General features: G+C 36.7%; 1 protein-coding gene across 18 annotated transcripts; it reads right to left on the reverse strand.

Moving 5' to 3' along the window:
• Positions 1 to 3820: 3820 nt before the first annotated feature.
• Positions 3821 to 102523, reverse strand: LOC106057714 (transmembrane and coiled-coil domains protein 2-like). 18 transcript variants are annotated; one of them, XM_056016002.1, is made up of 15 exons: positions 89783 to 89956; positions 79644 to 79888; positions 76949 to 77058; positions 76703 to 76783; positions 49428 to 49554; positions 47786 to 47975; positions 46132 to 46273; positions 38040 to 38259; positions 30832 to 30858; positions 19375 to 19469; positions 11782 to 11848; positions 11125 to 11341; positions 9130 to 9351; positions 7100 to 7278; positions 3821 to 5521 (listed from the first exon to the last, which is right to left on the reverse strand). In XM_056016002.1, the coding sequence occupies exons 3-15, from the start codon at positions 76953 to 76955 to the stop codon at positions 5401 to 5403; spliced, it is 1695 nt and encodes a 564-aa protein (XP_055871977.1). In that variant the 5' UTR covers positions 76956 to 77058; positions 79644 to 79888; positions 89783 to 89956; the 3' UTR covers positions 3821 to 5400. The 18 variants fall into 18 exon arrangements, with proteins under 18 accessions (XP_055871977.1, XP_055871972.1, XP_055871973.1 ...); XM_056015997.1 differs by lacking the exon at positions 76949 to 77058 and having other exon boundaries at positions 79644 to 79867; positions 89783 to 89957; XM_056015998.1 differs by lacking the exon at positions 76949 to 77058 and having other exon boundaries at positions 19390 to 19469; positions 89783 to 89957.
• Between the last annotated feature and the right edge of the window lie 41656 nt (positions 102524 to 144179).

The following is a 144179-nucleotide window of genomic DNA, read 5'->3' on the forward strand; positions in this document are numbered from 1 at the left end:
GTCACCGTGTATGGTTTCAAATGGATAGTGGAGCTGATGTAAATACCATACAGGAGAGATACGTCAATAAGAATCATATAGAAAAGGCAACGCAAAGAATACTCATGTGGAATAAGACTGAAATGAACCCCATAGTGAAAGTCACTCTAACGTCGAGAAATGACAAAACTAACGAAACATTTAAAGACAGCATATATAGTGTTATCAACTAATCTAGCATGCCTTCTAAGTCATAAAACTTTAACTAGAATGAAATTAATCAATGTCAATAAAGATAGCTTGGGGGAGCTACCACCTTCTACCAAGCGCGTCCCCAGGTGGCGGATAGGGGAAGGACCCTTAGATATAACGGTTAGCTGTGAATACCAAATAAACAGCCGCGGACTAACTGGTTTACAGTCATGGAGGATGAGGTGAAGTATTCCAGTGTATTTACTAAAAACATCTCAGAAATCCAGGGAAATGATTGCAAAAAGCAAGTATAGGGCGCTCTAACTCTAAACCCGGGTAGATGCAGCTCGTTAGCTAGGGATAGCAGTTCATCTATAAAAGAAAAGTCCGAAAATAAACACCTGCTGCCTTGCAGATGATGTTGGATGATCAAAAAAGGCTATGGGAGCACACCCAACAATAAAAGCAGGCTGAAGTCGGAGTCAATGGGTCTCCTGGCGCATGACACGGAACCTCATTTATGTTAAGTTCAGTAGCGATTCTTATAGATGTGCCGTCCTGCCTGTGGAATCCTGCCGCGTAGGTAGGGGCCGGGCTCTCCGCCTCGAAAGAGCCCACATAAGCGAGTTGGTGGTTCTTCTATCTCTGCCTGTGGAGCCAGGAGCAGGGACAAGAAAGTAAAAACTACTGGCCAACACAAAAGTATAAAAATCCTACAGTGGAATGCAGAGGGCATCTAAAAGAAAAAAGAAGCTCTAAAAATATTTATGCATCCAAGAATCTCACTTGAACAGTAATCTACGTTTCTCCATTAGAGGCTACACCTGCATCAGACAAGATAGAGAAAACAGACCCAAAGGAGGAATCGTCACCCTCATAAAAAATGACATCCCTACCACAAACATAACTCTGCCCAACTCATCAGAATCAGAAATAATGGGCACAAAGCTGATTCTCCCAGATGAAAATATTAATTTATCTGTTACTTCCCACCAGACAAAGAAATAGAGATTGACCACATACAAATACCTGACCAAGAAGAATGTCTTGTCCTAGGGGATATGACTAGTCACTCTCAGAGCTGGGGATACCCAAACCTCAATGCCAGGGGAGAAGAAATCGAAGGATGGCAAGCAGAGAACAGACTTATATTGCTTAATAAACCTGAGGATAAACCAATCTTTTTCTCAAGAGCCTGGCTAACATATCAAACCAGCTTGCGACGCTCTGTCACAACCTTACTAAGGAGTCGACTCCGAGTTCGGCATAGGATTTCCTTGATTGAGACCCGATCTCTTTAACTGACTCCTAAAATCCGTCTTAGCCATCTTTGTTGAGCCACATTTAGTCTTTTTCAATTTTGACAGGTTCACTTCACTTTATTATGACCCCCCCCCCGCTATACGCCCATGAGATCAAATCGCCTTCATCACACAAGAAATAGAAGACGGCTTTCAAGAAAAGAAACCAACAACGATTGTGTGGGTCGACTTGTAAAAAGCATTTGACAAAGTCTGGGAACAAGGTCTCTTGCTCAAGCTAATCCAGCATCACATATCCCACAGAATGTACAACTGGATAAAGGAATATATATATATATATATATATATATATATATATATATATATATATATATATATATATATATATATATATAATTCTCTTCTTCGCTCAAGAGTTTGGACGAGAAAAAGAAGTAAGGATCACTCTCTTATTTCTGCAAGTCGGACGAATTAGAGTTACGCCACAGTTAATGAGTGAAATTTAAGAGTTTGTATTAGAAAATAAATTCGTCTTTGCATTTTATTCATTCTTTACTACGTACAGAACTACTTTACGAGCCTTGCGTCTAGCGAAGTCATACAGTATATCATAATAATTGTTACCTACATAGATCACGCTTAATAGCAAAAATTGTCAAATGTTTCAATCTATCTACGAGAATTGTTAAACTAAAGTAATTCTTCATCAGTTTGAGGCGCGAGAAACTTCTTTAACCAGATTCCAAAATTACGGTATAATGCCGTTTTTTTTTTTTATCGCGCGTAGGATTGGCAATTTTCCATATTGAATAACCCCCCAAAATGACAATTTTTGTCAATATATTTCAGGAGATTTGTACGAGTTTTCTAAATACGAGTTTTCGTATACCGTATTTTGCAATTTCCGGATATTTCCAGGAGCTCCTGGTCAATCGACAGGAGGCCGCGTGAAATCTGTTATAAGTTAAACAATGGTTTAATTTAATAATTTATACACTTAGAATTAGCGCAGGTCCTATGAAAGTGCGGAGCCCACTGCGGTCACCTAAGGCCGGCCCTGCAAAATAGCGGCGTATGCTACGCCGCCGGTCGACTAGTATCTAAACAATCGAAACTCTTTAGTTTGTATGCCAGGGCAAAGAAGTCACCCAGTGGGTAAGTCCTCTCGGTGGGTAAGTCCTCTCGGTGGGTAAGTCCTCTCAGTGGGTAAGTCCTCTCGGTGGGTAAGTCCTCTCCCCCCCCCCCCCCAACACTGTTCCTAACATTCATAAACGATCTAAATCAAAACATTCCAAGAAAAATTAAAAGCAGCATATATGCAGGTGATATGTCACCACAGAATGCTGACCATATCCTTCAAAGCTGTTCTCTTTACCATGAGGACCGTACAAGACACTGGCTCAGAAATATAACTCTATGGAGAGCTCCATGATTAGGAAAACGCTGTGTAGTTCATCTCATCTATTGGTCTAGTCAGTTGAACGCTCCAACATAACAAATGAGAACAAGGAAGAAGTAAAGATAGGTTCATAGTTTTATCAGTAGTGAATAACCAAGAGAGGAAGTCCAAAGTGATTTAGTACAAGTGTCTTTCAAGACTGATAGCAGCATTAAGCCCAAGGTTCTGCCATGTAGAAAGATCCCTATTGCTTTACAAGAAAGAATTAAGGAGGATGTGTGTTTATTCGGAAAGTAACTTAATGCCAGCCTAGAAGACCAAGTGTTGCACCACGTGCCAGTGCTGCAGACCTCAAGAGCAAGTATGGCTAAGAAGTCTTATAGTCCCGTAGTCACATGACAAAGCATCACTCCATGTCAACTCTCACGCTAAGAAAAAATTCATCAGGTGAACTGGTTTGACCCACACATTAGGGTTGGAGTAATTTCTGCAACTAGAAAGTTAATCTCTTGAAGTAGTATGTTAATTTCTGAAACTATTAAGTTAATCTCTGCAACTAGTAAGTTTATCTCTGAAACGAAAAGTTAAGTTAATCTCTGCAACTAGTAAATTAATCTCTGCAACTAGTAAGTTAATCTCTGCAACTAGTAAGTTAATCTCTGCAACTAGTAAATTAATCTCTGCAACTAGTAAGTTAATCTCTGCAACTAGTAAGTTAATCTCTGCAACTAGTAAGTTAATCTCTGCAACTAGTAAATTAATCTCTGCAACTAGTAAGTTAATCTCTGCAACTAGTAAGTTAATCTCTGCAACTAGTAAGTTAATCTCTGCAACTAGTAAATTAATCTCTGCAACTAGTAAATTAATCTCTGCAACTAGTAAATTAATCTCTGCAACTAGTAAATTAATCTCTGCAACTGGTAAGTTAAGTATATCTCTGGAATTTGTAACATTACCCCTGGAACTTAAAAATAAAAAATACATATGATCAAAATATTTTGTCAATTTTATTTGTATATAAATTATTAAATAAAAACATTTCCCAATAGCTTAAAAAAAAACAAACAAACAAAAAACAATTTAATAAAACAAAGGCAACATCAAAAATAAAAACCAACCTAGAAGCAAATATTAGTTCCTAAGTACAAAGTCTAGTATGGATAAACTGATGGTCACTTACTTCTACAATGGATAAACTGATGGTCACTTACTTCTACAATGGATAAACTGATGGTCACTTACTTCTACCATGGATAAACTGATGGTCACTTACTTCTGGACCATTTGTTGGTTTTTGAACAAGGGACAGAGAATAAAACATTAAGAGCATTATATAACTAGATCAATAATATCTGCATCAGGGGATGAGTCTGTCTGATTCAAGAGTAATTCTAGCTGACCAGTGGTCAGTAGTTACCATGGTTGGAATATTTATTGAACTATTTATCAGTATAAAGTTTAACACATGCATTACAGAAGATAATAATATCAATTCACATTTGATCAGTGCCCACTTCAATGGAATAACCCTGACCAGTGGCAGAATGTATAAGTAATCAACCTAAAGTAAAACATTTACTTTCTAAAAGATTATTTCAACTTCAGATGACCAGAGGCTTATGACCAGAGGCCAGGACAAAGCCAGCTAATTTTTCAAAATGCTTTTGATCAATATCCAGTTTAACAAGACCATTCAGAAATATTTCTACCCTAATTGACTAGTAGTCAGTTCTACAAGTAACCAATTATCAATGAAATAATCTATCCAAAGATTATTTACACTTTGTCTACCATTGGACAAGTTCTAAAAGTATTGGGAAAAGGAAAATAATATTCACACAACAGTTATTCAGTGACCATAGCAGAAAAGTAGATCTGATATATATAATAATTCAGAGAATACTCATTTTCAAAATAGTCAAAGTTCAGTTACTACTTGACCACAGGCCAAATCTAAAAGACGTCAGATGTGACTTGACTATTCTCAATAACGTTGACCAGGATTTATTCCAAAATATAAATCTACATTCACACACAAAAGTACTTCTTTTTTTTTAATCATATTTATAGTTAAAAGTGACTAATGTCCAGCTAGACATTCCTATTCTTAACATCTTCTAGCAATGTCAGCACATCAAAAAAGCACAATAAAAACTACCAACATGAACATATGTTTTGGTGGAAGGAACTCAGGCTACATATTAGTTCAGACATATTAGTCCTAGATACTTTACATATCACCTTCAAAGTGAGTAGGACTTGGTCTCATACAAGTCTGAATATCAAACAAAATCATGTATCAGGCAGATTGTTCAATACTGTTTAGGTTTTTAACATCTTGGCTGTTTAATCTCACCCATCATTGCTTTAAGGTCTCTACCATCACAGATGAAATGTCTTTAGCATCACAGTTGAAAGGTCTTTACCATACATGATAAAAGACTTATCATGGCTGAATGTTTACTTTCACAACTAAAAGGTTATTACCATTATGGGGTGAAAGATTTCAATCATTATGGCTGAAATGTGTGTCATGGACAAGTCAATTGGCCTAAATCAAACAGATGATCAGCTCCATGGCCAGGAAAAAAATGTCCAGAGGGAGAAGGTCATAGTTTGAAGAGAGCTGTAATGTTGGTACACTAGCCATGCTGTAATAGTAGCCAGAACAGACAAAACCAACCTTGGCCTGAAAAACAATCATGTTTGAAATACATTTTAAATGAAAAACAAATACTGAGATGTATTGAGGCCACCTAATATTGATGGATGTTGCACCAATGTCATTAAATATCAATGGAGACCAGTTTTAAATGGATAAAATGTTGAGACCATCAAATTGATAAATGCTGTGTCCATGATATCACATTGTGTTGGATGTATGTTTCAATCACAGGTCAATAAATAAAAGAAGATAATTTATTCCAATTAAATTGTTCTGTTGGGCAGAATAGAAACATTAATTACAATTCGACTGCTGTACTGGGTCGGACACTAATCCTGCATGGGGAACGATCAGGTGACTAAGGCGATCTTTTTTGGCGAAATTAAAGGGGGACAGCATAACAAAGTCCCCCCCACCCCACCGTAAACACTTTAGAGATCAATCAGTTCCCCCTCACTGGCAGAAGACTGGTTCTGTAAGAGACGGAGAGCTACGCTGCAGGACTCACGTTTGCGACACCCAAAAACACAACCCTTGTTAAAGATAGGTGCAGAAGATGAAGGTCATAACAGGGTTTGCATAGTCATGTGAAATGCTACTTTCATTCTGAATAAAAGATTTTGGCATTATTATTATTGATGACAGAAATGTTTAACGATTAATTTGTTGTGTGCATGAAATATTAAAGAGGTTAAGAATAGGATCAGAATTGACGAGTCAGTTTTTACAATATCAAAATATATTTATATATATCCTCCTTGGTAATGGAAGATGAGCACATTTCTCATATCTTATGGACTTGAAGTGATGAACATGGGAGATGTGGCTTGCATGATGAAAATTTATTAAAGTAAGGGAGATCAATATGTAGTATTGATTAATATTTTGTCATTTGAATCAAATTTTTATGTTCAGATGTTAGCAATGTGAAGGCCAGTTCAAGCAACACAACAGCATGTTCATGACTTTCTAATACAATTGTATATTTTTATGACTTACAACATTAAGATGTTGGGTTTGTTGGGTGACACTTAGATACTATCTGTTGTGATGGTTGCTTATTAATGACCTATTTATTTCTTTTTATGTTTACTTACAAAGTGACTATGTGATGAACATTTATGCAAATGACCATATCACAGCCACTTGGTCTAGTGATTACATATTTAAATAATGGGTAAGAATTTTCTTTGTTCCATGGGATGGAATTACTTTTTATGTACAGAAATAATTCTATGTAGCATGTTATCTATTCTGTAGTATTTACTGTAACAATTCTATGTAGTATTTAATGTAAATATTCTATGTAGAATTTAATGTAAATATTCTATGTAGTATTTAATGTAACTATTCTATGTAGTATTTAATGTAACTATTCTATGTAGTATTTAATGTAACTATTCTATGTAGTATTTAATGTAACTATTCTATGTAGTATTTAATGTAACTATTCTATGTAGTATTTAATGTAACTATTCTATGTAGTATTTAATGTAACTATTCTATGTAGTATATGTGACTTTTCTGTGTAGAATGTACTTTGACTATTCTATGTAGAGACAAGAAAGTGTTTTAAGAAAGATAGCCCTCTTCCTTACTTACGTTGAGTTTAAAAAGGGAGATAAAAAGCTGGCCGCTGTGCTAACCAAGACTAAAATAACAGCCAGGATGGCAAGAACAACATTAATCAGTTTTGAAATGATGGTCCTGAAAGTAGCATTCTCCACCATCTCCATGGACAGAATCTGTTGCTGCTGTTGCACTTGTTCTAGCCTAGAGATCTAAGGAATCAACAACTGGGTTTACAAAAATATTTTATTGATTTAAAGAATTAGTGAAGGGTTAGTTTTTTAGCATTATTCATCTTTAGTAAATTATTTATTATTTATACAAAGTCACCATTTCAATTCAAGTGTATATTTAAGTTATTACATAAAAGTTAAGTTTAAATATGTACATAGAATTGTTGATGGATAATTATCTTCAAATCAGAAATTGAAAACCCAATGCCTCCATGATTTCATTTTGTGTTCTTAACTCTTCAATGTTTCTTGACTTTCATTGTAGGGGTGCTGTGGCAGCGTAACCAAATCCTTCCACTGTTTCTGGTCAGCAGCAGGATATCAAGAGAGAGGCAGGTTCATTCTTTTATATTATCCATCCAGATTTTCTTTGGATGACCCTTTCTTCATGCTCCCTTCATTGTACCTTGAAGGATGACTTTTGCCATTGAGTTATGTCTTACAATGTGACCAAACTAGCTCAGCTATGAGTTATGTCTTACAATGTGACCAAACTAGCTAAGCTATGAGTTATGTCTTACAATGTGACCAAACTAGCTAAGCTATGAGTTATGTCTTACAATGTGACCAAACTAGCTCAGCTATGAGTTATGTCTTACAATGTGACCAAACTAGCTCAGCTATGAGTTATGTCTTACAATGTGACCAAACTAGCTCAGCTATGAGTTATGTCTAACAATGTAACCAAACTAGCTCAGCTATGAGTTATGTCTAACAATGTGACCAAACTAGCTCAGCTATGAGTTATGTCTTACAATGTGACCAAACTAGCTAAGCTATGAGTTATGTCATACAATGTGACCAAACTAGCTCAGCTATGAGTTATGTCTTACAATGTGACCAAACTAGCTCAGCTATGAGTTATGTCTAACAATGTAACCAAACTAGCTCAGCTATGAGTTATGTCTTACAATGTGACCAAAGTAGCTCAGCTATGAGTTATGTCTTACAATGTGACCAAACTAGCTCAGCTATGAGTTATGTCTTACAATGTGACCAAACTAGCTCAGCTATGAGTTATGTCTTACAATGTGACCAAACTAGCTCAGCTATTTTCTGATGGAAAGTCATAAAAGTGTTTTTTGAACAGACAATGATATTATATATACTAGTGACAAACCCTTTTGTTGCTGAAACACAAACTATTGTGCACTGTCCAGCAGTTTAGTATACCAGCAGTTCAGTAGACCAGCTGATAAGATATGTTTAAGTGCCAGATGTCACGATATCTTGATTGATGTTATGATTAGATTGTGTTGATCAGGTAATTGCGTTTCAGATGTTCTAATTTCCAAAAGGTTTCTCTTTCAAATAATATTTAGAACACTTAAACAATATTGTGATGCCAAAACTTAAAGTGTAAGCTCAAAACTGAGATCCTTTCAACATAATTACACAACTTTTATTCTGAATCACTCTAATAACATACACATTTCATAAATGTACAACATATATAGAGTTCGTCCATCGTGGTTCGATGATGACCACTTTATCATCCAGGGGGCTGAGGGCTTTGCACTGAGGTTTTGTGTCTCCTCATGTGGCTGGTGAGACCTATGTGAGCCCGGAATGTTTGGCTGCACACTGCGCAGGTTATTTGTACATTATTTAAATGTATAATATAATTCAATTAAATACATTTGACTATAGAATGACCCTAAAAGCAAGGGTTCAATGATTCCATGATACATGTTGTAGAATGACACTAAAACCAAGGTATAACTGACGCTATCATTAAAGCTCCTAATTGATAGTAAAAGCAAAGGATCAATGATAATACTTTATGGTACACAATCAACATTGTATCTATTAAAATATTCAATACATTACCCTTGTGGAGGCATTGTCCACTAAATCAGACAGGTCAGTTGTGCGTTCATCTAATCTGTATTCAATTTTTTCTTCCATAGATGTTAAATCTTGTTTCAAATTGATGACTTCATTCTGATGAAGGTCAGTGAGATCATTCAGTTGCTCCTCAAGACGCTCAACTTTAAATTTTTCTTCCTCCAACTGACTTCGTAGTTTTTCTACCTCATTGTCCATTGTTTTCTGTGGAGCACAAGTTTCACATGTACATTACCCAATGGTTTGTTGGCCCTATTTTTTTCTCAGCTGTTTAGTCACCAAATGTATCCCAAAGAATATAGCTAATGTTTCCCCCACACATATATAGAGGCTAATGTTTTCTAGTTATGGTCTGTAGGGAGTTCTTTAATTTTACTGTTTTCCTAACAAATTATTGGTGCGGCTATCAAACAATATATTGATATGGCTGGTGTTTACCTACAATATTGGTGTGGCTGGTGTTTATCAAACAATATTGGTGTGGCTGGTGTTTATCAAACAATATTGGTGCTGGTGGTGTTTACCAAACAATACTGGTATGGCTGGTGTTTATCAAACAATATTGGTGCTGGTGGTGTTTACCAAACAATATTGGTATGGCTAGTGTTTACCTACAATATTGGTGTGGCTGGTGTTTACCAAACAATATTGGTGTGGCTGGTGTTTACCAAACAATATTGGTGTGGCTGGTGTTTACCAAACAATATTGGAGTGGCTGGTGTTTATCAAACAATATTGGTGTGGCTAGAGTTTACCAAACAATATTGGTGTGGCTGGTGTTTACCAAACAATATTGGAGTGGCTGGTGTTTACCAAACAATATTGGTGTGGCTAGAGTTTACCAAACAATATTGGAGTGGCTGGTGTTAACCAAACAATATTGGAGTGGCTGGTGTTAACCAAACAATATTGGAGTGGCTGGTGTTAACCAAACAATATTGGAGTGGCTGGTGTTTATCAAACTATATTGGTGTGGCTGGTGTTTACCAAACAATATTGGAGTGGCTGGTGTTTACCAAACAATATTGGTGTGGCTAGAGTTTACCAAACAATATTGGAGTGGCTGGTGTTAACCAAACAATATTGGAGTGGCTGGTGTTTACCAAAAAATATTGGTGTGGCTAGAGTTTACCAAACAATATTGGAGTGGCTGGTGTTTACCAAACAATATTGGTGTGGCTAGAGTTTACCAAACAATATTGGAGTGGCTGGTGTTAACCAAACAATATTGGTGTGGCTGGTGTTTATCAAACAATATTGGTGTGGCTGGTGTTTATCAAACAATATTGGTGCTGGTGGTGTTTACCAAACAATACTGGTATGGCTGGTGTTTATCAAACAATATTGGTGTGGCTGGTGTTTATCAAACAATATTGGTGCTGGTGGTGTTTACCAAACAATGTTGGTGTGGCTGGTGTTTACCAAACAATATTGGTGTGGCTGGTGTTTACCAAACAATATTGGTGTGGCTGGTGTTTACCAAACAATATTGGAGTGGCTGGTGTTTATCAAACAATATTGGTGTGGCTGGTGTTTACCAAACAATATTGGTGTGGCTAGAGTTTACCAAACAATATTGGAGTGGCTGGTGTTAACCAAACAATATTGGAGTGGCTGGTGTTAACCAAACAATATTGGTGTGGCTAGAATTTACCAAACAATATTGGAGTGGCTGGTGTTTACCAAACAATATTGGAGTGGCTGGTTTTAACCAAACAATATTGGTGTGGCTATTGTTTGCCTGAGAATACATTGATGTGGCTAGTATTTACCAAACAATATTGGAGTGGCTAGAGTTTACCAAACAATATTGGTGTGGCTAGAGTTTACCAAACAATATTGGAGTGGCTAGAGTTTACCAAACAATATTGGAGTGGCTAGTATTTAACAAACAATATTGGTGTGGCTGGTGTTTAACAAAGCCATTGATGGGTACTGTCTTACTAATTCATGAAGATCTGTTTGTTTCTTACTGACCTTATAGTCTTCAAATTCTTCAGCCAGTCGAAGAAGTATGTCATTCACCTTTCTGGAGGTTTCTCTGACTTGATTCATCTCTTCTGTTAGAGGCTCTAATAGTTTAGCACTGACTAGTGAAGGCTGTTGTTGGGCATGGTGTGGAGAGCTATGGGTGGCATTGAGGCCAGATCCAGATGTAATGCTTGAGGTTTCATCATCACTGGTGTACTTGAAGCTGAAAATAAAAACACCTTTAAAAAAAATTTGAGAATTCTAATGGTCAAAATGATTTTGCTTTCACTTTACACACTCTCTTTTCAGCCCAATGTCTGAAATTTTGGAGACAATTTTATATCATTTCTTAGAGTAATACTGAAGTGAAACAGCAAGATGCAAAGAAATGGATGAATGTATCTGTGTAAGAAAATATCTGTAGAACTAATATCAGATTAGCAAAGATGTCCATAAATGGTACTTTATGTACCCCCAGCAATGTTCCTATGCAGATAAAAGAATGGCTATAGAAATGCTATAAATAGAAGTAAGGAAACAGTTATTATAGCACAAAGAGTAGTGCTTTTATAAATGTATGGAAATATTTCTCAGTGCAATAGAAGTGATGTATGCATTGATATTAGTTACAGAATCATTACACATGGTTTAGGATAGACTTACCTTGCAGGTAAAGTTCCCCCAGACTTTCCATCCATACTGGCTTCTGCTCCACTAGTTTCTTCTAATTCTAAGTATCAAAACAATAACAATGTAGTAAGTCTCACAGATTCAAAGTAGAAACAATGTACTACTTTAGTAAGATTAAAGAATCAACAACTGTTTTGACATTTAAATCTTTATTACACTAAATGAAGATTACTACACATTTACCAGAGGTCAAGCCAAAGAAGATTAATAATACTAGGTACTCAAAACCAAAACAATAAATGTGACTTTTTCAAAATTGCCTAACATTTTAAAAGTTTTGGGTATTTTTTTTTACATGACCATATCTTTAAGTATATATATTTGATTAGAATAAAAATGAACTATTCTGTCATTTTAAGCTCTTGATGTTGATTGAAAAATAAGAGTAATAATCCTATATGGCTAACATCACCAAACAGAATAATCGTGCTAGCGGCTGTGATCATTTTATACCTTGTTTGCTTATAAGTAAAATGGATTGTGTGTCACTAAATAAATAATTTCTATTAAATATATCTATTTTATAAAAAAAAAACGAATGAACTTTACGATGGTACCAATAACTAACTGATTAAATGTTTTTATAAAATTTAATTTAAAAAATCAAAAAAAGGTTTACATTGCTTTGAAATAAAGACATGCATAAGTTTAATTAATGTCACATTTCAAAAGCTTGTCTATTTTTCTTTAAGAGTGTGCAAATTTTATTTTAAAAACAAGCATCGACATGCTTCCCATTTTAAGCCAAATAAGACGTATAAAATAGCAATTTTGTCTGTTAAAATGAGTAAAAATATCCCTTAACGACACAAAAATGTGTTGTTGTTTTTTTTAATCTTCTACCTATAATTAATCATAAAAATGTCTGAGATGTTTCAATAAAATGTACAACATTAGGTATTTATTGTTTTTTAAATTTATATTAATTTAATTAAGTAATTTATAGTATTCTAAATTCGAATTTAAAAATTTATATCACTACCTTAATCTAGTAAGTAATTATGAAGTCTAAAATTGGATCTATATCTTAAGAGTTCTCAACCTAGGGACCTAGATCTAGTAGGGTGTAGACCTAAACATATATATATCTAGGGCAGGTGTTATGGTGTGTTTGTACATCATAGCTTAACAAATTCATCTGACAAATTAATCATTGCTACTGACTCTATTACATTCTTGGGTCATAATATTTCTAAGGGTTCAGTTAGACCAGTGGTCTTCAACCTTTTTTGGCCTACCGCCCCCTTTTCGTATTTTTTCTTTAAAAAATCAGCCCATGCGCCCCTATAAGAAAAACACTTATAAAGAAGCGTGAGAAGGCAAATTTGAACAAAATATCATATTTTTATTAATTTTTATGTCAATAACACTTATCCCGCATAGGAGACGACCGCATGCCAAAGGCGATCTTCTTTGGCGAGCTTAGAGTAGAACGGAGTAACAAAGGTGCCACCGTAAACGCTATAAAGATGCCCTCACTGGCAGAGATGAAAGTAACTGGCAACATTCTCTGGCAGCAGATGGTCTTTGAGAGAGACAGTTGGAAAGCTCTCACAAAAGCTTTGGGACAAACATTTGAGACTTAAAGAAAAGCCATTATTGAAGGCGGGCGCTAAATACGGAAAGAAAATTTAAATAGACCGCCAGCAGACAACAGCTTTGTCTGCACAAAATTCTGGAAAATATGCAGGTCGAAACTGTGTTTGCGTAGTAATGTGAAACACTGAACTCAGTCGTATTCTTCGGAATCGAAGGCAATACCAATATTATCATTATACAAAAATTGTAAATTAATTTGCTGTGAATACACACAAAAATTAATCTGATTGTTATGACTTTCTTTCAAATCTTAAGAATAGTCCCCTTTTAAATTTTGTAAAATTAGGGCCAACTGTTTTCAGGTGTAATTGTAAAGTACATTTCTTTCCTTGCAGTCGAAGGTTGGTTTCATTTATTTGCGCTAGATTCCTACCATGAAGAACCATTTTTTTAGCCAGCTTTAAGTCACCGCCAACAGTTGAACAAAACAAGCAACCCCTTTCGAAATCCAGCGAACTTCAGTTTACACCAAGAGTCTAACATCTTTTTCATCATTTGTTTCACAAAGCTGTTGAAGGATGAGATTATTTTCTGCATGGGTTTCTATTTTATTTACAATTTTTATAATTAGATTCAAATAGAAATGAAATTGTGGGCTAAACTTTTCTTAAGATGTTGCCTGTGTATCATAACTCCCAAGGTGAATAGTGAATAGTTATGTTCTGTATTTCTATATTAATTTTGATGCCATTGTCCAACCATTGATGGATCTCTAAATGTCTTTATAAGCTACATAACTAGACAATTTTGAAATAACATTTCATCACTAACAGAAAAAATGTCTTTTTGTGTAACATGTTAAAAAAATTTTTTTTTAGTTTTAATCACTTTTCAAACAATATCATAAGACTTAGAAAAAGCTATGCATTTTTCTAAGAAGCCATTAAAACATATCATGCTTTGCCGTTATATATATATATATATATATATATATATATATATATATATATATATATATATTGTGATTTGATTTGATTTTTGATTTGAGGCACATCGGCACAATTTAGGCCATGTCGTGCCTGCAGTTCCCCAAGGACCACTCTCTCTCGGAACAACAAGGGCCAGACTCTATACAGTCATATAATTAAAATCAAGGTCTATTCACAGTTAAAATAGTAAAGGTAGTAAAAATTTAAATATTTGGTAAAAATCTAATGTAAGTAGTGCATGTTCACAAATTCAGAAATCAGATCTTCGTAGATAGCCCCACTTCCCGAATAAAGCCCAGTACCTTCCCAGGGTCGACATTATTAAATAGTGTTTTTAGATTAGTGGCTCTAAAATATTTCGCCCTGACATCCTGGTATCTGGGGCAATCAACGAGGATATGTTCCACGGTGAGGCGAGAGTCACAGTACTCGCAAAGTGGGGGATCCTCTCTCTTCAGTACAAAAGAGTGCGTGATGTAGGTGTGGCCAATCCTAAGTCTGGACATGGTTGTGCTACCACGCCTTGTCAGACCCTTAGATGTGGGCCGCCACCTGACATCCGCCACAATCTGCCTGAGTTTACTGTGAGTCTCAGCCTCCCATCGGTTCTGCCACTCTCGATAGGTGGCAGAGGCAATACTTTGTCTCAGGTCCGAGTAGGGAATTTGGGTTCCTGACACCGCATGATTTAGGGCTCTCTTTGCTTCTCTGTCTGCGGCTTCGTTTCCCTCAATGCCAACATGGGAGGGGACCCAGATGAAGGTGACATCCCTACGGTCGGCTGTTATTTGGTCCAACAGCTTCAGGCTCTTATGTACCAATGGGATGTCAGTCTTCATCCGCCCCAAAGCTTGCAATGCAGATTTGGAGTCTGAGCAGATTATAAATTTACTCCTTTCTGATGCTTTTACGGCCATAAGTGCAAGCAATATTGCGTGCAATTCGGCCGTAAAGATGGAGCAGCCATCGGGGAGTCTACGGGAGATTGTTTTGTTCCGAAAGGAGCAGGCACACGCGACCTTTCCCTCCATTTTGGATCCGTCTGTGTAGATGGTGCCACAATCTCCGTAGCTCTCCTGCAGTTCCCTAAAGTGGACTTGTAGTATGCTTGAGTCTGTATTTTCTTTTTTGAAATTGAGGAGGGATAAATTTAATTTGGGTTTATTCATTAGCCAGGGAGGGTTCTGAGGGGTTTCTATTTTAGAGATTTGGTCAATAGGTGGGGTTAAATTTTGGATGGGTTCTCTCATTCGAAGGCCCAACGGCTGTATGACGTTAGGCCTTCGATTGTATAATTCTACTTCTGTGGGGTTAAATATGGAGTCAAAAGCAGGGTTCGTGGGGTTGGATTTTAGCTTGACTATATACTGCATTGCAAGCTTTTTCATTCTTATATCCATGGGGAGTTCTCCCGCCTCGCATGGAGACTTGGGATAGGTGATGTACGAAACACGCCGAGACAGAGACGCAGGGCAGCATTTTGTATATATATATATTGTTTAATTGTAGATGTTTATAATTGTTCATGAACATTCTTAAGTTATTTTTGGATATTGCTCTGTTCGTGAAACCGACTTGGTTTCATATAACCTCATCTGAAAATGCCGTCATTCAAAGTAGAACATCGGAATACTTTTTATCTAGTGGCAATACACTAAAACTCTTAACAATATGACATTACATACCATCGAGTTGTCGTAACAACACTTTGTCAATGTTTTTGTTTTAATAAAAAGGTAAAATTTTTCTATTTGAATGTTAGCTTTAACGTTTTTTTTTCAATTAACATTTACATATTATATATTAACATATGTAGATGAAATAAACTATAATCTAAAAGGCGTATTACCTAGTTTGTTTCTCAAATCATAAACGTTTACGCGCACAAGATATAAGGACAATAGATGCCCTACAATTACAGCAAAAGAGTAAGAAATTAAAAATAGAAAATGGGATTCCCAAACTCAACTTCTAGCGTTGTTTCTGTTCTTAAATTCGAAGCAAGCTAACTAGAGCTTGTCTATGTGTAATTTGCCAGCTTTAATTTTGAAGGATATTTTAACATTTCTTTTGTTCAGTGCACCTTAAGTTTTTTCTTTCCCCCTTTATGTCCAGCGCCCCTTTACCGCCCCCTATTGTGCCCCTTTGGCTCCCAGTGCCCCCCAAAATCTCGAAAACGCCGCCAAGGGGGCGATATCGCACCCGTTGAAGACCACTGAGACCAATAGATACTAATATTAAAAAGATTCTTGATATTGTTAAAACCCCGCCATCCAAGATAGTGCAGAAGATGCGCACTATTAGTGACTACACTATGTATATGTTTGATGGCCTCGTGTAATCTATATCTCGTTGGTCATTAGAGAGAAAGAACTATTTCCACCCAAGTCTAGAACTGATATGAAGATGCTGTGCTCAAGGCAGATGTTATATGTATATGTTATATGTATATGTTATATGTATATGTTATATGTATATGTTATATGTATATGTTATATGTATATGTTATATGTATATGTTATATGTATATGTTATATGTATATGTTATATGTATATGTTATATGTATATGTTATATGTATATGTTATATGTATATGTTATATGTATATGTGTGTAATGGCCTGTGTAAATAAACACTAAATCTCGTTTTGTTGCAGGATATAAAATTAGAATCTGATTTTGGAGCTAGAATTTGTGGTAAGCTTTTACAAACATTGGTTTTAAATTCCTCATGTTTGGATATTTCAGTAAGCTGCTCCTGTATTAATATGGATTCATCTGTGATTGGGATCTGAGTTTGTCCAATACCCTGCCAGAAATATCCAAGTAAAGAATGTCTTCAAATCTTTGGTTTAGGTCATAGTTCATAATAGAACAGTAGTAAGGGATGAGTTGATTATTATTCAAATGAACTGACATGATTAACTGGCTTTAAGCCAAGAAATTATTTTGTTGTAGAAAGTGATCATGAACGTCTCTTAGCTCTACACAATGAGAAATTAAATAGCTCTAAGTTACAGAGGCAAATACTTTACACAACTAAAACTTTGATGTGAAGTATATTTCTGGTAAGGATAATCTGTTGGTTGGTTGATATTTTATCCAGGACTATTAAATGGAAATATCTACTGACATTGAGATACTTGTATCTTTCTTCAGGATGTACAATATGCATTTAACTTTTATTTGCCAACTTTTGTTTTAATGTAAATCTTGATGCACTGAGTGTATTTTTTTGAAATTAGCAAATCTAATTTTTATTTTTCTTGCATAATACTGTATTCAAGATAACATTTTATAATACAATGAGTGTTTTTTTTTGTTTTTTTTTACTTATTATATTTTTGTATTTTTCTCTACAATTCAATGTAAAATTATTATTTTTTGATATGCTGTGTTACTTGAATTGGTTTGTCAAGTAAATTTTTCATTCTGACAATACATTTTGTTACTATTGAGTCATTCTATTATGATGTCAAACATTTTGTATTGAATGGGATATTGATATTTAAATATTGATTTGAATTATTATTTAACATTTTAGTTGCACATACAAATGTACTACATAACTACATAATGATTTGTCAAGGAAATTTGATATTCATCCAAACTTATTTTGGAAATATCATTGTAACAACGAAATTGGGTGATTGGGAAGCGAGTTCCAATATGTTATGTTAGTTCTAAATGTCATTTTACATGGCAATTTGAATAGATAGTCTTTTAGTGCCCCTGTAGTCTAGAAAAACTGTTGCTCACATCTAGTCATTTTACATTGCAACTTTTGCGTAAAACTATTGGCCTATTAATGGCTTTGAAGTAAGTCTCAAACGGTTAAATTCAGACATTGAATATTGCATTTAGTGCAGGGATATTTAAACAGAACTTTTGTTATGCTCCATATTCATTATGGGTTTAGTGGGAAACATCAAATCTCTAGGTTATAGGGTAAAGCATGGACTTTGTAACAAAGGTAAATACCATACTTTTCCCTCATTCAAGCAAACATTATGTAATTAGCAATGAATCACTTTGAGATGAAATAGATCATGTAATTGTCATTATTTTCTGACTGGAACTTAATGTTGCAAGTTATGTTTTTGTTTTTTTCTCAAGTTCTTATGGTGGTGACCTTGAGCTCCACATGTTTTTGCTTGTTTTAGTGGTTTTATTTCATGTAAATATGGATAAGGATTATTAAAAAAAACCTTTGGGATGGAAATTTTCTTCCTATGTGACTTTTCATTTTTACTTTTCATAAAGCAAAAACAAAAATATCCCTTCCATTTATACACTTGGTTTTGTAATATCTAACAAGAACATTCATTTCCCTTTAATTGAAAATCAAAAACATTCTATGATTGTAAATAACAAAGTTATACTATGGAAGATAACAATTATAACATGTTAGTGCACTACCATTGGATTAAATTAATAATTCCATCAGAATGTGGAAAACAACTACGGAGAGAAAGAGTTAAAGCTGGTTTTTAAAGTGCTTCTGGGGGGCACATCTCTTCGTGTATGCTGCAAGGCCATGGAAGATGCTCTATGAGTTCTCCATGTCTGCTGCAAGGCCATGGAAGATGCTCTATGAGTTCTCCATGTCTGCTGCAAGGCCATGGAAGATGCTCTATGAGTTCTCCATGTCTGCTGCAAGGCCATGGAAGATGCTCTATGAGTTCTCCATGTCTGCTGTAATCACTTTGACATCATTATTGTATCTTACATTGAAGGGCTTAGATACCTTGTCATTAGCTGCACAGTGGTTTCCTGATAAGACCATTCTCTGCAGTGTATTTGATATAGGTATGCAGGCTTGAAGCATTCTCTAAAGCCTCTTTACAAAGACTTGTATGTTTTAATTTAAATATACTATTATATTTGATCAATTACATGTGTGTAGTTTAAAGACTCTAAAAAAAATATTTTGTAAATTATAGTAAGCATTTACTGTGGCAATCCTTGTATGTATATAGAAAGAATCTCTGGGAGAAGATAGATAAAAATAAAATATATATAATATATAAAATACATACCTACATAAAACTTACTTAGTTGATTGATATTATCAGCACTGCCAAATTTGTTCTTGATCAAATGGGCAAACTCTTTTGGCTTTGATACAATGGTACTGAAAACAAAATAAAATAAAAAAAGATTTGTTGAAAATTGTCACAAAAAAAAAAAACTCTGACTAGTTGAGAGTATGTGTAAAGGGGGAGGGAGGTGTTTGGTAAATTACTAAGGTCAAAGTTCAATAAGGTTATTGAATACAAATGAGAGATTTAAACTACTTTAAATCTAATAGATAATGTTATTCAGAAATGTGTATCCTGTTCAATAATAAAAATCTTTAGTATACATGAGATGACCGCTTTTGTCAACCAACGGGCTGAGGGATTTGCACTGCAGTTTTGTGCCTCCTCTTGTGGCTGGTGAGACCTATGTGAGCCTGGAATGTTTGGCTGCACACTAGGCAGGTGTCACAGACCAAAAGCTAGCTTACATTGTCACTCAATTTTATCATAGCATTAATCATTATTTATTAATTTCATCCTTATTATTTCCCCTTTTTCTAAGTCTCAGTTTACCCCCAAGCTGTTCCTCTCCTCACTCTACTCCTTCCAGCACATTGGTCACACACAGGTTGTCATGCTCTCCTTGGGTTCCCTTCTCTTAGCACAAATGTCAAACCACATTGGCCACACACAGGTTGTCATGCTCTCCTTGGGTTCCCTTCTCTTAGCACAAATGTCAAACCACATTGGCCACAAACAGGTTGTCATGCTCTCCTTGGGTTCCCTTCTCTTAGCACAAATGTCAAACCACATTGGTCACACACAGGTTGTCATGCTCTCCTTGGGTTCCCTTCTCTTAGCACAAATGTCAAACCACATTGGCCACACACAGGTTGTCATGCTCTCCTTGGGTTCCCTTCTCTTAGGACAAATGTCAAACCACATTGGCCACCAGGTTGTCATGCTCTCCTTGGGTTCCCTTCTCTTACCACAAATGTCAAACCACATTTGCTACTCACAAGTTTACCCACGTCTATCAACCTTGTTGACTTTCACTAGCACCAGACAATATGGGCTCCTTTGCAGCCAGGGTGTCCCCTACCCTTTGTCTAGACCAGTGGTTCTCAACCTTTTATGCTCAGCGACCCCTTTTTACAATCCCCCACTCTGCAGTGACCCCCACCCACACAGCAATAGAAGAATAGACAATAACAATTCATATTTTCGATGCTTTTGGGCGACCCCTGGCAAATCGTCAATCGACCCTCAAGGGGGTCGCGATCCACAGGTTGAGAACCCCTGGTCTAGACCCTGAGCACATGTCACACTTAACCTCTAGCCAGGTGTTCTTAATATAGGTCTTATATGATGAGGAAGTTACTTCAAAAAAGAAGATGATTACGTCCTACGCATCATGCATTTTAAACCAATGACCTTAACTCAGCCAAGTCACTGGTTTTCCTGGCTAGCTCAGGCAACCCATTCCATGCTCAAATAGCACTAGGGAAGAAGGAGCTTTTGTACAAATTTGTCTAGCATATGGAATGAGGAATGTGCCTTTATCTTTGTGTCTCCCTGAGTATTTTATTAAGTTTTGTATTTGAAGATTATGGTTCTGTGTTTTATGTATAATTGCTTACTTTACTTTTAAGTCTTCTATCCTGAAGGCTGTCTAAATTTAGTGATTTTACTAAAGGTGTTACTCTAGTCAAATGTGAATATTCGTTTGTTATGAATCTCATTGCACTATTTTGTGTCTGTTCCAGTTTCTTAATGTTTTAAACAGAGGATGCATATTCTATTATTGGCCTAATCAAGGTTAAATAATATTTTAGTTTTATGTTCTTATTTGATTTTTTTTATAGTTTCATCAATATGGGGATTACATGACAGTTTTTCATTTATTATAACACCTAGGTATTTTTAATTTTTAGTCTGTGTTACTGGTTTACCATGAATAAGATAAGTGGAATTAATTTGTTTTTAGTTTTTTTTGTTACTCTTAACAACTGACATTTTTCTGGGTGGAAAGACATGCTCCAATTTGAGTCCCATTTCTGTAATTCATCTTTGTAAAATTTCTGTCTCTTGTGTTGTTTTTATTGTTCTATATATTATGAAATCGTCTGCAAATAATCTGACTATTAAGTGGGAAGCGCTAATCTTGACTGGATGTTACATGATATATCTTGACCTATCACATGATCTATCACATGCTGCCCTTCCCAATCCCTATTTCCTGCCAAGCGGCATATAAGGCTCAAAGTTCTCCAATGGCGAGCAGTCGCCACACTTTATTTAGAATGTTGAGGGGTGTTCATTTACAGATTCCATTCATTTTGCTCCCTTATTCTTATCCTACTCACTTGGACCTTGTGGTAAGATTATGTTCACTACTGGAATCTACTTATTTGGATTAAACTCATTTCTTTTGTATTGAATTTGTGCATTATGTGTATTTCTCACTGTCGTAAGAAACATAATTACTTTATGTGTACACATTTATTTATCGCATTAACTTATGTCCACCATGTATTGACATTATTATTGCTACATCAATTGATCATTGATGCAACCTTGTGTATATTTGTACATCTATATATATATATATAATTCTCTTCGTCGCTCAAGAGTTTGGACGAAAAGAAGAAGTAAAGGAAAGTCACCCCATGAAAAAACAAGGGGGGGGGGGGGGGGAGAACAAGTATTCACCCAGGGGCGTAGCTAGAGATTTGTGGGCCGGGGGGGATTGACCTCTTTGAGGGCCCCTTGCATTTTGACATTCGACATATGACATGAAATAATGTACTTCATAAATATATAAGCCTACATTCAAATTGGTACAGTATATCAGTAAAATTAACAAGAAATAATCATTAAGAAAAATATTCAATGAATTATACCATTGTTTATTGGCAAAATAATGCATAACTGACAAATCTCAATTCATATGGCTTCAGGTTGTGCTTTCTGTGCAGCAAAGGCATCTATAACATCATCTTCATCGATTACTTACTTACTTAATCCTGTGCACTCCTAGGGAAGCATAGGGCCGCAACCACACCTCTCCACCGAACTCGGTTCTGAGCAGCTTTCTTAATCTGCTCCCATGTCATTCCAGTACCCTCAGCTTCACTGATGACTGACCTCTTCCAGGTTTGCTTGGGTCTGCCCACTTTCCTCTTTCCTTGTGGGTTCCAGTCAAGTGCCTGCCTTGCAACATTGGTAGCTGGTTTTTGCAGGGTGTGTCCTATCCAGCTCCATTTTCGTTTTGTGATGTCTTGGGCTATGATGGGCTTTTGTCTAGTTCTCTCCCACTAATCGATAGTAGTTATCTTTTCTGGCCACCTATTTCCTAATATCCGGCATAGGCATGTGTTAACAAAGGTCTGGAGCTTTTCCATATTTGTTGTAGTGACTCTCCAAGTTTCTGAACCGTATAGAAGGACAGACTTAACGTTTGTATTATAGATTCGTATCTTGTTGTGTAGAGATAATGCCTTAGAGCGCCAGATAGTTTGAAGAGTTGAAAAGGCAAACCTAGCTTTATTGATCTGAATTAGTATATCATCATCAGCTCCGCCGTCTTTACCAACTCTACTTCCCAGATATGTGAAGTGGTCCGTATCAAGGATATTCTCTCCCTGTAGCATGATTGGTTTTTTGTCTGTTGTTGATCCTCATAACTTCTGTTTTCTTTTTGTTGATTAGAAGTCCAGTCTTTTTCGCTATTTTTGAGAGTCTGGTCAGTTTGGTCTGAGCATTTTGTTGTGTATGGGAGAGAAGGCAGATATCATCAGCGAAATCCAGGTCCTCTAAATGTTGTGTTAGCGTCCATTGTATGCCGCTTATATTATCTATGACTGTCTGTCTCATCTACATCGATACTGTCTAGTATTAGTGACTCTACTGACATCAAAGCCATGTCAATTGGTGATTGAGGCACTGGTTTGTTGATGGGAAGTGTTCGTGCATCAATGACATCATTGAAAAAGCGATTTTCCTGTTTTATTAAACAGGAAAAAGTAACACAGCATGTCATCGTCCATAGACTTCAACTTCAAGAGGTCTCTTGGTTCAAGAAGAAACCCAAAAGGTGTTCACATGGTTTTCCATGGAATCTGTCCATCTCCATATGAAGTCTGTCCAGCACTTCTGTCGCAACACATTTAAATTTCAGTTCTATTGACAGACCTACATCAGAACTAAACTCACCATCAAGTCTTTTCTTTCTTCTGGTTATTTTGATTACAGGAAATCCATAGCATTCGCTACCTTCTTTTGCTTTCTGGATGGATTGGGTGATCAGTTTCATCCGTTTCTCATCATTTTGCAAAAAGCATGAAAGGGTTTTAATTTCTTCAGAAGCTTCCAATTTGTGCAGTCCAAACTATTTGTAGTTTCTTCTGAACTATATAAATTGGGCCCTTGACATTTGACCAAAATTACAGATAAGCAAAAGATTCATAATTTTCCACTGGATGAAGAAGATTCTGTGCACTGATTCTAGTGTCCATTCTTTCAGTTGTTCATTCAGAAAGTTTCTCCAACAGCTTGATGATTTTGTCAAGATGCAAGGAAATTGCCGACGTAGCTTCTTCTCTTGCGGACCACCTTGTATTATTCTCCTTTTTTAAACTCCAGGCTCCACCTTCTTTCAGTTTGGCCCATCTCTAGGATGAATTGGAAAAAAAGTTTAGCAATTCATGTACAATTCCAAAAAAGCTGATATTTGCTAGATGCACATGAAACAGGTTCTGCCTTTTCTTCTTCTAGCTTTCTCTTCAAAACAGCTTGTCTGTGGTAGACTCCTTCTTCATGTTCTTTCAGCCTTTCAGGTTTCCTCCATTTGGTGGAATCAACTCCAGGTTTGCTCAATGACCTAGATTTCTTTTTTAATGATATATAGAGAGGAGCCAAGATCGGTTGCAAATTTCTCCTTTAGGAAGCTTTCTAGTGAACCATGATGCCAAACTTTATGATTTATTTTGGGTAAACTCTACTGGAAACAAATACTGTTCATCTTTGTTTAGGAAAAATAAGCTACCCTTTAACAGAATTTTGCTCGCAGTTCCTCAGATAAAATTTCAGGCTGGATTTATCCGAAATCTTTGTGCTTAATTACAGATTTTTCTACTTCTTCGACTGTTGCATCTTTGTATAAATCATCTGAATAGTGATACTTTTCTTCAATACATTCATGGCCTCCTTTGTTTTCAGTGCTCTTATCAGGTTTCTTCTTAAATGATAAGGATGATGACTACCCTATATACCAAGTTACTTTCTGAGAGTAGCACGGCACTAGTCAAAACTATGGAAGTTACTCCTTGAAATTGAGAGTAACCCGCACGGAAAGTGTTAATAATCTGTAAGGAATACAAGCAACATGGTCAATGACTTATATAACACCCTGAAAAGAAAGACTACATGACAGTGGCGTAATATTTAATTTCTTTGAAAACTAATTTCGAACACTAATTTGGGGGCCCCCCTCAATTTGGGGACCCCGGGTATCTTCAAATTCTTCCCCCTCCTCCCCCCACCCTAGCTACGCCACTGAATTCACCGATCACTACGGATGGCTGCCTGGTCATGCGGTTTGCATGCTGGACTGTCATTTGGATTTATCAAACCCTGCCCGCTCCCATCCCCTTTTGTCCTTCAACTATGAAAGAACATCCGAACATGTAAAAAATTTTACAAACAAACATTTTACAAACACTAAATAGCAGCGCCGGACTTAACCATTGTGACCAAGAAGTCATGGAAAGAGAACAAGTAATCTACTATGTATATTCACCCATCACTAAATAGCAGGGCTTGACTTAACCATTGTGGGGCCCTACGTGAAACGGATTTCGCGGGGCCAAGTTTGGGTATAGAAGCGGATAATAAGTGAAATTTAAGAGTTTGCATTTTATTCATTCTTTACTATGTACAGAATTACTTTACGATCCATGCGTGTAGCAAAGTCATACAGTATATCATAATAATTCCGTTTCCTACATAGATCAAGCTCAATAGAAAGAATTACCAAATGTTTCAATCTATCTTTGAGAATTGTTGACCTCAAGTAATGCTTCATTAGTTTGAGGCGCGAGAAGCTTCTTTCACCAGATTACACAATTACGGCTAATGCATAATAACGTTTTTATTTATCGCACGTAGGATTGGCATTTTCTATATTGAATGACACCTCAAAATGACAATTTTCGTCTATATATTCAGTATATTTTAAGGACTTTTTCGTATCTTTTGCAATTTCGGGAGATTTCCAGGAGCTCCTGGTAAATCGACAGGAGGGCGCAAAAAGTCTGTTTTAAGTTGTAAAATGGTTTATTTAACAATTTATACACCTTGAATTAGCGCGGGTCCAATGAAAGTACGGGCCCTATAAAAGTGCGGGGCTCACTGCGGTCGCATAGGTTGCAGTGGCCTAAGGCTGGCCCTGCAAAATAGCGGCGTATGCTACGCTAGTCGCTTAGTTTTATTTTATTTCTTTTATCTTGACTGATCGCCTAGATGATCTTTCAAACGCATTGGCAATGCACATGGAAGAGATTAGTAAATTATCTCCCCTTGTCCATTTTACTTGGCAAGAGTTGTGCCCCTTGAACTGGCACTCTACATTACTCAATTTTACTCAATTGTTGACCATTATATTGGTTTAAACATGTTTTATTATTATAAAATTAATTTTACCTAGACATTTGTTTATTAATGAAAGGGTTTTTAATGACATCAAAGGAAAAAAAACTTGACACTGCTTACGACACTTGGCCAACAGCAAGAAAGTGAAAATAAAATTTGACACCACTTTCGTCACTAGCTCACTAGCTTTCAGCGGTATACTAAAACATTTCTTTGCAAACATGAACAAATTTAAATTAGCCAATAAACCTAATTAAACAATTGCACATCATCTTATTCTAGGATCTATTAGCTAAAGTAAAAACCACCTTTACTGCTTCGCAGTTTAAGTGTAAACAATTTATAAATCACCAAAACACAATAACCATAAACAAACCTAGGCAAATTTTATTTCATTTTTTTTCTTCCCTAATATATCCATTTTCATTAGGTGTTTATAATATTGATACTTCTTTAAAAGAACTAAAATGACACTATTTATTTCCAAGAGCAAAAAAAAAAAATTAAGCTAGAAAAACTGTTAGTAGATTTAGGAAGAGCAATTGACATCTATTTTTTTTTAGACATAGTTAAATGTACTGAAATAACTTAAGAGAGGTGACTCAACGATATACAAAGGGGATATCACAAACACAAAGTAATAACATCTGCCTTGAGCACAGCCTCTTTTAAGTCCTAGACTTGGGCAGCACAGAGTTGCAAGATAGAGTTACAACAGTATGCATTAAAAGTGACTGATATTTATGAATTGCACTTTAATTAATGATGAATCCCCATTTTATAGTGCAACTTTCATAGCCAGCTCAAAGAAATATGACCTAATCTCCCATATAGGTAATTGAATGAAATAAGTATCTGGAAAAAAGTTTTCCATTAGCCAAGCGACTCTTGTCACTCAGTCACACATCTGACATCCAATACCTTATAGTAAGAATAATGCAAAAAATGTTACATACAGGTTAATTTTTCCCCAAGTTTTGATGGCAATTACAAATGTAATAGGACAGCAAATAACAAACTAGTTTAGATAGCTTAATAGAATGAACATAGTCCTATTCAACAGTGGAATAGTTTACTTTGTGAGTACATTATTACAATAAATATAAAAAAGAAATTTTACTTTACATTTACACTTTACTGCTCCTAAAAATGGAATTGATGTAACCTTCTTTACAACACTAACGCTATGTTGAAGTGAAAAGTGCACAAAGTTACAAAGTCCATGTTTTACCCTATAACTTCGCATCACCTGATGTTTGGTTCTCAAGCCACAAGGGATATAATAACTGCAATATTAAATGTCTGAACGTAACCATTTGAGAAATTACACTGCAAAGACTTTCTTCCAAGACTATAATAGGTCAATAGTTTTACACAAAAGATGCAATGTAAAACGACATGACATGAGCTGCGGATTTTCTAAACCATTTTCTGTTGTAATCACTATGTACAGTGACATTTAGAACTAACAGAACTTAAAAGCAACTCGTTGGATTGGTAGTCATTTCCCAATCACTTGATCATTTTTGCCATTACAAAAATGTTTCCAAAATGAGTTTGAGTAAATATCTTTACCAAATCATTCAACCGAGTGAGGCTCAGTCACCTAGTACTAATATATATACAAGCCAAAAAGTTATACCATAGAACACAAAATAGTTCATTTTTCATTTCTCTTTACATCAGAAAGATTTTATTCAATAATTTAATTGCCAAGTGAAACAAAAGAATTCTTGTGACTGTTATTGTGATCAGTATCTTGTAGGGTAAAATATTATAATCCTGTCCCAGAGGGTGTTTTTCTTATACATAAAATCTTTTTAGCTTTTATAATATTATTCTCAAATAGGTGTCTGAGTGTGGTTTGTTTGATCTTGCAATTAGGATTTCATAAAGTTTATTTACTTTTTTACAAAGCTTATATCAACTCAATCTGTCTGTATGGCCAAAATGTTATTTCTCTGTGTTGCATTTTAGTCTTCTTTATAACAAAATACAAAAACAGTTGTGGGTATAGTGGGTGAAGAAACCTTTTTATCAAATCTAGTTTGTCTCAAGTTCAACCTTTCCAGGCTAATTATTGGCTCTAGTAAAGAGGGTGGTCACACTTTTTCTATGGAGGGCCACATTCCAATGTTTGCTTGTATGGCTGGCTGCATAACTATATTATGTTCACTTATAATTTCTGAGGCATTTTATGTCTTGGGAGACAATCTTCAGTTTGCAACTTCTGATGTGACTAAAGAGGCTAATCCTTAATACACAATTGTGCTCACAGGCTAGGCATCTGGTATCAACTTCTGATGTGACTAAAGAGGCCAATCCTTAATACACAACTGTACTGACATGTTAGGCATCTGTTATGAGCTTCTGATGTGACTAAAGAGGCCAATCCTTAATACACAACTGTGCTCACAAGCCAGGCATCTGGTATCACATTTCCTGTAATGCTAGCAGAATGCACTTGTGCATTTTTTTTTCAGTTTCTCCACAATAGGAAGACTGTATTGTAATAACTTAAGTGAGGCAACTCAACGAGGACATAGACGTTTATTTACACGGAGACATGACAAACACAAAGGGGCATCTGCCTTGAGCATAGCGTCTCCATATTGGCTCTCTACTTGGGCGGAAATCGTTAGACTCTTATGTCAATATCCGACTTGTCTGGTCACTGATAGTGCGCACCTTCTTTCTGCACTATCTTGGATGGCGGTGCGCATGGCAAAGTCATAACATTGCCCTCGTCTTAGCACTTTTCGTCCCGAAAAGAAACACTGCAGCTGAGATTTGACAGTTCAGGTGGAGGTCGATCAGTGGGAGCCACAGGCGGCAGGGAGCGTGTTCCCCACAAAGCCATCCGCATTGTTTTCCTCCAGTGCCGCTTTCTCTTTCTCCAGTTGACCAGGCTGTTGTTGCGATGATGACGTGGCCGTTTGCCACACAAAGAGATAGTGTCGAGCACTGCTTTCTTCAGCACAGCCGTTGATCGGACACGCTGTCTCAGCAGACCTTCCCGACAGACTCCTCTCAAGGGAGCTGCAGGTTCACATGCAGCCACGTTGCAAACAAAGTCCAATGCACCGCAGTCATCCTCAGACAACAGTCTTATGTCCAGAAGATAAATCTCTTCAGGTTCAAGTGGAAAATGTCTTCCTCTTGACAGCTCAGATTTAGAGTGGTTTGATTGACATTCATCTATGCCAATGTCGATGATGATGGTAGAAGTACATATGCCCTGTTGGTGGTTTTCTTGGCATCTAAATTCTATGTGTGATGCACCGCACGTACAGTTCATGCTAAACTTCTGGATGCAGTTGTCAAGCTTCGAATTTCCCTCGTGAGCACCGACAGATAGGCAGAGGTCTTTAAGGTCCATAGCAACAGGCTTGAACGCAGACCCAACGTTGTCTTGCTCCGTCCGGCTCATTAAGGTACTGGTAACAGGTACAACAGGAACAAACGCTTCAGGCACATAACAGACTTCAGTTAAGGTACTGGTAACAGGTACAACAGGAACAAACGCTTCAGGCACGTAACAGTCTTCAGTTTCTTCATTTGTCTCTTTTCGTTCGATTTAGTACATCTCGTTGAGATCATCACAGCAATCGTTGTCACGTTTCTCGTCTTGAAAGTCACAACCACAAGACTTGCCCACAACACAGACGGCGCTCCAATTCCCAGCGTCTCCGTCACCACTGTTTGTGCAGCCACAGTCTTGACCACGCAACTTCTTTACCAACGAGTCTACAGGCAACTGCTCCTTTACCAACGAGTCTACTCGAGACACCATTTTATCTACCTTTTTCCCCATACTGTTAATTTGTTCACACATTGCATCAATACCTTCATTTATCTTGCCAATAAGCTCATAAATCTCCGGTTCAATTTCAAATAGGTAGGTCTCCGGATCTTCGTCTTCATCAATCAAGGCTTGCCGGAGACAAGCTGTAAGCACCTCCTTGGTACCACCAATTATCTTATATCGGTTACGAAGTTCCTTCCTAAGCTCTCTAACCGAGAATTGGTCTAATTGTTTCAAAGCTGCCATTGTAAATCCTACCTCCTCTCGTTGAGTTGCCTATAATCCCATTTCTGACACCAATTGTAATAACTTAAGTGAGGCAACTCAACGAGGACATAGACGTTTATTTACACGGAGACATGACAAACACAAAGGGCATCTGCCTTGAGCATAACGTCTCCATATTGGCTCTCTACTTGGGCGGAAATCGTTAGTCTCTTATGTCAATATCCGACTTGTCTGGTCACTGATAGTGCGCACCTTCTTTCTGCACTATCTTGGATGGCGGTGCGCATGGCAAAGTCATAACAGTATGCATCTTTATCAAACTTATCTCTCAAACTTTAAAAAGAATGTCAAGAGATGGTGTCAAGCTGCTTTTGAATTCAAGACTGTTGACAAACTAGAAACATGCAGCATATAGCCAGCCGAGGGGAATCATTGAAAACACACCAACAGGGGTGGGGGGAGATAATAAGGTGATTGCTTATAGTAGGATAATAATGAGGCAACTATATTTCATAACTGTGAATGAGCCTACAGCTCAGCACCAAAATAAATGTAGATGAGTAGACAATATATTTCTTATTCAATGTATAAGTACAGAGTCTAGTTAATGTATAAAAATGATTACCCAAGTTGATATATAAAAACGTTTTTACTATTATCTTAATATGTAAGCAGCCAAGGTCAAAAGTTGACCTAAGTGTACAGCCAAAGTGTGGAACCAAAAGAAAATCAATAACTTGAATGTTACAATTCCTAAAGAAAAGAAACAGAACATGTCAACTACAACTCACGTTCTGGAGCTAAGTGAACCAAGTTTTCTGAAACCATTCAACACAACAAGATCATGCAAATGTTAAGCTTAACATAAAGATTCATCTTAAAGGTATACAATGGGTATAAATAAAATACCTTGGATTTTTCACCAATTGCATTAAAAAAATCTAAAAAATGGAAACAAAGAACTGCCTTTGATAATCCAATGATGTGCATTAATTGACAAGACACTTTTCCGATCTGATTATATAAGCATAGTCTCATCTTCCAACTACAGAAATATTGCTATGGAATTCTTTCCTAAAATAATTTAAACATGGGACAGGTTTTATGATTCAGCTTAGCAAAACCAGTGACTTCTAACAGTTTCATTGAAACATGATTTGTGTAAGGAACATGTTGACAATCCCACTACCACTACGTTTATATAAGCACAATGTGTTTTTTTCAGGCTGGTGGGGTTATACATTCTGTTGGTTCAACTCAATTTTGCTATAGAAAACAATCTTCTATTTGTTTCCCTTTAAAATGTTTGAAAAGCTGGTCAGTAAAATTGTAATTTTGTGCAGTGTGTGAACGCTGCAGAGGCTGAGTGCTAAAGTGCTGAAAGGGATCTTTACTTTTTTTTACTTTAAATGAAAGCTGAATAGTCTTCAAAGTCTAACAGAATATTTTATTAAATCATAAATAGAATTTTTTTGACATATATGGTTAAATTCTTGAAAGTATAACTCATTTTTCTGTAATGCGACCCCTGCCTATAAACATTGGGACTTTCAAGTCAACTATAGTTTAAAAAGCTATTTCACATGATATTTCAACATTGTTGGACAAGTTTTAAAAAAACTGATATAATTTTCTTCTTTTCAGAATTCTCAAATTTTACACTAGAGTTGTAGATTTGCTAAGCTTCTGGTAATCCTGTATAATATATTTTTGAAGAAAGAAGATTTTGACTGAATGAAGCTGAAACTAAAATTTGTTGGAGGATTAACAGTGAGTCTTTGACTTGTCTACATGTTTACATGTGTATAGGACATATTGACAATGTATGTATATTTGTCTACAAAGTCCTTCAATGAACACTTGTGCACATGACATATTGACAATGTATGTATATTTGTCTACAAAGTCCTTCAATGAACACTTGTGCACATGACATATTGACAATGTATGTATATTTGTCTACAAAGTCCTTCAATGAACACTTGTGCACATGACATATTGACAATGTATGTATATTTGTCTACAAAGTCCTTCAATGAACACTTGTGCACATGACATATTGACAATGTATGTATATTTGTCTACAAAGTCCTTCAATGAACACTTGTGCACATGACATATTGACAATGTATGTATATTTGTCTACAAAGTCCTTCAATGAACACTTGTGCACATGACATATTGACAATGTATGTATATTTGTCTACAAAGTCCTTCAATGAACACTTGTGCACATGACATATTGACAATGTATGTATATTTGTCTACAAAGTCCTTCAATGAACACTTGTGCACATGACATATTGACAATGTATGTATATTTGTCTACAAAGTCCTTCAATGAACACTTGTGCACATGACATATTGACAATGTATGTATATTTGTCTACAAAGTCCTTCAATGAACACTTGTGCACATGACATATTGACAATGTATGTATATTTGTCTACAAAGTCCTTCAATGAACACTTGTGCACATGACATATTGACAATGTATGTATATTTGTCTACAAAGTCCTTCAATGAACATTTGTGCACATTTGTATGTATATTTGTCTACAAAGTCCTTCAATGAACACTTGTGCACAGGACATATTGACAATGTATGTATATTTGTCTACAAAGTCCTTCAATGAACACTTGTGCACATGACATATTGAATATGTATGTATATTTGTCTACAAAGTCCTTAAATGAGCACTTGTGCACAGGATTTAGGCTTCCAGACAGAAACAAAGTCACTCATATATATTACTAGCCATATGTTACCCGGTTTCAAAGGTTGTCATGGCCAGGGGTGTCAATGGGGTTAAGCTCCCATTGTCTATAAAGTACTCCTAATGGCATGCGTCTCAAATAGCCTCTGACAACTAAGTCCAGCACCTGGCCTGCTCGTGTGGCTTAGATATTAAGCCCGGCGAAACTGCTCTTACTAACAGGTGAAGGGGTGAAGGCGGATACCTGGCCCCACAAAAACGAGAGCTTCGGGCAGATGGAGCTCGTCAGCCTAGTAAGGCAGTTCATCTAGGAGAGGGGTACTCTGACTTCAAACCCCCGCTGCCTTGCGGTACTGAGGCTTCAGGAGACAACCTCGAGGAGAAATCAGGAGTGAAGCCCCTTAGGCGTTGGGAGTATCAGCTACGAAATTCCCTCCGGCAGCTTCTGCAACTGAGTTGGTGCCAAATGTAATGCGATGCGTTCCTTTGGATCACATCAGCAAGGTCGAGAGAGGGATCATGACGCATGGGCCACCCATGACCCCTTTATCCAAGGCCCAGGAATGCGCCCCGGAGAGGAAACTCTGGTGCTGCTGCAAAGCGGCTAAAACAACACGGGAGACAACAGTTACGGGTTATAAGTCCAACTTGATTGGCGTAATGTATGGACGCCACGGGTTGTCTCTGACGGTGGGAGAGGTCTTCGCGCCTCACTGATCAGCTACCGCCCGTCTCAACCTGGGCAGCCCCCAGTCAGTTAGGTGCTGATCCGCCACAGCCTGCCTGCTCTAATGGGTGCTTAGAGCTTAGTTTAAAACGACAAGTAGGCTGGAAACTTGCACCAAGCAACAAAAGAAGAAAAATTAAACTGAAAAAGAAAATCCCTGTCATGCGACTGGCCACTTGGAATGTCAGGACAATGTGTCCTGGTCTCACTGATAATCTAAGGCAGATCGAGGAAGACGGCAGTTATAAACAACGAGCTAAAAAGGCTACATATTGACATTGCAGCCCTGCAAGAAACCCGACTGGCCGAAAACGGCATGCTCCGCGAGACTGACTACACTTTCTTTTGGAAAGGGAAAGCACAGGACTCGAATACATGGTGTGGGCTTTGCTGTCAAGAACAGTCTTCTTCCCATGATAGTCCCTCCAGTTGGTGGCTCGGAACGGCTACTAAGCATAAATATGATGACAGCATCTGGAAAAGTCACTCTAATTAGTGCCTATGCCCCCACACTATGCTCGCTTCAGGAGGACAAAGACAAGTTCTATGAAGACCTCAAAGAAGCCATTGCAAACATTCCTCAAAAAGAACATATGATCCTTCTAGGTGACTTCAATGCCAGAGTAGGATCAGATCACACTACCTGGCCAAGCTGTCTTGGGCTTTTTGGAATCGGAAAGATGAATGAGAACGGACAAAGACTGCTTGAATTCTGCACATACCATAAGCTCTGCATTACCAACACATACTTCAGGACAAAACCACAGCACTGTGTCTCGTGGAGGCACCCTAGGTCTGGGCACTGGCACCAGCTGGATATGATACTGACACGAAAAAAGGACATTGGAAATATACTGCTGACACGTAGCTACCAAAGGGCGGATTGTGATACTGATCATACTTTAGTGTCCTGCCGGACAAGACTGCTGCCAACTAAGATCCACACTTCACAGGGAAAAAGAAAATCACGCCTGAATACTACTAGCACAAAAAATCCTGATCTTTGCACCGAATTTGAGAACAAATTAGAGGAAGCTTTTAAAAACTTCTCTGTGACTGAGGTAGAAAAAAGCTGGACGTTTATGCGTGATACAATCTACCAAACATCATCACTGGTCTTTGGAAACAAAACCAAGAAAAGCGAAGACTGGTTTGAAGCTAGTCTACCAGAAATGGAAACTGCCACTACGAACAAAAGAGCAGCCATGCTAATCTACAAGAAGGATCCCACCCCAAGCAACTTAAAAAGGCTCAGAGCTGCACGTAACAATGCCCAAAGAGTAGCGAGACAATGTGCTAACAAATACTGGCAGGAGCTATGCGAAGATATTCAATCTTGTGCCGACTGTGGTAACATAAGAGGACTATATGAGGGCATGAGAAAAGCCTTTGGACCTCACACCAGCAAGTGTGCTCCGCTCAAGTCAAAAGATGGCTCAATCATCAGCGATCGTGCGCTGCAAATGGAACGATGGGTAGAACACTATGCAGAACTCTATCAGATTGAAAACGCCATCTCACCAAATGCTGTTTCCAACTTCCCATCACTTCCAGTTTTGACAGAATTAGACGAAACGCCCTCAGTAAAGGAGCTGAGCATTGCCATTGACATGCTTGCACATGGGAAAACACCCGGAGGAGATGGCATTCCTGCTGAAGTAATTCAGGCTGGAAAACATGCCCTAATCAAACCACTCCATGAACTGCTAAGCTTGTGCTGGGAACAAGGAATGGTCCCCCAGGAATTGAAAGACTCCAACATTGTTACAATTTATAAAAATAAAGGCGACCGCTCTGATTGTAACAATTACAGAGGCATCTCACTGCTTAGCATAGTCGGAAAGGCTTTTGCTAGAGTATTACTAAAGCGATTACAGATCCTGGCAGATCGTGTTTATCCAGAGTCGCAGTGTGGCTTTAGGGCAGGTAGATCTACAACAGATATGATTTTCTCTCTGCGGCAGCTACAGGAGAAGAGCAGAGAACAAAAGCAGCCCCTCTTCATAGCTTTTATTGATTTGACCAAGGCCTTTGACCTTGTTAGCAGAAGCGGTCTGTTTGCTGTACTAGAGAGAATCGGCTGCCCAAATAAGTTAAGAAAACTAGTGTCAGCTTTTCATGAAAATATGCAGGGCACCGTTCAGTTTGAAAGTTCTTCCTCCAGGCCATTCTCCATTAAGAGCGGTGTAAAACAAGGATGTGTACTGGCCCCTACACTATTTGGCATCTTCTTCTCAGTCGTATTATCCAGTGCTTTTAAATCCCTGGAAGACGGAATATACATCCATAGCATATCCGATGGAAGGCTCTTTAACCTGGCACGTCTTAAAGCCAAAACGAAAAGGCGTCGTATCTTGATAAGGGAGCTGCTGTTTGCCGATGACGCGGCACTCGTATCTCACTCACAAGGAGGTCTACAGAAGCTAGTGAACGCCTTAGCAGCTGCTTGTCAAGAGTTTAGCCTTACTATAAGTCTCTCCAAGACCGAAATCCTGGCACAAGACGTCGCAGAAATACCTATAATACAAATTGGGAACCACACCCTTTCAGTGGTGCAGGAATTTACCTACTTGGGCTCAACAATTGTCAGTAACCTAGACTTAGACATCGAGCTGACAAAAAGGATAGGAAAAGCTACCACAGCACTGGCAAAACTCTCCAAGCGCGTCTGGGAAAATGGTAAATTGACCACAGCGACCAAAATCCTAGTCTACAACGCCTGTGTTGTGAGCACTCTCCTTTATGGCAGTGAAAGCTGGTCGACATACATGTACCAAGAGCACAGATTGAATAGTTTCCACTTGCGCTGCCTGAGACGCATAATGGGCATCTCTTGGAGGGACCATGTCTCCAATCAGGAAGTTTTGAGATTGGCCAATATGAACAGCATGTATGCTCTCCTGACACAAAGAAGATTACGCTGGCTCGGACATGTCACCCGCATGCCAGATGGTAGAATCCCGAAAGATATCTTATATGCTGAGCTTGTGGAAGGAGTCAGACCCAAGTGCCGCCCAAGACTAACATATAGAGATGTCTGCAAGCGAGACATGAGAGCCTCAGGCATCAGTGAAAGTATGTGGGAAAACATAGCCAAAGACCGGAGTGCATGGAGACAGACTGTGCGTGCTGGGACAACCCTTGCTGAGAACAAAAGAATTGAAGCGGCTTTAATCAAGAGGGATAAAAAGAAAGCTGCCCTGTCTGCTACCCCTAAATCAGAGGCATACACATGTACGAATTGTGGCAAAGTCTGCCGTTCTAGAATTGGCTTGATTAGCCACATCAGATTCTGCCCCGTCTCAAGATTAAGCCAAAACCAGTGACTCATTTGGGCGGATCCATTGCCTTTCGAGACAAAAGGAGCCATATATATATATGTTACCCACAGCCAGCAGGTCTTAATTTGCGTATCACTGTCGATATAGTCATTGAGAGTGTTTTGTAAACGATTAAACGAAGTAATAATGCTATAAGTATAGCGAATGCGTAAATGTGAACATAGTATGAATGGAGCTATCAAAATAGCTAATCGATATAAATCCATTTTTTCAAATAAAAACATTAGCTTGTAGGCCTACATATATTTGATTAAAATATGAAATGAATAGTTTTTATTTAGTATTTTCATGTGTTAAAGTATAAAGTAGATCTATCATCTTTGAATTAGATCTTGAGCTAGAGATAGCCTAGATCTAGACTAAACTAGAGTTAAATATTGGCTTGGATAGAGTTCTTTCTGCGCGTGCATGGAAGCTTCCTCTGCGCATGCCTGACCTTTTTTGTTAGATGAAAACGTGACTCATGAATGGAACTATTAAAATGTATGTCAATACGACTTAGCAGCTATAGCGAACGAATGTATGAAAAATGCTTTAGGAAAACAAATTTGAATGTTAATTTGATTAAAATATGAAATGAATGGACTATAATTAGTATGTTTGTGTTATGTTTATAAAACTATCTTTGTGAAGAGAAGTTCTATCATCTTAGAGTTGAATTAGAGTTTTAGGAATAGAGAGATGTGTAACATTTCGGTCTTGTCTAATGAAAGAATACGTCAGGACGTCTAAATTCGCAGATATAAGGAACAAATTTATGTAAAAATGCTTTTGAAACACAAATTTAAAGGTTAATTTTATTAAATAATGAAATCAATAGACTATATTTTGTATTTTCATGTGTCAAAGTAAAAACCTATCTGTGCAAAAGTGTAGTTTTAAAAATTAAATATTGATCCTATTGATCTAAACATGGTAAACATGACCTTGATTCATCAAAGACTAATACTTTCATAGAGTTTGGCAACTTTTTTTTTTTTGAGGGTCTTTAGTTTGTTTTAGGGATACTATACATACATCACGGTTCCAGTTAGCACCCAAGGAACATTTGTGCAAAGTTTCATCAAGATTGGTCAAAGGATTTTAATTTCTATTCAGAACACACATACTCCTTACATTTCTACTTTATAGTCTAGATAGTCAACCTCCTCCATTATGATGTTTAACCATGTGTGGGATGAAATAACCCAATTGATTAATTCTGTCAACTTACTTTAAGCCTTGACCAACATCACGCAACACCTCCTTAGCTTGTTTGTGTCCAGTGTAACCATGAGTCTCTATTTCCACCAAACGATGTTGGTAGTTCTCCAACTTCTTCTGCAACTGGTTAATGTTCATGGCCGACTTTTGGTTCTTCTTCTCAAATAAAGCCTTTATCCTTGCTGTAGGCTGTTTGTCAGAAGCCATTTGAAGATATTCATTCACAATAGCTACAAGTAAAAAGTAAATACATAATCAGGTCAAGCATCTCTGATAGAAAAAAAAAATATATAAATCCTTAGAAAGCTTATCTAAGGGGAAGAACTCTGCAAATACAACTATATCTCTCTACAATGTAGAAATTATTCCCTTATTCAATATCACAAAAAAAAAAATGTATTACCAATAACTAATTGACAAACTGGTTAATTTTTTTAATTGATTCATATTTCATTACATGTTTAGATGAAAATCTATATTTTCCAAAATAAAATATAATAAATACACAAAATATTTAAAAAAATTTTTTTTTTTAATTTTCAAAAATTTAGTACATTTTAATATAAGTGTTTCTCTTTTTAAAATAAGTATTATTTTGGCTTATTTAGTCTTTAAATTATAAAACACATGTACGTCTCTGATAAGTCACTATTTTGTAGAAGGAAACTCATTTGTGACAATGGTAATAATGACAATGTTAATTAACAAATCCATTGCAAAGTTTTCTTTATTATTATACATACAGTCTTTGATATAAGCTTTAACATATAATTATTTACTCTAGCTATCTTATTGCCTAATTCTCTACACATGGCTTATCTCCCCTTAACTTAGAATATTTTTTTTTTATATACAAGGCCTATCTTACCTTAGCTTAGTGCATTTTAACCAATGCTTCTATCAATCCACTCTGTCTGGTAAAACATATGTGTATTTCTCCCACTCCCATTCTCTGATCAAGTTGAAACTTCACACAATTATTCATTGGCATAGACAAGACATGAATCACTTCAAAATAAGATTACAAAGAGGTGGCCCACATCAAATTCACCAATAGACCAGGAATATTCAAGCCATGGTATTGTTTTGAAAATTTTAAAAATCATTTGGCGTTATTTTTCACTTAAAAGTAAAAAAAGACAACATGTCCTCAATGATAAGACTCTATAATTCTTCTGGAATAAGGATTTGAAATAGAGCTCCCTTAATAGTAGAGCTGCATTAACTGATCACCTTAGGCTTAGACTAGATCTAGAAATGTAGATCAAGATCTACTTTATAGATCTAGACTAGATTTAGAATATAGAAAAGATCTAGATCTAGAATCAATATCTAGAATTCGTATGATTTTACACGTTTAATAGATCTAGGCCAATAAAATGATCAGGATTAGTAGGCCTTCTGGTACTGAGTAATTGTATACTATGCTGTCAACATCTGATTCACTTCATAATGTGATATTACTGTTTACATAATAAATAAATCTGCACCCCTAAGCTGTCAGAAGATAAGCTATTGCCTTAAAAATTCTAATTTTGTTCATATCATTAATACATTTATAAATATATATATATATTATAAAAATAATAATAATCTTAATTATCCATAAGGAAATTTGTCCTACAATTTGTGCATTACACCAAACAAAACATTATAATTATAGAAAACCAAAATATACATTCACTTCAGACTCAATCATAATTTACATGTGAAAAGTTTTTATCAGATAGTTTCTATTTAATGATTTGATTGCCAGGGGAACAAGAGAGTTTTTGTGTCTGTTTGTCTTTGCTATCGGTGTCATATATCTCTTTTGTGATGGTAAAATTTTAAAAATCCTGACCTAAAAGGTGATTTTTTTCTATTATCTTTTTAGCTTTTTTTTTATGAATGTTTATCTTAAACAGCTTCCCAAATGGAGTTTGTTTTTTTGCCAGCAGATGTGAGCATGATAAAACATAGCTAAGGCCTTTTCACTATCATTAAACGAAGACATTTTTCTAAGTATTTGCAATTTTTGCAGCCCTTTTTTGCTGATCAGTACTTGCAGTAAAATTTAATTTGTTGCCTAAGACCAAGGTATTTAAAATTTTGCAGTATTTCAATGGTCTCTCCAGCGACAGAAACAATATTATTTTCCTTCTTTTCCCTGCGAAAATCGATTATCATCTCTTTGTTGTTTTTTTTTACATTTAATAATAAAAAATTATCTTGACAGTATTTTTCAATGTGTTTTATTTCAATGACAGTCATTTACATCTGAGCTCTCTGAGAGCAGGGCAAGAAGAGTCACATCATCAGCGAATTTTGTGAAGGAGCAAAAAGGACTATCGGGTTGAAAATCATTAGTGTACAAAATGAACCACAATGGCAATGTCACAGCCCCCTGGGGCGCCCCTGTGTTAACTATGCCCGCACTTGATATTACATTGTTTACCCTAACCCTCTGAGGTCTCTGGGTAAAAAATTCATTAGCCCATAGTATTATATATGGACTAATCTTCTTCAATGCTTTCATTTTTTTCAATAAATAAATGAAGTTATATGGTACTAAAAGTTGATGAGAAATCAATAAAGAACAATCTTACATAAGTGTTAGGTAAGTCCAGATGTTTGTAGTCCTAATTAAAAATATTTAGGATAGCATCGTCCTACACCTTTACCCTTTTGGTAAGTAAATTGTAAAGGGTCCAACTTACTATAAAAGATCATTCAGAAGAAATATTTTAACCAGGTTTTCTAAACATTTAGACACATTGGAAGTAAGTGAAACAGAGTCTAAAGTCATTCATTTCCTTTGGTTTGGAAACCTTTGGGATTATGGACGACTTCCACACTGATGGTATCTCGTGGTTTAGTAATGAAGTGGAAAAAATTAGGAAAGGTTCAGCTTGTTTTTCAGCACATTCTTTTAAAATCTGCCTTTTATTCCATCAGGCCCACCAGCTTTCATCGGGTTGAAGCTTTTGAAAATGTTGTAACTTGCTCTTTAGTAATCGGTAATTCAAAATAGCTGTTAACATCTTTGACATCTTCAAGGGCTTTAAGTCTTAGATAATTAAAATCGTTAGTGTCGAAACAACAATGGAATTCATTTAACTCATTAGATAATGTTTTGTCGTCTCTTGTAGCAGGATTATTTTTACTCCTTGACTTGTGCTCCTGCAATTTTGTTCAAGATACCCCCCGCCTGTCTCATGTCACTTATCTTGATCCAGTCTTCCAGCTTGGTGCCGTAGTTTCTCCTCCCTTCCTCAAGAGCGACATTGAGATTTTGTTGAGCTCTTTTCCTTTCCTGTCTGTCGCCACTCTTTTCTTTTTGATGATTTCCCGTTTTATTTTTGCAGTGACCCATGGTTTATTGTTGTGTAGATCTTGATACTCTTAGTACTGATACACATGTTTTCACAGAATTTAATGTAATTCATCACTGCTTCGACCCATTCTTCCAGTTTTGAAGTGGTCTCTTTAAACAAATTCCAGTTGGTGCAGTCTAGACAACCCTGTTTGAGAATGTTGTCTTGAGTCCATTCTTGTATGGTTTTTTGAATGACTTTGCCCTCCTTAAGTTTCGTGCAGTAATTAGGCAGCAGTTGAACTGTTTTGTGGTCCGATTATCCTAGTGGTGGCTTTTCACAAGATGTCAATGCCCCTTTGATGTTACAGTAACAAAAGTTCTGCAAGGTTGTTAACGCCGGAAGTGGTAATGGTCTTAAGCCCATCATTACCCATAAAGTGCTTCCAATGGCATGAGTCTCAAATAGCCTCTGACAACCAGTCCAACTCCTGGCCTTCACGTGTGGCTCAGTTACTGAGCCTAGCAGAACCGTTACCACAGACAGGAGAAGGAGCAATGGCAAGCAACTGGCGCCTAAACCAGTAAGCTTCGGGCAGGAGGGGCTCGTTAGCCTTGGTTGGCTACCCATCTAGGAGAAGGAAAACTCTGATCCCAAACTGTATTGGATATTCCATTCCTTTATTTACATCAGCTGCGCGGAGAGGGGGGAACTGCTGTGTGGGCGACATCGTTCTGACCATAAACAATGCCCAGGCTTTCATCTCATTATTCAAAGCCCTAACCCCAAAAACTAGAGAGGACACTCTAGAGTCGCCTTTGGCGTTGGCCAAACACGGGAAGTGGCAGTCACCAGTAGTAAGCTCAAATGCTCAATTGACGTAGAGCAGGGCGCCAGGGGCAACTTTCGTGGGTGGGAGGGATCCTAGGATTCCAATGGACAGCTACCATCCGCCTCAAGCTGGGCAGCCCCCAGCCAATAAGGTGCTGTCCCGTCATGCCTGTCTTCCTCGTTTGGGTACATGAGGATAGGACAAAATCTGAAAAGCAGGCACAAAGCCAATGTACCAGTCGACATGAAGAAAAAAAAGAGGAGCTCCACTCTTAAACTGGGCACATGGAATGTGCGTACTCTACAAACTGGACTTAATGAAAACTTACCAGACATAGAAGAAGTAAGAAATTCAGCAATAATAAACGATGAACTGTCCAGGCTCAAAGTAGACATTGCTGCCCTTCAGGAAACTCGTTTAGCTGACTCTGGTTCAATCAAAGAAAAAGACTACTCCTTCTTCTGGCAAGGCAAAGCCGAAAGTGAAGTAAGGGAACATGGCGTTGGTTTCAAAGTTAAGAACACACTGCTGAAGACAGTAGAGCTGAAGTGCAACGGTTCAGAAAGACTCCTATCATGCCTTAACACATCTATTGGACATGTGACTTTGATATGTGCCTACGCTCCTACTCTGAGCTCCACACCAGAGGCCAAAGATATGTTTTATGACAAAATTTCGTCTGCTCTTAGCAAGATCCCAACTACGGAACAGGTTATCATCCTCGGCGAACTCAATGCGCACGCTGGATCTGACAACTCTGCATGGGACAGCTGTATTGGGCGTTTTGGTATCGGAAAAGTAAATGAAAATGGACCAAGGCTCCTCGAGGTTTGCTCACTACACTCCCTCTGTGTCACTAATACCTATTTCAAGACTAAATCGCAGCACAGTGTATATTGGCGGCACCCTCGCTCCAAATACTGGCACCAACTAGACCTAATCATGGTAAGACAAAAGTGCTTAAAATTTGTCAAGCTTACCAGGTCCTATCACAGTGCAGACTGCGACACAGATCACTCCTTGGTATGTTGCAAGATCAATCTTCTCCCCCAAAAAATCCACCATACCAATCAGATTGGAAGACCCCAATCGGATGTAAGCAAGATGTGTCACCCTGATCTCCAGATAGAGTTTGCGGAATCTTTTGAACGCGAGTCTAAAAATATCTCTGGAAATACAGCAACAGAAAAATGGGAACACCTCAAGTCCACCATACAAAAGACTTCCCTGGAAGTACTGTATTGAATAGGTGTAAGCCTAATTCTTTACAAAATACATAAAGTTTGATAACGCATTGAAAACTGGATGTATGCATTCGTAGGATTACATAATGTATTCTATTTATACATGTATGTAGTCTGAAAACTATAAACAATACAATAGAAGCCAAATGAGTAGATTACAGACATTTCTTCCAAAAATAAGATTGTTACGTCTTACGCTTTTCATGTGCCAATCTAGTCATGCATGCTGATCTGTGACTATGCTAAATCATTGATTTTTCTGGCTGACTCAGGCAACCTATTCCATTAAAAGATAAGAGAAAGCAGAACGGTTAGAGAGGCGCTTACTTAGACTTACTTAGACTTAGGTCCTCCCGCGCCGTTCAGCGCATTGGGCTTACTTAATGTGAAAAGCTCTTGCTTCCTTCTAGTATATTCTCAAAAACGCGATTTGTATATGAATATACCATGACTCATTATTTAAAATATAAATCTTTTTTCATTAAATATCGGATGTAACAGCGCTATATAAATTATTGTAATTATTGTAGATCTAATAATTTTCATCATTAATGACTTCATACTAAGCATAAGTTTGCCATTAAATATAATGTGGGAAGCGTGTTCGAGAGGCTAAGTGCGCATGAACTTGGCTTGTCTTGGCTAGCTAGAAGGGGGCTCGAGGTTCGACACCTGACTCGGGCAGAGTTGCGTTTACTGAGCGCCTAAAGGCAGCATGGAAAACCAACTCCTAGATACCCCCTCCCCCCACTGGTCCACAAATGAGATTGGACCAAAGCGCTCTGAGTATGCTATAAGCATGAAAGTAGCGCTATATAAAAGCTATAATAATAATAATAGTATAAAAATTGATTTAGATCTAGATTTATTTTTTAATTAAATAATATTTTTTTTGTAAGAGTAGTATTTTTAGATCTATGTTATTAAAAATAAACAAAAAGAAACTTACTTTTTCTTTTCAAATCGCAGAAAGTAGAGCTTTATACCCATATTGAGCTGTGAATAAGTTGGGTGGTTTGCAATTTTGCGGCTGTGTGTATGTGTTTAAGTTAATTTCTATTAAGTATTGTTAAAGAGCTAATTGTCGCGCCTATCTTTTATTTTTTTTTTTGCTGCGTTATATCCATGTTTTCTAACTGAACCTCTCTCATCCCTCTTTTTGGTTAAATTTCATTGGAACCATTAAAAGACGGGGGAGGGAAGGAGCAAAAAAACAAACAAATGGGAGTGCCATCAAAGGCCCATGCCGACCAGAATATGATTAGGCCAAACAGAACCTTGAAGACATCAAAGCAGTCCATGCTGCTTGTGCATAGCAGAAAGTACGGTCTAACGTTTTGCAAATGATAATACGTACAGTGTATTGTGTATTTTTTGTGTGGATATTCTTGTTGAATTTCAAACAAAATTAATTTAATAGGAATTAAAAGAAAAAAAAAAAAACAACGTTTTCGGGCCTTTATGTCTTGCTGCTGTCACTTTTCTTTTTAAGTTGTCTGCATTGAAATTTTTTTTTCTTTGGTCGCGACCAGACCGGCCCCATTTGGTACTGGCCCACCGGGCATTTGCCCGTTTGCCCATATAGCCAGTCCGCCCCTGACTCTAGATCTAAGTCACTCAAATTTGCAAGATTTTCAAGGCTAAAGAGTCTAGATCTAAGTCACTAAAATTCACTGACTTTTCACGGCTAATCCAAGTCCACTAAAATTTGGGGACTTTTCACGACTATGTGAGAATTATCTTCACTAAATCTATCGTAAATCTAGACTCTGATCTAAGTCACTAAAATTTGCGGGCTTTTCATGGCTGTGTGCGAATTATCTTCACTAGATTCTATTGATTTAGCGTAAATCTAGAATCTAGCGTATTTCTAGAGTAACCTAAACATTAGAAGTATCATGATCATTAAATTGACTAAAATTAACAGTTTTCAGGTTAGGTGCGAATTATCTAATTACTAGATCTAACTTAGATCTAAATCTAGATACTATTTCTAGCTAGATTTACTGACTTTCCATGCAAAGTCACTGTTACAACAAGAAGATTTTAGATGAGGGCTGGTCGAAGGGGTGTAGCCTACACATTAGGTTGATAATTGCTCTAATTATAGACAATAGTCACTACAGACTATATCTAGCGCGTCTTCAGTCGTAACAATGAAAGGAAACAACAATTTCTACGCAACATTCAGAAAAAATAATGCCAGGCAAAATGCTCGCTCGAGCCAAGGCCATCTTCAATCACGAGGTCGTGCTTCACAAGTGGGTGAAAGGCGGTGTAGACGCGTCACTAGTCAGCTCATTAACACAGCCAGCCTGTAACGTTATGCGATCAGAATGCCTATGTGATCAGAATGCCTATTTACGCTGTTGTTCCCCCCCCCCCCATTTTAGCAAGAAATAAGCAAAATTATATTTTAAAAAATATTGGGTAAGAATTTTAGGAGAGTGGACAAAATTTTAGGAGAATTCTGGCAATTTATAGGAGAATCTTAGGAGACTTTTCATTTTTTAAGAGATTTTAGAACCCTACATGTACATTATTGATATATAGTTTTAAGGGCGGAGTTCTTCCCCTCTGATAAGCTTTGTTTTTTTTAATATATTCATTACAAAAACAAAATTAATACATAGGCCCTAACGACTTATTGATTAACAAATTGTTTCAATTTTTATTACTCTATAAACAAAATATAATTACTTTCCTACATGGAAAAAAGAAGAAACTGACCTTCTTTAGTGTTCTGTTCCTTCCTGATGGCATCCTTAGTCTTTTGTATCTTGGCCTGAAGTGTCTCCACAGCTTGTTTTGTACGGGCACTGTTCTCCACTCCATCTACTTCATCCACTCCTGGGTCACTGCCATTGTCAACCTGATGGAAGCCACAAATGTGGTCAAGCATTGAACATCTCTCAGAGCTAGCTTTTCTCAAACTTTCATCAGTGCTCCCCACTCCTCAAACAAACAAAATTTCAATTGTGCCCCCCCCCCTTTTTTAGCCAGCTGGAGCTAGGTGAAGTGCCCCCATAGGAAAAGTTTTAAGGACGTAATGAGAAAAAAAAAAAACCTGTACAATATTTATAACACAATTTTCCATTTTATCTGTTCATTAGTCAGTTTAGTGTTATTTTATCTGTTCATTAAAGCTAGTCAGTTTAGTGTTTCACAGATAATGTTTCAGTGCTATGTTAACAAGAAAAATTCTTTCTGGAGATTATATTTGAGAGATAGCAGGTATTTCCTTCAGTTAGCAACAGGGTTTGGGGGGCGGGGGGGGGGGGGGGGCTTTTGGATTCCCCACAGCATTTTCCTCCTTTTTTTCATAGTAAGAAGAGTTTATGTCAAAAAAGATTGTATTGAAAAAGGGTAAAGCGTGCTTATATTCATGTCAAATTAATTATAATAAAGAAAGAGGCACCCAAGATAAACATAGCACATGTACTTATTAATGGGCATGATCATCAAAAGATCATCTTCATGTAAAGAAAGACGTATAATCTTTTTTTCTCCAAAAAAGAAAGGGACTTTGAGAAACATGACCATTCTGACATAAGAAAGAATCAAAGAATTGCAGTTTGAAACAACTCTCACTTAAAATACTTAGATTTTTATAATTTAAGTTTTTAAACATTGCAGTACGCATGTAAAGTAAAAAAAAGGAAAGTTTCCATTTCAGACCTCGCCATCTATGGGGCAGATGATGTTAAGGTCATCTGTTTTTATGGTTAACGAGCAGGGTGTCATGTGGCCAGCACAATCACCAACCTCCTTTACTTTCAGGGGTGCCCTAAAAATCATGAAATCAAAATCCCAGTCTCCGCTGAGATTCGGACCCAGGACCCCAGGTTTGGAAGCCAAGTACTTAACCACTCAGCCACCGCTCCCCCCGCAGTACACATATGATTAAGCTTGCTAAAAAAATGTGTGAAGTGATGGCTAAGAAGAAAAAGAGCAGGGAAAAGATGAAACTTAAATAGTTTCCCCATATAGTATTCTACTCTTTAAATGCAATTGCAAAAAAATTATGCATCAATCCAATTTGATTGTTAAGATTTGAACCATATTTGGCTGGTAGTAGTAATTATGTTAGTACAAAATATAAAGGTCATTAACTGTTGGCCAAAGAAACATATGACCTTTACTTTATCTGACCTACAGATCACAAAGTCTGAAAGGGGTACTTTACTTTTTTTAACAAAATGTAAATGATATATTATTTTTAAAGTGAATGGAAAAGTAGATTATTTATTAAATACTAGACCAAGTGTTATTTAATCAATAAAACACCTTCTGTACTCTACATACTTTGGAATTATCATTTACATTTTTATTGGTGAGAAATATTTGTTCAGAAATAGTGCATAATCAGCCAGGATGCTATTACCCCCATGTCATCTGAACTGGTCAGTGTGCTTTCCTCATACTGGCTGCCACTACTAACTGTCAGTCCAGAAACTGTTGAGCCAGCACTAGTTTCCTGAGCTAGTATAGACTTCTTGCCCATTAGCGGGCTGGCACGAGCTGTTACTTTTGAGAGACCTTTACTTGCAGTAGTTTTTTGGTCAGACCTTTTCCTATCAGATATAAGTTACTGTTAACACAAGTATTGTGACATTTAAACTAGTACAATTCAATTATTATTAAAAGGAAGATGCAATACTGAATATGAAGTAAAAGTTCTAAAAAAAAAAATAAAGTCTATAGAAATCTAATATTGGTAGTAGTGCAAAGATTAAAGAAGAGTGGATTTTTTTCTTCGCACCCACACATATATACACACACACACACATTATGTTTCATTACATCCTCTCTTCCTTTTCTTTTTTAATGTCTTTTGTACCCTAGAATAGATTCTTTCTGCAGTTGGTGTAATGAAAGTATACACCATTTCATTGTCAGCCAGGAGGTCTGAAAGCTATTCCCAGTGGGGTCCGGGTCAAGCATTATTTCCTGTATTTGAAACTAAAAAAAATGCATATTCTGAGGTGTCTACAGTACTATATGCTGCTACTCTTCTATTAAAAAAATTGTAGGTAAAATATCAAATCTGCTATCCAGTGCACTTTATAAATGGAGCCCAGTGACTGATAGAAAAACAAATCAATGAGTGCAATGTTTTATTTTGGATAGGATTGAGCCTCAAATAGCTGTACTTTGTGTTAGTTTTTAAGTTTGTGGCTTGAATTCTAGTGGATTTACTTTATTAATGGGTTTTAGCAACTTGCAGAAAAACCCCATGCTCATGGAATTTATTGATTGTGGATTTACTTTTTTTGTATTGGAAGGAACAGTTTAACCTCAAAACCCATTATTTCCATTATAGTTTTTTTTATGGAATGATTTTAACAATTTTAACCTTAAACTTTTCATGGCTACACTCATGGACTGTAGCTTTGCCTTTTTTTGTTTTTAGGACAGGGATTGTAACATCTAAACTCTTTGGCAATGATTTTGAAATCTGATGACTAGTTAGGCCTATCCTTTATTTGAATAAAAAGGGTTAAAGATTAAACACAATGTCATCTTGGCTAAAATTATGGAATTTAGAGACTTAGTTTTTCTTTACACTTTTTATTGGTGGTGTGGGGGTTTAAACTCCCCCCCCCCCCGTTTTTTTTGTTATATCTGGTGTACTGATAAGTAAAGCATTTTAATAAACCATATAATAATTGTTTAAATTTTTCTGCACAGTAGAATCAAATTTTTAAGCTCTATCGCTTGTAGTACAAAGTCATTTCTGATATTAAGTTAGCATTAACCTTGGAGTCCATCACGTTTACTTTGTCTATTTATTTCAAATTCAGTCATTGATCTGATTTCTTACCAAAGGCTGGGATCCAACAGATTTGATATTTAACCTGCACTTTGTTTTTGTAACAGGATATAGCGTTGTAGACATAATACATTTTTGAAGATCCATAAATACCCCTCATCCTCTCCCCCGAAATAAAAATTCAGACTATACCACTGAACACACTATACTAGAAAAGAATGTTAACATACAATGTGTGGTTACATCTACTTACATGGCAGGCAATGTAATCCTACTAATGAAGGAATTAATCACAGAAGGGCGTCTGTCTGCCGCTATGTCAAATGACTTCCTCCTGGGTGAACTGTCTGCATGGTAGCCAGTTTTCAGAAAAGACCCATCTAAAAAAATGCAATCATGATGATTTGAAATATGAAGTTAAGATTCAAGTACTAATTTGAACAACTTTTAACAATGCTCTGAATGAATAATCTAAAAAATAAACGTTTTATTTGTGACACCAAACACGGTGGTGAAGACTAAGACACACACACCTATTATATGTTATATTTTGCCTTCCCTCTTGACTTTGTTGCCTTTCAGTAAAACAGACTTATAAAATAGAGAGATATGTGTCGCGCCTGACTCAGTACCATAGTGTTTTGAGAATCACCCAAGTTTCTGCAGGAGAGAAACTGAAAGAAAATGCTCAGGAAAGGATGGGACTCTTACAAGAACCAGATAAGACTTTTATGTTCAAATTGACATAACTAACCAACTACAAACGTAAGTCATTGCCATCATCACCATGGATACACTAGCCAGCAGTTTGATTTCAAAGCCCTTTTACTTATGCAACCCTCCACCATTCTCTTCATGCTATTTCCTAGTCCTAGTGATTCATTCTCACCTTCTCTCCCATTGTTTCTATCTTTCATTTATTCCTAATCTAGTGGACCAACATGCACTTCAACAAATATGATCCACTCACTAGCATCACTTTTGAAATACTTCAACAAATATGATCCACTCACTAGCATCACTTTTGAAATACTTCAACAAATATGATCCACTCACTAGCATCACTTTTGAAATACTTCAACAAATATGATCCACTCACTAGCATCACATGTGAAATACTTCAACAAATATGATCCACTCACTAGCATCACATGTGAAATACTTCAACAAATATGATCCACTCACTAGCATCACATGTGAAATACTTCAACAAATATGATCCACTCACTAGCATCACATGTGAAATACTTCAACAAATATGATCCACTCACTAGCATCACTTTTGAAATACTTCAACAACTATGATCCACTCACTAGCATCACATGTGAAATACTTCAACAAATATGATCCACTCACTAGCATCACATGTGAAATACTTCAACAAATATGATCCACTCACTAGCATCACATGTGAAATACTTCAACAACTATGATCCACTCACTAGCATCACTTTTGAAATACTTTAGCAAATAGATCTTATTTATAGAAACATTTTATGAAGAAAAAATTTCTACCAAGATGTTTTTTTTAAATTGAATATTTTAGATCTATAGAGAATGCTAAACATGCTCTACAATGCTGCAAATTCTAATCTATTCATACTCTGAAAAAGACATTGGCCCCAAAAGACCTGCCTGATCTGGAAACCACGGCACAGTTTATCTCAGATTTAGGACTACTTATTGTATGTTACCTGTTACTGTATCTAAACTTAATGAATGTAAAGCAGATCTTAAAAATTGAAATGCAAACAAATGGGAGATTACTGTGCATACAATTTATCGTAAATAAATATGGCAATAATAATGCCTTCCTCTATCCAGAAGAAATGAAGAAACTAATAGTAAATAAAATAAATGAGAAATGGACAAGCTCTCATCCAAATCACAAGAAAGATTATGCCTATTATAAGCTATCCCGACAAGTTCAACGTCTAATCTTTCGACTCAGGACCGACACAACAGAATGAGATAACATATGTACCAGAAGCTCAAAATTGGAACGGTGAAATCTGCCCATGTGGAGTGTCACCAGAGATTGCTGACCATGTCCTCCAAAACTGCTCTCTTTACCAAGAGACCCGCACAAGACACTGGCCCCAAAACTCCCCAATAGAAAGAAAACTATATGGAGAGCTCCCTGATTTGTAAACCACTGCACAGTTCATCTCATATATTTGTCTAGTCATTAGAACACTCCAACATAAAAAATAAGAACGAAGAAGAATGCCTTCCATTCTGAAGATTAAGGATGAGTGCAGTGTTTCACTTGACTACACAAACCCAATTGTCACATATTAGCCCAACATTCGAGTTGTGGTTTTTCCAGCAAGCGCCACCCCAAGTGAATGGGGAATGCACACTAGATATGGTAGGTACTAGTGTTTGAATAATTGTGCAAAGTTTCAACTTGATCCAAGAATGAGTGTGGGAGAAATAAGGTGAACAAAATTTTTACCAGACATGCAGAATGAGTTGATTTAAGCTTGTAAATTTGCTAAGTTATGTCTAGAGATTGGAGGATTGATGAGAATATTTACCAAGCTACAACGATTAACACATTTTAAGTGGTAAAATAAAGCCTTTTTTTTTTGGTGGCGTATGGTTAGAAAAGCTAGCAGTGATGAAGAAGTGTGTCATGAAAAGAAGAATGCAGTTGAAGCTGCCACCGTTTCTTGCATAACAAATAGAAAAACTAAGAGATAAAAATTTATAATTTTTTTTCTATTGCCACTGACATATCTGATACCCTAATTTTTAAAACACAGAAAAGATTGCAGCTATGAGACGTGTGCATAGGACTACCACTGGCAAAGTTTTAACCATCATGGAGAACCTTTCTCTTCCATCGGAGTTAATGAAGTGGACTGGCAGCAAGAGTTATTAGAAACATTGTCAAATCAAAAGGTGTTGTGAATCTGGATGATGATGTGTTTACTTAGACTTAGGTCATCCTGCGCCGTTTGTCGAATTGGGCGGCTAGCTGTCTCCACAAAGATATGTCACTGGCAATGTATGAAGCATTCTTCTCACCTGATGTCCACTGTTCTGAAGTCCTCCTTGAAAGTGCGGCACCAAGTTATATGAGGACGTCCCTGTTTGTGCTTTCCTCGTATTGGCCTCCAGGTCATCACAACTCTTGGTATGCGTAGTTCATTTTGTCGAAGAACATGTCCCACGAACCTCATGTGACTTTTGTCACAACCTCACTAAGTGTTTGACTCCCAGTTCGACACAGGATTTCCTGTGACCCAATCTATATAACTGACTCCCAAAATCCATCTTAGCCATTTTGTTGAGCCACATTTAGTCTTTTCTCAATTTAGGCACATGACTTCCATGTTTCACATGCATATGTTGCTGTTGGTATGATGATTGTGTTAAGAAGATGTATTTTTGTCTCAAGTCCAATGGCTTGGCAAAATAGGCAGCTACCTGTCTTTCCTATTTGGCACGTTGCATCATGGTAGGCATCCCCATCATTTGTTATGATGCTGCCAAGGTATGTCAACTTATCCAACTCTTCAAGCTTTGACTTGCCAAATCTGACAGGGGCACCAGTAAAGTCCAAGTCTGTCGTTCGGTTTTGTTCACGTCATGGAATACCAAAGGCAGTCTGGTTCATTGCTCTCCTCATTATGTAGTCGATGGCTAAGAGGAAGAGGAAGGAAGATAAGATGCACCTCTGTCTCACGCCTGTCTTAATGCTAAAAAACTTGGTTGTTCCTTCTTCTGTTTTAATGCAGCAACTACATTGACTGTATAGGTGTCGTAGAATCTGGACAAATTTTTCTGGGATGCCATTTTCTCTAACTATTTTCCATAGTGATTCTTGGTGGACACTTTCAAACGCTTTTTTAAAGTCTACGAAACTGATCATTAGCGTTGTTGTACTAGATATTTTGTTCTATGAAGTTTCATAGAGCAAAGATCTGCCTCTTTGGAAGCCTGCTTGCTCTTCTCTGAGCCTCTCATCTACAGACTGTTGAAGCTGTCTCAACAGAACAGTGCTGAAAACTTTGCCTGGGACAGAGAGGAGAGTAATGCTCCTCCAGTTGTTGCAGTCTGCCAAGTTGCCCTTTTTTGGAAGCTTTACAATCACTCCTTTTTACCAGTCCTCAGGGACTTGAAGTTCACCAACAATGATTTAAGAGATCAGTCATTCTGTTAACAATGCACTGCCCCCCATGTTTTCGCCTTTCTGCTGACACCATATATTGTTGTTCTTTAGCACTGCAATGGCCATGGTAACCTCCTCTGTTGTTATTGGGTCTGTCTTGACCTTGAGATCATTGTCCTGAAAAGTATCTTTGAATGTGTAAGTCAGGTCTGGAGACTGTTGGTTAAGGGTATCTTTAAAGTGCTCTACCCATCTTGGATTCTGTTCTTCTTTCGGTAGCAAAGTTTTGCCTTGCTTGTCTTGTGTTGGTGCTCCATGTTCTCTCTTTGCTCCAGTGAGATCTCAGACAATACAATGGAGAGTCCTATAGGCTTTCTCTGTTAGGCTGCGATCCTGTACTGCATTTTTCTGGTCATCTTTCCTCTCATCAATCAATTTCCATGTTCTGTCTTGTAATATTACAGCACAGTTCCAATTGAAACTAAAGAACCGCTTCAAGGCTCTTGCAGATATACTGACCCTTGATGAAGAGTGGGCCAACTTCAGAGTTACCACCATTGAGTGCGCAGAAGAAGTCATTGGAAGGAGGCGAAGCTCATACAAGGAACGGTGGATGATGTGTTTAGCCATGTGAATTTCATAACAGCATTGAACCACAAAACTTTCAAAGATTTTCTGTCAGAAATAGAGTCTGAATAGGAGGAAGTTCTATTTTTCAGTGAAGTGCAATGGTGAGGGCAACACATAACACTGTATTACTTTTGTACTACTGTATCAAACTCTACTGGCCTCTCTGCTTTGTCCCAGACTTGCACTGGGTTCCACTGTTCAGAACTGACTTCACACACTGGCCTTGTGTCTGACTTGATCCCAGATCAAGATCAAGATGTTGTCTCATACTCACAATGTGTCTTGACTATATTCTGCACCGGACTGTCATAGTGCACCATACAGAACCACATCACTGAACTGCACCGAACTGAAAGAAACCAAGCCATCTTGACTACCTTTGCTCTTTAAATAGGGTTCTTGTTGGACTTCCAGAAACGACATGACTGGCACGAATATTATTCACAACACAGATTCTCCCCGAAACATTGTTGTGTTTCATTCGTTGCAGTTGACCGTCACCAAACTTCATACTTGGCAGCTCATCTAACATAGGCCTGGGGTGATTTGTGACAGCTGACTACATACACACACTACTACCCCTATCTGCACCACCACCAGAGCTATAACAATACAAAGCAGTTTTGGAAGATTGCAATCTAAACAGTGTGAGAAACTTCAATCACAATTTTCAATATTTATTTCAGTTATTTCCCAAAGTAGCTAAAAAGAAATTGAAATCTAAAAAATATTTTACCAAAACCAAATAGATATTTCAGTCTTTAATTAGTGCTAAACTCACCATTGTAGACACTATATCAAAGATATTTTCTGATATTTTTTTCCACACAGAAGACGAAAATAAAAATTGACCAAGATCAAAATCTACCAAAATCCAAGATTTTTTTTTATTATAATGTGTAACTCTGGAAAAAAGGGGGATATGAATGCTTGAAACCCAGATTTCCAAAGATGTGCAAATACCAATGGAATGAGACGAAAATATCCCCCTGGCACTGCCCTGTTTATGATGATACCTGAATGATGATTAATCTAGTTAACATTCTACAAATCCTATTAGCATAGTACTAGTAGATCTAGTTAAGTACTTCAATAATCTATCCTAGTAGATATCAGTTATCTAGAAATATATATAAATTATATAAATAAAAGTCTAGAGAGTAGAATAGAATTACTCAGTCTATGTATTATATATATATATACCAATTTCTAGCTAGAATCTGGTGTATATATAATAAATATATACACATTTTTTTATATATAATAATATTATTATAAAGTTTGCCTAATAATCTAAGTCAAGCTAGAGTTTAGATTCTTTTTTGATTATTTTATAATATTATTGCAGTTTAGATCTAGAATGTCTTTGTGATTTACTAGATTTCACCAGATAGACTATAATCTTTATCATATGTCATAATTCTAGATCTAGATGTAAGTCTATAATCTAAATATATAACTCTCTTCATGGCTCAACAGTTTGGACACCAAAAAGTAAAGAAAAGATCACTCTTTTATTTCTACAAGTCGGACTAGAGCTACTCCATGTAACTTTAGTGGCAAAAAAAAAAAGGGAAAAGGGGGGGGGGGGGGAAAGGGGGGGGGTGATTTGATTTTTGATTTGAGGCACATCGGCACAATTTAGGCCATGTCGTGCCTGCAGTCCCCTAAGGATCGTTCTGTCTCTAAACAACAAGGGCCAGGTTCTATACAGTCATATCATTAAAATCAAGGTCTATTCACAGTTAAAATAGTAAAGGTTGTAAAAATTTAAATATTTGGTAAAAATCTAATGTAAATAGTGCATGTTCACAAATTCATAAATCAGATCTTCGTAGATAGCCCCACTTCCCGGATAAAGCCCAGTACCTTCCCAGGGTCAACACCATCAAATAGTGTATTTAAATTAGTGACTCTAAAATATTTCGCCCTGACATCCTGGTATCTGGGGCAATCAACGAGGATATGTTCCACGGTGAGGCGAGAGTCACAGTACTCACAAAGTGGGGGCTCCTCTCTCTTCAGTACAAAAGAGTGCGTGATGTAGGTGTGGCCAATCCTAAGTCTGGACATGGTCGTGCTACCACGCCTTGTCAGACCCTTAGATGTGGGCCGCCACAATCTGCCTGAGTTTACTGTGAGTCTCAGCCTCCCATCGGTTCTGCCACTCTCGATAGGTGGCAGAGGCAATACTTTGTCTCAGGTCCGAGTAGGGAATTTGGGTTCCTGACACCGCATGATTTAGGGCTCTCTTTGCTTCTCTGTCTGCGGCTTCGTTTCCCTCAATGCCAACATGGGAGGGGACCCAGATGAAGGTGACATCCCTGCGGTCGGCTGTTATTTGGTCCAACAGCGGGGGGGGGGGGGGGGGGGGGGACAGGTAATCTTCTCGTCACCAATCATAAATAGCAGGGCTGGACTTAATCATTGTGGGGCCCTATGCAAAACAGATTTCGCAGGCCCAAGTTTGTGTAGGAATATGGATAATATTATGTGAAAATTAAGAGTTTGTATTAAAAAATAAATTTGTCTTTACATTTTATTCATTCTTTACTAAAAATAAAAAAAGAAAAGGAAGTGGTGTTCCGGCCATAATGAACAATATAAAGCCTGGGAAATAATCAACGGCCATAGCCGGTGTGTACTGCTAGTCTATATATATATAATTAATAATAATATCTAAATATATATTTATAGATTATTATATCTTGACTTCTATTCTACTTTATTCTAGATACCAGATCTAGACTACATATTTTAAATTAGAGTCAAACTCATACACTAGCATTAGTTAGTGTTTAGATGTAGATCTAGTGGAATATTTTCTAGATTCTAGATCTATACTGTCTAGAGTAAATATCTATGATCTCCTTCTAATCTAGATTCTTCTCTAAGACTACATCTAATTTAAGACTGATTTATTGATCCTTATGGAAATTGTTTGTGATTAGAAGGACTCTTTTCTCAAATAAAAACAGCACAACAAAAACATTCACATAAATAGAGCAGACACAACAAAAAGAGTGACTACACTCAGACGTCATGACCCTTTTAGCATTTCCTAGTGAACAAGAGATAAAGGAATGAACAAGTTTGTATACCATTCAGTTTAAGTTTTGATTAACAGAAGCCACCCTATTAGTGATGACTTGAAGCAGTTATGATGGAGCTGGTGGATGTTGTCTTTCAAGATTTTTTTTCAATTTTGCAGAGACATTTTTGTTCAAAAAGTTTGTTTAAATATGGTATAAGTTTGTCTAAGCAGCGCAACAGTTTAGATGGAACGTTGCCTTGCCAACAAGTTATTCCAAATGTTAGCAAATTTTAAATTGTTGCACAGTAAACATTATCCAGGATCTTATTTTATGTAGTTTTAAAGCTGTTAAGTTTGTATAGGAAAAAAGCCACCGTACAATTTTCTTTAACAGAGTTTCAAGGTGGTCTTTCCATGAAAGCTTGTTGTCAACAATAACAGCTAGATATTTGTATGAGTTCACTTGTTGTATCGGCATATTATCTGCAGTTCATGTATCAGTTGTTTGTTTCTTCTAAAACCTATTGGGAGTTCTTTTGTTTTTTTGTGATATTCAGTTCTAATAAAAAGTCAGTGCACCAGTTAGTAAAGTCTTCTATAGAGCTTGAATACTGAGTTTCGTCTCCTGAAATAAGACTGACTATGGTAGTATTTAACTGAGTCATAGAGGCTTTTTATGTCATTGGTGTGAAGAGTGTACAGTACTGAAGAAACTACACAATCATGTGGAGCACCGTATACAATACTCGAGTTGACAGTTTGAGTTGTTGACTTTAACAAACTGGGAATGTTGGGTTAAAAAGTTTAGAACTCATGCTTATAAGTAAGGGCTGACGTTTACATTACTTAGTTTGTTGTGATCATTAGTAGTGGCTATATGGTGTTGAAAGCCAAGGAGAAATCTACAAAGAGCACTCATGCATATGATTTGGTGTATCAAGATGCTTATAAAGCTGTCCAAGAGCAATAGAATTGCATCCTCGGTTCCCCTCACTGGTTTATATGCTAATTAGTGAGAGTATAGGTTGTTGTTGACTTTTGTTACAATTTTTTTAAGCCCATATTTTTCTAAACATTTCATAACTAAAAAGTGTTAGTGCTACAGGTGGAAATCATTTAACTATCTATTTTTGGTTTCTGGGGTACGATTTCTTAAGTTTTCAAGATTTGTGGAATTAGAAATGTTTTTTAGCATGTAGTTAAAGATGTGAAAGAAGATAAAAGAGATTTGTTCCACACATAGCCGCTTATTTTATCTGGTCCAGAAGCTTTTGTTACATTTACTCTTTTAAATAGTTACATAATTGTTTCTTGTTTTTCCTTGGTTAGAGTGTTGTTGTTTGTTTTTTTAGGTTAACAAAATTTTCTTTGTTGAAACAGAAATAAAAGTAATTTAGTTTGTAGTGCATCTCTGTAGGCAATTTTCTCATTTTCCAGTGAAAATCATTCTCATTTTGAGGTGCAAACTGTTATTTTCATTCATCTTTCCCAGCATGCATTTGAGTTGTTATTTCGAAAGAAGTTCCCAATTTTTTCTTTGCACATTATGTTGTTTTTTTTCCCTTCATATTGTTACAAATGACCAGTGACAGGAAGAGGTTAACGTGTGACCCTGAATTGATGACACTGCAGCGAGTGTTTTCTGGAATCTACATGTATAAATAAAGACAGGATGTGACGTTTCCTGACATGTTATTCCAGAGGATACTAGGAGTGTTTGTGCAACTTTAGAGAAGCGATTTGGGACTCTATATAAGAGTTAATGTGAAAGTGAGTCGTATGGAGTCGTGAGTGAGCCGTTACAGTCGATACAGACGATGTAAGACGTGTGCGGCTCTGTGGAAGAGAAATGTGTACGACTCGATGCAAGTTAACTAGGGTAGAGTTAACTGGAGTGGACTACTGTCGTTAAAGTCTATACAGCGAACTACAGTGGACTTGAGCCGTTACAGTCGATACAGTCGATGTAAGACGTGTGCGGCTCTGATTCGGTAGACTTGAGTACGACTTGGTTCAGCTTTAGGAGACCTGGAGCGACACTGGGAAGTGTGTCGTTGGTCTGTTCTGCGGAATATGGCTCGATGCAAGTTGAGAAGAGAAGAATTGCAACAAAGTGAAGAGATGCATTGCAACGAATTGTTAGAGTTAATAGTCATTAAAGTTATATGAAACTGAAAGTTTAGTCGTCAGGTTCTTTGCTGTGTTTTTATTTGTGTGCCAACTAATACATCTAGCCAGAAGATTCAGAAATACGTAACAATATTATTGTGTTTTTTTTTTCAGTGCTTTTTTAGCATTTCTAAACTTTTGGTTGTTAGCCTTATAAATACTTCCTTTTCTTTTTAATAATAAGATCTTAGATGTTTTTGGTCACCAAGGTCTTATTGTTTCCATAAACTGTATTGTTTCTGTTGTAACTGTTAACTCCTAACAGAATAATAGATACGAGTTAACAGTTTCTGCCAGGTCATTTATGTCTGACAGTTCTCAATAAAGACATCTTAGTTAGTATTTTCAATGCATCCTCGTAGTGAACAAATATTTTACATTTATAAGCCTGCTTAATGTTTATATTGCATTTGAGGAGCGTTCGACTCTACCTTGTGGGGAGGTCACATGACTGTACTGGCTATATTTTGGAAGTGTGTTGTCAATAGACAGGTTGTTGAAATCTCCAGTTATGATACAAAAAGAGCAGAGTCTGGGTGTTTTGATTCTACATTGTGAAGCACATCAAAAATTATGTCCATCACAATCGCTTTGTCAGCCATCAAGGTATGTACACAACAACAACACAAACCTGTGTGAATTCTCTAGGCAAGTAGTAAGGCCTAAGTGTGACTACTATCTCTCCAGGCAGGTAGTAAGGCCTTACTGTGACTGTGAACTCTCTAGGCAAGCAGTTACAAGGCTTAAGTGTGACTATGAACTCTCTAGGCAAGCAGTTACAAGGCTAAAGTGTGATTGTGAAATCTCTAGGCATGTAGTAAGACCTAAATGTGACTGAACTCTCTAGGCAAGTAGTAATGCCTAAGTGTGACTGTGAACTCTCTAGGCAAGCAGTATAAGCCTTTTGAAGTGTGACTGTAGACTCTCCATGCAAGTAGTAAGGCCTAAGTGTGACTGTGAACTCTCTAGGCAAGCAGGAAAGCCTTTAGAAGTGTGACTGTGAACTCTCTAGACAAGTAGTAAGGCCTGAGTGTGATGGTTAATTCTCTAGGCAAGTAGAAAGGCCTTAGTGTGAATGTGAACTCTCTCTAGGCAAGTAGTAAGGCCTAAGTGTGACTTAGCTCTCTAGGAAAGTAGTAAGGCCTAAGTGTGACACACATAAGTTCAATGTTAGGGTCAAAAATGTAATTCCTGATACACACATTATTGGTCCAAAGATACATTTGATACAGTATTATACATCCATTTAAACATTTGGAGGATTACATGTAATATTACTTGAAAACAGAGAAAAATAGAGTCCAGTCCAGTATAATCAGGACACCTACGCTACAGTGGGCCCTGGAATCTACATCTAGAATTCTACTCAAATTTTAGCAGTTGACTTGATCTAACACTGTAACTGTTTCTTGGGTGAGAATCTAGATTATGAATGTACTAGATAGAGACTAATCTAGAATGTAGATCATATTTTATACTATATCTATAGAGATCTGTCAAATCAAATCTAATCTAGAGTCTAGATCTAGACCCCTAGTCTCAAGAGACAAGATATAGATTATTAAAATTAGATTGATTAGACCCTAGATAACCTATTAGATTAGATATCATATGATTTTATATAGAATTCTTTTTTTTTACTAATTTTTCTAAGACTAAATCTGGATAAGAAGAAATCTTTAGAATCTAGATCTATATTCTAGATATATCTAATTAGTTCTAATCTAAATCTAGATTAGTAGATTATATCTAGATAGTATATCATGAGAATATGTTTATATTATTGTATAGAATTTCTTTATTTATTTTATTCATTTAGATAGTGATATATCTATAATCTAGATCTTCTGTCTATTCTATTGCTTTAGCAGCACTTTAGCCTTTATAAGGCTTTAATATAAACTAATAACTAAAATTAATCTAGAGAATCTATTTTTTAGATTTCTACTCTCGACAGTCTATGCCTAAAATACAGATTTAGACCTAGATCTCTATGTTAAATATTTAGTCAATTTAAAATTTAGATCTAGAATTCTAGATTAATCATTGATATAGATCTAAATCTAGATCTGATAAATTCTAGAATATATATTTCTGATTCTGGATAGACGTCTATAGATCTATCTATAACAATAGCATTTATAACAATGAGTCTGAATGACAGTACTGAGTCAGAGTCAGTACTAGAATACTTGATCTACTAGTCTCGTGTAGATTACTGTAGATCTACAAAGAATATAGATTCTAGATAACTAGATCTAGTAATAGATTTAGTAGAAGTAGATCTATTCTACTCTCGTCTCTAGTACTCCATTACTATAACTTAACTATTAGAATATTTTATATTAGATCTAGTCTAGTTATTAAAGTAGAAATTCTAGATAGATCAATATTTATATTATAAATATAATTTATATGTTATAATTTATATAATATATACTAATAATACTTAATATTAATAAATTTTAATTGTAAATAATTTAAATATTAATACTAATGTCTAATCTAGATTACTCTAGATTAGATCATACTTCATAGTCATAGATCAAGAGAGACATTGACAATACATAAAAGTTTTAAAAGAGTAAATGATAGTGAATGGCTGAGTAAAGTTGTTAGATCTAGTTGAGTAAAGACTACTAAAGAGTAGTGAGTAGATAGAAAAGAAACTAAGTTCAAAAGAAAGTTAGAAATAGATAGTAACTAAGAAAGGTCTACATCTAGATCTAGATTTAGACCTGCCTAAGGCTAAGAGCCAGAGTCAGAGCCTGCCAGAGGAGTAGTCAGTAGAGCCTAGATTCCTAGATCTAGACTACATCTAGTTCTAGTCGTTAGTAGACTCTAGATTCTAAGTATTTTGTCACAAATTTGTGTATACTATATCTAGAATCTAGACCTATACTCCTATACACTGTCTATACAGTATACAGTATATTATAGATACTAATAGTATAAATAATATTTTAAATATAAAATAATAGTCATAATAGATCTACTAGATTTACTAGATCTAATTATTATTATTTATAATAATACTATAGAAGCAGATCTAGATCTACTACTGTACTACGCTAATAGATCTAGATCTCGATTAGATCTACACTTGTCTAGATCTCAGATTAGATAGATCTAGAGTCTAGAGCTAGATCTATAGATAAGAATCTAGATTCTAGATCTAGTCATTTCTAGTCTAGAAATGATTTCCTAGCAGTCATCACAAATAATATTTCTGATGGCAAGTGTTGCCAACTTTTTATAAATTGTGTGAATTATGGTAAAAATAAAAAATGAAATTTAACATAAAATATATTGATAGACATGGGCGTAGCCAGGGGGGGGGTCCAAACCCCCCCCCCCACGAAATGAAATCCCCCCCCCTTGGGGGGGGGATCGGAATTTAGTGAATGATTTTTTGCTTTGATTTTGTTTATTTTAGGTGAGATTTTAATACTAAACCATCAATTGCCCCAGCACAACCAATGGGGTTTTGAGTTGAAAACCCCTTACCAGGGGGTTTTGAGCTTAAAACCCCCTACCAGGGGGGTTCGAATTTGAAAATCCCTACCAGGGGTTTTGTGTTTAAAACCCCCTACTAGGGGTTTTGAGTTTTAAACCCCCTACTTGGGTTTTTGCAGTTAACCCCCCCCCTCTTCTATAAAACAAAACAAAACAAAAATGCAAACGAAAATCCCCTAATTCCAAGAGCACAGTTAAGGAAGATTTTGATTTTAAAACCCCCTCCAAAATTTACGATAAACCCCCTCTTCAATATAAAAAAAAATTAATTACGCACTCAAAATGTTATGAGCGTAGCTAAAAGGGTTTTGACTTAGTTTTTAGTTTAAACCCCACTTCAGCGGGGTTTGAAGGTAAAAATACCTCTTTAATAATAAAAATAAAGCAAATTATACACTCAAAATGTTTTGAGTGTAGTCAAAGGGGTTTTGAGTTTAAACTCCCCTCCAGTGAAGTTTGAAGCTAAAAAGTACCTCTTCAATATAAATAAAAGCATATTACTCACACTAAAATCTATGAACGCAGCAAAAGGGGTTTTGAGTTTAAACCCCCGCCTGGGGGGTTTGAGGCTAAAAAATACATCTTCAGTGTAAGAAAAAAAGCAAATTACGCACTCAAAATGCTATGAGCGTTGCCAAAAGGGGTTTTGAGTTTAAACCCCCATTCAGAGGGGTTTAATGCTAAAAATACCTCTTCAATATAAAAAAAAGCAAATTACACACTAAAATTATTTGAGCGTAGCCAATCCAATCGGGGGTTTTGAGTTTAAACCCCTCTTCTACAGATGGCGTTTGTTTAAAGTTTAAAACCCCTCCAGATGGTTTTGAGTTTAAGATCCCCCTACAGAGCATTTTGAGGTGGAAAACCCCCAACAGATGATTTTGACGATAAAACTTCTCTTTTCGATATAAAATCTAAAGCAAACTACATTCACCTTATTCCAAGAGCGTATTCAAGAGTGGTTACACATTTTACCAGTGGCAGGGTTCCCTTAATAAGCTGTAGTGAATAGTCATCTGCCGAAATTGAAAAACACTAAATGTGGCTCAACAAAGATGGCTAAGACAGATTTTAGTAGTCAGGTATAGAGATCGGGTTTAAATCAAGGAAATCCAATGCCGAACTGGGAGTCGACCCTTTAGTAAGATTGTGAGAGAGCGACGCATGAGGTTTGCGGGACATGTTCTCCGACAAAATGAATTACGCATAAGAAGAGTTGCAATGATATCCTAGTACAACTTGACGCCACTCATTCATTGAGGTCCTCATGGCAGGTGGGAAGATGCTTCAGACATTACCAGTGACAGATTTTTATGGAAACAGCTTGACGTCAAATGCTCCGAACGGCGCGGTAGGGTCTAAGTCAGTAAGAATAGCACATTAGGTTTTTGAAATAAAACTTTTTAATAGCAGGAAAATGCACTGTAGATACCTCAGAATATGCATTTTGTTGGCTTTCAATACCAGAAATAGTGCTTGGCGGCGGGGCTTCGCCCCGCGCTAGCGCTCCCCAGACCCCATTGCTAGTAATGGCAGGGAATCTACAATTTTATGGAAACAGCTTGACTGCAAATGCTCCAAACGGCGCGGGAGGGTCTAAGTCAGTAAGAATAGCACATTAGGTTTTTGAAACAAAACTTTTTAATAGCAGGAAAATGCACTATAGATACCTCAGAATATGCATTTTGTTGGCTTTCAATATCAGAAATAGTGCTTGGCGACGGGGCTTTGCCCCGCGCTGGGGGAGCTCCTAGCGCTCCACCAGACCCCCTTGCTAATATTGGCGGGGAATCTACAATTTTTCCACTAACTCATGGAAGAACCTATTCTAGGGCACAATAAACGTCTTCCGTAAGAATGAAGGGTCAGAATGCAATAAAGATTATTTACACACACACATAAATACATATAAAAAAAAATTCGCGGGGGGGGGGAATCCCTACCCCAAACCCCCCCCCCCAAAAAAAAATCCTGGCTACGCCCATGTTGATAGATATGACAAAATCATAATCATTAAACAACATTATTCTGATATAAAGTTGTTTTTATAGTCTAAAGTGCTTTAACAAGCAATGAAAAAAAATTAATGTCAAGAAAAGGGACACCATATTTGTCAATACTACCTAAAATCTATAGCTTGGCATCACCACTATATGATATTTGTTGCTTTTCCTTAGGCTGTCTCACTTTCTCTCCCCCGCACTGACACGCAATACAGCCGACTACACAGTACTGCACATTCGACGAGCTATTAGTGTGTAGATCACAGATCTGCACTTGTTTACACACCGTTTCTTTGGGCAAAAAAACTAGGCTTGAGATTTACCGATCTATATTTTGCGGCTATTTGAATTATTGTTAAGAAACTAGAAAGTGTAAACCTAGAATAGATGATAGACTAGATCTAGAATTTTGTTGTTACTAATGGCGGAAGAGAAATAATCAAATTAAAGGGGTATCTTCGGTTACTGTCCGCGGTATTTTATTTGATATAGCAGCATGCTCACTTTATCATGGTTTTGTGTTAGTACTGTCGTCACAATTTATTTTTCAACAATTTATAAGAGATCGGAAACAAGGAGACTGGTTTCCATTTGTCCATTTGGTCCGTCGAGCCTCGACAAAATAAAACAAACACAAAGAATATGTAGCCTAAAAATACTTTTTAAAAAAAAAAAGGTTATATTTAGCATAGTTTTAACGATTAGGTTGATTCTTTGTAATAGATATAGAGTCTATTATAAACTTACAATAATAAATCTGTGCGATTAGAAATCACTAGTTATTTATTATTTAGCACAATTTCACGATTTTAGCTCTCTATACGCTCTCTATACGCTATATATGATCCTATCCTGTCTAGACCAGTTGGTAATGGGGTGAAAAAATGGGATTAGGCCTACATGTGTGAAAATTACCGTGATCGCTTTTAAAATGCATTTATGATGTTAAAAAAAAAAAATAGTTGAACGACCTGAATTTGAACTCGAGGGCTTTAGCCCTTGAAGTCTAGCCTCGTGTCAGCATTTAGGAAGAAAATTAAATGTTATCTTAGTTAAGAAGTTATTTTAAACACGCATTTAGCGGTAATATGTTTTTCATAACTAAATCCAGAACATCCTATATCAGTGATACCTTTTTAAATGCATTTTATAAGTTTAAAAACAGTTGTACGACTTGAATTTGAACTCGAGGAATAATTATGCAAAATTTAAACATGATCCGAGAAATAACGTGTACCAGACAGAGTGCTTTGATATAAGCTTTGTGTGACATTTACATACAATTCTTAACTGTTATAAAAAATATTTATGTTCACTTTTAGTAGCTTATGTATAACCCCTAACCCTGACCACCAGTTAAGGAATATTACGTGTTTACAAGACCACTCAAAGGTCAAGACAAGCTTTTAAAATGTGCCAGACATCGCTGCTACGTATGTAATACGAATTTATAATGTAAAGTCTAGTCCACCCCTCCCCCCCAATAACAAACCTAGTTCCCTCGTGTGACCTCTAGAGAGTGCTTACGTCCATCGTATCTGACTTGGGGTCACCTGTCAATCAATGAACTCAATGTGATGGGCTAAACAGTACGTCTACGAGCTCCAGTGATTCGTCAAGCCTCACACACAAGCAGCAACCAGGGATTAAAGAGGTCTTAGACAAAGCTAAATTGTGGGATATTAATAGTGATAATGCTAAACGCATTCACTTGGCCATAGCAAAGATGATTGCAGCTGACATGGAACCTTACCAAGCAGTTGAGAAGCCTGGATTTATTGGACTTTTAAAAGTACTGGAGAAAAGATACACTGTGCCTAGTCGCAAATATTTTACAGAATGTGTTATTCCAGATATCTACGACAATATTTCCTCAAAGCTTCGCGAAATACTATCTGATGCTAAAAGCATCGCTTTCTCAACGGACACTTGGACAGCTGATAATACCACCGAATCATATTTTGGTTTAACTGCCCATTGGTTGAATGAGTCATTTGACCGAAGCAGCTATGTTTTGCATTGTACAAAATTTAATGGCCAGCATACGGCTGTAAATTTGCTGTACTTAAGATATTTACTAAGCCATTATCTGTATTAGATACAAACCAGAAGCGGTTTGTGGCCTTTAAAACACGAGCCTAATGACAAGTTGATGTCAAATACATGAACACAAACATCTACCCACTATACAACTTAGATTGTACTTAAGAAAGATTTACGCTATGAAACCAAGAGTGAACTTTACCTTTGAAAGATTTACATTAGTTACATATATGTTTATATATTCTGCATGAGTTATCCCACATTCTACTTTACAATACATACGCACACACCATCTCATGTTACAAAGATTAGTTTATGATAAGCATATCTGTAAAAAAAAAATGCTGTTCATTTTAATTTATCAATCAGTGATAGAGTTTAAAGTAAGAATGTAAATAACAAAATAATATGAATATAGGTATGTTATATAGAAGATTTGCAAAAACTTCAGTAAAACGAGCTGTTTGAGTCATGTAGGTATCCGGCTCCGGCTCCGGCCGAATATCTAATTGTACTATCCGGTTATATCCGGCTCCGGCCGGATATCAAAAAGTACTATCCGGTGCACCCCTACTTTTTAATCTGATATTTTGGAGTCTGTTCTACTTAAGACCTCTGGTGACATTGTCTTAATCATTCCCACTGCATCGCTATTTAAAACCTCTTCACACTGTTCCATAACACACACCATAACAATTTGTAAAAAAGGACATAATTAAAGATTATGCTAATGTAATGCTAAACATTTTTTTCACATTTTACAAATAAATTTGAATAAATTTTACTAAAAATATACACAAATTTATCTTTCTTTGTCAACATAATATCCCTTAGTTATATTGTGTATGAAGTGGTAAATTTTAATGGGAAAAAATGGCTTGCATAATTAATTTTTAAGACAAACGGTTTGCTTTTAGAAAACAAAAAGTATATCAGTTGCACCAGAACATTGCAAGGTGTAAAATATCTTTAAAAGTTTTTGTGATCTGAGTGTGACAGACGGATGGACGGACAAACCGACAACACAAAACTAATAACGTCCTTTCCCCTTTAGTAGGCCGCTAATAAACTAGAAATGGACAAGCTCTCATACATAGACTTATATATACTACTAGACTGGAAACCGGAAATAAATTCTTATCCGCGACTGATCGATCGTGAACATTTTGTAGAAAGTTGGATCGATGCGTTGTTTTGTCAAGTAGTTCAAAGAAGTAAAGTTGTTTTTTTTTCCACCCTAACCTATGTAACATATAATTTTATTTTTTAGATCTAGATCTAGTAATTGATTATCAAAAATACCAAAAAAAAAATAAAAAAAATCACAATTTAGTGTTGCATTCAGTCTTTTGATAAAGAAGATTATGTATCTACAAATTGCAAAATAATAATTATGAGACGAGAGTACTCTTATTTTTGATGTTCATTTACTAGATCTAAATTAAATTATATGATACATAGGTTAGGGTTGAAAAAAAAAGGCATTTACTTCGTTTAACCATGGAACTATACTAACTACAAAACAACGCCTTGATCCAACTTTCTGAAAAATTTTCACGACATTTTTTTTAGTGTTAAAAAGTCCAGTCTAGATATAGTATATACTATATAAGTCTATGGTTTGTACACGTTATTTCTTCTGCACCCTATTTCGGATGAAGCTGAAATTTTGCAGTTATTTCTTTTACCAGACAAAACAAGAATCAATCATTTAAAAAAAAAACTTGTTAATTAACGATTGGTAATTAATTATTTAGTTTGGTTTCTCGAACTAGGGAAAGATATTGTACTTGACTGATGTGGTGCACTGGCGGATCCAGGGGGGGGGGCGGTAGGGGCGATCGCCCCCCCCCCCCCACTCGGCCGACCCCCCCCCCCCCCGAAGGGGGGGGCGGACGAATTTTAGTATAGAATTCACACAATTTGTATACGAATTCATTACTTATGTTAATAATATATACTAATTATTTATATTTCAACCTATTTTTAGATTATTTCGCCCCCCCCCTCTAGTATGTTGGCCGATTTGGTGGGGTCGGGAGGGGGCGATGGTATCAATCCCGCCCCCCCCCATAAACTTTCGAGTGGGGGGGGGGCGGTCCAATTTCTTTGTAGAAATCACAGCTTGCTAACAGAATCAATTAAATATCTATGTGATTAAAACTTGTTATTGATATTTTAACCGATCTTTGTATTATGTCGTTCCCTGTTTGCCAATTTATCTCTACTGCCCTTCCCACCTAAACCTTTTGAGGGGGGTGGCGGTCCTACTTTAATGGAGAAATCATAGTTTGTGAACAAAATTAGTTGAATTAATATATAGATTTATATTATGTCGCTCGCATTCTTGTATCATGGCCGTTTCGGTGAGGTTGGGGGAGGGGGAAATTGCATGTACTGCCCTTCCCACTCTAGCCCTCTGAGTGGGGGGGGGGCGGTCCTATTTTTATGGAGAATCATAGTTTGTGAACAAAATTAGTTGAATATCTATACAATATAAACTACATATTGATATGTGAACTCATTGTATATTTTGTCGTACCACACTCTAATCTCAAATTTTATCATTAGTAAAATTTAAATGAAAAAGGGTTGTACCAGGTGGGAGGGGCGATTCATGCAATCGCCTTTCTCCCATCGGACAAACCAATACTTTTTCTTTTTGTATTACAGTTAGGAAATTACAAAACAAAAACATCTGTCACTAATATAATTTATATATACTATAAATTAAATTCTTATATCGAGTCGCCACACCCCTATTCTTTAATGCCAAATGCAATCTTTAGCAGAAATTATTAAAGGAGCGAGGACTAATCGTTTTCACTCTACCGCCCCTCCCATTTCCAGACAGAGTTTATGTAATTTCACATGAATTTATCATAACTATTTTAAGAAAGACTTTGCATACAAAAAATTAGAATTCAAACGCAATTTTTCAGTATAAGAGTCACGATTGAGATGAGTTCTAAACCCAAATCATTTTTTCATAGTCGCCTTTTTCTAACCTTTACTCAATCTGATATTTTTCTAGTTAAATAAATTTGGGACTATAACTCACAATTTATACTTTGATTTTATTGAATATTATTTATCGAATTTTTTTTTTTCGGCGGAGATCCTCAAAGCCAAAATCTAAATATGTGGGGTATCTTATCTTTTCAAGGAACAAATCGGATTTTTTGCAATGTATTAAGGGCCTATAAATTCATATTAGAATATTTTTCAAGCACAACATTATTCAAAAGGTCCTTTTTTAATAGTATGAATAATGAGTTTTAGGTCAGGAGAATATGTTTCTGCAGTGAAGTATGCAAGAAAACTCTTGTGGCGGCAGGGCTTCGCCCCGAAATCCATTGATGAATAATGAGTTGTAGATATCAGGAGAATGCGTTATTGCAATGAATAATGCAAGAAAAGAAATTTTGGCGTCGGGGCTTCGCCCCGAACTCCATTGATAAATAATGAGTTGTAGATGTCAGGAGAATGCGTTATTGCAATGAATAATGCAAGAAAAGAAATTTTGGCGTCGGGGCTTCGCCCCGAACTCCATTGATGAATAATGAGTTGTAGATGTCAGGAGAATGCGTTTCTACAGTGAAGAATGCAATAAAACGCTTTTGGCGGCGGGGCTTCACCCCGAACTCCACTGATGAATAATGAGCTGTAAATGTCAGGAGAATACTTTTCTGCAGTGAAAAAAGCAAGAAAACGCTTTTGGCGTCGGGGCTTCGCCCGAACTCCATTGATGAATAATGAGCTGTAAATGTCAGGAGAATACTTTTCTGCAGTGAAAAAAGCAAGAAAACGCTTTTGTCGTCGGGGCTTCGCCCCGAACCCCACTTGAAAACCTTATAGCGATGCCCCAGTTGTTTTGTTTTTCACCAAATGTTGAGAAATGCTGCTTTTTAAAAATTCTCATATATATATATATATACGCACGTTTATGCATAGGGTTAGGGTTTACTGGGCATTAGGGTTAGGGTTTGGAAAAAAATCGCCCCCCCCCCACTCAAAAGTTCTGGATCCGCCAGTGATGTGGTGGTATAAGTTGAAGTTTTATCCGATTCTTTCGTTTCTTTGTTTAAATATAACCACCTCTTCTGATGATCTTTTGAATAGTATAGTATGTTCATAGACATAAATAAATATAGACTGGCCGATTAAAGAGTTTTATGAAACGAAAATTTGTGACTTGCAATTTTGTTTACTTTACTATACAGCATTTATGAGCAGTATAAAAGTTAAGTATTCATATCTATTTCAGCCATAACCTATATAAGTATTACATTATTTTCACTAGTGGTTTTTTTTTAAATCTCTAAGAATGAAGATCACGCAATTTTTCATAATTCGGAAATCCGAATACAAAAGATATACATGTTACATGAATTTACATCCTTCGGCCAGTCTATATTTATTTATGTCTATGAGTATGTTTTATTGTGTCTTTTTGTTTATTTATGTTATTATTTTCATTGTATTAGTTGTGTTTGGAGTACAATTCTTTTGTAAATGTGAATGGTACTCATTTTGTCTAAATTTAGCTTTTAGGCTACTAGTAGGTGGTCTGAGTCAGCTTAGTGCTGCTGATAGACATTCCCTTTTCTGACTAGAAAGCCACTAATCTTCTGCCATTATTGTTTGTCTCTTCATGTAAGCTTTCTTTACCTATTGTTGGTGTGAATGCTGATTATTTTCCGATTTTTGCATTGAAACCTCTTAGGACTATTTTGAAGTCATGCATTGGTGCCTCACCATTAAATTCTTTCCAGTCCATCCTAGAACGCTTCTTTTGTGTTATCATCTACATCTTCAATAAGGGCAAGAATTTCCCTTTCAAAAGTAGTCAGCAGAGTCATGTTTAAATCTAAGAACATTACCTACCATTTGCTTTTAAACAGCAAATACTGTACCCAAGTGTCACGCATCAATGTCACTATTTTGTTAATTTAAAAAATATGTTTAATTATTTAAAATGAACTCTAGGCAAGATTATAGGTCAATTCTGGAAATTCCAATGGCGAAGGTGACACGTGTCAATCAAACCGAGCGACGCGCTTTTCACGTGACAGAAAGCTATAATTTGATTGGTTTAGCCTCTACTGCCTCTGCGGAAGCGGGATAATAGACGCTTAGAATAGTCAGTCGATGTTGAGATTTTCTGAGAGCGTAGACGTATTCTTAGAGACAAGTTTTGTATTTATAGAATATAGTAGTTAATCTGAATGTTTTACATTTGATACAGTTTACTATTGTCAGCACCCCTGACGAATTAGGAAAGATCAACTAACAAGAGACAGTGACAGTCAAACTCTTCATCACCATCAAAGATTATTAAAGATCCCTCAAGATCTTATATTTCACCGTGACACTAAATAATTAATGCTTTCACTAATATAAAATAGAGTAGGCTCCTTTCCACCCGATTTCCTGTAGTGCCACACGAAGTATCCTACAGTTCTTCAACAACTTGAGCACCTGCTCTAAATAGACTTAGTACATTCCATGTCGCCTAACAAAAAGTATGTTCTCTCCCAGTGTCCGGATGTGTAAAAGCTTTCTTAACAGTATTGCACGAGCACAACCATCTAGGGGAGTGTCCCTTTCCGTTCTCTGGATACTGCTTTTACTTTTGGCTAATGTGTCCTATCTTTTTTGGATGCACCCAATTCCTGCAAGTAAAAAAAGGTTTGATTTTTTACTATTATATTTCTTTGGTACCCAGCATATCTAGAGGGTATTCCCGTACCCGCCACCTGGGGAGGCGCTCGATGGGCAGCAACTCTGAACGAGACAACACATGTTCCGAAGCTAAAAATTGGGACTAGTGAAATTAGCCCTTGTGGCGTGTCACCAGAGTATGCCGAACAGGTCCTTCAAAACTGCATTTTGAATCAAGAGACCCAAACAAGACACAGGCTCCAAAACAAACCACAAAGAAGAAAAACTATGTGAAGAGCTGCCTGATTTGAAAATCACTGCGCAGTTCATCTCAGATGTTGGTCCACTCATCTGAACACTCCGACATGATAAATAGAACGCTGACGAACAAGAAAAAATATTTATGCTTTTATTTAAAAATGCAGGGACATCAGTAGAACCTGGATATTTACACTGCATTCATCGATCTCACCAAAGCATTTGACACGGGAGGAAGCAACGGCTTGTGGAGGATTCTGTCTTGGTTCAAATATCCTCCAAGATTCGTCGCTATTCTGAAGCAACTGCATGAGAGTAAAAAAAAAGTCAAATCAGATACAATGATGGTCTATCAGCTCAATGAGAGCATCAAGTTCCGCACGGATTGCAGCATATTTAACATATGGCGTCTGGTCTCCTGTACATAAGGAGATGATTGCTACTGAGCTGCTCTATGCGGAAGATTGCGCCCTTCTTGCACACACCGAACAGGAGCTTCAACTTGACGTCCATGAATTAGCCGAGACTGCTGTCTCGTTTAGTCTGTCCATCAACCTAAAATAAACAAAAACAAACAAACAAAAATGGAGAACGTGCTTCAGATGTTACCAATTGGAACTAATCCAGCTCCAAAAAATCAATGTGAATGGGCAGAATGGCATCTATTATATGTTGTTGACCACTTTATCTACCTGGGCAGCAAGTGTTCAACGATGCTCAGTGTCCAGAGAAATAGACAACCGTCTCGCAAAAGCCAAATGCGCTTTTGGTAGCCTCAAGCTGAGAGTATGGTGGAATAGGTCTCTTAGCTAGTAACAAAAATTTAGTTTTTAAAGCAGTGGTTCTCACCACACTTTTGTATGGCTTCAAGACCTGGGTTCTCTGTCACAGCCCAAAAGCTTGCTGACAGAGTCACTCAATTTTATCACAGCATTAATTATTATTTATTTCTTCTATCTCAATTATTTCTTACTCTTAGGCCCGATCTCACCACCAAACCCTACCTTTTCCTCTTCTCGCTAGACTGAGTCCACCACCTTGGCCACGACTTTTCGCTTATCTCCCCTTGACCTGGGTAAAGATAAACAGTCCTAGCACGGGCGTTGGTCATTGGCGCCAGGTGTCTGACGTTCACCGTCGACACCACCTAGGCAGCCTACCCATCCCGCACTTCCGGACATACTTCATTCTTTCCTTCACCCCTACCGACGTCTCTCTTTGATCAAGCAGATAATCTGTGTCAATACGCCTCTTGACAATTCTAGGAGCGAATCCATTCTCGAGTCAGATGTCAGCCATGTGGGGGAGATAATCTTTAGTCTCTCGCCCTTCCCTTTTCCACACATCTCTTCCAGGCCTTTATAAGGTAGACCAAGTAGGAATAGACACACTTTGTCATTGTCTTCATCTCGCTGACAGTCGAGTTTGGACTCTATTATTCATTCTTACTTTTAGAGGAATGGTAAGCCGAACTTAATCACAGTTCCATTTCATCAGTTTGTCTGTAATTCTTGCTGGATAATATTATTTGGATTTAACTTATTTCATTTATGTTTAATGTGTGCATTGTGTATTTCTCACTGTCGTAAGTAAGAAACATAACCATTTCAAATGTATATATTTATATATTGCATTAACCTATGTCCATAATATTATTGATACGTCTTATTTTATTTCCTTTATCTCGGCTGATCGCCTTGATCTTTCTAACGCGCTGACACTGCGCTTAGAAATGAGATGTAAATTATCCCCCCCCCCCCTTTGAACGGACACTCTCTTCATTCAAGTTCACTCCATTGTTCATGGCCGACGGCCGTATGTAAACAATAGCGTCATGGTCGATGTCGGTGCGTAGGTTATGATATTCTATTCTATTCTTTTAACACAACCCTTACAGTTGCTGACCATCGTCCTCCCCCCCCCGGCCCCGCCTCTTTCCACTTATGTTTAATTGAGTTTATTATCTCCCTTACTTTACACCTTTTATATTGCTACTGCCAGCCGTCTATTTTATTATTATTATAGCTTTTTATATAGCGCTACTTTCATGCTTATAGTATGCTCAGAGCGCTTTTGGTCCAATCTCATTTGAGGACCGGTGGGGGGAGGGGGTATCTAGGAGTTAGTTTTCCGTGCTGCCTTTAGACGCTCAGTAAACACAACTCTGTCCGAGTCGGGTGTCGAACCTCGAGCCCCCTTCTAGGTAGCCAAGCCAAGTTCAAGCGCACTTGGCCTCTCGACCACGCTTTGTATTTAAACAATTCCATTTGCCATCTTCTCCCCATTGTACTCAAACGCAATTTTACCAATCTGACGAATGCACCTCAGTCGAGGACAGTCTTTGTTTATCCGTAGCCCCCCTCAGGTGTCTGCCTATTTAGCATTACTGCCTACTTGCAAACCTACTTGGCGCTATCTGCCTATTCGGTAGTACGTGCTTTCGGGATACCACACGGCACACGCCTATTAGACACTACGTTCCTGAGACCACGTGTCTATGCAAGACTTCATAACTTCGCCTGCTCATCGCAACTTATTGGACCTATCCTGTTAACAATGCTGCCCACGGCAGATCAGCTCTGCCCGCAGCACCCTTGTGCCCACGGTAGCCGGCCACCCACCCTACTGTGCCCAAAACAGAACTTTGGATTGAGACTCCACGAGTAATGAATCACCGGCAACCCTCTACCCGCTAGAGCACCAACTCCAGCTGCAAGACTTCCAGCCAGGAGCACAGCCAGCTACTGCATCGAAAGGAAAACCAGATAAGTTTGTAGGACAAAAGTGACATACTCTCTCATAAAGTGCAAAGTATGATGATATAATATCACCTTCTATATTTCATGTAAATAAATGTCCATCAATTCTTTAAAATTTGTGTATCTTTCTCCTTGTTTGTTTTGTTGCTTGCCTGCTCCCGATATATCTCTGATGGCCCAGTGGGTGGCAAACTCAAAATAATCATCCCCTAGACACCTAACAAGCCACGCATACTAGACTACATTACAAATAAACATGTTCTGCTGGAGGCCGGTGTGGATAATATAGAAGCACTAGTACCATTCAACAGCTGCGCAGGGTGGAACGAAACGCATCCCAAAGGCGATATTCTTTGGCGAGCTTAATTTAAGGACGGCGTAACAGAAGTGCGTAACAGCGTTATTAAGATAAATTGAGCCACCAATTGGTCCTCAGTGGCATAGAGGGAAGTAGTTGGCCACAGATGACCCCTGAAAGAGACGTTGGAGAGTTCTCACAAAGGCCACGGCACATTCATTTAAGACCCAAAAGAAAGTCTTTAGGCACAGAAGACGAAAAGAAAACTTAAATAGATCGCTGAGACAACAACTTTGTCTGTACGAGATGCGTTAAAATATGCAGGTTGCAACTAGGTTTGCGTAGTGCCGTAAAACACTGCATTCATCGTTAATCTTCAGAATCTAAGACATTGCCATTATTATTATTATTTAAAAATAAAGTTAGATTGAATATTATTTCTCCCTGAGTAAAAATCTGACACAGCATAGCTGATTATATTTATACGAAGCTTAAACTAAGCTTACATTATTTTCAGAATTAGATGGATTTGTCGGTATGTTGCATACGAGATCTACATTAATCGAACAGTTACCTTTTCTCGTTCCATATGCTAGGACAAATTTGTACAAAAACTCCTTCTTCCCTAGTGCTATTAGACCATGGAATGGTTTGCCTGAGCTAGCCAGGAAAACCAGTGACTTGGCAGAATTTAGTTCATTGGTTAATATGCATGACTAAATGCACAACGATGCACGTAAACTTCTTTTTTTTTAAGTAACGTCTGTATTATACAAGATAAGATAAGATTTCATAATAGGACAAGGAACAAGCACTACTACAGATGGTGTTAGATATGCAAGTAGCCACCGCAATGGGTTTATCGGTCGTATCTATGTAATTCCAGCCCATCTCCGAGATCCTCTGCATCATTCATACATTGATGTATGATAATTGATCAATGAAAAAGAAAGTATAGACCTTACCTTATAGGGATTGAAGTAGTTCTAAATAGTCAAATAATAAAGTGAACTAAGGCTCGTAAGCTACTCACTTTCTTGAAGACTCTTCCTCGGTGGAGATTGACATGACTTCATTGGAATAGTGGGAAGCCGGTCATCTTTGATTTCATCCTCTACAAAACAATAGGAAGCAAAAAAATATTTGTCAAAAATTATGGACTTTTCCCAACCTTCGATGGTACAACACTGATTCTAACGCTACCAACCCATACTTTTGGCTTAGGAATTCTAATATCCCTTAGATTAAATAGAAATATTTGATTTTTTTTTTAACATACTGCGCATCGTAATGGTTTCCCACACATAGATCTTTCAACCCACACACATAGATCTTTCAACCCACACATAGATCTTTCAATCCTTGAATTCTGATATCCCTTACTCCGACCTGCAACAAGAAAAAAAAATGTTCTACCTACATTTCCTTTGTTTATTAAAACTTTGTACACAAACACAGGCATTCATACAGTATTTCGTGTATGTGAAGAAAAGTCAAGATTACAATGAGAGATTGAGAGTTTGTGTTTTCACATACACGCAGAGGCACGCCCTAACGTGTTCGCTTAGAAAACAATGCAGATTTGTTAAAAAATTTCGCTTTTTTTCAGCACCAATATTAGAAGTTATAACTAAAGTACAAAAACAAGCAATAACCACTACACTACTTGCTGCCATACAAAATGAAGGTTTAACATTTGGATCACATTTCCTCGGGTCTCTGGACGAGGTTTTCCCTTTGGTCGAAGGTCAGCGGTGTCAATGTCCATTGGCTCTACTTTTTAAACATACCGATTCGTAGACAAATAATTTTCCGCTTAGAAATTACATAAACCCCTGCTTGTCACATTTTGTTTTAAAAAATATTGGCCTACATATATAGCTCCTCCTTCGTGGTCAAAGATTAGCACATTTCTTATTTCCTATTGACTCGAAGATGGCTGTAGAGTCCAATCCTCGCTTTAAAAAGCCGGCCGCATATGTCGCATGGGTGGGTTAGGTCAGCTGCAGGTAGGCCAGCTTCTTCTCTCAGCTTTTTGTTGGTTCGGCGCTCTTTCGCCCTGACCACTCTTCTTGCTTCAAATCTTGAGACTCTGAGACTCACAGCTTCACGCCATGAGGAGCGATCGAGAGCTAGTGCTTCCCAGCTGTGAATGTCGATATCGCATTCCTTGAAGGAGCTCTTGAGAGTGTCTTTGTAGTGCTTGTAATGGCCTCTTTGGGAGCGCTTTCCTGCACACAACTCCCCGTACAGAAGTCGCTTGGGAAGGCGATTTTGCGGACTACATGTCCCTCCCATCGGAGTTGGGACCTTTTTACTGTCGCATTGATACTGTGCATGTTGGACAGCTTTAAGATTTCTGTGTCTGGTAGGTGGTTGGACCAACGCACCTTATGGATACTCCTTAGACAGCGTAGATGGAAGGAGTTTAGCTTTTTGGTGTGGCGGGAGTATAGGGTCCAGGACTCTGATGCATATAGGAGTGACGGGAGAGAGCACTGTAGACTTTCAGTTTTGTAGATATGCTGAGTGCTCTCCGTTGCCACACTTGTTCTTGAAGTCTGCCAAAAGCAGCAGTGGCACGAACAACACGGAAGTCAATCTCATCATCTAGATTGGCGTTTGCTGAAACTTTTTGACATTTGCTAATTTCTGGCCATCTATGAGAAAGTCTGGTTCTGTGACAGATTTATTTGGAGGAGGTTGGTGCAGCACTTCTGTCTTTTTTACATTAATGGTGAGGCCAAAACTTTTGCAGGCATAAGCGAAGAGGGACAGGCTCTTTTGAAGGTCCTCTTCAAAGTACATAACTAGTTACAAATAACAAGTCAATGACCTAGTTACAAATAACAAGTCAATGACCTAGTTACAAATAACAAGTCAATGGCCTAGTTACAAATAACAAGTCAATGACCTAGTTACAAATAACAAGTCAATGACCTAGTTAGAAATAGAAGTCAATGACCTAGTTAGAAATAGAAGTCAATGACCTAGTTACAAATAACAAATCAATGACCTAGTTACAAATAACAAGTCAATGACCTAGTTACAAATAACAAGTAAATGACCTAGTTTCAAATAACAAGTCAATGACCTAGTTACAAATAACAAGTCAATGACCTAGTTACAAATAACAAGTCAATGACCTAGTTACAAATAACAAGTCAATGACCTAGTTAAAACTAACAAGTCAGTGACCTAGTTACAGAGGACAAATATGGTAAACTTAAAGGCTTAATATCATTTTTGTCAATAGCAAACAATTTCATTCGGTTCCCATTGATACATTCTAATGTAGAGGATAAAGACGAGAAAACGTTTGGCCTTGAGTCACTCAAAACTTTACAATCTGTTCGTGAGAAAACATGTGACTTTAGAGTCAAATACTCCTAGGAATAGATGGCTGACAATATTGGGCTTTTTTTTTGTTTAGACGCCATGTCCAATTAACTATTTGTCTGAGCTTTTCAGTGAAAAGCAAGCAATATATATAGATATATAAACAAAGCTTATCTAAGGGAAAGAACTCCGCACTCTCAATAATGTAGAAGCTATTTACCATATTGGATATAATAATAATTACCAATAATTAATTGACTACTTAGTTAATTTTTGCATTGATTCATGTTTTGTTAGATACAATAAATAATTGTTTAAAGTTTCAACTTGATAAGAGAACGGGTTTGGGAGAAGTTCAATATCTAAGGAGATGAAACTCTACATATTTAGCCGTATCTATGGATACTGAAGAATTAATAACAATTGTTGGTATCAAACAACATAATTAATTACCAGTAATAAATTGACGAATTTTGTTTTAATTGATTCATGTCTTGTCTATGCCAATGAGTAATTGTGCTAAGTTTCCACTTGATCCGAGAATGGGTGTGGGAGAGAGGTGTAGAAACTTCTATCAGACAGACAGACGGATAATGTGAATGGATCTAAACTTTGTCAAAATAAAGGCAACTTACCAGCCAAGTGAATGATAATTTGAATATCTTCCGCTGATTTGGACTTTCCCTTGACAAAGGGATTTAATTTAAACATGATATGTAATCGCCGGACACGCTGATTCTCAAGAATGTCAATGCACTGTGTTCTTAGTCTCAATATTTTTGTTATTTCAAAAAAACATTTTTTACCTCAAAAGTAACTCAATTACACGTTTATACAAGAGTGGCATCCCCTTGTTTCTCTTTTAACCAAACATGGTACACTTTAACCCTTAAGGTGCTGAGCTGTTTAACAATGAGTGCAATCAAAATGGAATTACTATTCTGATGTTTAGAGGCTCAACTACCAAACGCGTTTTAATGGTTAATGGGAACATTTTAACCAAACATGGTACACTTTAATGGGAACATTTTAACCAAACATGGTACACTTTAATGGGAACATTTTAACCAAACATAGTACACTTTAATGGGAACATTTTAACCAAACATGGTACACTTTAATGGGAACATTTTAACCAAACATGGTACACTTTAATGGGAACATTTTAACCAAACATGGTACACTTTAATGGGAACATTTTAACCAAACATGGTACACTTTAATGAGAACATTTTGCTCCAAAATTTAAAAAAAAAGAAGACATACACTTTCATACTGAACTTGAAACACACTTGACGCAAACACACACACTCTTTTTTTTTTTCGGAAATAGTTTTTCATCCCTAGATACTCTCCCTTTACCTACTGGTTGGTTTGGTCCAAGGCTATATATTGTTTGGTTTTTGTTTGACTTGAACCCGGTCCCATTCATAACTAGGACAGTGCCTAAATTCGAGTTTCTTTTTTTCTCTCTCTCTCCCCCCCCCTCTCCACCAACTCTTGAAATATTTCTCTTGACATTCTCTGAGTATACTTCTGATGTTCAGTTATTTTGAACTATTTGATAGACTCTATGAGATAGTTTTGGGGGCTGGTCCTTTTTTACTTTTCACATCCTGCTCCGCCTACTAAAAAAACCCCTTTAATTTTATAATCTGTTATATCTAATTGGCACAGCCCGCTTTATAACGCTAGTCTCCCAACCATATAGGCCTACTTTTTTCCAATGAATGTAAATACCGGGTATATCACTTATTCCCCCCTACTCACCCTACGCCTTTGGAAATCTCTGAGTATTCATCGAGTTTTCGGCTCTTTATCCAAATATTTCAAAGGCTCTCTGAGTCTATTTTTATTATTGCATCCTACGCATCGAACGCTCAAATTTTTTGTCCGGAACCCCTCCCCCCCACGCACACACCAATGACTAATTCTCCTGTAACAGGCCCGTGATGTCTATTTGTTACGTTCAATTAGAACGGCGCCGCTTCTGTCGAAACACACACAAACACATATGCTTCTAGACTGAGAATTATAGGTTCACTTTTCTAGATTTCCACGTTACCACCACAAAAAAAAAAAAAAAGATTTTCCATACAATTGCTAACTTTTCTTCAGCTTCGTAATATTTAAGCATTTCATAGCCTTTGGTCTGATCCCTTTTTGTTATCACTCTATACAGTAACGCTCTCTTACCCAAGAATTATCTTTTTTTTTACTTCCACCTTCAACACACAACATAACAATGTTATAGATACATTTACTTTTGTTTCTATACATACACATAAAAACACGTCATCAGTCGATGTCGGCTTCATCAAACAAAAAGAGATGTGCGCACAACAAAAGTTTAAAAAGGAAAGAAAGTTTAATCGTGTACTTTTGAATATGTCGGCTTGAACAAACATAGTGGGGGCTCTAAATCGCAAATGAAAAAAACGTTTTCGGTAATTTAACTACTGCGGTTTCGATCTTGAAAGGTGTTTCGTTGTTATAGACACACAGAAAGTAGTAACGGGTTCAATTTTCTAATTCTTTTTTTTTTGTCAATGACAAGTGGGAGAATGAGTGATCTGTCAGTCAGTAGGTGCATGAGTGATAGCCCTTAGGAATTCAGATTGAGTGTTTTCTTAAGTAAAGAAATTGTTCTTTATGGTGATAGTTTTGGAGAGAAGAAGGTTCCCCCTCCATCCAGTAAGATTGTTTGGGTAAAAACTGTCCTATCCCCATCCTGGAATTAACGTTTTATCCTGCATTCTGAGCTTCAAAAATTGCTCATGTCGTTTCGCCTTTTTTTTTTTCGTACCTTAAAAAGCGCAAGTCCAACAATGTTAGAGTACAACGCAATGAACCAAGTGTTTTCAGAGCGCAAATTCATAGACCAAGTGTTTTCAGAGTGCAGATTTCATGGACCAAGTGTTTTTAGAGCGCAGATTTCATGGACCAAGTGTATTCAGACCCCAGAATTCATGGACCAAGTGTTTTCAGAGCGCAAATTCATAGACCAAGTATTTTCAGAGCGCAAATTCATAGACCAAGTGTTTTCAGAGTGCAGATTTCATGGACCAAGTGTTTTTAGAGCGCAGAATTCATAGACCAAGTATTTTCAGAGCGCAGAATTCATGGTCCAAGTGTTTTTAGAGCGCAGAATTCATGGACCAAGTGTTTTTAGAGCGCAAATTCATAGTTTTTAGAGTGCAGAATTCATAGACCAAGTGTATTCAGACCCCAGAATTCATGGACCAAGTGTTTTCAGAGCGCAAATTCATAGACCAAGTATTTTCAGAGCGCAAATTCATAGACCAAGTGTTTTCAGAGTGCAGATTTCATGGACCAAGTGTTTTTAGAGCGCAGAATTCATAGACCAAGTATTTTCAGAGCGCAGAATTCATGGTCCAAGTGTTTTCAGAGTGCAGATTTCATGGACCAAGTGTTTTCAGAGCGCAGAATTCATGGACCAAGTGTTTTCAGACCGCAGATTTCATGGACCAAGTGTTATCACACCACAGAATTCATGGACCAAGTGTTTTCAGACCTCAGAATTTATGGACCAAGTGTTTTCAGAGCGCAGAATTCATGGACCGAGTGTTTTCACAACGCAGAATTCACGAACCAAGTGTTTTTTTTCGCTTCAGACACCATTTTATCTACCTTGTTAATTTATTCACTCATTGCATCAATAACTTCATGTATCTTGCCAATGAGCTCATAAATCTCGGGTTTAATTTCAAATAGGTAGGTATCCGGATCTTCGTCTTCATCGATCAGGGTTTGCAGGAGACGAGCTGTAAGCACCTCCTTGGTACCACCAATCTTCATATAATGTATATCGGTAACGAGGTTCCCGCCTTAGCTCTTTAACTAAGAGTTGGTCTAGTTGTTTCAAAGATGCCATTGTGATCGAATCCTACCTCCTCTCGTTGAGTCGCCTATAATCCCACTTCTGACAACAATTGTAATAACTTAAGCGAGGCAACTCAACGAGACACATATATGTTTATTTACACGACATCACAGGTACACAAACATCATCTATCTTAGGCACAGTCTTTTCACTTGGGCGGAAATCGTTTGTCTCCTAATGTCAACATCCATTTCTAGTCTGGTTACTAGAAGTGCACTAGACTGGATGGCGGTGCGCATTGCAGAGTCATAACAATATTTAGAATAGAGTCATGTCACTATATTTAGAATAGAGTCATATCATTACATTTAGAATAAAGCTATGCCATTATATTTAGAATAGAGTCATGTCATTATATTTAGAATAGAGTCAAGTTATTCTATTTAGAATAGAGTCATGTTATTCTATTTAGAATAGAGTCATGTTTTTGTCATTTGTTTTTGTTTAGTGCTAGTTCATTCTTTTAGCTTTCTCAATACGCTTATGATCCTGTCACTTGTCTGGACCAGTTGGGAAAATGGGGGGGGGGAGGAGAAAGAAAGGGATATCTGGGTGAAATTTAACGTAATCGGTTTTTTTAAAAACCGACATACTAACCACTCTGCTAGTGAGATGCTTAAGACTGTAAAGATTGTTTAGTTACGTATTGTTTGTGTTAAACTTACTTTAAAGCGGCGACCTACAAAGTGGACTAATTCAGCTTGTACCACTGCTTCAGTCAAGTACAATTTCTTTCCCTTGTTCGAGATACCAAACAAAATAATTAAATACCAATAGTTATTTAACTAATTTTTTTTATTGATAGTTGTGCGAAATTTTAGCTTGATCCAAGATGGGGTGTTGGAGAAATAACGTGTACACACTTTTGACCAGACAGAGTGAGTGGATATAAGTTTTGTCTTTGACTCTGAAGATTAATGAGGAGTTCAGTCTATCACGTCGCTACGCAGCTGTATATTTTGCCACAACCTGCTCAGGCGTAACCGTTTGTCCGACGCTGGAGTATGAAGGGTCACAAACAAAACTTTTAAAGGTCTATAATAATAAAGCATGTTTTGGAGTCCGAAGATTACTGAGGAATGCAGTAATTCCCGTGGCTACACAACCCCAGTTGTTTTAAATTATAATTGACTTAAATGCATACTAATTACCTTTTTTTTCTCTTTAAAAAAGATTTTGTTTTGTTTAAAATGTAAGTAGCTAGTATATTATCTTCTTATCTTATATAATGCAGAGGTTACTTCAAAAAAGAAGATGGTTACGTCCTACGCGTCGTGTATCTAGTCATACATGTTAACCAATGACTTAAATTCTACACTGGTTTTCCTGGCCAGCTCAGGCAACCAATTCCATGCTCTAACAGCACTAGATAAGAAAAAGAATTTGTACAAATTTGTCCTAGCATATGGAACGAGGAATGTGCCTTTATCTTTTTGTCTTTCTGAGTATTTTATTAGATTTTGTTTTTGTATTTGAAGATTATGGTTCTGTGATTTATGTATAATTGCTACTTTACTTTTGAGTCTTCTCTCCTGAAAGCTTTCTAAATTTAGTGATTTTACTAAAGGTGTTACACTAGTCAAATGTGAATATTCGTTTGTTATAATTTGTTTATTATTAATATTCTATTATTGGCCTAACCAAGGTGAAATAACATTTTAGTTTTATGTTCTTTTTGATTTATATAAAATTCTTTTCATAAGGCCTAAAGCTTCTTTTGAGTTTTACTAAAATGTCTCCTGTGTTTTTAATACTGAATAGTTGTAAAAGTTTAGTGGATTTTAAACATTAAATTGTTCGCTTTCAGAAAAGAAAAAAGTAGCAGTTGCATCGGAACTTTTGTCAATTGGTGGAGAGGCCAGCTTTATCAGATAGTAGTGATGCATAAAAGACTGCATCTAAATACATCTTCTGCATCTCCAAAACATTCAAAATTAGTGGAGAAGACATATTTATTCTACAGGAAGAAGGACTATTGTGGATCCGGCTGAAGTCATGGGAGTCTCAACAAGTCTGGGACTAAGTGCTGTCCTGTGTGATACTAGTGAACTGTTTGGAAGACCTGGAAAGACACTGGAAAGTGTGTCGGTGGTCTGTTCTGTGTTTTGGTATTGACTCTTAGAACTTAAGCCATTACTTCCTGTGACTTGATAGCGGAAGGCCAAGTCCCACTAGTCGTTGATAGCTTGTAATAAATACGTCGTTTATTCTTACCTCTTACCTTTCGTTGAGTTGCCTCCCTTAGATTTACAACAATACATTCAAGCCCAGTGCTATTTTTGCATACACTGATGGGTCGGCATCGATAGATTCTGGAAGAGCAGGCTTTGGAGCCTACATCGACTTTCTTGGCACTTACTCAGTCAAAATCTTTGGACCATGTGGTAGTGTTTGCAGTATTGATGCGGAGACCATGGCAGTCTTTGAAGCCTTAAAAGTAATTGACTCTCAACTCGGCGAGGGACATTTGAGAGCAAGACAGATTTTTGTGGTTTTTGACTCAAAATCTGTACTACAGGCTTTATAAAGCCCTGGACCATGGTCCCCCAATATCGACACTGTCATCATGGCTTCACACAACATAAAACAACGCTATGGCACCCCTGTAATAATGCAGTGGGTACCGAGTCACATAGGTGTGACAGGCAACACTATTTCAGACTCCTTGGCCCAAAGTGAGGGCAAATTCCACCCACCGAACAGGCTGCAAGTTTTCATCATGCTCTGGCTATAATTTAAAAAAATACAGAAATGGAAAAGTGGTTTGAGTGCTGGGACAAGTCCCAAAAAGCCCGTGGAGTCTGGGAGCGCATGAGGCGCCCTGACCGCACTTCCCCGTGATGGAGGCTGTCCAGGACTGAGCAAGCTATTATAGCACAGTGCAGAACAGGCCACTGTCCTGTTGGCTTATATTTCTCACGGCTATGGTCAAATTTCGATTCACGGTGTCCCCGCTGCGGGGAGGAAGAGGAAACCGTGCCTCATATTCTGTTTGACTGCCCCAGACTTGCTGATCTCCGTCTCGACAGTCTGGGAAACTAAAAATTCTCGACCTGTATGGTGACATGTATGCACTACGCAAAACATCAGGGTTTCTGTCCAGGGCTTTTGCAAGAGAGAATTTAAGCCTCTCAAGCCCTCACTCTAATGGAGTTTGATGATGATAATGATCGGAACTTTGAAAGTTCTAAAATATCATGACGCCCGATTTTCTAATTCCTTTCCAGTTTATGAGCTCGAAACGGAACGGACGGACAGACCGCACAAAATCTAATAGCAGCTATTCCCCTTTGGGGGGGGGGGGGCGCTATAAAAATAAAATATAATAAAAACCTTACTTACATTTTTATTTTTTTGAAGGATACGGTTTAAATAATTTTAATATATTTATATTATTCTTTGTAAAAAACACATTTGATAATCACACTGATTGAAGGATAATCCCTCATATAGGCTACACTCTGACAATTATCTAGATCTAGAGTACAGTTAGATTTAAGATCTAGATCTCGAGATGTGTAGAAATAAACATAAATAAACAAAAAACTTAAACAAAAGAAAGTTACGTACCCAAAAAAAAGTGTTCTGAAGAAAACATAACTTAGTTCGTTAGACGTTTCAATGTCAGCTTTAAAAAAAAAACCGTATTAGATCGAAATTTTTAATAAACAAATAAAACATGTAAAAATTTATTTTTTTTATTCCCTTTAAAAGACTATTCCTCCTTTATACATGGATAGCTGCCTGGTCTTGCGGTTTGTGCGCTGGTCTGTCGTTGGGAGTTATCGATGGTCTAGGGTTCAAACCCTGCCCGCTCCCACCCCCCGTTGTCCTGCAGGAGATTTGGACTAGGAAGTAAACTATTTTCAACTCTGAAGGGACATCCGAAACATGGAAAACATTTGACAAACATTTTGACATCTGAACCTTTTGTAAGAAAGAATATTTTGCTCTTACTAACTAATAAAAGATTTAACTGGGGGCACAATTTCCCCCCTTCCCCTGGTTAAGCAAATGTATAGGACTACTTAGAGCTTCAATAGTTTTATAGCCACTGGTCTGTAGACCAGACTTAGAAGACGGTGCGCAAGGAGATACACCTGGTCATGTTAAAGATGAATATTTGTTAACTGTCTTCTGTCGAAGCCTTTCTTTGTAGAACACCTTTCAGTACGTGTGTGTCGCTGTACTGTCTGGAGAGAACTTCTTATGTGTCGCTGTACTGTCTGAAGAGAACTTCTTATGTGTCGCTGTACTGTCTGGAGAGAACTTCTTATGTGTCGCTGTACTGTCTGAAGAGAACTTCTTATGTGTCGCCGTACTGTCTGAAGAGAACTTCTTATGTGTCGCTGTACTGTCTGAAGAGAACGTCTTATGTGTCGCTGTACTGTCTGAAGAGAACTTCTTATGTGTCGCTGTACTGTCTGAAGAGAACGTCTTATGTGTCGCTGTACTGTCTGAAGAGAACTTCTTATGTGTCGCTGTACTGTCTGAAGAGAACTTCTTATGTGTCGCTGTACTGTCTGAAAAAATACTTATGTGTCGCCGTACTGTCTCGTTGTTTTACATAATGTGCTGGACTTTGTAAACACACCTCTATGGCTTTTCCTACTCATTAAAGTTAATTCTCATTGATATTCAGCTAGACCTGATGCTTTAAAAAAAAAACCCAGAAATGAATCTACATTTAGCTTCTTTGCCCTAGATTGGCTGGCTGACGTACGAGAGCACTTCATTGTACTACTGGAGGTTGATCTGAGAAAGGCCCAGCTAAATGATCCAGTGAGGAACTGGAGCCAGCTAAATGATCCAGTCAGGAACTGGAGCCAGCTAAATGATCCAGTGAGGAACTGGAGCCAGCTAAAAGCGATACTTCAGGACGTGACGGCTAAAGTCGTGGGATACTGCAGTAAACCCAATAGAGACTAGTTTCATGAGAACAATGTGTTTTGGCAGCACACTCTCCAGAAACGGAAAGATCGATAATGAAATAGACCTGCGTATCGCCAAGGCCAGTGCTTCATATGGCAGACTGTCTAAAATTGTCTGGAATAGACGAGGTATCACCATAAACACAAAACTAGGGATCTATCGAGCTCTCATCCTCCCTACATTGCTGTATGCCTCAGAAACGTGGACAGTATATAGAAAACATGCAAAAAAAATAAATAAATAAATAAACTGAACCACTTCCACATGGTCTCAGAAAAATACTTAATGTTAAATGGCAAGAAAAATACCAGATAGTGAAGTCCTTTGAAGAGCGGACCTGCAAAGCATCCACACAATCCACCTGGGAGACAGAAGCACAATACAGAGCATCATGGCGTCGCGCTGTGAAAACTGGCGCACAAATCGCAGAGGACAGAAAACAGCGCTGGCAGAAGAAAAGCGCCAGAGAAGAAAAGCAAGGCCAATGACACTAGCTCCAGCTGGAATAACCTGCCCAGTGTGCAGTGGAACATTCCAGGCTCACATAGGTCTCAACAGCCACATGAGAAAGCACAAAACCCCAGTACAAAGCCCTCAGTCGCCTGGATGACAAAAATGGGTCATCATCGAACCACGATGACAGATGACTCTAGATATTAGCTATGAATCTATTGCCCTTTGATTCTTGGAAGTTGGCTAGTGATTCCAGTCGAGTTTCAAGCTGGAGCCGCTTGACAGACAGTCAGGCGTTGTCTGCCGCTTACCCACAGATCCCATCCACCCCTCACCCGGAGTTTGATCGTTTATATAGTCCTTACCCCGATCAGCCAATGTTTGTATTTGTATATGTGCTTGTCTATGTGTTTGTATAGTCCTTACCCCGATCAGCCAATGTTTGTATTTGTATATGTGCTTGTCTATGTGTTTATATAGTCCTTACCCCGATCAGCCAATGTTTGTATTTGTAAATGTGCTTGTCTATGTGTTTGTATAGTCCTTACCCTGATCAGCTAATGTTTGTATTTGTATATGTGCTTGTCTATGTGTTTGTATAGTCCTTATCCCGATCAGCTAATGTTTGTATTTGTATATGTGCTTGTCTATGTGTTTGTATAGTCCTTACCCCGATCAGCCAATGTTTGTATTTGTATATGTGCTTGTCTATGTGTTTGTATAGTCCTTATCACGATCAGCCAATGTTTGTATTTTTGCTTGTCTATGTATTTGTATACGTCTATGGAAGAAGACATATAAGAGAGATGGGACAAGCAAAAAAGTAAATTATAAGGGCAAAAATGTAAAGTAAGGACGTGAATGTATTGTCAATATATCTCTCAGACATTACCGTAAAGTAAGGACGTGAATGTATTGTCAATATATCTCTCAGACATTACCGTAAAGTAAGGACGTGAATGTATTGTCAATATATCTCTCAGACATTACCGTAAAGTAAGGACGTGAATGTATTGTCAATATATCTCTCAGACATTACCGTAAAGTAAGGACGTGAATGTATTGTCAATATATCTCTCAGACATTACCGTAAAGTAAGGACGTGAATGTATTGTCAATATATCTCTCAGACATTACCGTAAAGTAAGGACGTGAATGTATTGTCAATATATCTCTCAGACATTACCGTAAAGTAAGGACGTGAATGTATTGTCAATATATCTCTCAGACATTACCGTAAAGTAAGGACGTGAATGTATTGTCAATATATCTCTCAGACATTACCGTAAAGTAAGGACGTGAATGTATGTCAATATATTTCTAAGACATTACAGTGAGCATAACCCAGGCACAAAGTACACAGTCTAGAACTATTGACTCTGCCTGACTCAGCACATTACACACAAAACTTGATCTGAATCACAAAGTGGTTCTATAAGAACGCTACACTATCCTTATATTTGAGAATGAAACATTTACTCTTACAGGAGACACTGAATGTACACAAATGTGTTTCCTGCTGCACACCTCTTGTATTTGATACACACTTTCCATACATTGGTTTGAATACAATACACATAAGTCTACAGACATTCGTTTCAAAATACAAACTACACTACGTGTGTCAATAAGTCTCTTGACACTGAATAAACTACACACGATCAACTGGTCTAGGTTCTAGAACACCTGATAAATCCACGCGTCACTGAACACATCCAAGACAAAAAAAAATCTATCGACCCAATGAAGCTGAAAAAATACGAAGTGCTCTTTTAATAAGAACAGTTGACATACTCTCAAGTTGTTCTTCCTAGTGTCTATAGATTTATACAAATTTAGTTGTACTAGTAACTAGTATCTGTGGATTTATACAAAGTTAGTTTTACTAGTGTCTATGGATTTATAGAAATTTAGTTTTACTGGTGTCTATAGATTTATAGATATTTTGTTTTACTAGTGTCTATAGATTTATAGAAATTTAGTTTTACTAGTGTCTATAGATTTATAGAAATTTAGTTTTAATAGTGTCTATAGATTTATAGAAATTTAGTTTTACTAGTGTTTATGGATTTATAGAAATTTAGTTTTACTAGTCTTTATGGATTTATAGAAATTTAGTCACACGTGTCTATAAATTTGTGTCTATATATTTATACAAATTTAGCTTCACTAATGTCTAAAAATTAAACAAATTTAGTTTCACTAGTCTCTATGGATTTATACAAATTTAGTTTTACTATTATCTAAAGATTTATTCAAATTTAGTCTTACTAGTGTCTATAGACCTTCCTTCACGAAACAGTACCAGGAAAAGAAGTAGAGGCAGACAAAAGAAGCAATGGGAAGACAACATAAAAGAGTGGACGGGCCTGCCATTGAAAAAGGTTCTTTCCAAGGTTTGACTCGTGTCTATAGATTGATACAAATTTAGTTTGACTCGTGTCTATTGATTGATACATTGATACAAATTTAGTTTGACTCGTGTCTATAGATTGATACAAATGATACAAATTTAGTTTGGAAAAAGATGAATGGAAAAAGACGGTTGACATCTTGCGTGGTGCCCCGACGGTCCAACGGACTAAAGGAATAGGTGAAGGTGATAGATTGATACAAATGATACAAATTTAGTTTGACTCGTGTCTATAGATTGATACAAATGATACAAATTTAGTTTGACTCGTGTCTATAGATTGATACAAATTTAGTTTGACTCGTGTCTATTGATTGATACATTGATACAAATTTAGTTTGACTCGTGTCTATAGATTGATACAAATGATACAAATTTAGTTTGACTAGAGTGTCTATAGATTGATACAAAAGATACAAATTTAGTTTCATTCGTGTCTATAGATTGATACAAAAGATACAAATTTAGTTTGACTGGTGTCTATAGATTGATACAAATAATACAAATTTAGTTTGACTAGAGTGTCTATAGATTGATACAAATGATACTGTTACGACACAAGACTCTTCGAAATAATAATACACTCTCAGGTTATTACTCTATAAATACTTTAATATTACAACAAGTTATGTAAATACGAACATTTCATTTCTCTTCCTGTCCATTTCTCCCGACTTCCCCTTTTAAACATCCCTTCCATTCATTACACAAATTCGCACCATTATTCATGCACACCGTGCTGCGCTACGACCGTAACACCCCCCTTGTTTGCCAAGTTCGATGTACATCGAACGTCTTTTAAATATCAAATAAAATTATAAACCACTGTTCAATATAATTATATTATCTTCATTAATTCTCATTCTTTTAAACCAGGTAAAAACCAACAACAAAAAAAAAACCTCCAACAGCAAACTTAAATATCACCATTCTCTACATTATTATTTTAGGTTCAAAATTACTTACATCCATCCCAATGTATACTGTCCAGACTTCCTCAACGAACTAATCAGAATAAATCTCATAATTCACAATTATAAACTATAATTAACTATGTAACTGTAATACTATATTTTACATTTCTAACAATGGTTTCATCAAATTCTCAATATAACACCATATATTAATATCTCGACACCTCACATATGTAACAAAGCTTCGTCAGTCCATACAGTCTTCGATTACATATACATGTAATATGTGTATATTTACAAAATGTTCCAATCTGTTATAGATGTCTATTCATTACACTGCTATTCATTGTGTTCTCACCAAAATCATGTTACTGACATTCTTTTGACCAACCAACAGAAACAAAGTTGACGTGGCCTAGCTCCATTTCTTTTTCTTCTCAGGTACACCGTGATAACGTGTCAGCTATCACATTGTCTTTCCTTGGTATTGTCCTGACCTCAAAGTTATAATCCATAAGTTGCAATGCCCATCTGGCTATTCTGTTGTTCCCTAGTTTATTTGTATTAATGAAGGCCAAGGGAGCGTGATCCGTCCATAGTTCAAATTTAGCTCCCATTAGATAGAACCCTAATTTTGTTATATACCATACAATAGCTAGTCCTTCCTTTTCAATGGTGGCATATTTCAACTCAGCTGCTGTCAGTTTTCTACTCACATATAAAACAGGATGTGGGACACCATTCCATTTTTGCATTAGACAGCCTCCTATTGCAATGGTTGAGGCATCTGTTGCCAAAATAAATTCCTTAGTATTGTCAGGTAATTTCAAAATCGGTGCTCCAGAAAAGAAAGTTTTAATTATGTCCGTGCTTCTTCCGTCCTCACTATATTGTTAGGTTTTCCTTTCTTTGTTACATTTGTTAGTGGTTCAATTATTTCTGAAAAGTTTGGGATACATTTTCTATAAAAGTTGCATAGACCCAAAAGGCTTCTAATTTGCTTCTTTGTCTTTGGTACCTTAATGTCCAATATTTTTGATACTGTTTCTTCCAGTGGTGTAATGTACTCATTTTTAATCTTATACCCCAAAAATGAAATTTCACTGAGGCCAATTTTTATCTTTGTTGGTTTCAATGTTAAATTGTTTTCTTTGATAATTTTAAAAACTTCTCCAAGGCTTTGTATATGCTCATCCCATTGCTCACTAAAAATGCATATATCATCTAAATAACAAATTGTGTCTCTTCTATGGCTGAATAATTTGGCCATCATTCTGTTAAACGTGGCTGGAGCATTTACCAAGCCAAAGCTCATCACATTCCATTGATATATGCCCGAAGGTGTCTTAAATGCCGATAAAGGTTTAGCTTCTTGTTTTAGAGGTACTTGCCAGTATCCTCTAGAGACTCTAGACAGATCCAACGTGCTAAAAATCTTTGCATTTTTTAGCTTAGTGTGACAGGTGGGGAAATGTGACGTGTGTTTGGCGCGTTTAATGTCTAGGGGATGATTATTTTTGCAGTTATCACACACCAACCCGTCAGCATATAAATCGGGAGCAGGCACGCAACGAGACAAGCAATGAAAGATAGATACAAAGTTAAAAATGAAGAATATTTATTTACATAAATATTTACATATGAGAATAAAAAGGGGGAGGGTTTGCATCTATCTCTAGTGAATTCTATGTTTAATCATCACTCTTGCAATTAATAAGAGAGTATGTCACTTTGTCCTCTGACTTAGCTGGTTGTCCTGCTGATGTCGCAGCTGGCTGTGTCCTGGCTTGAGATTCTGCAGCTGGAGGTGGCGCTCTAGCGGATAGAGGGTCGCCGGTGATTCAGTTCTTGTGGAGTCTCAATCCAAAGTTCTGATATCGGTAGTGGGCACAGTAGGGCGGGTGGCCGGCTACCATGGGCACAAGGTTACTGCGGGCAGGGCTGATCTGCCGTGGGCAGCGTAGTTAATTGGATATGTCCAGTGAGTTGCAGAGGGTTTGGCGTAGCTATGACGTGATTCTCGATATCAAATAGTTGGGTAGATCTCCGTAGGAAAGCGCAGTGCTGAATAGCACTCAGCACATAGGCAGGTAAGTAATTCTTGATAGTAAATAGGTGATTAATCCAATAGATAAATAGGCCTGAGTGAGGCTGCGGATAAATAAAGACAAGTTAGGACATGTCTCTCATACATCTTATCGATGCCCTCGACTGAGGTGCATTCGTCAGATTGATAAAATTGCTTTTGAGCACAAAAGGGGAGATGATGACAAATGGGATTTGGAAAAATAGATGGCTGATAGTAACAATATACAAATGTACATAAAAGGGAAAACAATAATCTCAAATAAACAACACAAGTTGTAAGAGGGAAAGGGGGGGGGAAATGGGCGGTGGTCAGCGACCATGACGGTTTGTTTACACACGACCGTCGGCCGAGAACAATGGAGCGCGCTTGAATGTTGAGAGGGTGTCCGTTCAAGGGGCGCAAGTCTCGTTAGAGTAAAATGACTACAGGGGAGATATTCAATACAGGGGAGATAGCTCATATCTCTTTTCTAGACGCAGTGTTAGTGCGCTAGTAAAGTTATCAAGGCGGTCAACCGAGATAAAGGAAATAAAATAAGGTGTACAAATATATACATGGTTGCATCAAAGATCAATTGGGCAACGTATCATTAATAGATTAATGCAATACATAAAATATACATTAGTCATGTTCATGTTTTCTACTTACGACAGTGAGAAATACACGATGCACTAATTAAATATAAATGAAATAATTAACTACACATGATAATATCCAGTGGAAATAGCACAAAAGTAATTAAGATGGAACTTGTGATTAAGTTCGGCTTACCACCAGGTATTCCTCTAGGAGGGAGAATAAATGATATAGTCCAGACTCGATTGCTCAACGAGAATGAGAAATAAGAGGGTCCGATTTCATTTGGGTCTACTTTATATAGGCCTGGAAAATGCGGGCGGAAACAGGAAATGTCCTAGGCTTAGAATTATCTTACACGTGGGTGAATTAGACTTGAGATGGTAGTTGCACATTGGAGCGTCGAGAGGCGCTTTGACTAGAGTAATCTCCTAGATCAAAGAGAGATGTGGGAGAAAAGGGGGGGGGGGAAGAGTGACGCATTCCACACAAGGTGGTGTCCACTGCGGCTGTCAGACATCCTGCCGGTAAGATCAAAGAGTCTGTGTGTATCTGTGCCCCGGTCAAGGGAAGATAAATCGAAAGACGTGGCTTAGCTATCTCCAATGTGGTCAACTAAGTCTAGCCTGGAGAGGAAAAGGTGGTGCGGGTGAAGAATTTGGTGGTAGGGTGGGGAAATAATTAAAATAAAATAAATAAATAAAGATAAATAATAATTAATGCTGTGATAAATTTGAGTGACTCTGACAGCGAGTTTTTGACTTGTCACACTTAGTAAACATTTCTTCTGCTTGTGGCATTGAAAATGGATCAAATTCTGTGACTTTATTCAACTGTCGATAATCCACACACAATCTTAAGTTGCCACACTTTTTTTTAACAAGCACGACTGGTGCAGCCCATGGTGAACTAGATGGTTCTATCACTCCCAGTGTTAGTAGCTCATCAATTTCCTTCTGTAATGCTTCTCTATGGTGTAATGGGATCGTATATTGTGGCAGTTTATTTGGAACTTTGCCAGTTAACTTGATGTCATGTTCTATAATACTTGTTTTACCGGGTAAATCCGTAAAAATATTCTTATAATCCTCAATTAGTGCCTTGATTTCTTTAGCTCTTTCAAGAGAAACTCCATTCACTGCGACATCCTTCCATGTTTGCCTACTTTCTGTTACCACTGTTTCTATTGATCTAAACTTTTCCTCTGTCTCCGTTTCTTCCGTCACACAGGCACTCATTGTCATTGACTCATCTTTACTCCTTTCTTCACTTCTTTGTCTTGGTCTAAACTCTTTTAACAAATCCACATGAAATATTTTTAACATCGAATCAATGTCTATTTCATAATCCATATCGCTAATTTTCCTTGCTACTTTGTATGGTCCCAGCCAATTTGTGCCCAAAGCATTATTGTTATCCTTATGTAAGACCAAAACATCTTGTCCTATCTCTAATTCCGTCATTTTTCTATGTTCATTCACTCTGGAACGTGTTAATTCATTTCTCTCTAGCATCTGTCTATCCGCTTCTTCACATGCCTTTATAATCTGATTTCTTCTGCCGTCATATCTTCCCTGTCTGTTTCTTTGATATCTCCCTCTGTAGCTATTATACTGGCCTTGCCTACTATCTATTTAGCTCCTTCCTTCTCCTCTAAACCTATTCTGTCCTTCATATCTAAATCTTCTATTGTTGCTATAACTGTCTTGTGTTTCTCTAGCTCTATTAAATGCTACTATTTCTTCAATATCGTTACCTCTGTTTAACTTTTTTTCAGGATGTGCCACTTTGTAAGCCCTTATTAATTTTACAATCTCATCAACAGATTTTGGCTTTCTCTCCAGCAGGAATATTTTTAGTTCGTCCTGACTCTCATAAATGACTTTATCCAGCATAAGAAATACCTTTAGTCCATCAAACGTCTTCTCTATTCTTGATGACTCTGTTCAATTGTCAAAGTAGCTATTCATCTTGTCTAAAAAATTTGGGGATCCTCGTTGGTTTCAATGGTGCAATTAACATATTGTTGACGATATTGTTGCCTCAGTTTTTCCAAATGTTCGTAGTAATTGCTCCTTTACTATTTGGTAATTATTCTGATTCATGCAGATCTTTGACGGTACCTCCGCTGCAAATGACTTCGATAACAAAAATGTCCATTTATCTTCAGGAAAAGCCAATTCTTTCATTTCAATTTCAAACTTCTTTAAGAAATATCTATGTCTATTTTATTCTCATCAAACATTGTACCTTTATATTTTGCCAATTTATTTCCAGACACGTCATTTTTCTTTCCAGTACCTTCATCTTTAGCTTTTCCTTTTTTTATTTCCAACTTTTCTTTCTCTATGGCTAACCTTTCTTTCTCCATAGCTAGCGTCTCTTTCTCAATTTCTTTATCCGTAACTAATTTCTCTTTACTGATAGCCAACTTCTCTTTCTCTATTTCTTTATCCATTGCTAATTTTTCTTTATCAATAGTTAACTTCTCTTTCTCTATTTCCTTTTCCATGACTAACTTCTCTTTCTCTATTTCCTTTTCCATGGCTAACTTCTCTTTCTCTATTTCCTTTTCCTTGACTAGTTTCTCTCTTTCTACTAATCTTTCTTGTACATATTTTCTCAGCTCTGCTCCTTCTAATTCCAATAGTCTCCCTTCTTCTTCAAAGCAACTATCTCCGCTTTATCCGCCATTTGTAATTTTTCTTTATAGAGTTATCTGACCATATCAATTAAATATATTTGATTCTCATATACTTAATGCCTGGACTCAATAATGTTCATATCTAAATGTAATGTAATGAAACAAACGTTTAATGTTATTCGAATACAAATATGTATCTTCCTGCTGGTATAACTTCCAATGCTAGTGTATATTCTCCGCCGGTGAAATGAATCTTTCGTTGTTTGTCTATATGCCGTAGTCAGTGTATATCCGTTGGTCCTAAATGGGCACTGTTCTCCACCGTAGTCAAAATTCACTAGTGTTGCCCACAGCAGTGCTAATAATCGTACAAATTTCCATCAATATTGAATGTTAAAGGTTATTGTTGAGAACTGACCAGCCAGAATAATAATGAACATGTAGGCCTACTTCAGCAGCCACTGACATGATTTTTTTTTTATTTATTTTTTTTTTCCAATAAATTCATAGCACATCCAAATACAGTGGGTAATCCCTGACGTTTTCACATTGGTGAATGTAGAGAATTGACCGTCATAATAATTCTAATGATATAAATCTAAATTTAAATGTTAATCCAATTGATTAATTCAGCAATAATGTTTTTAGTTAAGTTTCAATTAAAGGTTTATGTTTACCAGTGAGTCTAGTACATAGCTTTAGAGATTTAGATCTTAATAGATCTAGAGATCTAGAGATTTTGTTACACTTACACTTTGTAGTACTAGTAATACCTCAGTAGACAGGAATTAGATACCGATATAACGCAGGTCTTGCCTTTTCCGTTGGTCGCCACTTGTTACGACACAAGTCTCTTCGAAATAATAATACACTCTCAGGTTATTACTCTATAAATACTTTAATATTACAACAAGTTATGCAAATACGAACATTTCATTTCTCTTCCTGTCAATTTCTCCCGGCTTCCCCTTTTAAACATCCCTTCCATTCATTACACAAATTCACACCATTATTCATGCACACCGTGCTGCGCTACGACCGTAACAGATACAAATTTAGTTTGACTAGAGTGTCTATAGATGTATACAAATATATAATGCAGTTTGACAAGTGATTCTAGATTTTAGGATTTCGCTAGTCGTGAAGTATGCGCGCTGGACTGTCCTTCGGCCGCTTGATGGTCCCGGGTTCATACCTTGACTGCTGCCATCGCCAGTCCGGCGCTTCGGGCTAGGATGTAGACTATCTTCAAATCTGAAGATTTTCTATTCAAATAAGCTTGTACAATAAAATAACATTAAAACCAACAGAATTTTATTGGAAAGGGTTTCCCCATTGCTCATTTTCCTTATTACAAAAATGTTTTCCAAATGAATTGGGGTAAATATGAACTTTCCTTGACAAATCATCAACCAAACGAGTCTCGATCAACAGGTAATTTTTTGTTAACAATCCTCATAGCTTCATGGGGGATGGGAGTGACGCTGATCTAAAAAAAAACGGATCTATTTCCCAAGAAATTTAACATTTGATGTGTAGTTGAGAATAACTAGTTCGTTGGCCCCACGGAAAAAAACTAGCCTGACCGTTATAATTTTTGGTGTTAAAAAATATTAATAAATTTAAATTTGGCTAGAGAACTGGAGCTAGGTCTAGATTCAACACCAGTTCTTGAAAGGACTATTGCGTTCGGGAATGCCGGAAGAAGCGGGGTAAAAAATGTTCCGTTGTTTTTTTAAATGTAATATTCATTAGTTATGACAAGAAAAAAAAATCGTTCTTTAATGAAGTTATGTAAACGAGGTATATAGTAGTTAACAAACTAATATTTTGAACTGCGTTTCTTGTTTAAATAGGCTCAGATTTTTAATGCGATAAACAATGAATTTCAACTAATAATAATAATGGCAATGTCTTCTAGTCAGAAGATTAAGCATGAGTGCAATGTTTCACATGGCCACGCAAACCCAGTTGCGACCTGCATATTTTTCCGCAGCTTGTGCAGACAGAGCCATTGTCCGCCTGAGGTCTATTTAATTTTTTTTTTTGGTTTTGGTCGTCTTCAGCGCCTGTCTTCAATAAAGGCTTTTCTTTGGGTCTCATAAGTGTGCCTCGCAGTCTTTGTGAGAGCTCTCCAACTGTCTCTTTCAGATGCCATCTACTGCCAGCTACTTACCAGTGAGGGCGAAATGGCGCCTGAGTTGATCTTTATAGCACTTATGGGGGCAGCTCTGTTACGCCGTCCTTTTTTCAGCTCTCCTGCAGACCATAGTTATTTGTAATGCAGTCTTGCCAGCGAATGACCACTATAGATTCGTTCGAGGAGCCTTAAATGCCTTAGAGCACCCTGGTCTCAGAGCCTTACAAAAAAGTGGTGAGAACCACTGATTTATAAACATTGATTTTTGTTGCTAGGTGAAGAGATGTATTAGCCATACTCTCAGTTTGAGGTGACCAAAAGCACTGTTGGCCTTTGCAAGATGGTTGTCTATTTCTCTGGACAGTAACGCTTCGTCGGACACAGTGCTGCTCAAGCAGCTAAAGTGGTTAACAACATTAGGTAGGTGGCTTGATTGATTTATGGGGGTTTGGCACTTCTTAGGCATGACATGCGTTTTTTAAGGCTGATGGACAGACCAAACGAGGCAACAGCCTTAGCTAATTCATTAACAGCAAGTTCCTGTTTGTGTGTGTGTGAGAAAGGTGCAGTCATCAGCTCAGTCCCCCAACAGCCTTAGCTAATTCATTGACAGCAAGTTCCTGTTTGTGTGTGTGTGAGAAAGGTGCAGTCATCAGCTCAGTCCCCCAACAGCCTTAGCTAATTCATTGACAGCAAGTTCCTGTTTGTGTGTGTGTGTGAGAAAGGTTTGCAGTCATCAGCTCAGTCCCCCAACAGCCTTAGCTAATTCATTGACAGCAAGTTCCTGTTTGTGTGTGTGTGAGAAAGGTGCAGTCATCAGCTCAGTCCCCCAACAGCCTTAGCTAATTCATTGACAGCAAGTTCCTGTTTGTGTGTGTGTGTGTGAGAAAGGTTTGCAGTCATCAGCTCAGTCCCCCAACAGCCTTAGCTAATTCATTGACAGCAAGTTCCTGTTTGTGTGTGTGTGAGAGAAAGGTGCAGTCATCAGCTCAGTCCCCCAACAGCCTTAGCTAATTCATTGACAGCAAGTTCCTGTTTGTGTGTGTGAGAGAAAGGTGCAGTCATCAGCTCAGTCCCCCAACAGCCTTAGCTAATTCATTGACAGCAAGTTCCTGTTTGTGTGTGTGAGAGAAAGGTGCAGTCATCAGCTCAGTCCCCCAACAGCCTTAGCTAATTCATTGACAGCAAGTTCCTGTTTGTGTGTGTGTGTGAGAGAAAGGTGCAGTCATCAGCTCAGTCCCCCAACAGTCTCTTTCATTTGGTTTTACAAGAAAGCACGCGTTCATCTGAAAAAAAACAACACTTAGTGTTCTGTCCACAAACTTTTTAGTTAGCAAGACGAGGCTGTCGGCAGTTCTTAGAGGTGCCTTAGTCTGGTATGTTGGGCTGTAAGCAGAGCGGAGTGATTCAAAGCGTGATAGCGTGTCTCCTGTGTCTGCGTATCTTTGTGTGTTTTCTGAAAGCTCCAGCAACCTTTTAATTCTCGAAATAGTAAACTGTGATAGCGTGTCTCCTGTGTCTGCGTATCTTTGTGTGTTTTCTGAAAGCTCCAGCAACCTTTTAATTCTCGAAATAGTAAACTGTTTATGACCAGAAATTATTTATATGTCGTTTTAGGTCATTTCAGCCAAAACTCGGTCGTATTCTTTATCTCATCCTCAAGGCTAACTCCATTTAGGCCAACGTTCATCCCCCGAATGGGCCCCATATTTTTAGTCTTTTAAGGCCTGTCATGGTTCGCTCGCTTTACTGGCCCAACGAGGCCATAAGCCTTCCCAACTATGCTAAGCAGTGAAATGCCTCTATAACTGTTACAATCGGAGCGGTCACCTTTATTTTTGTAAATTTTTACTATGTTGGCATCCTTCAATTTCTGGGGGACTATTCCTTGCTCCAGCACAAACTAAGCAGTTTATGGAGTGGCTTGATTAGGGCATGCTTTCCAGCCTGAATGGCTTCTGCGGGAATACCATCTCCTCCGGGTGCTTTCCCGTGTGCAAGCATGTCAATTGCTGTGCTCAGTTCCTTTAAAGAGGGTGTTTCGTCTAACTAGTCTAACTCGTGCAAAACTGAAAGTGATGAGAAGCTAGACAAAGCAGTTGGCGAGAAGGTATTTTCAATCTGGTAAAGTTCTGTGTATAGTGCTCTACCCATCGCTCCATTTGCAGTGCACGATCACTGATAAATACTGGCAGGACCAATCTTGTGCCGAGTGTGGTAACATCACAGGACTATACGAGGGCATGAAAAAAAAGCCTTTGGACCTCACACCAGCTATTGTGCCCCGCTCAAGTCAAAACACATAGCTCCTGCCAGTATTTGTTAGCGCTCTGCCTTGCTTTTCTTTGGGCATTGTTTTGTGTAGATCTGATCGGCGCTTGTAAGTTGCTTGGGTGGGCTCCTTCTTGTAGTTTAGCATGGCTACTCTTTTGTTTCAAGTGGCAGCTTCCATTTCTGGCAGACTTACTTCAAACCAGTCATCATTTTTCTTTGTTTTGTTCCCAAAGACCAGTGATGATGTTTGGTACATAGCATCACGTAGGAACGTCCAGCTTTTTTCTAACTCAGTCACTGATAAGTTTTTAAAAGCTTCCTCTCATTTTTTGTAAATTCGGTGCAAAGATCAGGATTGTTTGTGCTAGTGGTATTCAGGCGTGGTTTTCCCTGTGATGTGTGGATATTAGTTGGCAGCAGTCTTGTCCGGCAGGACAAGTGTGATCAGTATCACAGTCCGCACTTTGAAAGCTACGTGACAGCTGTATGTTTCCAATGTCAATTTTCCATGTCAGTATCATATCCAGCTGGTGCCAGTGACCAGACCTAGTGTGCCTCCATGAGACACAGTGCTGTGGTTTTGTCCTGAAGTATGTGTGGGTAATGCATAGCTTATGGTATGCGCAGAATTCAAGAAGTCAAATACATAGGCTACTACAATTTCAGAGCTTAAAGAAGAAGAATATGTAAAAATATTCGAACATTTGTAAAAAAAAAAAAATGACATTACCTCCATTTTACAAGATAAAATATAAGCAAGTATTTGAAACAATGAATGTAAAACGTATTTGGTTCCAAGCTTCGTAATCGTAGGTCGTGGACAAATTGAATTATATTATCATGACATCTTATATTATAGCCTATATCTCATATTATACAGACATCTAGATCTAACACTAGACCGAAACTTCTGATCTAGAACTCTTAAGATCTAGTCTATATCTAGATTACATTTAGATTTCACGTGTAGCTCTACTGCTTGATCTAGACTCTAGAGTCTATATGTAATCTATATTAGATTTACGTAAAAAAATAGTATTAATGCTTAGATATTCTTTCAATAAACTTGTAATTATTTTAAATGTACTCAGTTATCACATAACTGGTACACCATGGCTGACTGCGTCATGTTTTTGTTTTAAATAATAACTAACCTGACATTACTCGCGGCCTGCGGGTCTAAGTTTGTGTTTACTAATCTAGTGGATTGGATTTAGATGTATGTTAAACTTAGCTAATGATCCTTTCAAGTTTTTTTATCTTTCGCTACGAAAATAAAATTAGTTTTGCGAAAATGGGTTTATCCGAAGCCGATACATATATATCTATTAAAAACGAAAAAAGCGATAGATTAATAGTACATTAAAACGGGTTTACCCGATTTTTTAAATGACTGCGATTATAAAGTAAACAATTAAACGAAATAATTTTTAGTACGCGATTCATTAATGAATATTGGCCGCCTATCTCAACACGGCTTCGCAGCTTTCGTAAACGAATATATTAAAAATGCTTTAGAAAACCAAATTTGAATGTTAATTTGATCAAAATATGCTAGGACAAATTTGTACAAATACTCCTTCTTCCCTAGTGCTATTAGAGCATGGAATGGGTTGCCTGAGCTAGCCAGGAAAACCAGTGACTTGGCAGAATTTAAGTCATTGGTTAATATGCATGACTAAATGCATGACGCGTAGGACGTAATCATCTTCTTTTTTGAAGTAACGTCTGTATTATATAAGATAAGATAAGAAATGAATGGACTATAATTAGTATGTTCATGTGTTAAAGTATAAAACTATCTGTGCGAAGAGAAGTTATATCATCTTCGAGTTAAATTAGAGTTTTAGACCTAGGCATGGAAAGATGTGTAACGTTACGGTATTGTCTAATGAAAGAATGTTCTTCAGGAAATCTGTAGTCACAGATATAAGGAACTAATTTATATAAAAACGGTTTTGAAACACAAATTTGAAGGTTAATTTTATTATGTAATGAAATCAATGGACCTTCTTTTGTATTTCTTTAAATTATATCTAGTTCTAAATCCTTTCGATCTTTTCTCATGTCAACATTGTAAACATGGCCTAGATCCATAAAATACTATAGCTGTAATAGAGTTGGTCTTTTTTTTTTTTTTGAGGGTCTTGTTTGTTTTAGGGCTACAATACACTATGGTCTAAGTTAGTACCCAAGGAACATTTCTGCCAAGTTTTATCAAGATTAATCAAACGGTTTAGATTTCTATTCGTCACATAGATACATACATACATACATACATACGCCTTACTTTCTACTTTATAGTATAGACTAGCCATATGTTACCCGCGGCCCGCGGGTCTCAATATGCGTGTTACTGATATAGTACATTAGAATAGTTTGTGGAAAGCGTGGTCAAGAGGCTGAGTACTCTTGAACTTGGCTTGGCTAAATTAAGTAAAATAATCTACTTTCACTAAACATTATTGATCTATCAGTTTAAGGTTGAATTTAAGGTTCAATAAGCTTATTATTTTGTACATTTAATATCACCCATATAGAGCCTCATTTGCCTGTCCAATCACAGCGTGTTTTCACTGCGAATGTAAGGTTTGCGCGACACATGAATGAAAATATCAAAATGTCTGTCAACACGGCATTGCAGCTACAGCGAACGAATGTATGAAAAATGCTTTATAATAACAAATTTGAATAGTAATTTGATTAAAATATAAAATGAATGGACTATAATTTATGTTTATGTATTAAAGTATAAAATTATCTTTGAGAAGAGAAGTTCTAACGTCTTAGCGTTGAATTAGAGTTTTAGACCTAGGAATAGAGAGATGTGTAACAGTTTGGTCTTGTCTAATGAAAGAATGTAGGGGAAAGGGGGGTAAAACGTACCCCCTAAGGGAGAAAATTCATTAAAAAAAAAGTTTGGCAAAAAGAATGTTTATTTTTTATGTCATAGCTTTACAACAACACATACTACAAATGTACAAGGTTTAAAGACTGAGTTATTTATATTAAAATAGAAAAATATATATAAAAAAAAAAAAAAAAAGAGTACTATTTACCCTCCGAAGAGTCTAAATAGTACCAGCATGGAGGGTAATAAGTACCAACTATATATATACATAACAATGCAGAAAGATTCACAAACATAACTCACAAGTATAAGTATCAGCATTTTCACAACCTGCACATGCAATATGCACCCAAGAAGCACATATGAAACATTGTATCATATCTTCTTTAAGGTTTTCTTCGCATATAAAACAATACCAATTTTGACTTTTCTCACTCTCATTCTGACCAAACTGAATAGAAATTTTTCTTTTTTTTTTCTTTTGTGTTGCAGGAATAATTTGAGTTTGTTGTTTTTTACTTTTTTTTTGCAATTGCAGCATCCACAAGAATTTTTTTATAGGGACTGGAAGTTAAAATTTCAGATTGAAAAGATTTTTTTTTTTCTGTTTAACATGGGGTTTTTCTTTTACTGGGATATAAGAGAAATTCAGTTACAGTGATGTATTTAGACTTTGATTGCCGAGAAGGAATTAAGCAATCATAATGGCCTACATCATCTCCAATATTTGTAAATCGAATAACTACTGGAGGGGAGGAAGGAAAATCATTCATGCCATATTTTAAAATCTTACTAGTTGCATTCATAATGACAATTGGCTTTCTGAGCAGCTTCGTAGTTGCTATTTTCTCTAGCTCGCCAACCATAGTATTTGTTCTAGAAATACTATCTAGCCTTTCAAAAATATTGTCAAATTTTGCATGTGGCATGTCAGCACACAATGTTGCTGCATCAAGGTCAGTATAATGCTCAATGTTTTTACAAATATAGTCAACAACTTGTTCTCTAAGAGAGTCTGCCAATGCCTTTTCTTGTATTTTAACTTGCAGGCTACATACAACTCCACTTGAATCTCTGTCAGTTAGCTGGAGATGTTCATGTAATGAAATGCAAATGCTTCTAAAAAAGCATCTGCCGTCAGGCTCTGTTGGAATTGCATTGTACGCAGATATAGAAAGTTCTAGGTGAGAATAATTTGAATTTATGGAGCTTTGAGCAGTTGCACCAAATCGTGGTTCATTTGATGAAGTGAGTGGGGATGTTGCAACTATTGTTGAGGAGTCTGATGATGACTGCACTAACAACTGATCATGTTGGGAATTTGAGGTTGAAGGGATGGGTTCTACAGGAATATTTATAACTGAGCAAATGGAGGTTTCAAAATCACTTTCAGTGAATATATGTCGATTGCAAGGCCATATGCCACATTTCAAAAAACCATTAGCAAAATTTGCGACCGAAGCTGCTCTTGGGTAAGCTCTATCTAAGATGGTAGCCACCTGAAATACAGTAATTCCTCTACCTGGATGATTAAAAAGCCACTTATCTGACTCTTGTACATAACAGCTTTGCAGGGACTTAAAAAACGAGACATCCAAAGGTTGAAGCTTATGTGTAGTATGAGGGGGCAAGCTGAGCATAATAACACAAGAGTTACTTGCAGCAGTGATGGCTTGCAAATTTTTGCTGTGAGAGGTATGTCCATCCAAGATAAGAAGAACAGGCTTTTCTTTTGATGGTTTTACACTGTTTATAAAATGATCCATCCATTCTGAAAAGCTATCTGCAGTCATCCAGCCACTTTCATTGCATACAGCGATTGTTCCTGGAGGAGCACCATCTAAAAGTTTTCGCTTGAGGACAAGCATGGGTGGAATAGCATTTCCTGCTGCATTAGCGCAAAATATTGCTGTGGTGGTAAGACCTCTTTCTGCACTGGTCAACTTCCCCACCTGATGCCTTCCTGTCAAGCTCACCACTTTTTGCTGTTTTTTCTGGACAGTTGAGAGCGCTGTTTCATCGGTATTGAAGATCCTAAGAGCATCTAATTTATTTTCTGTAATGATGCTTTCAAGTTTGTCAAAAAATCTGTTAACTGCTATCTTGTTAAAACCGGTACTACGCGCAAGACCGGTACTATGCTCCCTGTTTACTGTAATCAGAGATGAGTTAAATTTTTCGTTTTGTTGTATTAAATCAAACCAAATTCATTAAAAAAGCTATTTAACTAATAAACTAATATCTTTAAATTATATATTTAACTTAATTCACCATTTTTTCTACTAATTAATTCAAATTAACAATTCTTAGCTTAGGACTATTTTGTCTCACTAATCCTTATAATTTATTAGATCTAGATCTAGTCTATATTTATTATTATATCCTTAGATTTTAGATCTAGTCTGTCTAGGGTTAGACTTAGACTTTAATTAAGGCTTTAGATCTACTAATCATCTACTAATACTACTAATAATAACTAATAGTAATATTCTATGTAGTTAGTTATACACGTAAATATATTGATCTAGAATTAGATCTAGATCTAGTCTAGGTCCACATTTTGAATTTAATAAACCATTTGATTTGATTTAATTGTCATTGTAAACTAGCTTTCACTTTAGATTTAGACTTAACTTAGGCATTGTAAACCTTAAACTAGATTTAGACTAGACTCCTTTAAAAACTAAAATCAAGAACAGTCATCATGAAATTGCTCTGGCTATTTATCCTAATAATTACCAAATGCACACTAGCTGAACACAGAACTAGATCTACCTTTGTCAACACTAAACTTAAAAAGGAAACAACAGTCATAATCAATCATCACACTTTAGAACAATGCAACTTCAAAAATAACCTAACATACACATCTATAACATTAAAGAAGATTACCCATCACAAATGGAAGTTCTCAATCAGACACAGCAGAAATAAATACCTATCACTGTTAATATTAATGGCAGGAGATGTAGAGTCAAATCCAGGGCCTAGATCTAAAGATAGATGCAACATCTGCAAAAAAATATGCACCCTGAAACAGAAAGCCATTCAATGTGACACCTGCGATGAATGGTACCATGCATCATGTCTCCATATGAATACACCTGTGTATTATGCCTTAGGCAACAAAGACGCATCATGGCACTGTGTACCGTGTGGGTTACCTCAGTTTACATCAGGACTGTTTGATTCCTTTGATGCGGACACTTCTAACCCATACAACATCCTAAACACCATCCCGAACCAAACTCACCAACCACTAGCCAGATCCACTCCTGTTAAACCTAAATCTACTAAAATTAATACAACAGCCTCACTAAACAAACCTACTAAAGAAGTAATACCAAAATACCTTAAAACCTTAGTTATAAATTTTCAAAGCATTAGGAACAAAACAGCAGACTTAGAAATTTTATTAGAATGTGAGAAACCAGACATAATTGCAGGAACAGAAACTTGGCTGCATCCTGAAATTTATAATGCAGAAATTTTCAATAGTAATTATGAAATTTTTAGAAAAGATAGGGCTGATAATCATGGAGGAGTTCTTTTAGCAATAAAAAACACTCTTATAGCAGAAGAAATTACCTTACCTAACTCAAAAAATGTAGAATCAACATTTTGTAAAATTAATACCACCTCAACATCCCTAATAATAGGCAGCATTTACAGACCACCAAATTCTAGTTTAGAATACATGCAGGAACTATGTAATCAGATTACTACACTTAAAGAGACAAATAAAAATGCAGTTTTTTGGATTATGGGTGATTTCAACCTACCTGATATAAATTGGAAAACACTAACCATAGATAAACACCAAAACCTTAAGGACATAAATGAGCTTTTCATAGATACTTTACACAACCTTAGTTTAGATCAAATCATTAAAAAGCCAACTAGATTAAACAACACATTAGATCTCTTCTTAACCAACAGACCTGGATTAGTAGTTGATTATGAAATTATCCCTGGTCTATCAGACCATGAGATCATAAAAATACACAGTCAGATAAAAGCAGTAGCCAATGCAAAACCCAAAAGAAAAATCTTACTCTGGAATAAATGTAACCTAACACAACTACACCAAGCTGCACTAAACTTTCAACAAACATTCTTATTAGAAAAAGACATTAACCAACCAGTCGATGACCTCTGGAATTTCATTAAAAACCATCTTAAAAGCATAATAGAAAATCATATACCAACTAAATACACATCAAACAAAATAAATAAATGCTGGTTTAATAATAGACTAAAGAAGCTTTGTAAACAGAAGGAAAACCTCTATAGAAAATTTAAAGAAACTAATGCAGAAAGAGTTTACAAAAAGTATATAAAAATTAAACACTTAACCCAAAAAGTAAGCAGACAGCTGCAGAGTGAATACATAAACAATGTAATATCTAAAGATAACAACAAAAACCTATGGTCATACATTAAGTCTAAGAAAATGGAAACAACAGGCGTAGCGCCATTAAAAGATGAACATAACATAATACATAATGATAATGAAACTAAAGCAAACATTCTAAACAAATACTTTGCATCAGCATTCTCAGCCCCAGGAGACAAAGACATATTACTGAATTTGAACCAAGTAGACAACATAGAAGATATAGTAGTACAAGAAATTCAAAAACTATTAGCCAACACCAAACCAAATAAAGCTTCTGGACCTGATGGTATTCCAGCTAGATTACTCAAAGAACTAAGTAATGAGCTAGCCCCAGTGTTCAAAATACTCTTTCAGGCTTCACTTAACCAGGGCAGAGTACCAAAGGACTGGAAAGAAGCTAATGTCACCCCCCTATTTAAAAAAGGAGAAAAATCTGACCCAGGGAACTACAGACCAGTATCACTTACCAGCATCACATGTAAAATCCTAGAACACATAATATGTAGCAACATCATAAACCACTTAGACAAACATAATGTCCTCACACCATACCAACATGGCTTTAGGAAATATAGATCATGTGAAACACAACTAATAGGACTAATTGATGATTTTTCAAAAGGTTTAGATAATAGTGAACAAATAGATGCTATCTTACTAGATTTTTCTAAGGCTTTTGACAAAGTTCACCACCATAGTTTGCTTAAAAAATTAAAATATTTCGGCATTAATGGTCCACTGCATCAGTGGATTAAAGACTTTCTGATAGGGAGAGAACAAACTGTAATAATAAATGGCTCTAAATCAACACCGATAACAGTAAACTCAGGTGTACCTCAAGGTACAGTCTTGGGTCCACTACTATTTTTAATTTACATAAATGATTTACCAAATTGCATTAGTTCAGGAACAAAAGTCAGATTATTTGCAGACGATTGCATAATATATAGAACAATAAAAACAACACAAGACACAGATATTTTACAAAGAGAATTAGATGAATTACAGAAATGGGAATCAAATTGGAGCATGTCTTTCCACCCAGAAAAATGTCAGTTGTTAAGAGTAACAAAAAAACTAAAACAAATTAATTCCACTTATCTTATTCATGGCAAACCAGTATCACAGACTAAAAACGCAAAATACCTAGGTGTTATAATAAATGAAAAACTATCATGGAATCCACATATTGATGAAACTACAAAAAAATCAAACAAAGCATTAGGATTTATTAAAAGAAATTTCTATAAATCAAATAAGAACATAAAACTAAAATGTTACTTAACCTTGGTTAGGCCAATAATAGAATATGCATCCTCCGTTTAGGGACCCCTCAACTCAAGAAAACATTAAGAAACTGGAACAGACACAAAATAGAGCAGTGAGATTCATAACAAACGAATATTCACATTTGACTAGATTTACCTTTAGTAAAATCACTAAATTTAGAAAGCCTTCAGGACAGAAGGCTCAAAAGTAAAGTAGCAATCATACATAAAACACTGAACCATAATCTTCAAATACAAAAACAAAATTTAATAAAATACTCTGAAAGACACAAAGACAAAGGCACATTCCTCGTCCCATATGCTAGGACAAATTTGTACAAATACTCCTTCTTCCCTAGTGCTATTAGAGCATGGAATGGGTTGCCTGAGCTAGCCAGGAAAACCAGTGACTTGGCAGAATTTAAGTCATTGGTTAATATGCATGACTAAATGCATGACGCGTAGGACGTAATCATCTTCTTTTTTGAAGTAACGTCTGTATTATATAAGATAAGATAAGAAGATAAGAAATGTTGCTTCAGGTTGTCGCAAGCTCAGATTGTGACGTTTCTTAAAATCTCTAAACCAGTCTTTTCCAGCCATTCCTTCTGTTTTATTAAATCTGTGAGACAAGCCATTTTTGCTATTTGGTATGCAAGACATCTTATATCGTTTCTGGTCAGGCCGAACAGCATTCCTTCCAGTTGATTGATGTGACTGACAAGTTCATTCTCAAGCTCTGCTGGGAGAACTGTCATTCTACCTCTCTGTACTACATTCCCATTCGCAAACTTGTTTTTTCCATCTAAGTGTCTTTTTAGAGTTGGTTTAGGTATACCGTAAAGTCTAGACACTTCATTGAGACCATATTTATTCCTCAATGCCTCTAAGGCTTTCTGAAGATCCTCCGGGGACCAGGTTGAAGCTCTGCCCCTGGGTAAAAAAAATAATGAATGTAAATGATTATTAAAGAGATTGCTATAGTCTATATGGTATTTTTTTTTAAAATGTAGATCTACTTATAGTTAAGGGCTAGATTATGTTTAGTCTAAAATTTAGATATAGCCTTAATTTTATTAAATCTAAATCTACTAGATTTAGTACCTTAATTATCTTTTTTAGTCTAGACTCTATAGTCTATATTTATAAAGAAAGTATTGTTACATAGACATAGAGTAGAGTATAGAGGATGATAGAATATGATTCTGGAACTAGATTATATTATAAATCTAGATCTAGATAGTAGAAAGATCTTTAGCAATTACTAGATCTAGATTCTAGCTTTAAAACATAAAATAAGAAAGTTATTCGATCTACATCTAGATATTATGTCGAGATCAACTGTGGGGCTAAATAGTACCGAATGTCGGATAATTAGTACTTCCGGTACTTTTTACCCTCCTGGCGCCGGTACGATTTACCTCAAGGGGTCAGCCCACATTACGGTTTATCATATTAACATGTCTAAAAATAACTGATGTACTGAGGCATTATTTTCAAGAGGAAAGGTTGGTTAACAATGCAATAGCTTTTGGAACATGATAGGTTGCCTCATTAGATAATTATACGATTTCTAACATGTGCAAAAATTACATCAAAAAAGGTAAAAATGAATAAAACCTTACCGTTTTGGTGTCTTTTGATTAAGCTCCATAAAATTAACATGAATGATGACGCTATAGTTGTAGGTCAATATGCCAGGTTTTTTATTTTTAAAGACCATTTCTAAATATGAAAATTTTCGGTGGTACGAATTAAACAGTGGTACGTTTTACCCCCCTACATCAGGACTTAGGACTTAGACATACGCCTTACTTTCTACTTTATAAAGTATATATATATGCCTATATTCTAGCCGAAAATTACCCGCGGGCCTTAGTTTGTGTTTACTAATCTAGTGGATTGGATTTAGGTGTATGTGAAATTTAGCTAATGTTCCTTAAAAGTTTTTTCTTTCGCCACGAAAATAAAATTAGTTTTGATTTGATTGGGTTTACCCGTTTAGCCGATACATTCATATCTATTAAAAACGAAAGAGCGTGAGATGAATAATAATTATAATAATAATCTTTATTGTCCGTATGGAAATTTGGATATAAAGTACAATTAAAATGGGTTTACCTGATTTGTTAAGTGAATGGGATTATAAAGTATGTCAGGACATCTAACTTCGCAGATATAACGAACGAATTTATGTAAAAATGCTTTTGAAACACAAATTGGAAGGTTAATTTTTATTAAATAATGAAATCAATAGACTATATTTGGTATTTTCATGTGTCAAAGTAAAAATTATCTGTGCAAAATGTAGTTTTAAAAATTAGATCTAGACTAGATCTAGATCATTTCGATCTTCTCTCTTGTAAAAATTGTCTAGATCAATGAAATAGTAATACTTTCATAGAGTTGAGCAACTTTTTTTTAGGGTCATAAGTTTGATTTAGGGCTACAATACATACGTTACGGTTCCAGTTAGTACCCTAGGAATATTTCTGCCAAGTTTTATCAAGATTGGTCAAACGGTTTTGATTTCTATGCGGGACATACATACATACATTGGATAGCTTCCTGGTCGTGCGGTTTGTGCGCTGAACTGTCGTTTGGATTTATCGATGGTCCCGGATTCAAACCCTGCCCGCTCCCATCCCCCGCCGCTCTGCGGGATGTTTGGACTAGGAAGTAAACTATCTTCAACTCTGAAGGAACATCCATAACATGTAAAGCATTTTACAAAAAAAAAAAAAAAAAAAAAAAAAAAAAAATACAAACATACATACATACATACGCCTTACTTTCTACTTTATAGTAGACCATTCAGTTGATACTAAAGCTCAAGACGAGTTGTATTCAATGTGGGTACAAACACTTTTTTTAATGGCCAAATATGTGTCTTGTTTAGTTCAGACAAAGGGAATTGAACTAAATCCTTCACTCATATGATAACTTCACTTGAGTTTTCACAATCCACACTAAAAACGTTTGATCAGTTTTTCAATCGATATCTAGTCAAGTGGTTGCTTCTACTTTGATCTGATTCTAAATTTAGGAAGCCTTCAGGATAGAAGACTTAAAAGTAAAGTAGCAATTATACATAAAACACTGAACCATAATCTTCAAATGCAAAACAAAACCTAATAAAATACTCAGAAAGACACAAAGATAAAGGCACATTCCTTTTTCCATTTACAGGACAAATTTATGCAAGTCCTCCTTCTTCCCTAGTGCTATTAGAGCATGGAATGGGTTGCCTGAATCAGCCAGGAAAACCAATAACTAGGCAGAGTTTAAGTCATTGGTTTACATGCATGACTAGATTGACATAAGAACAGGCGTAGGACGTAATCATCTTCCTTTTGAAATAACGTCTGTATTTTATAAGATAAGATAAGATAGACCTATTTTCTTTCACGTTTCATACTATATAAAAAAACACGAGACATCCTCGCGCTTGCGTGTATTCACTTTGTGACCGTATTCTAAGGACGTGACACAAAGCTTGCACACTTACACAGCCGTAATTCAAAAACTCTCCACACAAGACAAAATGGTTGAATTATTTAGATTAAGTGAAAAAAAGAAATGCATCGAGGGCGCCTAGGCATTCTTTGAATAGCCTAGGCACTCTTTATATAGCCTCGGCACTCTTTATATAGCCTAGGCAAAGTAGGAAATGAAGAAATCATTCTATAGAATGCAGGATTTCTCACTTTGCGGTAACACCTACATCAACAGTGAAATACGCGTAGGTCTAGACAGTGAACACAATTAGCAAATCTTTTCTAGTCAACTTAGAGTCATTGGATGAAACACTGGTTTTGGTATAAACTATATCAATCTAGAATCAAAGAAATAATCAAGCCACTAAAGTTATTAACTACAGACTTTGTAGGCAACAGTACATATCTGTTTAATCTCTCGACTTGATCTATATTTAGTAGTAGGCGGGTTTCAACAAGCGCTAAAAAAAATCCAAAATAAAGACTTCCAATTAAATAAAGACACATCGGAAAGTGAATAGTTCTCTAGAAGTCAAGTGGCTAGTTCTCTAGAAGTCAAGTGGCTAGTTCTCTAGAAGTCAAGTGGCTAGTTCTCTAGAAGTCAAGTGACTAGTTCTCTAGAAGTCAAGTGACTAGTTCTCTAGAAGTCAAGTGACTAGTTCTCTAGAAGTCAAGTGACTAGTTCTCTAGAAGTCAAGTGACTAGTTCTCTAGAAGTCAAGTGACTAGTTCTCTAGAAGTCAAGTGGCTAGTTCTCTAGAAGTCAAGTGGCTAGTTCTCTAGAAGTCAAGTGACTAGTTCTCTAGAAGTCAAGTGACTAGTTCTCTAGAAGTCAAGTGGCTAGTTCTCTAGAAGTCAAGTGGCTAGTTCTCTAGAAGTCAAGTGGCTAGTTCTCTAGAAGTCAAGTGACTAGTTCTCTAGAAGTCAAGTGACTAGTTCTCTAGAAGTCAAGTGGCTAGTTCTCTAGAAGTCAAGTGGCTAGTTCTCTAGAAGTCAAGTGGCTAGTTCTCTAGAAGTCAAGTGGCTAGTTCTCTAGAAGTCAAGTGGCTAGTTCTCTAGAAGTCAAGTGACTAGTTCTCTAGAAGTCAAGTGGCTAATTCTCTAGAAGTCAAGTGGCTAATTCTATAGAAGTCAAGTGGCTAGTTCTCTAGAAGTCAAGTGGCTAGTTCTCTAGAAGTCAAGTGACTAGTTCTCTAGAAGTCAAGTGGCTAGTTCTCTAGAAGTCAAGTGGCTAGTTCTCTAGAAGTCAAGTCGCTAGTTCTCTAGAAGTCAAGTGGCTAGTTCTCTAGAAGTCAAGTGGCTAGTTCTCTAGAAGTCAAGTCGCTAGTTTTCTAGAAGTCAAGTGACTAGTTCTCTAGAAGTCAAGTGGCTAGTTCTCTAGAAGTCAAGTGGCTAGTTCTCTAGAAGTCAAGTGGCTCTATTGGTAAACACGTCCACAAAGACGCCTATGTCAAGATGGCTATTTGAACTACATGCAATAAAGTTATTGCGTCCACAGAGTTAGACAATTTTTTTTTTTATTTTTAGGGTCTTCAGCTTGTGGTAGAGCTACTTTACATATGTTAGTTTCACCGCTAGTACCGTTCATATCAAGTTTTGTTAAGATTGGTCAAACGGTTTTGATTTCTATGCGGGGCATACATGCATATATACATACATACATATAACATAAATTGAATTATATATATATATATATATATATATATATATATATATATATATATATATATATTAAATATGCATAGACTAAATGTTGTTTATTTTGGCCGGACCGATCCAATGGAATATAATTTTCTAAACGTTCTGGCCAAAATGAACCACATTTAGTCTATTGATACAATTTGAAATTTTAACTGAACCAACGCACAAGTGTGTTCCTACTTTGTCTGAATGTAAGAGTAGTTTCTCGTGCGTTGTCAATATATTAATGGACATCTCTTGATTTACTGTGTGACATAGAGAAAATGTTTTCTTACAATGGAATAGACATTGTCTCTGGCTATATCATGATAGTGTTTGTCTCAGGCTATATCATGTTAGTGTTTGTCTCAGGCTATATCATGTTAGTGTTTGTCTCAGGCTATATCATGTTAGTGTTTGTCTCAGGCTATATCATGTTAGTGTTTGTCTCAGGCTATATCATGTTAGTGTTTGTCTCAGGCTATATCATGTTAGTGTTTGTCTCAGGCTATGTCATGTTAGTGTTTGTCTCAGGCTATGTCATGATAGTGTTTGTCTCAGGCTATGTCACAGATTAAAATGTTAGTGTTTGTCTCTGGCTATGTCATGATAGTGTTTGTCTCAGGCTATGTCACAGATTAAAATGTTAGTGTTTGTCTCAGGTTATGTCACAGATTAAAATGTTAGTGTTTGTCTCAGGTTATGTCACAGATTAAAATGTTAGTGTTTGTCTCAGGTTATGTCACAGATTAAAATGTTAGTGTTTGTCTCTGGCTATGTCATGTTAGTGTTTGTCTCAGGTTATGTCACAGATTAAAATGTTAGTGTTTGTCTCAGGTTATGTCACAGATTAAAATGTTAGTGTTTGTCTCAAGTTATGTCACATATTAAAATGTTAGTGTTTGTCTCAGGCTATGTCACAGATTAAAATGTTAGTGTTTGTCTCAGGCTGTTACAACTTAAAATGTTAGTGTCTCAGGTTATGTCACAGATTAAAATGTTAGTGTTTGTCTCAGGTTATGTCACAGATTAAAATGTTAGTGTTTGTCTCAGGTTATGTCACAGATTAAAATGTTAGTGTTTGTCTCTGGCTATTTCATGTTAGTGTTTGTCTCAGGTTATGTCACAGATTAAAATGTTAGTGTTTGTCTCAGGTTATGTCACATATTAAAATGTTAGTGTTTGTCTCAGGCTATGTCACAGATTAAAATGTTAGTGTTTGTCTCAGGCTGTTACAACTTAAAATGTTAGTGTCTCAGGTTAAGTCACAGATTAAAATGTTAGTGTTTGTCTCAGGTTATGTCACAGATTAAAATGTTAGTGTTTGTCTCAGGCTGTTACAACTTAAAATGTTAGTGTCTCAGGTTAAGTCACAGATTAAAATGTTAGTGTTTGTCTCAGGTTATGTCACAGACTAAAATGTTAGTGTTTGTCTCTGGCTATGTCATGTTAGTGTTTGTCTCAGGTTATGTCACAAAATAAAATGTTAGTGTTTGTCTCAGGTTATGTCACAGATTAAAATGTTAGTGTTTGTCTCTGGCTATGTCATGTTAGTGTTTGTCTCAGGTTATGTCACAGATTAAAATGTTAGTGTTTGTCTCAGGTTATGTCACATATTAAAATGTTAGTGTTTGTCTCAGGTTATGTCACATATTAAAATGTTAGTGTTTGTCTCAGGCTGTTACAACTTAAAATGTTAGTGTCTCAGGTTATGTCACAGATTAAAATGTTAGTGTCTTAGGTTATGTCACATATTAAAATGTTAGTGTTTGTCTACGGTTATGTCACAGATTAAAATGTTAGTGTTTGTCTCAGGCTGTTACAACTTAAAATGTTAGTGTCTCAGGTTATGTCACGGCTTAAAATGTTAGTGTCTCAGGTTATGTCACAGATTAAAATGTTAGTGTCTTAGGTTATGTCACAGATTAAAATGTTAGTGTTTGTCTCTGTCTCAGACTGTTACAACTTAAAATGTTAGTGTCTCAGGTTATGTCACAGCTTAAAATGTTAGTGTCTCAGGTTATGTCACAGCTTAAAATGTGAGTGTCTCAGGTTATGTCACAGATTAAAATGTGAGTGTCTTAGGTTATGTCACAGATTTAAATGTTAGTGTCTCAGGTTATGTCACAGCTTAAAATGTTAGTGTCTGTCTCAGGTTATGTCACAGCTTAAAATGTTAGTGTCTGTCTCAGGTTATGTCACAGATAAAAATGTTAGTGTTTGTCTCAGGCTGTTACAACTTAAACTGTTAAGAGTCTCAGGTTATGTCACAGATGGAATAAGTCCTATTGAGCACATCTCATGAACATCAGTTTTTCTATTGACTCTTCAATTGTCATCCAAAGGACTTCCATACATTGTTAAATCTGCGGCGATAATGTCACCAGCTTCTTCTGCTGCCTCTTCTGTTAAACTCTTTCCTTGACCTTGCTGGCTATTTCCATCTTTAAGCCCACAATCCACTTTTTTGTGATGAAGACATCGAAGTGGGTTGGCATATAAAGTAAGGTCTGCTGCTATTTGAAACTCATCGTCAGCATTCTGTTGAGGGGCTGGACCAGTCTGAGTTGTTTCTTTCCTAGTTTTCTGTTCTTTTGCTGGAGGATTGCACTTTGAATCTATGGAAATAAAAGAATTAGGTTTTCATGAAGAGTATCTTAACATTTATAAGAGAAAATAGTGTTCATTAATTTGCCGTATACGAAACAAGGTTACAAAGACAATTTGTGTGGAAACACAAACTAAGAATCGGCCCCCGAAGTAGTCCACCCAGGTAGGTAAAAAGGCAGGTATCAATATTTTCAGAAAGAACATCAGAATTAAATTCGATCAAAGACAAATGACAGAGAAGAATGGAGAAAGAAGGTTGACAGATCTTGTGTGGTGCCCCAGCGGTCCAACAGACCAAAGAGTAGGTGAAAGTGAATGTGAAGTTAAAGTGATCCTCGCCTAACTGATGTCTATAATGAATATCTAATTATCTAATTGCTTTATAAATGGTCAATCTCTAATGCCTCAACAAAAAAAACATTTCGTAAAAAAAAATATTTAAAAATTCCGTTGTTAATTACTGAATGGGCGACTGGTTGTACTGCAGTTTAAGAGATATTATGAAAAATTATTTATTAAATGTTGTTTTAAATTATGTTCAACTTATATGCATACTAAATAGATTTTTTCTCTTTGAAAAAATAGTAAACATTTTTTTCGTGTAAGTGTAGTATTTAGTATGACAGAACTCACTTACTTTAGCTAAGCAAATGTAAAAAAAAATATTTTTTGACAAAAAAAAAAAAAAAACGTTTGCATAAATGTGTTAAAAATATGGTCAAAGTTCATCTCCCCTGCTAAAGAGCCTCCGGTGTGTTTTACTTTACATAGTGAGTAGTTGTAAAAGTGGTGTATTTTTTATGAAAAAACTGCTTGCATAAGTGATTTAAAAAATTAGATTTTTCGCTTTTAGAAAAGAAAAAGTAGCCGTTGCATCAGAACTTTGAATGGAATAAAATATCATTATGTCAAATTTTCAATATCTTTTCTAGATTACAAGATCTAAACGGGACGGACGGACAGTCAGACGGACAGACATTTCACACAAAACTAATAGCGTTTTTTCCCCTTGCGCGGGCCGCTAAAAATACGAAAGTTTAACCTGTTATTGTTTTTCCTATGCCTAGTACAACTAAGCACCTTATGATTGAAACCGCAGGTGACCGGTCATTTCATCCCCGGTCACTTCATCCCCGGTCATTTCATCCCCGGTCACTTCATCCCCGGTCATTTCATCCCCTGGTCACTTCATCCCCTGGTCACTTCATCAATAATCAATTTATCAATATTGGTAAAGCGGTTTTGATTTTTATTCGGGACATATACATAGATTACTCCATACAATTTACTTTATATTATATATCGTTACACATCGACTACGCCCGTCACAGGCTTTATATTGTTTATTTAGCTGAAACATTCCCTCCTTTTCAGTGGCGCACGAAAAACTATTTGTTTTGTGTGGTCTGTCCGTCCGTCCGTCCCGTTTCAATCTTAAAATCTAGAAAATATATTGAAAATCCGAAATCATGATATTTTAGATTTTTCAAAGTTCTGATGTAAAGGCAACTTTTTTTTTTCTGAAAACAAAAAATTTAATTATTTTAAATTAACTATGCAAACATTTTTTTTTTAATTTAAAAATTCACCGTTTTTACAACTATACACTATTAATAGTAAAAAAAAAACAAAAAACACGGGAGACCACATTAGTAAGAGAGGTAATTTTTCAGAATATTTGAAACACATTTATATAAGAGGTCTGTTTTCTTTTCAAAAAATGTTTTTTAAACAAATGAGTAATACTAAAATAAGTATTTTCTGTCATACAAGCTACTTATATAACAAAAATGTTTACTTTTGTTTTAAAAGATAAATAATCTGTTTAAAGTGTATATAAGTTGACTATTATTTAAAACAGCAATTAATAAGCATTATCTCATATTATTAAAGTGACTGCCAATGCAATGCAATACTCAAAACTATACTTTAACACTTAACCATACATAAGTTTCTTGAGGCCCTGGAATGAGAGATAGATTGTTTCTTTACAAAACAATAAATTAAAGATATAATCATTCAATAACATCAGTTCATTCAGGTTCACATTCAACCATATCTTCATTACTATCAGTTCATTGAATACTTATGCATATTAACAATGTAATAATAATAAAGTTTTTTTATTTAAAGGACACATACTTGTCATCTTACAAATATAATATAGATGGTATTTTATAAATATAATATTGATAATATTGATGGTATTTTACAAATATAATATTCATAGTATAGATGGTATTTTATAAATACAATAAGGATGGCATTTACAAATAATATAATATACATGATATCAGACGGTATTTACAAATATATATATATATATATATATATATATATATATATATATATATATATATATATATATATATATATATATGACTTTTACATCAGGAAGAAGAACTTTCCTTTAAACTTTTATAGGCTATGTATATGCGAAATCCAGCATTTTAAAGAATGCCTAAAAACGTCAGACAAAAGTGCGAAATCAATTATTAATTTCCTATTTTGCCTAATCATGATATAGAATGCCTAGACGAATGCTTAGAACTGATTTAGGCAATGTGCAAATATTGATTAAAATTAGTTTATTGATAACGTACATTTCTCGGACGACTATTTCTATTCGCCAGTCATAATGTAGTGTCCTGTTTTTTGAAGTGTGGCTCATCTGGTACATGAACATTTATTTGAACAGCAGATGTGCACAATGACCCTTTCGTTATGTAAGTGAAGACAACTGGTTGAAACCATAGATTATTACATTGAGTCCATGTATTGAAGATGAAACAAAATATGTGTAATTGTGCGTATTGAAGAGTTGTATGAATTACGCTGACCCTCAACTAGCTGTCTCATGTCTCTTGTCCTCTCAATAGTTCGGCTCTAGTCTAAGTAGACAACACCTAGGACAGTTCCCTATTGACTTATGTCTCTGTGTGTATGTTACTCATTTAAATTACGATTGGTTGATTAAAAGAATTATGTAATCATCTGAACAATTAAATAGGGATGAAGACAGGGGCAGATAAAAATATATTTAGTCTCCTGTTCTTTGTGTTGTTTTTCCACCCATTTCTATTCCACTATAGCATGAACCACATTTGGCTACAGATTGTTTTCCTTTCCAATGGACTTCATTTTATTTCTTACTTATAACCTGAATAAAAGAAGGTTACAAAGACAATTTGTGTGGACACACAAACTCAAAATCGGCCCCCGAAGTGGTCCACAGATGGACAGATCTAGACATTGGTATAGGATAGAACATATTAGACTGTAAAAAAAATATACTTTAAAAAATCATCCAAAAAATGCATATTTATTTTACAGGATGTGACTCACAGAAAAAAAATGTAGAAATATTTATTAACTAAAAGAAAAAGAAAAACATTTTGCAGCTGGGTTTCAAACTCAGGACCTTTTGCGTGTTAGGTGGACATGATAGCCACTACACTTCTGAAACATATATCGAAATGAACAATATATTTGAAATCTTTCCTTATGCTTTCAGTTTGATAGATCTATCATCTAAGTCTCTAAGTTTAGATCTAGAAATAGATCTCAGTCTCTAAGTCTAAGTCTCTAAGTCTATATATAGGCCTAAGTCTAGATCTAGATCTAGAATCTTGATATAGAATCTACAATCTAGACTAGAACTCGTATATAGATCTATGTAGATCTGGCCTCTATTTATTGTAATTTAGATTCAGATTGTTGTCAAGTGTATAGCCTAATGAGTATGTGAAAACTGCGCGGTAAAAAGCAGTTTGTTTTTTTTAAACTTACAATTGAAACGAAGTTCGCATTAAAATTCTTTTTAAAAACAGTATCAGAATCAGTACTCTATTCCATGAGTTAGTTAATAAATGGAAAATCTATTTTATAATGATCCATTGATACTTTTTCCATTGTGATCTTAGATGCACATTTTTTGTACCAATGCGCGAATCTATGAATGAAGGTTGATTTATTAATGAAGAAGCCTGTGATCTTTTTAATAAGACTTACTTCCCCTGAAGTTTTTCATTGAAAAGTGGTGTAATTTCTAAAAAAATCTACTTGCATAAATAATTTTAAAAATTAGATGGTTCGCTTTCGGAAAAGAAAAAAGTAGCCATTGCATCAGACCTTTGAATGATCTAAAATATCAAGATGTCCGATTTTCATTTTCTCTTCTAGTTTCTGATATCTAAAAGGGACGGACAGACGAACGGAAGGACGGACAGACGGACAGACAGACAGACAGGCCACACAAAACTAATAGCGTCTTTTCCCCTTTCGGGGGCCGCTGAAAAGAGAAAAAAAAAGCCAGATCAGACACAATGGTGCCCTTTCTGATCACTTCCCAATAGAAAATGGCGTGAAGCAGGGCTGTGTACTTCCTCCTACTCAATTCGCTATCTTCTTTGGGGTAATGCTGGGTCAAATGAGGCAGCGATTGCACGAAGGCATCCACATCCGGTTTCGTTCTGACGGCAATGTGTTCAATCATCGACGTCTACTATCCCATACAAAAACAAAGGAGATGGTCATAACGGAGCTTCTCTATGCCGATGATTGCGCCCTGCTAGCTCACAATGAATATGATCTCCAGAACGCGGTAAACGAATTTGCATACGCTGCCGCCTCTATCTATAAACCTCGGAAAAACAGAAGTCATGTTCCAGAAGTCACCCAATAAAACATACTCAGCCCCAAAGGATCACCGTAAACAGACAGCCCCTTAACGTGGTAGCCCACTTCACATATCTAGGTAGTATAGTATCAAATGACGCCTCACTTTCAAGGGAAGTTGATAACCGTCTGGCCAGGGCCAGTAGCGCTTTTGGACGTCTAGATGTCTCAGCCCTTCTATATGGCTCTGAGACATGGGCACTATACAGAAAACAGCCAAGACTTCTTGAGCGCTTCCACCAAAGATGTTTGCGCTCCATCATGGACATACGGTGGCAAGACCGCACAACAAACAGCGATGTCCTTGCGAACGCCGGTATGGACAGTATGGTCCGACAGTTACGCTGGGTAAGCCACGTATCCCACATGGGAGACGAACGTATGCCAAAGGCAGTCTTTTTTGGTGAGCTAAAAGGTGGTAGACGTAACAGAGGCGCCCCACGGAAACGCTTCAAAGACCAGCTTAGGCTTTAACTTTCCTTGGCTGACATAGAAGAGAGCACCTGGTTGCATGCGGCCTCAGAAAGAGACAGCTGGAGGTCATTCACGAAGGCCGCGGGATACACATTTGAGACCAAAAGAAAATCCACTCCGAGGACAAACGCAGACGGCGAAAAGAAAATCTAAATCGACCACCTGCGGACAATGGTTAGGCTTGCTCTAGATCTGGCAAAATATGAAGGTCACAGCTGGGGCTGCGCAGCCACGGGAAATACTGCATTCTTCAGACTCGAAGTTATTATTATAACCTGAACCAGCCCCTATATTCGGGTATCACCCCCCGCCCTTTTACAAATTCTCCTTAACAAATGGCATTAGTTACACTAACTGACTATTCTTCTTTTCATTATTACGATATATTTGATTGACGCTATGATATTATTTTGTCATGGGCCATGTTTCCATTGTTACGCTCACTTCAGACTTTAGCCCTAAACTTGTTCCATCTCATTGACCCCTCCAAACCATAGACTTTACCCGTCAATTTAATTACCGGTATCACTTAGTACCCCCTCCTCTTTTTTACACGCTACGCCTAAGGAAATAGTCCTACACAGTGGCGTCACTTGGGGTGGGGGGAGGTGCGGGCATTTAATATCTGTCTTTTAGTGTATAGGAAGTAGTTTATTTTAGGTACGTTTTGTTGTTGTTTTTTTTTAAATCTACAAAACTGATCAACATCCTTTGTTGGTATTCCAAGATTTGCTCGGTGATGTTTCGCAGGATATAAATCTGTTCAGTGCTTCAATTTGCCTTTCTAGAGAGCAGCTGAGAAAGACTCTTATTGACGTAAAACGGTTTTGTTACGTTGAATTACAACGCGGCCCACTTCTATCGACCTCCCCCCCACAAAACATATACTTCTGGCCTGAGAATTCTAGTTTCACTTTTCTAGCGTTCCTTGTCACCAGTCCTAAACAAAATAATTTCAAATACAATCCCCCTCCCCCCCCCCCCGTCTTTTCTTCGGCTTCTTGATTCAATATTGAAGTAGTTCATAAGCTCTTTGTTTGTTATCAATGTGACGTCGTAACGCGCAAGAATTCATTTCACTTTTACCTCCAGCCTCAATTCACAAAAGTTCTATCTGCATTTCATTTTTTTTTAGACACACTCAAAAACATGTATTCAGTCAATGTAGGATTCATTTTACTAAATTTAGCTTACATGCAATAAAATTGTTCACAGTTGAATCTGTTTTCTAACTTTATAAACTCCGACACTAAGCTCGCTCTAGCACTTCTTGCAACTCACTGAATCCGCACATATTCTTCTGGAAGTCTGAAAACTCTACGTCTGTTCCGTACAAACCAACTCAATAGATGAAAACATCAATAGGCAGAGCATCTAATGGTTAGCAACGAGGCTAGCAAGTATTAGCGGTTGCCTAGCAACAGTTCGATGTGAAATCTTTTTTTGCATTCATTCCAGATTTTATATAAAAGAAGACATTTTCCAGGTAATTGCTCGTGTTTTGTCCACGAGCTTTGATTCTAATTAAAACAAAACAAGGAAGATAAAAAATACTTTAAAAAAAAAAAACAAAGCTTATCTTAAGTGTAATTGTATTAATTATTTTGGATCAGTCAGGTAATTAAATTTGTAATAGATCTAGAACGGCAAAATAAATCTGTGCGACTAGAAATAGTTTTACCAATTGTTTGTTTAGCGCCATTTTATGCTTTTAGCTTTTTCAATGCGCTATGGTAATATTATTTGTCTAGACCAGTTTGGGGAGTGGGGAGAAAGAATGGGAGAAATCTGTGTCAATTTACTGTGATAGCTTTTTAAATCTATTTAAAATAACGTTGCACGACTTGAATTCGAACTTGAAGGCTCAATCCTCCTCAAACAAATACACTAACCACTGTGCCAGCGAAGTTTCATAGCTATATATTGTTTGTTTCAAACTTTTAAATTGAACTCTAAACAAAACATAAAGGGGACTAAATTAACTTAAACCGCAACATCTGTCAAACACAATATGTTTCCCTTGTTTGATACCAAACAAAATAATTATTATCAACAATAATTTAGCTAATTGTTTTTTTTTTATTACTGGTACTTGTTTAGTTTGGTTCAAGAAATAATTAAGTAAAACTTCAACTTTATCCAAAATTGAGAATTGTACCAGACAGACAGAGAGACAGACAGAGTAAGTTGGTACTTACACTAATATAACTGAACAAAGCCGTAGACAAACATGGCTGCCGACAAATGCGATGCGATGGAATCCCCCCCCCCCCCAGTTCTTTTGAAGCAGTGCAAGACTAAACACTAAGCCAACCTCTACACGAACTGCTCTGCAAATGTTGGCAAGAAATTGCTGTGCCGCAAGACCCGCGAAATGCTAAGATCGTCACCCTGTACAAAGAACAAAGGTGACAGAAGCGACTGCAACAATGTTTTTTTTAACATCGAAAAAAAATTATTTAACTTTTTTATACAGCAACCATCAGCTGTCTAATTAACTTTGCCATCACCTACTGGTATGGTAATACTTCACTGGCACAAAGACTTCGACTAAATAGACTAATTAAAAAAGCATCGCATATCACTCGAATACAGCTACCATCTCCTGAAGAGCTTTTTCATGAAAGATGCCTTTACAAAACACTCACGATTCTTAAAGACAACCTGCACCCATTAAACCACTGTTACACAAGATCAAGATCTAAACGAAGTGATCGTCTCCTTTCCATTAGGACTAAAACAGAAAGATTTTAAAAATCCTTTATCCCACTTTCGGTCAGAGTGTTATAAGATCAGCTGTCGTCATCGAGAAGTACATAGAAATCAAATTCATAAAGCGCTGGTTGTGAATGTGTATGTGTTTCTTGTGTGAATGTTGTTCGAATTTTTTATCTATTCTGTTATTTTACAGTAGTTACGCTGATATTGTCAATTGTAGTCAAATTGAATTTCCATTTGATTGGTTCAATAAAATTATCTTATCTTATCTTAATTAGAGGGGAATTTCTGTATTAAGTATTGTAAGCAAAGTCTTTGCTCAAGTGATACTTCCCAGGCTACAAAAACTTGCTGATCGGGTCTATCCAGAATCACAGTGCGGCTTTCGCTCAGGGAGATCCACAATTGACATGATTTTCTCCTTCCGTTAACTTCAGAAAAAGTGCAGAGAACAAAGGATGCCTTTGTATGTTGCGTTCATTGATATGACTAAGGCCTTCGATCTAATAAGATGGCCTCTTTAAATTTTACAGATAATAGGCTGTCCACACAAGCTGCTAAATGTAATTGTCTCCTTTCACGGTGCAGTTCAACGGTGCCAGCTCTGAAAGTTTCAGTATAAACAGCGGAGTTAAACAAGGATGTGTCTTGGTCCCAACCCTCTTTGGAATACTATTTTCACGGCTAATCCACAACGCGTTTGGCAAATCCACCGAAAGCATCTATCTCCATTCCAGATTTAAAGGCAAACTTCTAAATATTGCCAGACTGAGGGTCAAACTAAAATAAGAACCAACCTCGTAAGTGATATGTATTGCAGACGATGCAGCGGTAGTGGCACACTCACAAGAGGAGCTTCAATCACTAATTTCTCGCTTCTCTCAGTCCTGCAAAGAGTATGGCCTAAATATTAGCACGAAGAAAACAAATGTTATGGCACCGCATGCTACAGCACCACCCTCCATCCTCATTGACGAAAACATGCTGGATGCCGTAGATGAATTCTGCTGCTTTGGATCTACAATTCAAGATGACCTGTTTCTGAAAAAGGAGATCAAACAACGCATAGAGAGGGCTGCATCAACCTTGTTGTACTCATACTAAGAGTTTGGAAAAACCAGAAGTTCACTACAGTGACAAAAATGGCATACGTTCTGAGTACGCTACGGCTGTGAGTCGTGGACTACCTACGCAAAGCAAGAGAGAAAACTAAACTCCGAAGGATCTTAAAATCACATGGCAAGAGAGAGTGTGCAACACTTGAGATCCTTTCGCGAACGGGTTTTGCCAACATCTTTACAGTTCTCAGGACAACGACGCCTGCACTGCCTTGGACTTGAAAGCGGATGGGAGACAATCGCATCCCGAAAGTCATTCTCTAGGGGTATCTCGCGTCTGGCTCAAGAAAAACTGGTCGCCCCCACCTCCGTTATATGTATGAAATAAAACGGGATTTAAAACAGTGAACATTGATACTGACCATTGGGAAGACATAGCCCTAGACCGCAATAGATAGAGGGAGATGGTGACCAAGAAAGCTGTGGACAGTGAAAAAATATGGGCCTCAGCTCTGGTAGAAAAGCGTGACATACGAAAAATGGCCGGCCAACAACTAGATTGGACTAGGTCTAATAATCCTGATCATATTAGTCTAGTAATTTTAAGATTAAACGTGTCAAGTAAGACATACGCATTCTATTCTAGATCTAAATGTCTTGATTTAAGTCTAGATCTAAACTTAATTGTTGTCACTGGGCATAGACTATAGAATCTAGATGTAGATCTGAATCTAGATCTATAATCAATATTAAGATTTAGATTTATATCTAAATATAATGTAAATTAGATTTAGATAGATCTATATGTAGAAAAATAGGGATATATATAAGCTGAAAACGACATTAAATAATCAACATAATGATCTAGATATAGAAATATAGCTTGGCTAGCCTACTTTGATCACAATTGTTAAATGAATATACTACAACAAAACGTATTTATATGTGTAGATCTTGATGTAGGGATTAAGGCGAAAGCAAGATTCTCTTTTGATGTCATATTGGAGATAGGTTAAGGCATTTTGATGTTTAAAATTGGACTATATAGAGTCTCCGAAACATTGTGACCGAAAAAGGAAGTGTAATACATGAAGTAGCGAAGTAGCCTTAGAATGTAGCAACAAGTGTTCCAGTCACAGATTGAACTATAGGTACAATAACGGACAGCTTCAGTTACAGTAAATAATAGTACATGTGCACTTTAAAAAATTCCTAAACTGTTTAAGCTGCTTGTATTCTTGCAGCTATGACATTTAGGTGTTCTCTCAAGTGAAGTGTCAGGAGCGAGAGACTATGTGTTTGTAGGTAATCAAGTTTCAAGCTTTTAATAAGTAATAAGAAAAACTGATTTATTTATCATCAGATTGCTTACCAAAACAAATAAAAAAATGACGATTTTTAAGTTTGGCATTTATTTTACCTTACTAATATTCCATACGGTTTTTGTTGAAAATTTTATGCAATATAAAAACATACTTTCTGCCTGTATTCTCTTTCAATATACAATCATACAATTAGACAAAATTATTCTTAATACATATTCTTAAGTAATCTATATTATAAGCGCAAAATATTACTTACTGACTGACTTACTGATTGATCAAGAGATCTCACCAACTGTCGTAAGATTTTCATGATGCTAGATGCTCACTAAGAACCGGTTTCGACTGACTCGCAACCTGACCACCGCTATTCGTGTATTTTTTTTATTTTCCCAAAAGGCCGTAGTCTCTCTCTCTCTCTCTTTCTCTCTCTCAATATATATATATATGTTGCGTTCAACATATATATATATATATCTATATTATAAAGTAGAATGTGAGGGGTATGTATGTATGTATGTATGTTACTTATAGACATCAAAACCGCTTGACCAATCTTGATAAAACTAGGCAGGAATGTTCCTTGGGTACTAACTTAGACCGTAGTGTATGTATTGTAGCCTTAAAACAAACTTAAGACCCTCAAAAAAAAAATAAAGTTGTCCGACTCTATTACAGCTATAGTATTTTATGGATCTAGGCCATGTCTACAATGTTGACATGAGAAAAGATAGAAAGGATTTAGACCTAGATCTAATTTTAAGAAATACACTTTGCGCAGATAGTTTTTAACTTTGACACATGAAAAGACAAAAGTAGATCCATTGATTTCATTATATAATAAAATTAACCTTCAATTTTGTGTTTCAAAAGCATTTTTTTACATTAATTAGTTCCTTATATCTGTGATTACAGATTTCCTGACGAACATTCTTTCATTAGACAATTCCGTAATGAATCGCGTACTAAATATTAATTCGTTTAATTGTTTACTTTATAATCCCATCCCTAGATCTAAAACTCTAATTCAACTCTAAGATGATAAAACTTCTCTTCGCACGGATAGTTTTATACTTTAACACATAAACATATTAATTAAAGTCCATTCATTTCATATTTTGATCAAATAAACATTCAAATTTGGTTTTCTAAAGCTACATTTCTTTAGGACAGCTGCGAAGCCGAGTTGAGATAGGCCTAGATCTATATTCATTCATGAATCGCGTACTAAATATAATTTCGTTTAATTGTTCACTTTATAATCCCATCCCTAGATCTAAAACTCTAATCCAACTATTTTAACGCATAAATATATTAATTAAAGTCCATTCATTTCATATTTGGATCAAATAAACATTCAAATTTGGTTTTCTAAATCTACATTCGTTTACGAAAGCTGCGAAGCCGAGGTGAGATAGGCCTAGATCTATATTCATTCATGAATCGCGTACTAAAAATTATTTCGTTTAATTGTTCACTTTATAATCCCATTCATTTAACAAAGCTATCGCTCTTTTCGTTTTTAATAGATAAGAATGTATCGACTTCGGGTAAACCCATTTTCGCAAAACTAATTTTATTTTCGTAGCGAAAGAGAAATAACGTGAAAGGATCATTAGCTACGTTTAACATACATCTAAATCCAATCCACTAGATTATTCAAAAGCAAATGTTTTAATTTTTAAAAAAATGGATTTTCCCCTATTAGCTATTTTGATCTGATAGCTTCATTCACACTATTTTTACATTGACACATTCGCTGTACTTATTACATTATTATTTCGTTTAATTGTTTACAAAACACTCTCAGTGACTATATCGAAAGTAATGCGCAAATAAAGACCCGCGGGTCGCGGGTAACATATGTCTAGTATATTATAAAGTAGAATGTGTGGTGTATGTATGGATGTATGTTACTTATAGACATCAAAACCGCTTGACCAATCTTGATAAAACTAGGCAGGAATGTTCCTTGGGTACTAACTTAGACCGTAGTGTATGTATTGTAGCCCTAAAACAAACTTAAGACCCTCAAAAAAAATAAAGTTGTCCGACTCTATTACAGATATAGTATTTTATGGATCTAGGCCATGTCTACAATGTTGACATGAGAAAAGATAGAAAGGATTTAGACCTAGATCTAATTTTAAGAAATACACTTTGCGCAGATAGTTTTTTACTTTGACACATGAAAATACAAAAGAAGATCCATTGATTTTATTATAAAATAAAATTAACCTTCAATTTTGTGTTTCAAAAGCATTTTTTACATAAATTAGCTCCTTATATCTGTGACTACAGATTTCCTGACGAACATTCTTTCATTAGACAATACCGTAATGAATCGCGTACTAAAAATTAATTCGTTTAATTGTTTACTTTATAATCCCATCCCTAGATCTAAAACTCTAATTCAACTCTAAGATGATAAAACTTCTCTTCGCACAGATAGTTTTATTTTCGCAAAACTAATTTTATTTTCGTAGCGAAAGAGAAATAACGTGAAAGATCATTAGCTACGTTTAACATACATCTAAATCCAATCGACTAGATTATTCAAAATCATTTTTTACATAAATTAGTTCCTGATGTCTGTGTGACTACAGATTTCCTGGCGAACATTCTTTCATTAGACATTACCAAATGGTTACACATTAACACATCTCTCTACTGAGTCTATTCCTAGACCTAGATCTAAAACTCTTATTGAACTCTAAGATTATAAAACTTCTTTTCGCAAAGATAGTTTTATGCTTTAACACATAAACACACTAATTATTGTCCATTCATTTTAAATTTTAATCAAATTAACATTCAAATTTGTTTTTCTAAAGCATTTTTAATACATTCGTTCGCTGTTCGCTAAAGCTGCGTGGCCGTGTTGAGATAGGCCTATATTCATTCATGAAAAAAGTTCACGCATGCGCAGCACAGAATGAACTCTATAAAAGCCAATTTTTAACTCTAGATTAGTGTAGATTTAGATGTATGTCTACCTCAAGATCTACTTTATACTTTATACACATGAACATACAAAATTTAGTCTATTCATCTCAAATTTTAATCAAATATATGTAGGCCTACAAGCAAATGTTTTAATGATTGGACATTACCAAATGGTTACACATTAACACATCTCTCTACTGAGTCTATTCCTAGGCCTAGGTCTAAAACTCTTATTGAACTCTTAAGATGATAAAACTTCTTTTATGCTTTAACACATAAACATACTAATTATTGTCCATTCATTTCATATTTTAATCAAATTAACATTCAAATTTGTTTTTCTAAAGCATTTTTAATACATTCGTTCGCTGTTCGCTAAATAAAGCTGCGAAGCCGTGTTGACATAGGCCTATATTCATTCATGAAAAAAGGTCACGCATGCGCAACTCAGAATGAACTCTATAAAAGCCAATTTTTAACTCTAGATTAGTGTAGATTTAGATCTATGTCTACCTCAAGATCTACTTTATGCTTTAACACATGAACATACAAAATTAAGTCTATTCATCTCAAATTTTAATCAAATATATGTAGGCCTAAAAGCAAATGTTTTAATTTGAAAAAATGGATTTAAGCCTATTAGCTATTTTGATTTGATAGCTTCATTCACACTATTTTTACATTGACACATTCGCTTTACTTATTACATTATTATTTCGTTTAAATGTGACTATATCGACAGTAATGCGCAAATAAAGACCCGCGGGTCGCGGGTAACATATGTCTAGTATATATATATAAAAGCAAAGTAACGTATATAAAATAGCAAACAAATTCCATATTTTTAAAGCAATTATTTTCTTTTTCCGTAAGTCTACTTTTTTTTGATATGCCTAACGTCATGTCATTTTAGACGCGGTTAAAATTAAAAAAATAATCAGGATTACAAAGAGAGTTTGTGTGATAACACAAACTCAGTTGCGGCTCTAGTCAGATCCCTGTCGGATCGCCTATTTGCAAGGAATATTCAAGACGTGATTTTATTTTGATTGTCAAAAGTAATTATGTTTCAAAGATTCTATTGCCGTTGTAAAAAAAATATTTTTTTTCAGTTTTACATGTCTTGGATGTTCCTTTAAGTTAAAGATAATTAACTTTCTTGTCAAACCACACGCTGGACGACGGTGGATGGCACCGAGCAGGGCATGAACCCAGGACCATCGAGATAATCAGTCCAGCACGCTAACCGCATGACCAGGCATTGATGTTAACTTAATAACAAACTGGTTACAAACTGATATCCTATTATTGATAAAGAGACGTATGACACATTACGGCATGATATCCACCGGATATGTACAATAGGTCAGACGAGTGATTTTAGATAATCTTTCAGAATTGATTTTAATCGAAGAAAAAAGAAGAACAAAAGAACAGATACCGTGCTTGTACTTTAATGTCGGAGGCGCGGTGGTTGAGCGATAAAGCGTTTGGCTTCCGAACCGGAAGTCCCGGGTTCAAATCCTGGTGAAGACTGGGATTTTTAATTTCGGGATCTTTGGGCACCTCTGAGTCCACCCAGCTCTATGGGTACCTGACATTAGTTAGGGAAAAGTAAGTAAAGTAAAGGCGGTTGGTCGTTGAGCTGACCACATGACACCCTTGTTAACCGTAGGCCACAGAAACAGATGACCTTTACATTATCTGCCCTATAGATCACAAGGTCTGAAAGGGGGAAACGTGACTTTTTACTTTTACTTCCATGTCTCAGCACAGTTAACAACAGAGCTAGTGGCATTTTCATTTCAATGGAACTAGAATGAGGATGTAGATCTACCTAATTTAAACTTCAGATTTAGTACTCTTATAATCTATATTTACTAGATCTAGATCTAAATAGCATAAACTTGGAATAGTTTAGATGTAACTTAGATTACACTTATGCACACACAAAAAAAAAAAAAACAACTAGATAGATTATTAATAGACTGAATGCAACAATGAATTTAAAAATAGTATATTAGTTTTAGTATATTATAACATTGCAATATTGATCTAGACGTTTGGAAATCAAAATCTACAATTGAAGTCTAGAAATTGAAATTCTATATCTTGATCTAGTCTATATCATTTTAATCTAGACCTAGAAATTCTAGATCTAGAATCCACAATGATTTTAATTAGAATATAATTATAGATCTAGTTTAAAAAATCTGGGAGTCAGATAACGAGGTTTAATAAACATTACTATACCGAATTGTTTTAGCACTTTATTTAAAGAATTAATTCCATATGACGTCAAAGGAAAAAAATCCACTACGTCACACGGTCTAGTTATGCTAAAAAAAATGTCTTCATCGGTACGAGCAAGTTTTCGAGGGCTCATAGACATTGGTGCACCGAGTTTTTTTTTAAGCATAACATTAAAAGAATTCATTCATATGACGTCAAAGGAAAAAAATCCATTAGGGTACTATGGGCTAGTGCCCCCCAAAAATTCTCTATTAACTCAAGAGATTTAACGATCAATAGACATTGGAGTTTAAATAGAATTTATTTAAAGAGGATTAAAGCCGCATTTTTTGTGCGTTTCGTCATATTAAAATAAAAAATGTATATAAAAGCTATTGAAAATTTGATTCACCTTTAATTTTCCTTCCAAAACATGGCAATAGATTTAAGTATGTATAATAGATTGTTCCGGATGTTTATATATATAGTGATAGAAAAAGACAATTCCAGATAAATCTAATGCCGTTAATTAAATTTTTGGGATGGTCTCGTATAAAAATTAGATGTACATAGCCTTTTAGAGAGATTTTCATACCATACTTTGGTGTTAGGAAGTTGTTTTCCTTAAAAAATCTTCTTGCCAACATTTGCAAAGCAGTTCGTGTAGAGGTTAGATTAGAGTAGTTTTGCATTGTTTTAGAAGATCTGGGGGGATACCATCGCATCCGGGTGCTTTGCGGGCAGCAATGTTGTCTATGGCTTTGTTGAGCTCTGACAGGGTGGGTATTTCGTCTAGCTCGTTCATTGTGGGTAATTGTATGATGGCCTTAAGGGCTGAGTCAGATACTCACTTTCGGCTTTGCCTTGCCAGAAGAAGGTGTAGTCTTTTTCTTTGATTGAACCAGAGTCAGCTAAACGAGTTTCCTGAAGGGCGGCAATGTCTACTTTGAGCCTGGACAGTTCATCGTTTATTATTGCAGATTTTCTGGCATCTTCTATATCTGGTAAGTTTTCATTAAGTCCAGTTTGTAGAGTACGCACATTCCACGTGCCCAGTTTAAGAGTGGAGCTCCTCTTACTTTTCTTTATGTCGACTGGTACATTGACTTTGTGCCTGCTTTTCAGATTTTGTCCAATCCTCGTGTACCCAAACGAGGAAGACAGGCATGACGGGACAGCACCTTATTGGCTGGGGGCTTGAGGCGGGCGGTAGCTGTCCATTGGAATCCTAGGATCCCTCCCACCGACGAAAGTGGCCCCTGGCCCCCTGCTCTACGTCAATTGAGCATTTGAGCTTATAACCGGTGACTGCCACTTCCTGTGTTTGGCCGACGCCAAAGGCGAAACTGGAGTGTCATCTCCAGTTTTTGGGGTTAGGGCTTTGAATAATGAGATGAAAGCCTGGGCATTGTTTATGGTCGAAACGATGTCGCCCACACAGCAGTTCCCCCTTCTCCGCGCAGCTGATGTGACCAAAGGAACGGAATATCCAATACAGTTTGGGATCAGTAGCGCCGCAGGATCTGCCAGGCTGTAGCATGGTATGCCACAGTCTGCCTAAGGGTCACCAGCTCCTGATTTTTCCTCAGGGTTGTCTCCCGAAACCTTTCCCGTGTTTGGTTATAGCCACAGGGCAGCGGAGGTTTGGATTCAGAGTTTTCCTTCTCCTAGATGGGTAGCCAACCAAGGCTTGCGAGCAGGAGGGGGGGGGGGACAACAAATATAAATATTAGTTAAAGGTGTTTTTTTCTGGTCAACTAAAATTAAAAGAAAACATTTATCTTTGTTTATAAAGGCTAAGAATGCACGTTGTATGTAAATATCACGCACATTTATTTTAATGGACTTTTTATGCAGCGACTTTCGTTCAATAGCGTGACAAGCATCTGTAAGACATGGTGCTATCAGTTTCCTCAAAATTTAAAAAATAAACAGATCTTATTTATTTTTTGTTTAACTAATTCCATTCTAAATCTATAACACTAGGACACCTGGCTGCCTGGTCGTGCGGTTTGCACGCTGGACTGTCGTTCAGATTTATCGATGGTCCCGGGTTCAAACCCTGCCCGCTCCCATCCCCCGTCGTCCTGCGGGAGGTTTGGACTAGGAAGTAATTATCTTCAACTCTGAAGGAACATCCGAAACATGTAAAACATTTTACATTTTACAAGCGCTGTAGTCGTTCCCCACTCGAGCGTTGAAAACTTGAAGTCACCCATGATAATAAGTTTGTCAGTCGTGTCCACCTTGCACAGAACTCTCCTCAGGTCAGCGTAGAATCTTTCCTTGGTTTCAGGCTCTGTCTGCAGCGTGGGAGCGTAAGCACTGATAATAGTGACGTATCTAGAGCCATATAACGGTAGTATGAGCGACATCAGTCGGTCTGAGTGACCAGCAGGGATATCTAGTAGTTTCTTGGCAAGAGATTGCTTTACCATAAAGGCCACCCCCGATTGCTTGTGCTCCTCAGGTCCTCTTTCGGACCAGTATAGGGTGTAGCTAGCCCTTCTTTCAGTCAGCGACCCCTGGATCGCCAAGCGTCCCTCACTGAGGGCAGCTATGTCTACATCTAGCCGAGTCAATTCTAATGCCACCAGTGCAGACTTCCGTTGAGGGCATTCGCTTTTGTTGCTATCCTGCAGTGTGCGGACATTCCAGCAGGTGACTTTGAGAAGTATCCTTTTATCGACTCGTTTGGGACTAGTCATTTGTGGGCTAATTACTGCATTGCTTCCAGCTTGCGCAGAGTATTTTTAAAGTGATAATTGGCTCGCGCAGGCCAATAGACCTAGCACTCTTTAAACTAAATGCAGTTCACAGTAGCACAGACGTCTGTGAACCACAGATAGCCGTAGTGTTATATCGGAGTTTCCTTCTCCTAGACTGGCTGCCGACCAAAGCTATAGAGCTCAGTCTGCCCAGTGGTCGAATTGTTGATTTGGTTCTACATCCTTAAGTTAGATCTTATCTAGATCTAGTCCTAGAGTTAGTGAATACTAGTAAATCTAGTAATGATAGATGATAAAGGTCTAGCCCTAGCTTTAGAATCAACAACTAGCCTATTTAAAAAGTGTTTTATTAGACTTAGACTTGACTAGATAGATCAATATAGTTTTATTAGATTTAGACTTGATTGACTAGATAGATCAATACAGTTTTATTAGTCTTAGACTTGACTAGATAGATCCCTACAGTTTTATTAGACTTAGACTTGACTAGATAGATCCCTACAGTTTTATTAGACTTAGACTTGACTAGATAGATCAATCCTATACTCTTAAGCGAGCAATTCTTGTATGTATGTATGTATGTATATATATTTATATATATATAAATTTTATTTCGAAAACGGATCTAACGATTTTCTTTAAAAGTTCACGGTATGTGCATAATAGTGAGAAAAAAATTCTCAACTCATTGGCCACATCGGGAAAACTCGAGGTCGACCGTTATATCGGTTTGAAAATGCCTCATTATCGAAAAATTAATTTTGGCTAGAATGTTTTATGAATGAAAATTTTCCGTGACGTGAACGGGAAAAACGCTGCCTACGTCACTAGGCTTACCGCAGTACACTAAAATATTTCTTTGCAAACAATTTAAGAACGAGTTCTCAAGGATCAATAGACCTAATTAAACATTTGCACACCATCTTACTGTAGATTGATTTATTATAGAACTATGAAAGAAAAGTAATGAAATTAAATGTGCCAATGTACGATTAGTTATTGTGTTTTGAAGGCTTTATAAATTGATAACACTTTAATTGCCTAGAGCGGTGTAGATACCTTGTACTTTGTTGTTTATTATGCTGGTGACCTTCAGCTGTTCTATTTCAGCTAAAGCAAGTTGGCGCCTAAACTGGTCTTTTAAGCGTTTCGGTATTACGTCGTCCACTTTTTTAGCTCACCAAAAAAAGACTGCCTTTGGCATGCGTTCGTCTGAGATTCGTCTTCCATACAGGATACCGCTCTGTCCAGCGTAACTGACGGACTTAAAGAATTACCTCTATTCAAAGCCCCGGATACACATTTGAGACCAAAGAAAATCTGCTGTCGAGAACAGAGGCAGACTCGAAAAGAAAATCTTAATCGACCACTGTTTGACAATGGTTATGCTTGCCCTGGATGTGGCAAAATTTGTAGGTCACAGCAGGGGCTGCGTAGCCAGGGGAAATACTGCAATCCTCATTAATCTTAGGAATCGAAGACAAGCCTTATTATTATTTTTTTTTGCTGTTGAATTATTACCATAAGTTCGTGCTTTGTGTCTACTGTCCCGTACCAAAACAAAGGAAATGGTCATAACACAGCTTCTCTACGCCTTACGTGCTCACACTGAACATGATATCTAGCCAGCGGCCAACGAGTTTGCGTACGCTGCAGCCTCTTTTTATTTAACTATACACCTCGGTAAAAAGCTTGGGGTTAGGGCTTGGAGATGGAAGGCCCAGTTGAGATCTGAATGGAGGGATGTGTATAACCAGGCCATATCCCTCCACGGGCTGTAGCACCACTGGGATGGATGGATGGTATGAACTTCTTATAGTCCAACAGTCAGGCTGGGCAGGGCACGTATCCCGTATGGGTAACGAGCATATTGTTTGGCGTAACAGAGGTGTCCCATGGAAACGTTTCTTTAGAAAACTAATGCAATGATTTAAGTCTATTAAGAAAAAATGCGCCATTTTACTTTGTCACAAAGTGCCTGTTTTACCCTATAACGTAGAGATTTGCGTCACTTGATGTTTCGTACTAAAGCCATAATGAATATACTAATTCCATAATTAAATGTTTGAACGTAACCACCTAAGAAGTTACACTGCAAAGACTTTCTTCTAAGCCAGTAATAGTAGACCTACAATGGTTTTACACAAAAAATGGATTGTAAAACTATAAGACGGATGTGAGCTGTGGTTTGTCTAGACTATAGAAGGACTTAAGAGACTTTATATTTAATCGCCATGTATAATTACATTTAGAACTAACAGAACACTAAATGTAACTCTTCAGATTAGTAGTAGGCCTATTTATATGATCGTTCATTTTCGTAATTACAAAAATATTCCCAAAATGACTTAGGAAATTATTTAACCGAGCTAGGATCGGTCATCCAGGTACTATAGTTTTATTAGACTTAGACTTGACTAGATAGATCAATATAGTTTTATTAGACTTAGACTTGACTAGATAGATCAATATAGTTTTAGTAGACTTAGACTTGACTAGATAGATCAATACAGTGTTATTAGACTTTGACTTGACTAGATAGATCAATATAGTTTTATTAGACTTAGACTTGACTAGATAAATCACTACAGTTTTATTAGACTTAGACTTGACTAGATAGATCCCTACAGTTTTATTAGACTTAGACTTGACTAGATAGATCCCTACAGTTTTATTAGACTTAGACTTGACTAGATAGATCCCTACAGTTTTATTAGACTTAGACTTGACTAGATAGATCACTACAGTTTTATTAGACTTAGACTTGACTAGATAGATCCCTACAGTTTTATTAGACTTAGACTTGACTAGATAGATCCCTACAGTTTTATTAGACTTAGACTTGACTAGATAGATCCCTACAGTTTTATTAGACTTAGACTTGACTAGATAGATCCCTACAGTTTTATTAGACTTAGACTTGACTAGATAGATCACTACAGTTTTATTAGACTTAGACTTGACTAGATAGATCCCTACAGTTTTATTAGACTTAGACTTGACTAGATAGATCCCTACAGTTTTATTAGACTTAGACTTGACTAGATAGATCACTACAGTTTTATTAGACTTAGACTTGACTAGATAGATCACTACAGTCTCCAGATCCAGATACAATCTACGTTGTTTACACAATCATCAGAGAGAAGGAAAACGTCATTGGTTAATATGTATGGCTAAATGCATGACGCGTAGGACGTAATCATCTTCTTTTATGAAGTAACGTCTGTATTATATAAGATAAGAAGATAAAGTTAATGTCTTTCATTGAAATAAAAAAAAAATGGTGTTGCATTGTGTGAAAGCGTGTGTATGTGTAAGGGGCTGACATATGTTAAATATTGAGACGCCGAAGAAAAGAGATGTTACGCAGGACTAGCTTTGTCTTTTTGTAGGCGGAAAAAAAAAGGGGGGGGGGGGAGTGGATAAGTAGCAGTGCTACTTCCAAAAGCATATGAGCGTGTGTGTGTGCTCGGGAGTAGCGTTGTAAAGCGATTTTGTTTTTCAAATCAATTCAAAAGGAAATTAAGATGCGGAGGATAAAATAATCAACAAAAATGGGGGGGGGGGGGGGGAGATGAAAAAAGAGCGGGTCGTTTAATAGTTACAGATCCACCAATTCTAGGGCTAAAATGTAGGTTAAAAAGGCTGCAAACTAATTCACGGGCGTAGCCAGTGTGTACTGTTAGTTAGATATATGAGGAGCTAATCATGTATTTAAGATGCATATTACCTGGCCTTGACATTGTGGACATCACAGTTAGGTGTGAACATAAATCTGGAAACAGAAGAGAAATGGTGAGCATTTAGCCTAAACTATTAATTTGTATAACATTTCAAAACATATATAAACTACTCATTTGTACAGCATTTCAAAACATATCCATGCTATCAATATAAAGTACTCATTTGTATAAGACTGAAATAAATAAACTATTGTGAAAATGATTTTTATTGTATTTTTACTGCATTAAAATTTCTTTTTTTTTATTCATAATGTTATCTTTTGACCTGCATATGAGCGCATCCCCCCCCCCCAGGTCATTGTCCGTATAAGAAACTGTAAGTGTTACTCCACTACTGAGATGTCATTAAAGTAATTACTTTGTGTAGAAACATGTACAGCGGCCTCCTCCCGTAGCCTACTTCCTGCTGGTGTCATCTTGACGTCACAGTGAGGGGGAGATGAAGCAGTTGAGAAATCAATAAGAACATAGTCTGATTGAATAGTGGCTAATGGCTGGAATAAATGATGGATTGCTTCATTCACTAATGGAGGGCGCACGCTCAATGCTTGTTTGAGTGAATCAACTTGACCAAGTGTTAGATTAAGCTCTTTATTCTTGTCAGTGTCTGGAAACAAATGTCCTTAGCGTAGGCTGTTGCGATATAACATCAACAAACCAGCTACTCGTCAAGACGCAGCCTCCCCCCCCCCCCCCAGTTTGTACGTAAGTCTTTAGGTGAAGGTGAAGGTGGCCTCACGATTATTTTTATTTCATTCCAAGAGATACAAATTTGAGTCAGTCAAACGAAGGCCCAAAGTGCATAGAGCTTTGATACTATCAGCGGGGGGGGGGGGGGTATTCGCATAAACGATAAACCCAAAAGAGGCCGTGACTTAACTAAGACCTTACTCCAGTCACTGTGGTGCACTACACAACGTGTGAAGCAGGACGAATCGATAGCATATCAAAAGTTCTTCAAACATAAATCAATCATCTTTTCAGTTTAGCTCACGACAGTTTTAAATCAATCAATAGAGTTTTTAAAATGATTTAACATGCACACAGTGGCGTCACTAGGGTCGGTGTCACTTCCCCATTTTTTTTATATATTTTTAACGTACTCTCCCCCCCCAAAAAAAAAATTCATTAAAACCTTCGTCAGTTTGTTGAACCATACTAATCATCAACAACATCATCATTATCTGTCCTTAGTGTTCCTCATGGACCATAGCGCCTCAAAACACGAGTCTCTACAGTCTATTGCTAGTCTTTGAATGGCTTCCCAGCTCTTTCCTCTCGGCTTCATCTACTGACACTCTATCTGCATCGCCAGGTTCTTTTGGTCTTCCTCTGCGTCTAATACCTAGGGGTACTATTCTAATGCTTTTCTAGCTCACTTGTTGGCATTTTTTCTTAGGGTGTGACCATACCATCTCCACTTTCTCCAATATTCTCCTTTGGCTGGCCCTGGTCACTACCTAATGTACTGATTCAAGACTGTCCGATAAGCGTTGCAGCAGTAGAGTCCTAAGAAGTAACGGTTAGCTGTGGAGTCCTATGTAGTAACGGTTAGCTGTGGAGTCCTATGTAGTAACGGTTAGCTGTGGAGTCCTATGTAGTAACGGTTAGCTGTGGAGTCCTATGTAGTAACGGTTAGCTGTGGAGTCCTATGTAGTAACGGTTAGCTGTGGAGTCCTATGTAGTAAAGGTTAGCAGTAGAGTCCTATGTAGTAACGGTTAGCAGTAGAGTCCTGTGTAGTAACGGTTAGCAGTAGAGTACTGTGTAGTAACGGTTAGCAGTAGATTCCTATGTAGTAACGGTTAGTTTTGCTGTGACGATCATTTTCAGTTTGCTGCTTTTGAAGAGAATGTCCTGCCACATCTCAGTGACTTCTTTTTACACATTTGATATGAACTTGCTCTGTCTGTCTTTCTGTATGTCTGATATAAACATGTTGTATATGTTATTTATTACACTTCCCATGTTTAGATCAAGATAAAGGTTTGCACAATAATTTATTGACACTAGCAAAATATGAATCAACCAATTATTTTAATCAATTAATCGTAATTAATTCATTTTGTTTTTATAAGGAATATAGGGAAAAAAAAATTCACCAGGCTAATGGGAGATTATCCTTTTGTAGAAATAAGAGTTTTCCTTAGATAAGGGGAAATAAGCAGGCCTTGTGTAGAGAATTAGATCATAAGAATTGAAAGATAACTAGAATAAAGGGAGATAATTAAATGGTATTGCAAAGAGCATCTCTAAGAACGTATTTTGATGGAATAATAATAATAATCTTTATTAGCCGTGAGGAAATTGATTTAACAATTGTACATTATTCAAAACAACAACACATAATTAGAGCAAACAATTTGTACAATAGCAGACAAGCTAAACCTATATGATACCGCTAGGACCGCGCAATGCTACAAAAGTATTTGGCATTTAATATATTACATACATTACTTCCATAATGAGAATAATTATGTCCAATACATCTCATGAATCAATCTAGTCATGCATATTAATCAATGACTTAAACTCTGCTAAGTCGTTGGTTTTCCTGGCTCATTCAGTACCCATTAAACCCATTCCATTCTCTAAAGGCACCAGGGAAGAAGGAGCATTTGTAAGAATTTGTTCTAGCGAATGGAAATGTGGCTCTATCCTTGTGTCTTTCTCAGTCATTAGGTTTAGTGTTTGTCTATTTGTAAGTTCTGGTTCAGTGTTTTATGTATTAGAGCTACTTTACTTTTTTATTCTTCTGTCCTGAAGTGTCTCTAAGTTAAGTGATTCTACTAATGGTGTTATTCCAATCCTTAGAATATTAGCAGCTGGGAAGAGGTGGCTCTGGATAGATCCACACGGAGAGAGAGCATAAAGGAGGAGTCCCGATTGCAGATGTCATACACAACAGAAGCAGAAAGAAGGGTGAAAATGCAACGGCGCCTGGTGATTACATATGCCCAACCTGCGATCGCAGCTGAGTATCAAGGACTGGTCTCTTTAGTCACACAAGAAGTTGCAAAGGGAAAAGATCGTCTCTCGAGATGTAAAATGCCACAGAGAGACTGTTGTGTAATTCTTGTAATGTCACTAACATCCTGATGTTGTGTGGGTCTTACTAGTGTTAAAAAAAAGACAAATAATGGACAACAAATCAATGAATGTTTTGTTCACACACAAAAATGGTTTATTTGATTTAGACTCAGAGTTAACTCCCACTAAATTTAACAAGGTTACAAAGACAGTCTGTGTGGAAATACAAACTGAAAATCGGCCCCCGAAGTGGTCCACCTAGGCAGATAAAATGGCAGGTTTCAATATTATCAGAATGAAATTCTATCAAAGACAAATGACAGACAATAATGGAGAAAAAAAGGTTAACGGATCTTGTGTTGTGCCCCAGCTGTCCAGCTGACCAAAGGATAGGTGAAAGTGAATGTGAAGTTAGATGTGAACCTGGTCTAACTGATGTCTTATAATGAATATCTTATTGCACTAATTGTTTTGTAAAGGGCAAATTTCTTATTCCTCAAGAATAAAACATTTCCGTAAAAAAAATATAACAGAAATTGCATAACTTAACAATAAAAATATTGTAAAAAATATTTTTTTGACAAAAAATCTACAACCGTTTGCATAAATGTGTTAAAATTATGGTATATGGTCACCTCCCCTAATAAAGAGCCTCAAGTGTTTCTTACTATTAATAGTGAATAGTTTTAAAAGTGGTGCATTTTTATGAAAAACCTGCTTACATAAGTGATTTAAAAAATTAGATTTTTCGCTTTCAGAAAAGAAAAAAGTAACCGTTGCATCAGAACTTTGAATGGTCTAAAACAGGGGTGGGCAAATTACGGCCCGCGGGCCATATGCGGCCCGCTGAAGTGTTTTATGCGGCCCGCGAATAAATACAGAAATCATGTGTACCCACAGTATATACATATAAAAATGCTAATCTACTAAAAATAATTCTAAATTTCCCTACAAATTATCCAAACTCTCTCATTATATAAAGTCAAAGACACAATCTCAGGCCAGTATTTCTTCAATGCTTTGAAGAACTGTGTTGAATGTTGGGTATGATTGGAACAAGATGGCAAGTGTAACAACTGATGTAGCTCAATCTTTGACTGAGAAAAACTTTTTTTTTAAAGAATATCCCAACCATAAACTCTAAACAGAAAAGTTTGCACAAAGCTGCATGAATTCTCATCATATTATGCGAAAGAAAATACGTTAATAAAAACATCAGACTTACGGTCATAACCACAGGCAGTATAGAAAAGTACTTGTAGATATATAAACTAAATATTCTGATGCATCCGCTGGCTTAGCATGGGCAAGGTAATGAGAAGAATATAAATTCTCAAAGTAGAAATGTCCATATTCTTAGAAGGATATTGATTGTGACTTTGAAACTAATATTTCTAATGAAGAGTGGAAGATATTTTATGTTTTTCATGGTAGCTATTGCAATGGGCTGCTTGCTTATGTAATGCATGTTAAATTTTTCAAACAAGGCTTTCCAATTTCTCCAGGCCAGCAGGGGAAAATTGGTTTTGTCATTTTCCTTTGTTGAAAGGTGAAAATATTTCTAGTGAAATGGTTAATATTACCTGACTTATTTGGAT

This window comes from Biomphalaria glabrata, chromosome 17 (assembly GCF_947242115.1).
Source record: "Biomphalaria glabrata chromosome 17, xgBioGlab47.1, whole genome shotgun sequence".
Lineage (NCBI taxonomy): Eukaryota > Metazoa > Mollusca > Gastropoda > Planorbidae > Biomphalaria > Biomphalaria glabrata.

Coding starts and splice junctions, on each gene's coding strand:
- LOC106057714 (XM_056015997.1), bottom strand. CDS start 79,719: ATGTTTAAATTAAATCCCTTTGTCAAGGGAAAGTCCAAATCAGCGGAA. Junction 11,849..19,374: donor ACTAAGTAAGTTTTATGTAG/GTATGTATTTTA, acceptor TTTGATACTTAG/AATTAGAAGAAACTAGTGGA. Junction 5,522..7,099: donor TCTCCCTTTTTAAACTCAAC/GTAAGTAAGGAA, acceptor ATTGTTTTTCAG/GCCAAGGTTGGTTTTGTCTG.